Source organism: Carcharhinus amblyrhynchos, chromosome 2, assembly GCF_965287045.1.
Source record: "Carcharhinus amblyrhynchos chromosome 2, sCarAmb.v2.hapA, whole genome shotgun sequence".
In the NCBI taxonomy this organism is placed as follows: domain Eukaryota; kingdom Metazoa; phylum Chordata; class Chondrichthyes; order Carcharhiniformes; family Carcharhinidae; genus Carcharhinus; species Carcharhinus amblyrhynchos.
In genome coordinates, this window is record NC_137325.1 from 34095913 (window position 1) to 34224136 (window position 128224).

General features: G+C 43.2%; 1 protein-coding gene across 4 annotated transcripts; it reads left to right on the forward strand.

The window, feature by feature from the left end:
* The first annotated feature begins 18916 nt into the window (after positions 1–18916).
* Positions 18917–102007, forward strand: ripor2 (RHO family interacting cell polarization regulator 2). 4 transcript variants are annotated; one of them, XM_080204339.1, is made up of 23 exons: positions 18917–18957; positions 45260–45383; positions 47358–47513; positions 47940–48018; positions 50022–50045; positions 51219–51272; positions 55592–55741; positions 59282–59345; positions 62503–62546; positions 62867–62992; positions 65630–65778; positions 66025–66154; positions 70143–70289; positions 73052–73744; positions 75689–75858; positions 82273–82435; positions 84558–84693; positions 86235–86396; positions 87899–88054; positions 91498–91700; positions 94769–94852; positions 97516–97606; positions 100867–102007. In XM_080204339.1, exons 2-23 carry the CDS (start codon positions 45286–45288, stop codon positions 100965–100967), a joined length of 3180 nt encoding a protein of 1059 aa, XP_080060465.1. In that variant the 5' UTR covers positions 18917–18957; positions 45260–45285; the 3' UTR covers positions 100968–102007. The 4 variants fall into 4 exon arrangements, with proteins under 4 accessions (XP_080060465.1, XP_080060467.1, XP_080060464.1 ...); XM_080204338.1 differs by lacking the exon at positions 18917–18957 and adding an exon at positions 31092–31332; XM_080204341.1 differs by lacking the exon at positions 70143–70289.
* Positions 102008–128224: the final 26217 nt, after the last annotated feature.

The window sequence follows — 128224 nt, forward strand, 5'->3', positions numbered from 1 at the left end:
TTAATGCAAGGTAGGTCCATTCAAACGTCTGATGGCAGCAGGGAAGAAGCTGTTCTTGAGTCGGTTGGTACAAGTCCTCAGGCTTTTGTAACTTTTTCCCGACGGAAAATGTCCAGGCTGCATGAGGTCCTTAATTATGTTGGCTGCTTTTCCGAGGCAGCAGGAAGTGTAGATGGAGTCAGTGGCTGGGAGGTTGTTTTGAGTGATGGACTGGCCGTTGTTCACGACCCTTTGTAGTTTCTTGTGGCCTTGGATAGAGCAGGAGCCATACCAAGCTATAATACAACCAGCTTTCTATTCTGCATCTGTAAAGGTTGGTGAGAGTTGTAGTGGATATACCAAATTTCCTTAATCTTCTAAGAAAGTAGAGGCGTTGGTGTGCTTTCTTAAATATAGTGTTGGCAAGGGGGAACCAGAACAGGTTGTTGATGATTTGGACACCAAAAGATCCTGAAGCTCTTGACTATTTCTACTTCATCCCCATTGATGTAGACAGGAGCATGTCCTCCACTATGCTTCCTGAAGTTGATGACTATCTCCTTTGTTTACTTGACATTGAATGAAAGATTATTGTTGTTGCACCAGTTCACCAGATCCTCTGTCTCTTTCCTGTACACTGTCTCATCAGTGCTGTTTGAGATCAGAAAGGCTGAGGCTCAGGGAGATTACGGTTCAAGGCTCATTGTAGCATGAGGGAAGAGACTGGATTAATTCATAAATTGCAGAAATAATTTTAATAATTTCTACCTCTTTATCTCTCTTCCCCCCCCCCCTTTGTTTAAGATTTTCCTTTCGTTCTAACTGCTTGACCACGCTTTTGATCACTTGTCATAATATCTCATGTGGGTTGGGGTCACATTTTGCTGCATATAAGCAAACTATGTATGTTGCCTCTCTGTAAAACAATTGGAAGTATCTCAGATTAATGAAATAAGCAGCACCATTACACAAGGCTGAAAAGGTTGAGTGACAGTGAAGCAATGCTTTCAATTGTTTAACGCTGTAAACAGGACATCTTCCACCAAAGTGCAAGGCGATGGCAAAAGGGTGGCGACGATTTGTGGTGAGGTAAAATCAACCACTAATTCCGTTCCCATGCCTGGTGTAAACTTTTGCAAGTGTTAAAGAGGAACAAGCGTATTGCTGTAATGCGAAAGGAAAGAAAATCAATTTTGTGCAGCAGCTCTGCAATCGCACACAACATGGATAGATAGGGACTGGAATGAGTGGTTAAAAAAAACTGTTTCCTGACTGCTGACAGATGACATGAGTCATAGAGCTTGACAGTACAGAGGAAGCCATCAGTCCTCTGCCAGTTCCTTGCTAATCTGATTGCCCCATGCGTTACTCTTGCAGCCTTGCATATTATTCTGCTTCAAATATTTATCCAATTTCCCCTTAACGGTAGCATCGGGACTTTGCCTCAAACATTCCAAAGCATCAAACAACCTTTGGTGCAAATAAATTTCTGCTACTCCTTCCTCATGCTCAATGATAACTTGGGATTGGTGGCTGAGTTTCACTTTCAGCAACCCCACCCCTTCACTCTTCCCTATTCACTCCACCGAGGTGCTTCACAATTTAGATAAAAGGGCTTCGATTAAACCTTCCACCGTTCTGGTGAATCAAAGCTCATTCTGAAGGAAAAATCAGGTTGGACAATAACTTCAAGTCTTGTCAGTAATCCGAAAGGAGACATGATGGCCTAGACTTTTGAAAACCCATTTCTGGCATTATTGGTGCCCATCATTTTTGTGGGTGATAAGGGGTACAGGTATCATGCCCACACCCTGCACTCCCAATTTGACTGAGTTCATTGTGGGGTAGACATCTCCTAGCACCTGTCAATGCCCAACTCCCCAAAATTTTGAGGAGTCAGGGCAGCTTCTCTTAGACACATGGTTTACAGATTCTCAGAGGGATCCATTTGAAAGGTAAATTCAAAGGTTCTTGCCAATTCTCGCTATGTCCCCCAAGCCCACATCCTTTCAGTTCATTCTGACTCTTGCCCCCCATTCGCCCCACAGCCCCTTTTACCCTCCATGCCAACTAATGCCAATTTAAGTTCCCTCCACACCTACTCCCCTCATAATCCTGCATACGAAACCAATGATCCATATAGCAATCATGGCATGTGTGAAACTGCTCAGAAAATAAATACCCATTCATAAAGTGTTTGAAATAAAAACCTGCTGTTCCTACAGCCCTGTGAAGGTGTCAACCTGACAAAAGATTCAAGTATTAATGATAGAGGCTTCAAACATTTCGCTCATCTTAATCTCACTCAAATACACTTTGAAACACAGTCAGAATAGATTACAGAATAATATAACTACTTAACGAAACGAGTCAAAGCTGAAAGTTTTTTCCAGCTATTAAAATAGAACTAAGAAAATCTTTCTGAGACTGTGCTGTCAGCCAAACACACATAAAAAAAATAATAAAGATATGTGTAAACTCTTCCAGTAGCACTGATGGCCTGATGAAGAGTTGAGGGGTGTGAAGTGGTAGGGCTTGAGACCCTGACAGTCTTTTCTACAGCTGGGACAAAGTTCCAGAGAACTGCGGCAGGCATCCTAACTAGAACACTTCAGAACTTAGCCCTCCCTTGCCTGCATATGGTTTGCTTGTGGGCTGGGCGAGACTGACTCCCATCTCACACCTACTTACCGGAGCAAAATTCATGACATTTGAGAGTTGGCTCTTGCCTCGAATTGTCTGCCTCGGTACCGAGGGTTCTGAAAGAAATGACGGAGGTGATAATGGATGCCTTGGTGGTTATTTTCCAAACGTCGCTGGATTCCGGGGAAGTGCCGGAAGATTGGAAAACGGCTAATGTTACGCCGTTGTTTAAGAAGGGTGGCAGGCAAAAGGCAGGGAATTATAGGCCGGTTAGTTTAACGTCTGTTGTAGGTAAAATGTTAGAATCCATCATCAAGGAGGAAATAGCGAGGCATCTTGAGGGGAATTGCTTGATAGAGCAGACGCAGCACGGTTTCGTTAAGGGGAAGTCGTGTCTGACAAATTTATTGGAGTTCTATGAGGATGTGTCTAGGGCGGTGGATAGAGGAGAGCCGGTGGATGTGGTCTTTCTTGATTTTCAGAAGGCGTTTGACAAGGTACCTCACAAGAGGTTATTGCAGAAGGTAAGGGGGCATGGAGTTGGGGGTAGGGTGTTAGCATGGATAGAGGATTGGTTGTCAAATAGGAGGCAGAGAGTGGGGGTTAATGGGTGCTATTCGGATTGGCGGTTGGTGACTAGTGGAGTGCCCCAGGGGTCGGTGCTGGGGCCTCAGCTATTTACCATTTATATAGATGATCTGGAGGAGGGAACCGAGTGTATGGTGTCGAAATTTGCTGATGACACCAAGATTGGTGGAACGGCAAATTGCATGGAGGGTGTGGAGAGTCTGCAGAAGGATCTAGATAGGCTGGGCGAATGGGCCAGGAAATGGCAAATGGAATTTAATGTTGGCAAGTGCGAGGTGGTCCACTTTGGCAGGAATAATGGTAGGAAAGACTATTACTTACATGGTGAAAAACTGCAGCAGGCGACGATGCAGAGGGACCTCGGGGTCCTTGTGCATGAGTCGCAAAAACCCAGCTTGCAGGTGCAGCAGGTGGTCAGGAAGGCGAATGGGATGCTGGCCTTCATAGCGAGGGGGATTGAATATAAAAGTAGGGAGGTCTTGCTGCGGCTGTATAGGGCATTGGTGAGGCCGCAGCTGGAGTACTGCGTGCAGTTTTGGTCACAGTACTTATGCAAGGATATTTTGGCCATGGAGGGAGTGCAGAGGAGGTTTACTAGGCTGATACCAGAGTTGAGGGGGTTGAGCTATGAGGAGAGGCTGAATAAACTAGGCTTGTATTCGTTAGAGTTTAGAAGAATGAGGGGAGATCTCATTGAGACGTATAAGATGATGAATGGGATGGATAGGATAGAGGTGGAGAGACTCTTCCCACTCAGAAAGGACAGTAGGACTAGGGGACACAGCCTCAAGATAAAGGGGGGGCGGTTTAGAACGGAGTTGAGGAGGAACTTCTCCACTGAAAGGGTGGTGAATCTCTGGAATTCTCTGCCCGTTGAGGTGGTGGAGGCTGCCTCGCTAAATATTTTTAAGACGCGGGTTGATGGGTTTTTGATAAGAGAAGGGATTAAGGGTTATGGGGAGAGGGCGGGAATGTGGAACTGAGCCACGACAGATCAGCCATGATCTTATTGAATGGCGGGGCAGGCTCGAAGGGTTAGATGGCCTACTCCTGCTCCTATTTCTTATGTTCTTATGTTCTTATGTACCGAAAATCCAGGCCAGAGTCTTCAGAAAACAAATCTTCCACACTTCACATAAGATAGGAAATAGCATTTGTCCATTGTTCAACAAATATAAAGCCTGGGAGGCGATGTGAGTACACTGCCCCATTGAAAACAGGGTGAGCTGTTTGTTAGGGTCATTTATACTTTGTCTAGGTCAGATTGCTCTGAAGTCTCTTGTAATTGAAGAATAATCACCACGATGTTGCTATAGGCAGCCCAGTTGATAAATCACAGAGGCAATAAAAATATTAATTTTCATATTCTATGAACACTTTTGCTTATTGGTTGAAAAAATCTTCCACGTGGGAAAAGAGCTATTCAATTGAAGGTCAAAAATCATTGAATTGGGTAATGAAGGGTCTATTTACTTTCCAATTAGCATGGGAAGATGGTGCATTCTGAATATTGGTATTTTTATACATTTTTACAGGGTGTGGGCACTGTTGGTTGGGCCAGCATTCATTGCCCATCTCTAACTGCTTTCTATTTCAAAGGACATTTGCAAGTCAACCACATTGCTGTGGATCTGGAGTCACATGTAGGCTAGACCAGGTAAGGGCAGCAGATTTCCTTCCCTAAAGGACATTAGTGAACCAGGTGGGTTTTAATGATAATCGACCATCATTAGATTTCTAATTCCAGATTTTTATTGATTCCAAATTTTACCATCCGCTGTGGTGGGATTTGAACCTGGGTCTCCAGATTTGAACCTGGTCTTTGGATTACTAGTCCAGGGACAATTCCACTGTGCCACTGCTTCCCATCAACTGTAGGATTGTGGGGATAGAGTACTTAGAGTCAGGAGGTCATGTGATGACAGCTCCAGGAACGTGTCCAATGGGAGTTGGCGATCCTACAACCAGATGGCACCTGATCATTCAGAAGCATCTATTGTCCACTCAGGCACTGCCCCAAGCTACAGTCCAAATCAAAACTGAGGAGGCATTGTCCAATTGCCAGATCCACTCCAACAGGTTTGGGCCAGTCGACTGGCACAGCCTTGCCTCATTGCACAATATGTGGGACATCATTGTTGTCAGTTCCCTGGGCTAAAGAATCACATGTTTCTCAGGAAAAGTTCCAGTTGGTAGGCCCCTGCATTCACCATTCTGCTGCAGAAAAGACTGATGAATGAGTTATTTTCAAATGTTAGGTTTTATTACAAAATATGGAACTGGCAGCTTTATAAATGAAGGTTATAAGCTGCATGCACTTGGAGAATGTGTATGAAAACCAGATATTAATATTTTTGCCCAGGGGAATTGAGAACAATAGGGGGGCTATTAGCTTACCCCTTCCACAGCTTCCAACAAACATTCACACGCAGCAATGAGGAGTTGGAATTTACCGTCATGTTGAACTTTCCATGAAATGGGTTTCAAAGGGTGGGGTTTTATTTGCAGTTATTCTGACCAACTTTTTAAACGATCATTCCTGAGAAATTGTTTACAATGGCCTAGTTGACCTTGGGAAGGTGGTGGTGAGTCTTTTTTCTGCAGCCCTGCAGCCTATATGGTGAAGGCCCTTCCACAGAGCCGTTATGTAGGGCAGTTCCTGGAAATTGAGTCAGACGCAATGCTAGAACAGCAACATGTAACCAAGTGGAGATGCTGAGCTGAATTTTATATGAGCTGCAGAGATCCCACTGCTTGGGGCAGTGAGACTTGGAGCCACATTTTGTTGATGATATCTTTTTAAGGATGGCAGCCTGCCCCAACGACTGCTGGCCCAATCAGAGAGCCAGCACCTCAGCAGCCTCAATGGTGCCACCATTAGAGGTGGCCACTGTTAGAATTGCACCTGCAAGATGAGGGCTCAACCATGGTTGTCCGCCTTCAAAGTCAGACAAGTGCGATCTGTGTGGGGTGCCCGTGCCAGTGAGGAAGGCACCAGTGAGGGGAGAGAATGGGTAATTGTCTGTGAGGGCCTGGGGGCAGCCATTGTGCCAGGTGTGCCCTGTGTAGGCCAAAGACCAGGGTGATTTGTGGCACTTGCTGGAAGACCATCAAAATTTACCTGGGTGTTTTCCCATATGGTAGCAGGCCCCCTGATACTAATAAAATACCAATGGAGACAGGAAGAGGTACTTAATTGGCTGCTGAAGCGACTCAATTAGGTTCCCAGGAAGTTGGGCCATCTACTACTTTTCCCATTGCTGGCAAGATATCCTGGTGGCAGGAAGGTGATAGACAGATCACTCATCACCTTTCTACATCAGTTTGCCAGCCTGCCTGTCTCCCAGTCTGTCCCAGAGCACTGGTAAAATTCAGCTCACTTGCACATTGGAAGGGAACTTGGAGGTGATGGTGCTCCAATGCATCTGTTACTCTGCCCTTCCGAATAGAGCTCATGGGTTTGGGGGTGCGGCTGAAGAAGTCTAGGTAACTTGACTTACTGCTGTGCACCTGTAGAATGTTGCTAGAGGAAGTGGGTATATTTTGGTGAATGGAGACTGGTACTGCCATTCCCCCATTCAGACTACATTTTGTGCCATTGCTATCCTCAATGATTCAAGTCACGTTCAACATGGAGGGAGGGTGGTAGGTGATATCAGCGAAATGTTCCTGTGTCCATATTCGATTTGAATCAATGAGAAACCATTGGGTCCGTATCAAACTTAAGAACTCTGGGAACCATTCCCAACCATCTGAATACCTCTGTGCCCCCACCTTTTGGTGGGTTTGTCCTGCTAGTAGGACAGAACATACTCAGAAATGGCAATGGAAAGTCTGTGTGATGGGTATGATTCAGTTAACATGATTATATCAAGCTTAACAAGTCTGAGGAACAGCTCTCACATGTCTGGCACTGGCTCTCAAAGCTTGGTGAGGAGAGCTTTACAGGGTCAACTGAGCTAGTCGGTGTACATTCACTGCATCTGAAGTTGCTGCCAATGTCACAGCTGAGTGCTCTGTCTGGTTTTATTACTTGTGTTCGTCTTGCTTGGTTGCAGAGAATGAGCTGTGTGTAGAATTAAGTTAAAAGGCTTAGAAAGATGACTCAATGAACAATCTTCAGAATGTTGCAACATTACGGGTGGAAATCTCCCAAAAGTGTTATAAAGACGGGAATAATGGAGTGATCCATGCCAGTTTCTCAGGCGCGCTCTGCAATCCTCCCACACTAGGTCACTTTTTGGGAGAATTAGGAGTTTTGCGCCAGTATTGATGAGGGTGTGGGGTCTAAGCATGCAGGTGAACTTGGCTTTGAGAGCTCGGGTGTCATTTGCAAGGGCACCCCAATCTCACAGTGCCCTAGGAGACTACCTCCTCTCTTCCATGGGCATCAGGCCCAACCCTCCTCATCGGCGGCAAGTTCCCCCAACCTAATTCTGAACAAATCGCCAGCATCAGGGCCCTCCCAATGGGTCCCCCTTGCCTGACCCCCGACATGCCCCCCCCATCATGACCACAGACATGATCCACCCTTGCATGACCCTCCCCCCACTGTAAAGCCCCCCTGTCAGACAGTCAGCGCTTCCCTGCATAGCTCCATCCAGCATCCCTCCTCCCCCCTGCCATAGCTTCCACTCAGGCCCTACCAACTTGGCACTGTCCTTGGCACATTGGCACTGCCTGGTTGGGCACCACCAGTGTTTCAGGCGGGCATTGCCCAACAGGCACCAACCCGCCATGTCCCCAACCACTCAGGGGCTTCCACGGCCTCTGAGTCACCCTGGCGTGACCATCACAACAGGTCGCTGCTAGTGGAGACTGGCAGTGATTTGTGCCACGCCCAAAGGCCGGAGACTTCCATGTGCTGGGATTTGAACGTACGTATTTAAATGCTACTTTAAATATGCTAACTGGCCTCATGCCCATCTGGTTTGTGCCATTAGAAAGGGGCCAGGAGACTCTCAAACCGTCTGCCGTTGAACGTGAAACCGATTTTTCAACCCAAGCACTATTCTCCGGGATTGGCGCGATCTGCGCCAGACATGGCGAGGTTGTAGAATCTCCCTCCCCCCATTTGTCTTGCTTTTCTCACTGCACACAGTGTGAAGGGACTGTGTAGCTGATACCTGGTGTTAACTACAATGGTGGCACAATGAGATTCTCAGTGGGAATTCCCCAATATCTAATGAGGAAGGAAGGAGAGATCAACAGAAGTACACCAGGCACTTAGACTGCACGAGAGAGGTTTTTGTAGCCACAACATCGACCGCCAACTCATGTGACTACAGTTAAAGGAATACTTCCTTCACTTTGTCATAGGATTGGTATATTCAGAGGCTCCAGTTCATAAAATAGAACCTGACAGCGAATCTGATAACATAAATAGAATATGTGAAGGTTTTGATTCATCTTAACGCTGAATGTTTTTTTGGAAGCACTTTAATCACAATGTGTCATTCTTTCAGGAGCATTATATTTTGAAAGAAGGTATACCTGATTGATCAACAGCTAACTGAAACTGATTGGTACACCCATATCTCTAACCCCTGGTATGCCTTTCCTCATAAAACTGCAAGGAATCAGTTTCATATCCTGCCGTGAAGACGCATGGAGCTGGAATTCTCCGACCTAGCCTGCAGCTGGGATTCTCCAGTCTCGCTGCAGTGAACAGAGATTTGGCTGAGTGCCAAATTCTCTGTTCTCACTCGCAGAGACAGCGGCGGTGAGTGTGAATGGCCAGAGATTCACTGAGCTGCTAGGAACAGTGGGAACAATGGTCAGCTACAGGATAAATGTGTCTCCATCTCTTTGTTGCAATGCGTGGGGATACTGTGATCCAGTAGCTAATGAACCCATCCCTGTGCACCCATCATGTACAGCACCACCTCTAATTTAGCCAGTATCAGGCAGTGGGATGGATGCTGGCCTTCACTTTCCTGCTTGTCATGGCTTCTACATTCCTTAAATATCACTTTCACATTTCCTCTTCAACATAGGGAAGGGTATTACTGGTTAAATTGGCTTTTAAGACTTCCTAAATGTCTATGGGAAATTTCTACATGTCATCTAGTTGAATTATCTACAAGCTATTGGGAAGGCAATGGCACAGTGGAATTAATATTGGACTAGCAGTACAAAGATCCAAGGTAATGATCTGAGGACCTGGATTCAAATCCCACCATGCAGATGGAGAAATTTGAATCCACTAAAAGTCTGGAATTAAGAATCTACTGATGTCCATGAAGCCATTGCTGATTGTCATTAAAACCCATCTGGTTCACTAATGTCCTTTAGGGAAGGAAATCTGCCATCCTTACCCTGTCTGGTCTACATGTGACTCCAAATCCACAACAATGAGGTTGACTCTCAAATGTTCTTGGTGATGGGCAATTAATGCTGGCCCAGCCAGTGAAGCCCACAAGCCATAAAAATGAATTTTAAGAAGTGTCTACTTCCCTTTCCTTTGGATCTGAATAATAAATTTGCTGGTCTAATACCAAGTTAAGTGCAACACCCAAGTTACAGCCTGAACTAGGAATAATTAAACAGATAAACTGACCTAGGAGAATGATATTCACGCACTATGGGGGCACTTCTCCATAATTCCACCCAGTATCAGCAGCGAATGTTGGAAGATTCAGACAGCATGGCCCACTGTCTTCTGTGTAATTGGCAGGGGAGGGAACATAGTGTCCTGGAGGATCTCCATATCTACTACACTTAGCATTGCTCCCTGAGGTTGCAATGTATATGGTGACCTAGGCCGCAGGAACTGACAGTAGTAAATTTGAATAGAATAGTCCTATAATAGACCCGTCTCCCTCCAGAAGGCTGGAGATTAACTTGCTGAAGGCCCAAGCCTTTAGTAGGAGTTCTCATTCTGACCTTTAGATCTTCTTTTCCTTTAAGTTCATCATTAAATTTTCAGGTTCAGCAGGAATTCCACTGAATTTTCCTCGCTGGCAGATCCTCTGTTAACAGCTTGGATCCCACCTTAATCCCACTCTGCATCGCTAATGAGCATTGACCCAGGCAGACACGACAGGGCAGCGATAACTTTTCTACATTAACTCTGCCCTGAAGGACAAAATCCAGGCCCATACTTCAGACTAGACTTTCTCCTGTTCTGAAAAATGTAAGGCTGGCCTCTGTCAGTGCGCAAAAATAATCTTCACAAAAAGTTGCCACACCATCCTGCCTCCGACCTTGCCCGTGGCTGGGGTTCTCCAGTCCCGCTGTAGTAAATGGAGATTTGGCTGAGCGCCAAATTCTCCACTCTCGCTGGCAGCAGGAGCGGGGCTTCTGAAATGGGAGAATCCCGGTCAATATTTATGGAGCTGTTTGGTTGAAGATCCATTCAGCTCAAAGCTCAAAGCAATGAAATAGAAAATCAGACCGGATGCATAATAGGCAATTTGATTTGATTTTGATTTGATTGGTCAGATATCCTCAGTAAGTTGAAGGTAGACTTTATTATCTTATAGACATTTAAACATTAAATTGCATTAATAAAATGTTTCATGTATAGAAATAGGGCTGTTTAGCCCCTTGGGACTCCTCTGTCATTCAATTAGATCTGAGCTTCAAACCATCTTTCCCTGTCTCTGCTTCAAATCCCATGTTGCCTTTACCCATCTCAGCTTTGAAAGCTCTAGTTGTTGGGGAGCAGTGGCTTAGCGGCATTGTCACTGGGCTAGTAATCTAGACACCCAGAATAATGCTCTGGGGACCCAGGTTTGAATCCTACCCAGCAGATGGTAAAATCTGAATTCAGTAAAAATCTGGAATTAAAAGTCTAATGTTGGCCATGAAACCATTGTTGATTGTCATAAAAATCCATCTGGTTCACTAGTGTTCTCTTAAATACCCTCAGGAGTGGCCTTCAGTTCAGGGCAATTAGGGATGGACAATAAATGCAGACCCAGCCAGAGACACCCACATCCCATGAGTGAATTGTTTAAAAAAGCATGGCTAGGGATGGGGGGTTGGAGGATGGATCTTGTACTCCTGTTTCCAGGAAGTGGAATCAGCAACAGGAACAGGAAATCCAATGGGAGTTCCAAAACGTAGCTTCCTGTTTCGATTGATCCCTATTGTCCCCACCAATAACATAAGGGATTCTCATTTAGAGTTATAGAGGTTTACAGCATGGAAGCAGGCCCTTTGGCTCAACTTGTCCATACCAACCTATTTTGTTTAAAACCCCTAAGCTAATTCCAATGGCCTGCATTTGGACCATATCCCTCTATACCCATCGTACCCATGTAACTATCTAAATGCTTTTTAAAAGATAAAATTGTACTCGCTTCTACTACTACCTCTGGCAGCTTGTTCCAGACACTCACCACCCTCTATGTGAAAAAATTGCCCCTCTGGACACTTCCGTATCTCTCCCCTCTCACCTTAAACCTATGCCCTCTAGTTTTAGACTCCCCTACCTTTGGGAAAAGATATGCTATCTACCTTGTCTCTGCCCCTCATTATTTTATAGACCTCTATAAGGTCATTCCTCAGCCTCCTACGCTCCAGAGAAAAAAGTCCCAGTCTGTTTAGCCTCTCCTTATAACTCAATCTATCAAGACCCCGTAGCATCCTAGTAAATCTTTTCTGCACTCTTTCTAGTTTAATATTATACTTTCTATAATAGGGCGACCAGAATTGCACACAATATTCCAAGTGTGGCTTTATCAATACCTTGTACATCTTCAACAAGATGTCCCAACTCCTGTATTCAATGTTCTGTCCAATGAAACCAAGCATGCCAAATGCCTTCTTCACCACTCTGTCCACCTGTGACTCCACTTTCAAGGAGCTATGAACATGTACCTCTAGATCTCTTTGTTCTGTAACTCTCCCCAACGCTCTACCATTAACTGAGTAAGTCCTGCCCTGGCTCAATCTCCCAAAATGCATTACCTCGCATTTGTCTAAATTAAACTTGAAATTAACTTTGAATGCATTTAAATATAATTATGAGGCCTTTACACCTGATAGTCCGTCCCACCGGTTAGATAGTCCATTCACGTCGGTGTGAGACCACACCAATGTGAATCACCACATGTTCCCCATGCACCTGGTGGGCAGAACCAGCCGGAGGTGGGCAGGTAAGCACAGCCCTCAGGGGTGGGGTGGTGGTGGTGGTGGTCATGCCTGGGCAGTGCTGGGGGTGTTGCTTGGGAAAGTGTTGCGTGTGTAGGTGTAGAGTGGGGAGGGGAGTTCTGTGGGGAGTGGGTGTTCATTGAGGATTTTATTTTTAAATTTTGTATCAGGGCACACTTTAAACCTTTTTAAAACTAATTGGCTGGCAGCACGATGTCGTGGAACCCGCTCCTTCATTTATTTTCAGCTATGTATCAAACAATATGGCAGGGCAAGCCAAATTTGGGCTGGCACCTTCCTTGTTCTTTTTCCTATCTATTGCACCACTCTACCTACTTTTAAGAAAATTATACCCATCGTCTTTTGAATGAGGGAGATCCAAATTTCTACTCCCCTCCTAAATGATGTAAATCCAAGTTTAAGATTGTTTAAGATTCGGAGAGAAAGCTCAAAATTCGAGTTTTGCTATATGTTGTTATTTATTAGTGTCACAAGTAAGCCTTGCAAGCTTACAGTTCGGGGAATTTCACAGTAACTTCAATTTTCAGTGTTAATGTAAGCCTTACTTGTGACTAATAAATAAACTAACTTTATCTTTTAACTTATTCACACTGCGATAAAGTTACTTTGAAAATCTCCTAGACGCCACACTTTGGCACCTGTTCGGGTACACTGAGGAAGAACTGAGCATAGCCAATGCACCTAACCGGCACATATTTCGGACTATGGGGGGAAGCCTACGCAGACATGGGGAGAACATGCAAACTCCACACAGACAGTGACCCAAACTGAGAATCAAATCATGGGATCCTATACATTCACACACAGGGCAGGCAGAGACTTGGCTTAATGTCTGACGCTAAAGACACTTCCTTGGCATTACCCTGGAGTGTCAACCTAGATCAGTGCCCAAGTTGCTGGGGTGGGACTTGAATGCACAATCTTCCTGACTCTGGCACCAGAGCAGAGGGTAAAGATTAATCAGATATTGGCTGGAATTCTCCGATCTCGCACACCCTGCTGCCACTGCCAGCAAGAACAGAGAATTTGGCATTTAGCCAAATCTCCATTCTCTGCAGTGGGACTGGAAAATCCCAACCATAGGCGAAGTCGGAGAATTCCAGCTGTGCTGTTCTTTGTTGATACTTGTGATTGCAGCTTAAGAATAACATGCTGTTCTTCAGCGTAAGAAGTCATATAGTTTCTGCAGGAAATCTTTACTGAAGAACTAGAGCTTATAACTATTTGATTTCAGAGCTGGACTGATTGATTGCTGGTGTTTGGAGCAAGCAGAGAAATTCCAACATTTAAACTGGCTTTAAAATTATTTCCAACGTATAGGTCAAATTGCTCCACTTCTTTCTTTTTATCAGATGTGGTAACTTTCATTATTCAGGTTATTGAGGATTTCAGCGGATTTATATCATCAGAGAAAATGCTTGAGCGTTAAGCTCTGATTGTGGAGGTAAATGTGACAGCAGATAGAGGGCCGCAATGTTATAATTCTGATTTACAGACAGGCTCCACATTACAAATACAGTCTTATAAAATAATGCCATGGGATATTTTATGTATGATAAACTCTGCTGTCTTTGAAGGACATGGAAAATCTCTTTGCTTTATATCAGGGAAGGGCATGAGAGTTCTCCCCAGGACCCCACAATATTTATCACATGACCAACACCTAAAATAAATTGTTGTGCGCGGCATTTCCCACATCATAGCAATGACCTCACCCCATTGATTGTAAGGTGTACTGGGACACCCTGGTGTTATATAAAGGTGTCAAGTAAGTGAGAGTTCTTGTTTCCTGTGTGCAGCTGACAGGCCCACTCAATTCTATATCCACATCCAGTTCAGAAGAGGTAAGCACACTTCGAAACTGGTCTCATTAACACTGATTGCGATTCTTCCCATTATCTCAGCAATATCTCACCCACTCACCCTGTGCTTCCTCCTCATGAGTAACACCTGTAGGTGTAGTTTGGATGGTGAAGGTTGTTCTCAGATGTGAGGCCCTATTGACATCCTGCTGGCTTTCCTTTGATATGTACAGTGTGCCAATGGTATACAGCAAAGGCCTGTTCAAGATGAACACTGTTTGTCATGGCTTCTTAAATACACTTGGGCGTGAAGCAATCATGTGGCACGTTGGCACAACGGTTGGCATTGCTGCCTCAGAGCACCAGAGACCCACGTTCAACTCCCAACTTGGGCCACTGTGTGGAGTTTGCACATTCTCTCTGTGTCTGCATGGGTTTCCTCCTACAGTCCAAAGATGTGTCAGTTAGATGGATTAGCCATGCTAAATTACCTCTTAGTGTCAGCGGAACTACCTAGCGTAAATGCATGAGGTTATGGGGGTAGGGCCTGGGTGGGATTGTGGTCAGTGCAGACTCAATGGGCTGAATGGCCTCCTTCTGCACTGTAGGATTCTATGAACCCTGATTCTAAATCATTGAGGTTTCTCCTTTCATATTTGATTGAAATCTAACATTATAATAACTTTTCCAGATCTTTTTATCTTCCCAGAGCACTCATTTTCCACCTTTTCACAATGATATGGCACTCTGAAACACATTCTCGTGTCTGCTTAGGTTTATGCATGTTTTTTCTTTAATCATAAGAGCAATCAGGATTAAGACAGGTTGATCTGACCCACTGAAATTTCTTTCTACAAAACTTTCACTTCCGCATCATAGCCTGTTTAATGTACTATGCAAAGCCTTGCCTTTTCCATTTTTAAAGCTTGCTACGCTCATGCTAACACGTTTGCCACTACAATATCTTCTGCAAAGCTATTGAGCAACCATTACTTGTGCACAGTATGGCTTGTGTTCCTGAATAATTAATTTATGAAATAGTTGTAAAAGTGCATGGGGAGGAAGCAATATGACAGGGGGAATTAGTGAAAAGAGAAGTATATAAAGTCGGCCCCGAGAGGAACTCAGAATCAGTACAGCCAAGAAGGGTTGAACAAGGTCCCCTTATACTTTTTTTTCCTCTGGGTTTCTTGTCCAACAGCCAAACTGTTCGGGAGACTGGCTGTCTTGTGGGTGGGCAAGTTAAAGGACACAGAGGATGAGCAGGTAGGCTGAGTGGTGGGGTGGAGTGAGGAAGCAAGAGCCCACAGGGTGTGAAATTGTGGTAGTGGGTAGTGCGTTGTTGGGGCGGAGATGGTAGATGCAAGGCATGCCATGATGATAATGATGAGATAGATATTGGCTGCAGGAGAGTCAATTGATAGCTGCAAGGGGGAGCCATGGGCAAGTCAGTGAATACAAGTGGTCTGGAGGAAATGAGGGGGTTGGTGATCATAGAGATGGGGCTTTAATAGACATTAGGGGGATTTATAGGTAAGCTGATAAGGCCCGAGGAAACACTCTCGCTCTTCTTGGCCCACAAGCAGTGTTAAAAAGGCACTTAACTTGTGAATCCAACCCTTCTCTCCTCGTGTTGCCTGCCAAATCTGAGAAATATAGCCAGCATTTGCTAGAAAAGTTGATGGAAAGATCCAGGCAGCCTTGAAAGCTTTCAATGTTCGACCTTCCCTGCCGATCTGTTCACACTAGAAGCGATCTAATTTCAGACGAGTTCAGCTTTGAAATGTCCAGGGCCCACCCAACCTAAATCATCCTGTTTTGAAATTAAAATTGCTTCTATATATAGGACGGAATTTTACCGGCACATCCCCCCGAGGTTCGTATGATTCTGCCCAAGGCCAATGGAGAATGCCATTCTCCAAGCCTCGCCCGTCCCCGGAATCTGGGCGGATGTGCCGGTAAAATTCCGGCCATAGTCTCCCTTTCTTTTTGTTGTGTGTTGTGGCTCACAGAAGCTTGAAATAATCACACTGTTTAACAAAGTTACATGAGTTGACACTAAATGCATTGCTCAGATCTCACCATGTGCTGCAGAATGGTGCATTGTTAGTTTGGTACACCGACTGCATCACAGAGAGACTGATGTGACATCTTGAATATTTATGTACACATGCACATAACAATATAGTCCCTAACTATTTTTGAACGATATAATACTTTTCTTTCTGATTCAGTGCGACTCTCATTCAGAACACATGGCTTCCTCTTGGTCTGTTAATGAGACCCAGTCCTAGCTCTCTCCAGAGAACAGTGGACATGTTGGCCAGTTGACCAAAACATCACTGGGGACAAAGTAGAAATGGTTAAGAGCTTCAAGTTTTTATGTATCCAGATCACCAGTAATCTTTCCTGATGCTATTGTTAAGAAAACCCATCAACGCCTGAGCTTTCTCAGAAGACTAAGGAAATTTGGTATGTCCTCTATGACTCTCATTAACCTTTGCAGATGCACCACAGAAAGCATTCTTTCTGGTTGTATCACAGCTTCATGTGGAGATGTCGGTGTTGGACTGGGGTAAACACAGTAAGAAGTCTCACAACACCATGTTGAAGTCCAACAGGTTTATTTGGTAGCAAATGCCAGTAGCTTTCAGAGTGCTGCTCCTTCATCAGGTGAATGAGAGTTCTGTTCACAAAAAGGGCATATAAAGACACAAACTCAATTTACAGCATAATGATTGGAATGCGAGTCTTTACAGGTAATCAAGTCTTAAAGGTGCAGACAATGTGAGTGGATAGAGCATTAAGCACAGGTTAAAGAGATATGCATTGTCTCCAGACAGGACAGTTAGTGAGATTTTGCAAGTCCAGGCAAATCGTGAGGGTTACAGATACTGTGACATGAACCCAAGATCCCGATTGAGGCCATCCTCATGTGTGCGGAACTTGGCTATCAGTCTCTGCTCTGGACTCTGCAGTATTGTGTGTCGTGAAGGCCGCCTTGGAGAACGTTTACCTGAAGATCAGAGGCCGAATGCCCATGACCGCTGAGGTGTTAGTCACCTTTCCGCAGTTAATGGCAAAAATCGCACCTTCATGGGCTACACGATGAAAAGTTGCAACTGTCCATTGATTGTGGTATTACAACGTGAAAAGTTTCAGAAAGCAGGATTTGTGTTTGAAAATATAATTATTCCACAAATTTTTAATTAGAACGATAGTTGATATCAAACCTGACAGCACATGAGAAAAATAAGAAGTTAGTTGTTGATATCAGTAGGCAAATGCTTACATCTATATTCTTCCATGTGCTATTTTAACTGGTTGCATTAGCTCATTTAATATCAACGGATGATATGTGTGCCACCAGCAGAAGAACAAGGTATTCACTTCACTTAGAAACCAGCACCTTAATATCTTCCAGAACTTTTATACAAATATGTGGAACCTGGATAGTATTTTTTGTTATCTTTGCAATTTACAGTTGCACTATAATCCACTTAGGTGGATACAAATTATTACATTTTTTTCATTCTTACATGGGATGTGAGTGTTGCTGGCTGGGCAGTTCAGAGTCAACCACATGGCTGTGGATCTGGAGTCACATGTAGGCCAGACCAGGTAAGGACGGCAGATTTCCTTACCTAAAGGACATCAGTGAACCAGATGGGTTTTTTTGACAGTGGTTTCATGGTCATCAGTAGATTCTTAATTCCAGATATTTTTTATTCAAATTCCACCATCTGCCGTGATGGGATTTGAACCTGGGTCCACAGAACATTAGCTGAGCTTCTGGATTACTGGTCTAGCAATAATCCCACCAGGCCATCGGCGTGGTACTAACTGAAGAAGAGCAGGGGAGTTTTCTCCAGTATCTAGGGCAACATTTATCCCTCAAACCAACACCTAAAATGGATAATGTGGTCATTAATTGAATTGCTGTTTGTGGCATCTTGCTGTGTGGCGCCTGTGTTTCTTACAACACTTCAAGAGCAGTTCATTGCATTTAAGCATCCTGAAGTCATGAAAAGCAGTACAGAAACACATAGTCCTTTCATAAATATTTGCCCGCTAATATTGACAGTTATTTCTAGCCCAAGAAATGTGTGGAAAATCAAACAAAGAGGGGCAACTTTCTACCGTTGCAGTCCCAGTACAGGGAAGCAGAGTGCGCATGTTGGGAATAAGGGGTGCAGGGTCTGCTGCGCCTGGTCTGCAGTTTGCTCAATATTGCCTGTCAATGTTCACATGAGTGAATGGTTTTAATAATGGACAAGGTGACCTTTAGGTCTAGAATTGCTGGGGCTCTTGGGGGAAGCCTTTCACTGTGTGTGTTAGTCTACACCAACTGATAGCGAGTCAGCAAGCTGTTTTACATCTCTCCCATATTTCTGTTTCTATTGATTCTAATGAAAATCGGGCTGGGGAGGGGAATATCAAATGGACAGCTGTCTCACTGTCAGCCACTTCACACTTGCACACTCAGTCAGGTTTACCCCCTGGTATGTGAAACTCTGCAGGAGTAAAAAAAAGGGCGAAAAATTGTCTCTTTAATTCCAGTCCGTTTGACCGAAGCAGTTCGATGGGCCACCAGCTGGGAGAAAACAAACATTTTGTTTTCATATTCAGTCTTTACATTATAAAACAAGTCAAAAACAGAAGCCCCAGTTATCTTTCATCTGTTGAAATTGTGAGGAGGAAATGACGAGGAATGGATAATTTTAGCACTATAAATAACTGAAGAGTCTCAGCTAGCAGGGCAGCTGCAGACTGTTGCACCAGCTCAAGTGCAGACGTGTTTATGAAGACATAGATGCCACTTCGGGTAATGTAGCACAGACACCTTGTATTGGTCAGCTGTCACGTTATATGGCCCTTTGCTTTATATTCATTTTAAAAACCTTTGATATATTAGTGAAGTCTTGATCATAAAATAGAGGGGAAAAGCAACTTTGACTTCTAAACTAGCTTGCATCAATTGTTATTGCTTCCATGTGAGACCTCTGTAGGACCTGTGTTTAACCCTTGGTGTTGTGATAGTGGTTTGGTAACATTAAAATTAACAGTGTACTAACAGGGTAGCTGTGTTTATTCCGTCGAAGACTGCTCTGCGGTTTAGCTTGTTTCTCTACTATTGCCATCATGTGAGCAATATAGATTTTTTTCTGTAACATGGGTTACAAGATTCGATACTCCTATTTGTAAAGAAGCATTGTACAAGAATACACTGCACATTGTGTTCTTCTGAGCACTGTTTGATACACTTATCAGTATTTTACTCAGAATTAGTTCAGCAGTTTATTTATTTGTTGCAATGTGACTGGCCAGTATGTAGTGATCTAATTTCAATTTTATTAAAGATATGGTGAGTCTTCACCTTATTATAGCAAGCTTTGCAAAGGAGTCTGTCTGTGCATGTCTGTTAGTGTATGTGTTGTACTCTCGTGTGTACATATATACGTACATCTTTGTGCATTGACAGTGAAAGGAGCGTGTGGTAACCTGTCACCCCACCCACCCATTCCTCCAACCATCATCTGCCCACCTGTGACAGAGCCTGTAGGCCGTAGATTGGACCCCTCAGTCACCTGATAACTCCTTCTTAGTGTGGAAGAAATTCATCCCTGACTCCAGGAGACTGCCTTAAAAAAGAGAGGGATTTGTGCATGGACAGATATGTGTGCATGTTTAAACCATAATTTGTTCCCAGGATACAAGTGCTCCTGGTAAGACCACATTTATTCTATGCACCTTGTGGTCCAGGGAAGAGAGTGATGGGCCTTCTCCCTGCTCCACTGAACCATTTGTGATGATGGTGGTCCCATAGTAGTATCCAGTCGAAACTTCAAGGGTTGTGACTGAGTGAATGTTTGCATCTGTACATTGTGTGAACATATGTATGTGTATGTGCATTTTTATGGGCATGCAACTAGGACTATTCTGTGATTCTGGTCCTGATGGTGCCCCAGCAGACTGATGTGATCATTCCTAGGTAGAGGGTGGATTCACTCGATGCCCAGCTGCAGCTCTGGTGAGCAATTGGTCAAATACTTGAAGAAATGGGAAGAATGCTGTCATTTCTCTGTGGTTCAGCCAGTTAACCTGCGGTTGTTGTGAGAATTCAGGCAAAGGTCAGGCCCTTTTTCTAGATTTTAAAACACCATGGCACCGAAGGAAGTCTCAAGGAGGTGTTTTTGTCAACTTATGAAATATCTCATGGAGCCTCAATAATACACTGAGACATAGATGGATCCCATAGAGAATATTGGATGTCAATGGCTCTGGGGTACCCTGGATGGTGTAAAACTGAACCTTTTAGAGCAGACTGCTCTCAGTTTGACACCCATAGTGTGGCCATACATTCTCAATCAAGGGTGCAATGTGGGCATCATTAGACATCAGTATTCCTAGGCTAGGGGATGGAAAAACCAACTATGTTCTCTTCCTGACCCATTCCCCGCAGTTATGTGGCTATGGGATGTCAGAACAGTGCAAAACTGGGCTTGAAGACTCCAGTGGTTAAATTATTCACTGGCTCTTACTGGCCTGAATTCCAACATGAAGAGTCGCTTGTTCAGTGAGGAGCAAACATGGGCTGCTGTGATCAATAGGACTGTACCCTGAGATCAGTGCACATGAGGAGGGATGAGGGAGAATTCTCGAGTGAAAAAAGAAACAGCATAACGTTTTGGGAAGAATCTTAGGAAATAGAACAGGTTTGAATAATAAATAATTTTAATGTGCTCGTATATCCAATAATGATATACCAACTGTACTGGGTGTGCTGCCCATGTCACTCTCTCTACAGAGGAAGCTATTATCTTATAGACTATCAGGTGTAAAATGAATTAGTAGCCAAGTGGTAGCTATTTTTCACGCTGTCCCACCTTCCTTCCACTGGAGTTCATAGAATGGCAATTCAAGCTATTTTTGCAGATTAATTTCCTTGTCTCGGTCATGTTTAGTTGATTTGGAATTGAAAATAATGGCAAAAGTTTCCAAATCAATGGAAATTAATAATTGGCATGGTGAAACATCATCTGCTCACTCGTTATGAATATGCTGCTGGTTTCAATGAACTTCAGTTTGCCCTTGTCAGTTAATAATGAACATTAGAATAGGACATTAGGAGGTTGTACTAGTTAATAACTGTGTCAGTTAGAAAGGGACTAAAGCAATGGTCGTGATCAGTTTTCTTCACCATCGTTAAGGAATAGCTGACATTTTCTAGGAAGAAGTGGTTCTGCAAATTGATGAAGGAGGAGGCAACTACATCTCTACCTGGTGTTATCCCCATGCTCAATAATGATGGAGTCCCAGCAAGTCACACTAAAGACAAGGCTGGAGTTTTCATTACCATCTTCAGCCAGAAGTGCTGCACTTTGAGATGGATGAACCATCTCAACCTTTTCCTGAGGACCCAGTCATCGGCCAATTTAATTCATTCTACACAATCTCAAGATTGCGCAGAGTGTACTGGACACAGGAAGGACAATGAAGCCCTGAAAATGTCTTGGCTGTAATGCTGAAGAATTACTCCAAAACTAGTCGTGCCTATAGCACCAAGTTGTTCCAGTATAACTTCTACAGATACATCTACCTAACAGTGCCCCAGTATGTGCTGACCATGAATATGGCTAATTACTGCCACATCAGCCAGCTCTCAATCATCAACAAAGTGATGGAAAGTGTAGTCAGCAGTGCAATCGAGCAGCACTTACTCATTGAAACAGTTTTGGTTCTGGCAGCACCATTCAACTCCAGATATCATCACAGCCTTGGTACAAATGTGGACAAAAGACTCCAAAACCAGATGTGAGGTGAGAATGATTGCCCTTGACATCAAGGCAGCATTTGACAAAATGTGGCAGTGAGGAGCCTGAGCTGCAGGAGGGTTGTACAACTGGAGGAGGGTTGATGAACTGGAGAAGGGTTAAAGAAGTAGATGAGGGTTAGAGAAATGGAGGAAGTTTCAGAGATAATGAAGAAGTTTGGAGAACAGGAGGTGGTTACAGTGTTGGTGAATAGGGTCAGAAGTGAAGGAGGTTACAGTGATGGTGAGGAGGATTGGAGAATTGGAAAAGGTTTGGAGAATGGGAGGAGGGCTGGAGAACTGGAAGAGGTTTGGAGAATGAGAGCAGGTCACAGAGAAGGTGAGGAAGTTTGGATAACAGAAAGAGGTTACAGAAATAGTAAGGAGGCTGGCGAGGGCCTGAAGTGCCAGTAAGATGTGGAATCGGAAACAGTAACAATTTTCATCCAGAATACAAAGCAGCACACGTCCATGTGTCAACAATTAACATGAAAGCCTCTTTTACTGTCGAGCAGGATTTGTGTGTCCTGAAGATCCTACCTTGCTGTAATATTGATTTTTTAATTAGTACAGTGTAAATAAGATAGAGATCATTACTATTATGAGTAAGTCTTTGATCTTACTGTATAATCTCACTGCATTCTAACCTTATTTGCCATGTGAGGAATAGGCTTATCTGTGGTTGATAATTGAGTTCAGATGTCAGTGATTAGATCAGCTGACTCATATCAGGAGAGAATGAAAATTCATGAAAGGCTTTTCCTATCCGGTAACTAAAGTTTGTCTCAAAGGACTTTAGACTTTCATTAACACCAACTGATGTAATGGATGCCACTCTGTAGACCTCGCAATCACACCTCAACCTGTTCCTGTTATAAATGTGCTGTCACTCCTTTCTCCTTAACAAGTACCACTTGGTGTTCCACACACTGAGTTGTTTCTCTTGCTCACAACATCCTCAGCACATATACATCCATATAATTATCATGTAATAGGTGAATAGATCCCCTTTCCCTCCAACACAGCTTTTGTTTCTTCTTGTTGCCTTATCAATACTGATTATATCTCTGTTTGAAGCTGCAAAATAAACTGATCAATACACACTTCCTCCTCACTGTGTTGAAATAAGATTCATCACACCAGCACTGAATCCCTCATTATCAACATCCTGGGAGTTATCATTGACAAGATTCTGAACTAGGCTAGCCATATTAATACTGTGGCTACAAGAGCAAGTCAAAGGCTGGAAATCCAGTGGTAATTCCCAAAAGCTTGTCCACCAAACACAAAGCACAAGTCAGGAATATGATGGAATACTTGCCTGGGTGAGTGCAGCTCCATCTACTCTCAAGGAGCTCCACGCCATCCAGGACAAAGGAGGCTGCTTGACTGACAGCACCTCCCCCCCCCCCCACCCCAAACTGTCACTACCATTGACACACAGTGGCAACAGTGTGTACCATCTACAAGATGCCCTGCAGAAACTCACCAAGCCTCCTCAAGCAGCGCCTTCCAAACTTACGGCTGTTACCATCTTGAAGGACAAGGGCAGAAGGCACATGGGAACACTACCAAATAGAGGTTCCTCTTCAAGCTATTCACCATGCTGACTTGGAAATATTTTGCTGTTACTTCACTGTTGCTGGGTCAAAATCCTGGAACTTCCGCCCTAACAGCACTGTGGACGTACCTACACCGCATTAACTGTAGCGGTTCAAAAAGGCAACTCACCACCACATTCTCAAGGGCAATTAGGGATGGGCAATAAATGTTGGTTTAGCCAGTGATGTCCACATCCTGTAAATGAATTTTAAAAACCCATCACACCTCATATCATTGGCTCCAAGTTGATAAATTCCTCTACTATAAATTTCTCATCCTCCATGGTCTCTGTTCTCCAGCCTTACTAGCCTCAAAGATATCTGCGCTTATCTAATTCCGGTTTCTTGAGCATCCTTGTCATTGGTGGCAATGCCTTCAGCAGCCAAAGCCATGAGTCCTACAACCTTACCACCTCTCTCCTTTAAGGTGGTCCTTAAAATCTACCTCATTGGCCAAGTATCAGTCTAATATCTCCTAATGTGACTTTGTGTTTGTTTGATGACTGTTCTGTGACGTGCTTTGGGACATTTTATTTTGTTAATGATGTTATATATACAAGAGGTTGTTGACAAGGCCAAAATCTTGGCATTTATTGCTAAAGGAATAGAATATAAAAATAGTAAAGTGTTGCTGCTACTGTACAAAGCATTAGTGGGGCCGCATTTAAACCATTGTGTACAATTTTGGTCCCCTTACTTGAGGATGGATGTAGTTGCATTGAAGGCAGTTCAGAGGAAGTTCACTAGATTAATTCCAGAAATGAGGAGTTTGATTTACAAAGAGAGATTGGGCAGTTTAGGCCTGGATGTGGAATGTTTCTTCTTATAGGGCAATGTAGGACAAGAGGTCATAGTCTAGGTTAAGAGGTAGCAGATTTAAAACAGAGATGAGGAGAAATTACTTCTCTCAAAGGGTCGTGAGTCTATGGAATTCACTACCCCAGAGTGTGGTGGATGCTGGGATTTTGAGTAAATTTAAGGAAGAGATGGACAGATGTTTCACCAGTAAGGGTTTGAAGGGCTGAATAGGGAGGTAAGTGGAATTGGGGCCAAGATGAGGTCAGCCATGTTGGTATTGAATAGTGGAGCAGGTTTGAGGGCTGAATTGCCTACTCCTGCTTCTAATTGTTATGATTCTTATGAGAATGAGTGGGCACTCTGATTCTCAATCTGTAGCCGTCTTCCAATTGGTGCAAGGTGCCATTGACGACATGTCAATCCAAACCCCTGGATCAATCAGTGATACTGGTCAACTGTAAAGGATTTCATTTCATTGGTGGTCAGCTGGTGTGCAACCACGAGGAAGGGTTGACGCTGGTCATGACAGATTCCCTGGAAGCTGCCATGATGCTTTCATATTGGCGACACTTCAACATCTCCAACCTGTTCGTTTGCATTTTGAATCACCCCTAAGGAGTAGTTGCTTGGCGACAAAGGAGATTCCTTTTGAACTTGGCTGATGTCAACTCTGAGGAACCCAACTGATAAATCCAGGGAGTCATATGACCATCAGCTGTGCCAACAAGCATTCGGCCAGATCTGAAGGCAGCCTTCAATATTCACAGTGAGGATCTCTCGGTTAATTGTGATGTGCCACACTCTGAATAACAGAGTGAAGCAATGAAAACTGGAGGCAGAGGAGGAAAATTCACATGGCACTCTTCATTTGAGGAAGTTAATGGAGAGGATGAGGAAGAGGAAAAGCAAAGAAATGAAGATACAGGGCAGGGATTTCCCATCCTGCCCACCATGGGAATTGTAGTGGACGGGACATGGGCCATACAAAGGTCCATTGACCTCAGGCAGGTTTTTCCAATGTTGGGGCACACCCAGCCGTAAAATCCCGCCCAAATGAGAATTTAAACAAGAAAATTGTGTGGCTTTTATTTTCATTTTCTTCAATTACATATTTATTATAGAAATATTGGAGATGGGGAATAATGGCTGTTTAAATGGGTGGGTATTGTTGGAGGCAGAAGATCATATGATGAAACGTAGAGAAATGATTTCAACCAGGGTTAGCAGCCCTGTATGGATCATGAGTAAATTTTAGTCTTGAACTGTGCATAATACAAACCACCCCCCCGCCCGCCACCACCACCACCCCCACCCCCCCACCCAAGTACACACATCTCTGCATCTCAAGGCATTGTTTAGTTGAAAGTGCAGAGCACTATATTGTGGAATGTTTTGTGTAGCCTGAAACAAAATAATGTCACATGGCATGACACAATTTCAGAGTATATTTCTTCCTCTTCACAAAACAATGCAAAAGGAGTTTTTTGTTTCTCTTTTTGCTAACGGGGCAATTACCAAAGCCATTTTTGGGTAGCTGACACATCCCTACATAGAGTGCCAGCCATGAATCAGTGGTGGAATTCTCACCTCTCAGTCAGAAGGTTGATGATATGTAACCCCACTCCAAGGACCTGAGCATATAACCCAGGCTGGGCATTTCAGTACTGTACTCAGGGAGTGCTGCACTGTTCCAGGTGCCATCGTTCAGATGAGGCATCAAAGAAGATCCCATCTGCCTCTTGGGTGGGCATAAAAGATTCCATGGCAATATTTAAAGAAGAACAGGGCTAGTCGTCAACCAATACCTAAAATAGGTAACCTGGCCTTTTTATTTACTTTCTATCTGTGGAAGCTGTGCAAATTAGCGCCACATTTCCCACATTAACATAGCGACGATACTTCGAACGTACTTCATTGGCTGTCATCCTGGTGGACTAATCCTAAATTTCTGAGATACAATATAAACATATTTAATTTCCTTTTCTGAAATTGAGAGAAAAATGTAGTTTTGAAATAAAACCTGGCACAACTATTCCGTCCTCTGTGGGATGTTGTGTTACAGATCCGTATGAAGAATGAAATGGTTTTTAGCTGATACTGAGAAATACACTGAAGAGTTAAATCATCTGTTCTGTGTTATCTATAGGGACAGAGGCTGGTTACCAGGGACACTGCCAGGAATAACTCAGCCGTCTGTCTACAGCTTCACTAAGATTAACACTAAACCTGTTTAATGTAACTAATCTAAAGAGAGACCTTATTTCTTTGTTCATAATACACCCCATTGTATTGAAGAACTGATCTATTAAAAGTTGATTTGAACTTAGAATATTTAGACTGCCAGAGCAAAACACTTATAGTACTAGCTGACTGCTAAAATATCTCGGTAAAGCATAACGGCAAATAAAGTTTGAACAAAATGTCACTCAGCTTTCCCCATCACTGGAGTGACAAATTATGTCACAAATTGTCACAGACTTTCCTGCTTTCTATCTTTTAAGGAAGAATTAGAAGAACAGTATGCAATCAATTAACAAACGAAGCGACACTTTTCAAATACGTGTGTGGGTCTGTACATGAATATGGCTAAGGCTGATAACAAAAGATTTACAGCGCAATGGATCCTGGCAGTGCTGTTATAAACCTGTCATCCGAGCATGGGGTCCTGATGAGGATCTGAAGCTTTAGCAAAGCTAAAGAGGTAACAGACAAAATAAAAGAAACGGCCTGATCTTGCCTTACACTCTCAGCATAAGGGTGGGTCTCCCTGTTGAACATTTGCTCCGACGAAAATAGTTCACCCAAGATTGCTGGACATGGTGATCAGTCTGAAGCGGGGCAGGACAGAAAGAAGGAATTTTAACAGACTCCATCTGACGAGAATGGAGCAGATGCACAGTTAAAATGACACGGACGCCACCAGTGGGATGCTGTTAAACATTCACTATTCTTAGGCAAGGCAAAAATTCCCCCTGGTGCAGCCAGGTGTTCTCCTCCAGGATTCGAAAAGCAAAACTGGGTGGCTGCTACTCAGGGATTCCCCACTTCTCCTTCCAGTTTAAACAGCCCTGATCATCCCCTCTCATGTCTGATCTTGATGCTGCAGAGTGGCCTCCAGCTTGTTGCCTGTCTGCAGCCATCAGGATATAAATAAGACACACAAACTTATTGTTCAATGAGACTCATGAATGTGCTTCCCTCAGGCATTCACAAACGGAAAGGACCTAGAAAACAGATCCTCCCTAACCGGTCTTCTTAGCCAAGAGTTCAAATCTACCCTAGACTATCTAAGTGTTGAGTAGAATGCTCGAGGTCACAGATGGAGCATTTCCCAAGTCATTCTGAACCTTCCACAGACTTGCTACTCATTCACAACTCTGCTCTCTGGAATGTAACTTGCACCAAGTCCTCTTCACCCTCTGCCTTGTACTCGGTGACCCAGTCTGGCACCTCAATTTTAAAATTTCTTACTCACTTTCAAATCCCTACACTTCCAGTGTATCCCTCACTTCCAGTCCTACATGCCTTTGAGATCTCTGCTCTCCTCCAATTCTGACCAGTTGTGCATCCCTAATTCTCATCGGTTCACCACTGAGAGCTCTGACTTCAGCTAACAGGGTTCTCCCTCTGGAATTCCCTGCTCAGAACCTCTCCACCTCTCTGTCCCTCCTTTCTCCCCTCTTAAGTTGCTCTTTAAAACTTATATATTTGAACAAACAATAACAGAAAAATCTCAGTGGGTCTGACAACATCTGTAAAGAGAGAGCTGACGAAGGGTCATCTAGACTCGAAACGTTGGCTCTATTGTCTCTCCACAGATGCAGTCAGACCTGCTGAGATTTTCCAGCATTCTTCTGTTTTTGTTTCAGATTCCAGCCTCCGCAGTACTTTGCGTTTAGCTTTGAACAAACATTTGGTCAGATGTCCTAATATCTCCGATTGTGGCTCAATGTCAAATTTTCTTACCCAAGCACCTTGTGAAATATTACAATGTAATGGGAATATACAGATACAAGTAGTTGTTGCCAATAGCTTAACAGCAAGTGGGTTATCAGCAGGCCGTCAGTGTTGTTGAACTGAATGCCAATGCCAGCAATAAGGAATAAGGTCCTTAAGTTTCTGACAGGAATTGTGAGCCAGGAAATAAATCGCCTGGTTTATGATAAGGATATTCTTCTGTTGGTGCCAAGAAAACTTCGTTGGTGCTCTGCTTAACATGTTTGGCTAAGCCAAACATCCCAGGTGAGGCAATCTTCTTTATATTTTTCAAATGTGGTCTTTCTGGATTTTCAGAAGGCGTTTGATAAGGTACCTCACAAGAGGTTACTGCAGAAGGTCAGAGGACATGGAGTTGGGGGTAGGGTGTTAGCGTGGATAGAGGATTGGTTGTCAAATAGGAGGCAGAGAGTGGGGGTCAATGGGTGCTATTCGGATTGGCGGTTGGTGACTAGTGGGGTGCCCCAGGGATCGGTGCTGGGGCCTCAGCTATTTACCATTTATATAGATGATCTGGAGGAGGGAACCGAGTGTAGGGTGTCGAAATTTGCTGATGACACCAAGATTGGGGGAAAGGCAAATTGTGCGGAGGGTGTGGAGAGTCTGCAGAAGGATCTAGATAGGCTGGGCGAATGGGCCAGGAAATGGCAAATGGAATTTAATGTTGGCAAGTGTGAGGTGGTCCACTTTGGTAGGAAGAATGGTAGGAAGGACTATTACTTACGGGGCGAAAAACTGCAGCAGGCGACGGTGCAGAGGGACCTCGGGGTCCTTGTGCATGAGTCGCAAAAACCCAGCCTGCAGGTGCAGCAGGTGGTCAGGAAGGCGAATGGGATGCTGGCCTTCATAGCGAGGGGGATTGAATATAAAAGTAGGGAGGTCTTGCTGCAGCTGTATAGGGCATTGGTGAGGCCGCAGCTGGAGTACTGTGTGCAGTTTTGGGCGCCGCACCTGCGCAAGGATATTTTGGCCTTGGAGGGAGTGCAGAGGAGGTTTACTAGGCTGATACCGGAGTTGAGGGGGTTGAGCTATGAGGAGAGGCTGAATAAACTAGGCTTGTACTCGTTAGAGTTTAGAAGAATGAGGGGAGATCTCATTGAGACGTATAAGATGATGAATGGGATGGATAGGATAGAGGTGGAAAGACTCTTCCCGCTCAAAAAAGACAGTAGGACTAGGGGGCACAGCCTCAAGATAAAGGGGGGGCGGTTCAGAACGGAGTTGAGGAGGAACTTCTTCACTCAAAGGGTGGTGAATCTCTGGAATTCTCTGCCCGTTGAAGTGGTGGAGGCTGCCTCGCTAAATATTTTTAAGAAGCGGGTTGATGGGTTTTTGATAAGAGAGGGGATTAAGGGTTATGGGGAGAGGGCGGGAAAGTGGAACTGAGCCACGACAGATCAGCCATGATCTTATTGAATGGCGGGGCAGGCTCGAAGGGCCAGATGGCCTACTCCTGCTCCTATTTCTTATGTTCTTATGTTCTTAAATACACAGCAAGAATACATCAGGGACATGTAGTTTATGGAAAGTAAACCATCAGGTGCACTTCAGCCTATAACCCCCTGTGCAAAACATCTTGACAGAATTTTCCGTCAATGATCCTGCCAGTTGTTTGCCAAGTAAACTAAATTTGTAGTGCGTTGGCATTTTTCAGCTAGATGCACTCTCAGGTTTCGGTGAGAAACCGCAGAGACACAAGCCTGGTCAAAGTTGTGTGAAATTAGCATGGAAATGGAAAACATTTATTTAAACTCCCTTGTTTTCAGGCAAAAGCACTGAAGAAAAGAGCACAGAATGAGTATTTATATGACTCTTGCCTTGCCAGATGTTTTTTGCGGCTATTGCACGAGTGGGCGAGGGGGAGGGGGGTAATAAAAGGCAGAGCCTAAACAGCAGTCTGCACTGAAGTCATGCCGTGTAACAAGACACAAAGGGACTCCTGTACCTTTAAGGAATACAGTACAAGATTACATAAGCTCACAGCTATTCATTTCAAACAATGGGGTTTAAGCCCTCAGTAAATGTTTCAAAATGATTGGTTTTGTTATCCCAGATTTGCATGAATCAAACCAAAAATAGAATGATTATATAGGCAACTTTAAGCGTCACACATTCCACAAACCCCTCCAGTTTTGCAGATGAACTCTGGAAGAATCTTCGGTGTGCCATTGCAGCTTTAGTCAGCATCTTTAATGTCAGGCTGCTACAAATGATGGACAGTCTGTTAACCTTGCATGGCAGTTTCTATCCGAGGGGTTGTTTTAACTCAGCAATAAGAAGACCATGAATCTTCATTTTATAGCCTCACTATACAAAATAACGACAGATTAATATCCAAGACAAGTGAATAATTTACAAGTGGACATTGAAATGCAGTTGCGATCTGGTCAATAATAGATGGTCAGTGGCAGTTTCCACGCTTGTTGCAAAGGAAGACATAAAGTTTGCAAGTATTTTTGTTTACCTGATTGATGCTGATTATAGGTCTCGTACAACAACGTGTGCAGGATGGGCTATTTGTGATTTATGAAACTATTTAACCAGTTGGGGCTGTCTAAATAAACAGCTGTGGAAAGCTGAAGCTTGCCATACTGTGAGGCAGAAGCCAATTGCTCGCTTTGTGTAACAGATGACGCAGAATCTCAGGCTACACCCAGCTCTCTCTCTCTCCCTCCCTATCTATCTCCCTATATTATCCCTTGAGACAGAGCCACTTTTAGCATCAGTCATTTCACAGCGAGCAACTGGATGAAGAAGACAAAAAAAAATCTTCACTGGCCTTTATGTTGGAGTGGGAGAGCAAGGCTCTGCCTGTGCCTGCCCGTGGGGTAGCAGTGTCTCCGTCTGGATGAGAACAGGTTTCACTGGAAGGGAGCTCAGCTGAGTGCTGTGCCAGCCAAAGAAATGTTCACAGTGTGAAGATATCTATTCAGCTATAGCCATCATTCTGTTAATGGGAACCCAGAATTTGTGCTCTATGAGAATACTAAAGGTAAGGCATGTCTCTGGTCTGCAGCGAATTGATACAATCTGTGCTAATACCTTACATTAACTTCACAGTGAAGCTGAGAATTATCTGTGGTGATTGTGTATTCGAGTTGATCACAAGTTCCAGTAAACAATGGAAACAGCAAAATGAAATAGAATAGCGAGCACCCCCCACCACCACCTCACTAAAACTTGTTTTCGAGAGAACGTTTAGAGATCCTCCAGGCTGTTTTCGTCACCCTTTTCTTTCAGACCCTTTGTTATGTTCTTTCAGCACTGGACAGTTTGCACTGACAGGATCCACATTGTATGAGCTTTTAAAATATACCTCCCTACAGTTTAATTCGTATAACCAACAAGATGTTTTTGTTGCTTTCTTACTAAAACATTTGGGGAACTGCATTTCGGCGCTGCGCGTTTACTTGTAATTTGGTAGAATGCAAATTGAAATCATCTACTGTATTCAGTGATAGCTTTATTGAATAGATTGGAAACACTTCTGATGGTGTCAGCACCAAGACTCGCTATGTCAGTTGGAATGTTGGACTGTGGCAGGGTGATAGTCACGGTGACTTTGACAAAAGTCAAGAGTTGACCCTCCTGCTTTATTCTGAGCTGTGACATTGATTCATAAAAGCCAATAATTCTTGCTGTTTCTCACAGCATAACAATGTGCAAAGATGTAGGAGGGTGAGGAGTGGGGGAGGAGGATAGGAATGTTCTGATTCTGTATCCTTGTAATGTCAATCCAAAGAGGCAGTTAACCCTGCAATTTATTTTGCAAAGATTATTTTTAATGGGGATATTGTTATGATATACCAGCTCCTTCTGTTTTGAGGATCGGTACTATTTCAATACTGCACTTGAGGAACTAGTCTGGATGATATGTTGAAAACTAGTATACGTCGTCTTCTGACTCAGTGTTGGGAACTCCATCCTATTGAATCCCAAGGTTGATATATATCAGATATCATTACATCTCCGATCTCCATTTAGCTCCAGGTAGTCAGTTGGATACAGATAAAAAATAATTGGGAAAAAATCTAGATGGGAAATCAGAAGAACTTGTTTTACTGTGCATGTTATAATCTGGATACACTTTCTGAAAAAACGGTGCGTGGATTTAGTGTCAATAGTAATTTTCAAGAGGGAATTGGACATCTTTCTGAATAGGAGACATGTGTAGGGCAATGGGAAAGAGCAACGAGCAGATTGGCATAATTAGATGGCTCTTTCATTCATTTGGTTGATTAACTATCAATTCATGATGGGCTGAGTGGCCTCTTTCCATGCTGTTTGAATGTATGGGTGCCTGAACACAGATGCCCTGAAGAAGTTGCTGTTCTATTTTGTGCCCAGCCTCACACCGGCTGAAAGATTTGAAACAGGAAGGAAAAAAAGCAACAGGGAATCTAATAAAGCATGTCAGTTTTTTGTGCACAATAATAAGAAGGCATCAATCCAGAAGCCATTAACGTTGCTGTAAGGGCAGCATGGTAGCACAGTGGCTAGCACTGCTACTTCACAGCTCCAGGGACCCAGGTTCGATTTCAGCCTTGGGAGATTAGCAGCGTAAATACATGGGATTGCAGAGATAGAGCCTGGATCTGGGTCTGGGTCTATTAGAGAGTTGGTGCAGACTCGATGGGCCAAATGGCCTCCTTCTGCACTGTACGGATTCTATGATTCTTCAACCTAAAGCGTCCAAATTTGCATCCTAATTTTCAGTCAAGTTTCGGCCAATAGGAATACATTAGGGTTCACTGGGCTCAGGCCAATAACTGAACTGCCCACACAGTGAGATTCAGTTCAGGTTAGACAGAGCAAACTCCCTGGGGAGCAATATCTCAGGTGTGTTCTGCCCCCTAACAACACCACGGTTTTCACTGGAGCCTGCAGTGTCAAGCATACTCAACACCCCATTCTAGTGTTTTTTTGATTACCCTCTACAATCATAGAACCCCTACAGTGCAGAATAGGTCATTCAACCCATCAAGTCTTCATTGACTCTTTGACAGTGCATCTTACCCATGCACTCTCCCCTGCCCAATTCCCATGACCCCATATTTTTACCCTACTAATCTATCTTTGGACACAAAGGGTCATTTCACCATGGTCAATCCATGGACTGTGGGAGGAAACTGGAGCACTTGGAAGTAACCCATGCAGACACAGGGAGAATGTGCAGATTCTGCACAGACAGTGACCCAAACCAGGAATCGAACCCAGGTCCCTGGCGCTGTGAGCAGCAGTGCTAACCAGTGTGCCACCATGCGCAAATAGCATCTGCTTAAAGGTTTGTGTTCTGTTCATTACCACTCTCAAGACAGCAAAGGATAAGCAAGATCACCATCACTACTGCACAAGTCAGACAGCTCAGGATTAGTGGACTGACTAGACAGTATTTAAAGAGGGGATAATGACAGGTCATCAATCTGAAATGTGAACTCTTTTTTTCCCTCTCCATAGAGACAGCTGCCAGACCTGTTGAGTATTTCCAGCATTCTATCTTTTTAAATCAAAACTAGGATGGATATTAGCATTACAGCATATCTGGTCAGACTGTCACGTAGGACAAAGCAGGGCTGGATCCTGTAATAGTAATAACAACCTGCATTTATGTGGCACCTTTAGTGTATTAAATGGTCCTAGGTCACTTCACAGGACGAATTATCAGACAAAATTTGACACCAGGTCACATAAGGAGATATTAAGACATAAAAGGATTTGAGGAATGGCTTAAAGCATAAGAGAAAGAGAGAGAGCTAAAGTGTAATAATCATGCTATCTGGTCATGTCTTTGACCATAGGAAAGTGAAGTTAAAACTGGCTCTAGTATCTATTTAGCCTGCATGGACATTAGAAACATGATGGATTTCCTCACTCCTTCTCACCCTCCACCACCACTGTGTCAACAGAAGTTTGTTCGGTTTCACTCATGCGATTCTGGGTTTCCATTGAATTTCTACTTAAGTTACAGTGGCAAAGTTGAGAAGCTTGAGAAATCTCAGACCCCCATGACAATCTAGGATCCTGTACCAGTAAAGACAAAGTTCTGGTAAACCAGTTTATTTGATGTGAAGAGAAATGTATTGTTTCTTTTGGCTGATTGCCTGCCCACAAATAGTTTGACAAAACTTCCATTTACTTGTTTTCATAGGGAAATTAAATAGGAAGGTGTGTTTTCTTTTGTGTATAGGTTGCCCTTTTGGGTCACATGTCAGAAGCTGACTAGATTTTGTGTCTGAACCTCTGTAGGGCAAGGTTGTGGAAAAAAGGAGATAGGTTTGCGAATGAAAGAATGAAGTTTTGGATTAACATCGGAACAACAGAGCAGCACTGCACTACTTTTTAGTAATGTCAGCCAGCAGTTGTCTCTGTTATCTATGACATGCTTGCTTTTTGAAAGGTTGCTTTTGTGGGAATCGATATTTGTTGTCAGTCAGTCATTAAGCGAAGACTGTCCTGAGCCTCAGAATAGATCCTCTGATACCCATTGGGGTACGTGATTAATGGAATTGATTCCCTACAGATGAGCACCAGTTCTTTCTAGTGGGCAGGGTTCTCTGATCTTGTCCATTCCCACCCTTGTTGCCAGTATTTGGTACACAGCCAGAACTCCATTCACTGCAATGGCATCCAAGAATCCCAGCCATGGACAAAGTCAGAGGTTCTTGGAGAGTAACTTATTTCCTCTGGTGGGTGAGTCCACATTAAGAAGGCATAACCTTAAAATGAGCGTGGCTCTTTGAGCATGATGTAGGATACATTTCTTTGCACTAGAGGAAATCTGGAGCTCTGAATGAAAAAATCTATTAAGTTTAAGCAGGCCAAAGATTCCACAACTGAGATTTTAGGTTTGTACGAGGTAAGGATATTCAATATTATGGAACCTGGCTGGGTAGCAAGAATTAAGATACAGATCAGCCATGATCTAACTGATTGGAGAACAAGCTCGAGGGAGTGCAGAGGAGGTTTACTAGGCTGATACCGGAGTTGAGGGGGTTGAGCTATGAGGAGAGGCTGAATAAACTAGGCTTGTACTCCTTAGAGTTTAGAAGAATGAGGGGAGATCTCATTGAGACGTATAAGATGATGAATGGGATGGACAGGATAGAGGTGGAAAGACTCTTCCCGCTCAGAAAAGACAGTAGGACTAGGGGGCACAGCCTCAAGATAAAAGGGGGGCGGTTTAGAACAGAGTTGAGGAGGAACTTCTTCACTCAAAGGGTGGTGAATCTCTGGAATTCTCTGCCCGTTGAAGTGGTGGAGGCTGCCTCGCTAAATATTTTTAAGACGCGGGTTGATGGGTTTTTGATAGGAGAGGGGATTAAGGGTTATGGGGAGAGGGCGGGAAAGTGGAACTAAGCAGCGACAGATCAGCCATGATCTTATTGAATGGCGGGGCAGGCTCGAAGGGCTGGGTGGCCTACTCCTGCTCCTATTTCTTATGTTCTTATGTTCTTATGTGATAGATGGCCCTCTGTTATTCCTGCTTTTAATGGTTAGCTTTTTTAGACCAAAGGGGCAGACTGGTTTGGAGCCAATTTCTTTCTCCACAGCTTTCAATGTTTCACTCCGCTCCCCTGTAGGGAGCTCACCATCCTGGCTTGGAAATATATCACTGTCACTGGGTCAAAATTCTGGAATTCATACCCAAGATATGTAGGTTAGGGGGATAAGTGAGATAAATGTGAAGGTTTATGGGGATTGGGCAGTGGATGGGCCTGGGTGAGATGCTCTGTCAGAGAGTTGGTACAGACTCAGCGGGCCGAATAACCTCGTTCCGCACTGTAGGGATCCTTTTAACTATTAATTAAGTGTATCTATACCACATGGATTGCGGCAGTTCAAGAACGTGCTCACCACCACCTTCTCAAGGATAATTAGGGGTGGGCAATAAATTCATGCCTAACCAGTGACACTCTAAAGAAATAAATTTTCAAAAAACACGTTTCAATTCCTTCTGATATGAATGCTGAATAAGGGACAGAAGGAGGTACAGGTGTCATCAGTGGTTCAGTTGGTAACACTCTTCTGAGTCAGCAGACTGTATATTCAAATTGTACTCCATTAATTTGAGCATATGATCCGAGATGACTCACTAATACAGCACTGCGACAGTGCTACATTGTCAGAGGTGTTATATTTCAGTTGAGATGTTTATTTATTTTTCAGCGGATGTATTAGATCTCGTTGGCATTATTTTAAAGGAGAGCAGGAGAATTCTCCCTGGAATCCTGCCCAATATTTATCCTTTAATAAGATCATTAAAACAGATTCTCTGGTCATTTTCCTCCTAGTAATCTGTGTGCAATTTGACTGCTGCATTTTGTACATTATAGGAGTGAAAACATTTCAAACTGACTGCATTTTGTGTGAGTGTTTTGGGATGCTCTGAAGTTATGAATTGAGCTTTATAAATGCAAGCCACTTTCTTTCTTCTCCTCCCCAAGCCTGTGACCAGTCAAGCAGTTTCAGCCCCAATATCTAAACACCATTCTTAAATATTGTTTCAAATGGGGATTTCCTTCTCCCAAAGCCCTTATCTCATGTTATTATTTTTGGTCATGCTTCCATGTAGGAGCTTACTGCAGCAAAATTGATTGGAAGGTCAGCATTTTCCATTGAATTGACTGTCTTAGTCTCAAACCATTAGCTGTTGAGTATGCGGCATCTGTCCCATTAAGACAGTGCAACAGAAGTGGGTTACCTGACTTGAGGGACTGAAGGGAACTGAAAGTGAGTGATCACCCCAGAGGATGGAATCTTCTTCTGGGCAGAATACGTCTAGCAACCATGTAGATAACATCATAGAGACTGCAACCTGACTTCAGGACTGCCTAGAGCTGCAACTCTTTTTTCTCTCTTCAATAAATATCTTAACAAAGCCTGAAGTTTCTTGATGATGCTAAAATGCCACACCACAACGTTAGCATTAGCGTTTTTTGAAGTTTGTCTTCCCCAATTCATTGTCACCTTATGTGTGTACATACAAAAAATTTATTCATCCAGTCCCTGTCAATAAGTGTGACTTCACCACAGACTGTCAATCTCCAGGTCTTACAAGAACTTTAATTGCTTGGTATTTTCTTGTCCTTGAGCTGATTTCCTTCCTCAGATGAATGGTTTAGTGCACCTTTTGCTGAAAAAAGACGCACAACAGTCTGACCTTCTCTTTGTATCACTTTCAGCTCTTTCATCATTTGAGGCCTCAAGGTGACACAAGAAATGATTATATGCTGTCATGAAGCAATTAATGAGGTCAAATCAATCTATTAAGGTTCTTATTAAACTAAGGTACCTCATATTGAAGTATGAATGCTCAAGAGAGGTTAATTCAGTTCCTCTTATGGGTCGGTTAATGCGGAGTGTTCCACTTCACTTTTTATGCAAGCACATGCAATTTTAATTATTCATTTCAGGTAAATTAGTACTAGTTATGATTAGAAAAAGAAGTGTTAAGATTGATGCCCGTTTTATTCTGTGACCTTTCCTGAATGAATTGTTTTTGACTGGAGACAACAGTTTGGGGTGTGTGTGGGGTCTGACCCAGCTTTGGTAATTTCTTCTGGGTTCCCCTCACTCCAGCACTGTAGCTCTGGTGAAGGTTCAATAGAAACCAGTTTATACGGCAATGATTCAGTTGGTAAACCTTTGCGTCTGAGTTCAAAGATTGTGGATTCAAGACCCACTCCACAGATATTTGGGTGGCACAGTAGTTAGTGTTGCTGCCTCACAGCTCAAGGGAGCTTGGTTCAATTCCAGCCTTGGCTCACTCCTCTGTGCGGAGTTTGCTCATTCTCCCGTTGTCTGCATGGGTTTCCTCCGAGTGCTCCGGTTTCCTCTCACACTCCAAAGCTGTGCGGGTTGGGTTGATTGGTCATGCTAAATTTTTCCTTAGTGTCAGGGGATTAGGATGGTACATACATTGGATTACAGGGATAGGGCCTGGATGTGATTGTTGTCACTGCAGACTCAATGGGTCGAAAGGCCTCCTTCTGCACTATAGGGATTCTATGTGATAATCCAGGCTTGCAACTCAGTGCAAGACTGAGGGAACACTGCACAATGTGAATCATAGGTCACATGCCTGACTGTTTTGTGGTGACATCTGGAAGTGATTGTGTATGAGTTTGCCTGGGTGTGAGGGCAGAGATGGGATACATGGTCCTATTGACCTAGGTTCTAACACAGGGACTGATCTTCCGGGTCTGCAGCTGTCAGCCTCAACTGCAATCTGGGAATATCAGGATATCTCCTGAACCCATCCCACCTCTGCTCCGCCCAATAAAAGGAAGGGAAAGTAAACATGGCCTGAATTTGCTGGTGTGGATAGCGTACTGAGCGAGGCTTCCTGCTGGCAGATGGAGAATGGCAGTTTCAACAAGGTGGAAGTAGATATCCACCCTAACCCTACAACTATCTGCGATCTCTCCAACTCTCCTAATTTTAATCACTCCACCATTAGTGGCAGGCCTTCAGCAATCTCGGCTCTAATCTCTGTAATTCCCTAATTTACCTCTCCACACTTTGACCTCTATCTCCTCCTTCAAAATATTTCTTTGACCAACTATTGGTTAATTTTCCTAATGACTGCTTATGTAGCTTTGTGTCAGATTTTGGGCTGCTGGGATGTTTTACTCTGTCCAAGGCAGTATACAAATGGACGTTGTTGCTGGCTACATCAGGAGAGGACAAGGCATAGAGACTGAGTGAAATTGTTTAATCACGCTGCCCCAACATTATCTCCTCAGTAGCGTTAGCCTGACAGTCTCTGCAGCTTGCTCGACATTGTCACAAGATATACGATTGACAACGATAACTGCCTTGAATGTTGTGATCCTGATCTTGTGACTGGCATTGACTCTTGTGAATTATTTATGGTATGATTCAAAGAGACCCTTCTTAAATAATTGATAAAACAAAATAAATTGTAAAAGTAGGCCCGTGCCAAAAATGGGAGGAAAGCAGTGGTGTCAACCTGAGCAGATAGACAAGGTGGAGTCACGAGAGGTGGAAGAAAATAAGTTCATATTTGGGGGAAGACTTGCTCCTTATTGCAATATGGAGAAGTGTTTGGGCTAGAAATTTGACTTGGTGAGAAAAAGTAGGCGGTGTTGGTTAGCTGCTGCTTTACACAGTGCCTGATTGCAGTTAATGGGATTATATATCAGGCACTGCATAGTACAGGCAGCGCCCAGAGCAGTGATGCCCATCCTGCATCAGTGCTTCTGTAGCCCCTTGTGTTGCACCTCTTAGTTACGGTAGAATGGTAAGTCTCCATTTGTTAAGTGTTCGCCTTTACCTACCATTAAAATAAGATGTTAGAAGAATCATGTTTGTCAAATGGTTGATGGATTTGGGGCCCTATGGAGTAGGGATAGACGTGGGGTTAGTGGGTTCAGGTCGGAATTTTGACCTGAAGAATTAACCTTGTCTTCAGGTCTCACCATTTCCTTTCACAATGGGGCTGCTGGACCCTGTCACCATGGTGAACTCAAGTGATGCTGTCTGCCCCTTCTTCTGCCTTTCCCCATGGATCTCTAATGATAGCAATGGTGGATTATCCCAACCCTTACACTGGGATCATGGTAGCCTCTTGAAAATCTGGGCTCAAACATGGACGGTGGAGGCCATCCTGAAATATTCAATCTTGGGCCCCACTTATTTCTTCAGCTGCTGTCAATGGCCACACCTCCCATGGGCAACTTGTCCAACAGATCAAGTTAATATTGGACAGCCAGCAGCAGTTATCAGTGAATTTCAGAGGGGTCCAGTGGAGGCCGGGGTTTGGGGGCGGGGGGAGGTGGGGATGATGGTGGTGGTAATCAGGCACTGAGGAAGTGGGGACTGAGGGCAGGGTGTCACTGCCAAAACTGTGGAGCATGGGAGAACGGAGTTGGAATTTTCTGGCCGTTCACACCCACTATCTCTGCCAAAGAGGACGGAGAATTGGCATTCAGCCAAATCTCCATTCACTGCAGTGAGACGGGAGAATCCCACTGGCGTAAGTGGCTGGAGAACTCTGGCCCAAATCTGCTACTCTTGGCTCACAGTAGATTTTTTAAAAATTCAAGTGCTGACTGGAATTGGTAGTCAAGGAAAGTGCTAAAGCACCTTGAACACCTTCATGTCCCCTCCCCCACTCAACAGGAACAAATTTTGTCAAGGGTAGGGGGGTCCTTCAACAGGCATTAGGCCCCTCATTGACATATTTAAGACATCTAATGCCTCTTTTAGGCATCTGCTAAGGATGTCGAGAAAATCATTCCCATGACTTAGCAGTATGGGACTAATGACCAATGACTATTGGGCAGTCTGTCTAAACTAGCCTGCTTTGCATCCATAAGCCTGAAGAGATGCAAAACCCACTAGTACTCTTTAGTGTCTGCATCAAGGGAAAGTCTGAAGGCACCCACATCCCATAGCATTAGTTTATGTAGGAGCATGAACTACATTAGTATATAGTGCAGATTTAAGTAATGTTGGCACAAAGCATACTTAATGAGATTGTGTGAGATGGATGTTAGCATATGCATTGCTGATAACAACTGATAACAAGAAGAATTGCCTAGTTCCACAAATAAACTTTAGTGAGGTTACTGTACTGGGCTAGCCTTGACCTCTTCCTGACCTCAAAATATGGTTCAGTATACGTCAAGTGTTAAAATATTATTGTGATGCTTTACCATTCAATTATAATTCTTGAGGTAAGTAGTTCCCTAGTGATGCCAGAGTCTTGAACAAATCCAGTTTTCTATTACTGAATTTCAAACCATCTTTAATAGTGTTACAAGGGAAAAATACACAAATTAAAACTTTAAGGCTTAGCATTCATATGTTTTAGCTGCAATTTTTTCTGTGAACCTCTGAATTACTTTTCCCCACAGAGTAGGCAAAACAATGGGTGGCACAATGATTAGCACTGCTGCCTTGCAGCGCCAGGGACCCGGGTTCAATTCCGGCTTGGGTCACTGTCTGTGCAGAATCTGCACATTCTCCCCATATCTGCTCCAGTTTCCTCCCATAACCCAAAGACGTGTTGCTTAGATGCATTGGCTATGCTAAATTCTCCCTCAGTGTACCCAAACAGATGCCGAAGTGTGGCGACGAGAGGATTTTTCACAGTGACTTCATTGCAGTGTTAATGTAAGCCTACTTGTGACACTAATAAGTAATAAAAGAACAAGCTGTATTAATGAAAAATGAAGTAAACACTTGTTATGTACAACACTGAAGACTGTAAGGAACCTGTTTTACAAATGCCTGCTGCTGATGGTTCTACATATTGGAAGATCACTTGCACACTGCTTGTGGTTAACAGTCCATTCCATTTCTCTGGGTGAAAGTTGTGTGTATCTATTCACATTCACCCAGTATGCATGGCTGCTGGACAGGGTTCCTCATTGATAGCTTAGGTTTATAAAATTGTCCTGAAGTTTGGACAAGGGTGATCCCGTAATGCCGCACTCTCTGCATGCACTGTTACTTTGCTTTTGTGACTTTGGGCCAATTATAATGTGAGTTCTGCATATACGCAGTTCCTCTTTGTTGTCTGATTTCAAGCAAGTGCAGTGCTGCTGAATCCGACACACTCCTTCATTGCTTCCACACCTCTCAACTGCACGGCATTGTTGCTGAATCAAACACCTTTGTACTGCTGCACTGTTTGGAACCTTGCATATGTGTAATGTTGTCTGCCTTCTTCTGGCACAGCAGGACTGCATCGTTGCTGAATCAGGCACATGTGCAAAACCTCAGACACCTGGATTAATGACCTAGAAATCGCACCACAGAAACTAGCGAGTTTAAATGCAATTAATAAAGTAAATCTAGAATAAGTAGCTATTATGAGTAATGGTGACCATAAAATAACAGATTGCCACAGCTGCTTTATAATGTCCTTTAGGGAATGAAATCTGCGTTTCGTCCCCACTCGGGCCTATTCATGAGTTCAGACCCACAGTAAAGTGGTTGACTCTGAGCTGTCCTCTAATCTGACTTTGCAAGCCATTCAGTGGGAATCAAGGTAGAGAATCACCACCACCTTTTCAAAGGCAATTAGGGATGGGCAATAAATGATGGTTTTGCCAGTGGTGCCCCCATCCCGTGAATGAATTAAAACAAATGTACCATGCTGCATTGTTACAGAATCTGGCACCTATGGGACCTGAGCCATATTATAAAACCATTAGAAGCGACCCCATATAAATGGGAATACAAAGAAAGAGTGCTAGTTATTAACGTGGAAGTTAAAAGGTCTGGGGTGAAATTGTGTGATGTTTCTTTCACACAATACTTTACAAGAACATTACATCGAGTTATCAAGACATTTGTGTATGCCATCAATGTGTAATGTCAGCAGCGATTGGCAACAATATTTCTCGAAGCTGGGCGTGTGCACAGTAGTCCGCAACAAACCACACGAGGAGGAAGAAGTCACATATCGTGTGGCAAGCTTGGAGGAATGGGGAAGTGCAACGAGTCAGCTTTGCTCAGTTAAGAGAAATTAAAGTGAATCTTGATCATCAGTCAAGCCATCCAACTTGCTCCAATTCCAAACTCAAGGTCAGGCTCGGGTATAAGGGTGAAAAGTAAATACTGTTGAAAGAAGTATTGGTCTCTGTGCAGGTCAGTCTTTAAGTTCATCTATTTGCCTTCGTCAAAAGAGTTTCTGTGTACTCAATGTGAGGTTTATTGAACATGAGATGTGAAATCTATAAAAAGAGCTATGTATCAAGTACAGTATCTCCGAGCGCAAAACAAGGCTTCGATTGAAAGAGACAACAGGCGGTATTGTGCTACGTTCTTGCTTTAAAGGACCAACTTTCCACACTCAAGTAAATAGGGTAATAAACAGGCATTATTCTTAGCATCGCAAGTCACAATTGTAAAGCTTGCGATTATATAATGTCTGCAGTTTAAAGCACTGTAAATGTCTTCTCAGAGATGCAATCAAAATATAGACATGGAGAGGTGAGCAAAAGTTTAGTCAAGGAGGTGGGATTTCTGGGAAATTCTGGATAGAGGAGAGGAAGGTGGAGAGGCTTGAGGAGTTTAGGGAAGATATTCCAGAGCCTGGATCTTGGGCTGCTGAAACCAAAGGTGACAATAACAGGAGAAAGATGTTCTACAACAATAGGCCAGATCCAGAGCAATGGAGAATTTAGAGCTGCCATTTTAGTGCTTGAAGAGATTGCAAAGATCAGGGACAGTGAAACCATAAAGGAATTGAAATACAAATAGAATGACAATTTGAAATTCGAGTCGTTAGGAAATTAATACTTGAATTTTACACTGGGTGAGTGAGGGGAATGTGAAATCGAGGGGAGGGATTTCCAATTAATGGCCACTTAAAGGCAGTTTCCCACCAAGCCTCAATTTTTATGTGGTGGGCAAATTGAAGCTCTGTGGAGGAAACCAGAAAGACAACAACAGTTTGGGCCGGGGTGGCGGGGGGGAGGTGGTGGGGTCTCCACATGCCTCCCCAGTTCTTTCCCACCTTCCCTGCCCTGGGATCCCTTGAATTTATCTGGGCCTCTGGTTCCTGGACTTTGGGCAGGGTTTTTCCACATTCCCAGCAACATGTTTTCCAGATGCGGAGGTAGCTTGGCATTGATAACCAGCTAGATCTTCCAGTCCCACCATTGTCTATGGCATTTTGCGTGTTTCACCTGTCCTGCTGCTGAGGATTTCACTATTATGGGAGGTGGGTTGCCTTTGGAAGGACTGGAAGATCCCACCAGTAGGAAGGGTAGGAAAATCCTATTCTTAATCTCCGATGTCTTCTTCAACTTCCTGTTCTGTCACTGCAGCACCGTTGCACTTTAAGGTGAAAAATCCCACCCTTGGTGTGGGATAGGAGAGAGATGGAAGAGTTTGCATTAGATGAAGTTAACAGGGAACCACAAGGGAAGGGGAGGAGTCAAAATATGATATTGACCAGAAGAGCATGGGAATAGTCAAATCTGGAGGTGACAAATCTTCAGCAATTAGTGCTGTCTATCCCAGCCTCATCAAAAGAAACCATACAATTACACAGTGATGTGTAAAGTTGCTAAGATGCTTGTCAAATTAGCATTTCAAATTTAATTTTTTTAATCAAACTTTTATGGAATTTGAAGATTTTAATCCATTGTTAACAGTAACCGTCATGTCACAGCTTTCTTTCACATTTTGTCAGTGGTGGCACAGTGGTTAGCATTGCTGCCTCACAGCATCAGGGACATGGTTCGATTCCTGCCTTGGGTGACTGTGTGGAGTTTGCACATTCTCCCTCTGTCTGTGTGGGTTTCCTCCAGGTGCTCCGACTTCCTCCCCCAGTCCAAAGATGTGCAGGTTAGGTTGCTTGGCAATGCTAAATTGACCTTGGTGTCAGGGAATTAGCAGGGTAAATATGTAGGGTTTTGGGAAAAGGGCCTGGGTGGGATTGTGGTTGGTGCAGATTTGATGGGCCGAACGTCCTCTTTCAGCGCTGTAGGGATTCTATGATTCTATGATTATCTTAATTTCTTCATTTATTTCAAAATTCAAACATCAATTTGAAAGCATGCCAAATATTTGTACTTCCTCGAATCAGCTGATCTAGCACCAAGCTGGAGCTTATCTCTTGCTGGGTGATATTACAATACAGGACCTCGCCAGCCTTGCACTCAATCTCTCAAACTCTTTCATTCACACATGTATCTCATTTTTCATTCCCATGCTTCATCGTAGTCGCTCTCACTTTGTTCTCTTGCTCGTGCCTTCCCTTATCCTGTGTAAGCCACACAATTCTCTTATCCTTATAATCGCGCTCATGAATCTACTATCTCAGCAGTTGAGATTTCATTAAGCAAACATTATCCCACCGTTCTCTGAAAGCTCAAGTGCAAGATTTGCTTGAAAGTTCTGTGCCTTTAAGGTTTCTTTTTTTGCTATTTAAACAGAAATCTCTTCCGGGTTACCGAACGTCATGTCAGTAGGATCACCATCTTCGCCAGGTGGGCCCAATGGTATCATTAGAAGCCAATCTTTTGCCGGTTTCAGCACGCAGTTGGAAAGGAGATCTAGGTAGGTACATGAACATGGTCTAATTGTTGTTTTTTTATAACAAGCGATAAGTGTCTCCACATTTAAGCCCATATACAGAGTTCTGTGTCTTCACACTTCACGATAGGTCTTGCGGCACTGTGGTAGTGTTGCTCCCTCTAGCCCAGAAGCTCTGGGTTCAAGTGCAATGGCAGGACTTGTTGGCCACGGAAGGAGCGTTTATAACAAGGTTCAACCGGCTGATAATTAGCTCGAGAATCCTTCCACTACACCGCTCACTATTCCCCAAAAAGAAAAATGTGTGCGTGTGAAGATGTGCTAAAACTCATACACACAACTCTGTTCACTAATCCTTGCTGCAGGTTAGATTGCTGATGTTAAAAACAGGTGGAAAATTCGCAGCCAAAAGGCAGTCCAGGCCAAGCCTACAAAGCTTCACACCCATTGCATTTATGCTAAAGCAAGTGTGGAATAAAAATGATGTGAACTGAGCAGGTTCACTGTATTCTGGTTTACAGTCGTTTATATTTTTTAACATTGCCCTGATGGACAGTGAGCTGTAAGCAAGCTTATTGAGTTCATAGAGTCATAGGCCTGACAAGACGGTACTGGCTGTTTGAGGCAGTAGTTGTGCTTAGTCTCACACCTCAACTTTTCATCCAGATTGCTGCAAGCTCCTCATCCTCAAGTACCTGCACAATTCCATAGAACCAGAGAATCCCGACAGAGTGAGGTCATTTGGCCCATCAAGTCTGCACCGACCCTCTGACAGAGCATCTTACCCACTACCCCTGCCCTACCTCCCCGTGACCCCACATATTTACCATGACTAATTCCCCCTAACCTGCATGTCTTGGGTCACTAAGGGGCAATTTAGCCTGGCCAATCCATCTAAGCCGTACATCTTTGTACTGTGAGAGGAAACCGGAGCACCCAGAAGAAACCCATCCAGTCAGAGGGAGAACGGGCAAACTCAACCCTGTCACCCAAGGCTGGAATCAAACCTGGGCTCTTGGTGCTGTGAGGCAGCAGCGCTAACCACTGTGCCGCCCCTTTTAAAACATTTTATGCAATCAGTTTCTGTTTCAGATCCCAGACAGTACTTTGAGTGAAAAACATTCTCCTCATCTCTCCTCTGTATCCTTTGGCAATTATTTTGAATCTATGACCTCCAATTATTGACTCACTCGCCAGAAGGAATCATTTTTTTCTATCTAATTGATCAAAATGTGTCATCCTGAAAAGTGTTGGTTTGGTCATCTCTTAGCTATTGCTAGTCCAAGGAGAATAAAGGAGAATGTTCCCAATCTCTCCTCATCCTTGATGCCAGCCAATCAGATTTGCCAAGACCTCCAAAGGAAAGAACTTCCTCCCATCGAAGGAGTGGAATGGTTAAACCACTGGCAGTATACTATTTAGGTATGATAGTCACTGGCAGTGCGTTATCACAGTGGGATGGTTACCAGGAGTGTATTATCGCAGTGTGATAGTCACCAGCAGTGTGGGATTGTTGCTGGTGCAGGCTCGATGGGCTGAGTGGCCTCCTTCTGCACTGTCAAGATTCTCTGATAGTATGCCCTCTGTAAGATCCACCTAGCCCTATTTCTTCCAACCACCCAAATTGTTGTTCTGTGTCTCTCCCTGGTCTGACTTCGATATGCCGGAAAAAAATTATTTTTATTCAGGAACATTTCCTACATTGCAAACAGTGATAAAGCTTTCAAAAATACTTCAATGACTATAAATCACTTTCTGAAGCCTTGGTCATGATAAATACAAGTCACTCTTTGTGTTCCCAGCTTGGCGACACAACATTGTTGAACAAAAAAAATTTAATTCTATCATCCCCTTCCCAATCTCAGTCATCCCCTGCTTCACCTTCCCCCCACACACCCCCAAACAACCCCCAAATCTAGCAGCACATTAAGCTTTCACTCAATGTGCCACTTGTGCAAGCTCCTTTCGATCCATTTCACTGATGTGATCTCCCCACAGGTCTCAATCCTTCGTTGGAAATAACGGAGTCCTCAAAAAACCACAAGGAAAACTCAAGAAGATGAATGCTTCGTCCTACAAGAACAATTGTACCCCTAAAGATGTGCAGCCAAAGCGAATGGAAGAAGTGTACGAGGCCCTGAAGAAAGGATTAACGTAAGAATTTGAGATAGTTCAAAATCCCCAAACTGATCAGTTAAAGGTTGACCGCTGCCAATTATAGATTCTGTTTGTCGTCAGGTCCAAACTGATAAGTAATAGTTCTGAGTCACACAGGCTCTCGAGAGATTACAGTCATTTTCTGCTGGATATCCTGTTTTTGGGTGAGAGCCACTTACTCAGAAATGTCTGCCATCCACCAAGAATCAATTAAACCCTCTGTGACTGCGGAAGTACCACAATGCAAATATTGTTTAAATTGACCTTACAATGTTGATAGCCAGCAGACCTAGGGATCACATTACACACCTCGTGAGCAGTGTATTGTCTGCTCCAGGATTTAACACGGACGTTTGGAAAGAAATGTGACATTGCACGTTAATCGTGTTCTGTTCCAACCCTTTCTCTTTTGTTATTAAACAGTGAGTACCTGGAAGTGCACCAAACGGAGTTAGACAAGCTCACCACCCAGCTGAAAGATATGAAACGCAATTCCAGGCTGGTAAGTGGGAGCCCAAACGATCAAAATGGAAATAAAACCAGAAGGTGGTGGAAATATGTGCCACAGGTCAGTCAGCATCTGTGGAGAGAAAAGAAAGATTAGTATCTTTTCCGCTGTGGTCTCTTCATCAAAACCAAATGCCACGCCTGTTAAGAAAGTTAAAAATGACAGGAAAGATCGCAGATCTGAAAAGTTAACCCTCCACAGATGCTGCCAGAGCTGCTGAATATTTGCAGCATTTTCTATTTTCATGTCATTATCTGTTACTTCTCTTTACACATATTTACAGGCTTGCTGTACTTTTCCACCACTTTCTGATTTATTTTATATTTCCAGTTCCTCTCCTTTATTTTATCACTGAATGTGAAACCTGGTGCTGTAAATGTGAAGTCAGCCCTTCATCTCCTTCCCTCACTTCCTCTTCTCCTGAAATGGTTGTTTCCTGCAGAACCTTACAGCTCAGCATGTTTACGGTTCAGCATCTAGATAATGAATATTTGGCAAAGTATTCATCCAAGTATTCACTGCCAAATCCTAACTTGTCCTCTTGCAATATCAGACACACACACACGCACACACACACACACCGGGACAAGAATTGGAAGCAGAATCCAGTTGATTTTTCCCCTCCTCCCCAGACAAAGTATGTTGTCCACTTGTAGCCCAGTATTATACCAGCTAAAATCAATAAGGACCAGGGGTTAAACTGGAGATCATTTCATTTCAGAACTCTTGAGCCAACTAAGGAACTTCTCTTTTAGTTAATAGGCTGGCAAATTCATGTTTGTTGTGACATAAAAATGCATTTGGACACCACAAAGTGATGAAAGGTTCAAGTTCCTGTGAACATTTTTATCTCTCTGACACATTGCATTGTGTAGAAATCCCTGCCCTTGTCATTGGACATTTATATTGCTCATTGCCCATTACTAGAGAAATTTGCTGAAATAAAGTGACAGTATAAAATATTTTAAGTCAGTCATTGTATAAGAAAGATGCTGCATTTTTGTGCTATCTCAGGAAAAGCAAACAGCCATTTGAGCTTATTGTCTGAATGTGCTCTTCTCTGCTAACTAACTAAAAGGTAAAAGCATGAAATTATGCTAATCTGTATTTTGCATTTATTTTCATTTAAGTTGTTGTAGCTAACATTCGTTCCCTACCTGTCAATAACTTTATGGATTGTTACTGGTGTGTTAGGGGAAATTCTATGATCTCAGTGAGGAATTGCGTTTACTGAGAGCATGTGTTGGAGAAACAGGGCTACAGTGTTCTAGCTTGATCTCATTCCTCTGAGTTGGGAACATGGGATTACAGAATTTACCTTATTAATAACTTAGAAAATATTAGCAACTAGGTTAATGGATATGTTCAGTACCCACTGAGCTGTGAAATTAATTTTTCACATTATATCCTACCTTAGTCATTGAATAAGGTGCAAGCATTGTAAAAATCACACCAGATAGAAAGAAATTATAACAGAGATCATATGTCCCATTCCAGGAATTGTAAATGTAACTGATATAACATGGCAGTTTACATTCCCTTTGTCTTTTTGTCTATGACATCTTTGTCAATTACACCCCCACCTCACCTTACGCATTCACCCTAACAGTATAAATCCCCTTGTCTTCAGCTCCGATGAAGGGTCACCCAGACTTGAAATGTTGGCTCTATTCTCTCTCCACAGACACTGTCAGACCTGCTGAGGTTTTCCAGCATTTTCTGTTTTTGTTTCTGATTCCGGCATCCACAGTATTTTGCTTTGATCTGGCTGTTTACTGTTTGCTATGCTTTTCCTCAGTGCTAACTGAGCAGGGTAACTACTTTGCAGTAATAATCCTGTTGCAGGAGCAATCTCAATCAATTTGGAGTGAACCCTCATTCATTTATCTGCTGCACTGCTCTGGCCCTCAAACCTGGGAAGTATTTTAAACATTTTATAGAAAATGAAAATTGAATGCAACATATCATCATGTAACACTTGTATGTTTTATTCACAGGGAGTTTTGTATGATCTGGATAAGGTGAGTGGTTATTATACCTATTCAACATTATCCTGTCTTGTGAGGCTTTATCTATATGGATTAGGTCTATAGTAATCTCTACTATATGCTACTCCCATTGGGAATTCTTTGGGATTGGGACAAGATTGACCTAATAAGACTCATATCTGAAAGGGAAAACTTTGAAATATGTGCCCTAAAGTGATAGCACCCAGCTGAAAGAACCTCCAGTTGAATTTTCAGTGGTGATTTTTATTGCCCAATTATTCCTCCAGTTCGGTACGGTGAAAACTGGGCCGTATTGAAGATCCAGGCCGTATTTGATAAGACTCTGCAGTATGTGTTGGTTCCCATATTAAATTCTTTAGATGCACTCAACAACATCAGAACAACTGCATGAAGAATTGTAATGACATAACTAGCTGAAGAAACCTGCCAGGGGCATTCATGGTGGGAAGTAGAGCCTGGTCTGTGCACTCACCTGATAAAGTGGCAGAGCCCTGAAAGCTAGTGGCATTTCTTACCAAATAAGCCTGTTGGACTTTAACCTGGTGTTGTGAGCTTCTTACTGGGAAGCAGAGCCAGCAGGAATTGTGGTAGAAAGCTGGAGTGATGAGTATTGCCATCCTTGTTGGGAATTTCGTCAGGGGTCATCTCAGTTAGTCAACTTGGCTTTTATAGAAGATCAACTGCTCTGGCAAAGTTGCAGTTGGCAATCATGAGACCCCTTCCCTCATCCCTTCCATCCCACCCAGTCCTGTAAGGAAATTCCTGGCACCCAATTCCCTCTTGTGCTCAGTATGAATGTGTATTTCCTGCATAATCATCACTATGATATAATTTATTTATGTGGCAGATAGTAATGGGGCATATTGTGGAGTCTGTAATTTACAGTGACACAACCAGTCAAATGTTTTGCTTTAAAACCCAGAACATGTACTTGGGTTTTGTGATTTGAGTTCTGCATACACATTTGCTACAGAATTTTGTTAAAGAAGTAAAAGTGAATTTACCCATCTGAATAAGTTTAATGGTGAAATACTTTACATGAACAATTGAGATACGAAAGCAACATTTTGATGGCCATTACTCCTTTGTTCTCCAGTTTCCTGTTCTTACTCTGATTATTCTGTTTAGATGCTCAGTGCATTGCTTAGTTGCTAAATCTAATGATATGTTTAATTCTCATTACAGCAAATCAAAGCAATAGAGCGATATGTCAGAAGGCTGGAGTTCCACATCAGTAAGGTAGATGTAAATAATATTACAATTCAACTTAAATTGATCCAGAGATAAAACTCAATATAGTCAAAGCCAGTGAGCTGACGGGTAGATGTTTTGGGAAGGCAGGATCATTGCAACTTGGCTTTTTTTCACTAATATTTGGCTCATACTTTGGGTGTTAGTTATGGCTTAGTGGTAACACTTTCACCTCTTGAGTTGGAAAGTTGTGTGTTCAAGCCCTACTTCACCATGTAGGGTACACAATCTAAGTTGGCAATCCAGAGGAGCAATGAGGAAGAGATGCTAAGTGGAGGCCCCAACTGTGCTCTGAGCTAGAGGTACAAATCTTGGGGCACTATTAAAAGAAATGTGAGGCCGATTAGGCTGTAGCTATGTCTGACTGGTAAGTTTGGTAAGTTTCGTTTACATCCTATCCAACAGGAAGTTGTTTTCTATTTTTGTCTGTTAAACCAAATGGAAGTGGTTCTGTAATAGAACAAAGTTCCTTTCCTTTCAAATGTGGTCCAGTTATATTGTGGGCCACATTTAGCAGCAGCAACAGACAGCTTTTTGCATGTAGAATCTCAATATCGGCAGTCTGATTGGGACCTTCCTAATGTGGGGGACAAGGATTGTGTGAGTCCAACTTACTGGACCTACAGATAGCTTGAAGGGTCTGCCTGGCAGTATCCCAGAAGCAAAATGGCAAAGTTACCAATGTGATGATAACAGAAGTAGGGTAGATTTGACACTGGCCATTCAAGACATGGCAAGGGCAAAGGCCTTGCCAAGGGTTTCACTGCCTTTGACAGCACCTGTGTTACTTAACATATTTTCTTGGGTAGATCCCAGGGGCACTCTTATCACCAGATCTAATTTTGTATAATAAACAGGATATGCAAAACAAAGTAATTCACAAGTAGAATAAATCTGCTGCTTCCTGCGTGTTCTTCCTGTTATCTGCCCCTGCGTGACTTGTTGTGACATGTCTTTGGTCACCAGCTTCTTCTTTAATCCCCAGCACAATCGAATTCCTTTTTTGCACTTACTTCCTCAGGTTAAAAACATTTTACTCATTTAAACAAAAGTATTGTAACACTCATCAATATCCTGAAGTTGGAATTGTCATGACCACAATGAATCTTCCCTGATGCCTTGAGCTGGACATAACATCCAGGGTGTAGGTTGATTTATGATAGCAAGAAGGCCTCAGAAAATACAAAAGTGTTTCATCAGTATGGGTTGCACAAGACTTGTGTTAATCATATCTGCACTGCACATCCCCAACTAAAGTGACAAGTGTCCAAGTACAATTAGTAGCAGGAAGTGGCTGAGGGGAAATGGTGCAACAGGTGGCAGATATTACCAATGATCGCCAATGGTTACAGAGGTCCCAACAGGGTCAGTACTCCAAATGAACCAGTTCCTGACTAAGCTATTAATATCATTTCTATCAAATGACACTAGCTCACCATGGACAGTAAAAATCCTGTCTTTGGAATGAAGTTCAAAGTTTTAACGTTTATTTATTAGTGTCACAAGTAGCTTACATTAACATTGTAATGAAGTTACTGTGAAAATCCCCTAGTTGCCATACTCCGGTGCCTGTTCGGGTACATAAGAAATTAACGGCCATCTAGCCCTTCAAGCCTGCCCCGCCATTCAATAAGATCATGGCTGATTTCAATAAGATCACGGCTGAAATAAGATCATGGCATTCACCGAGGGAGAATTTAGCATGGCCGTTGCACCTAACCAGAATATCTTTCAGATTGTGGGAGGAAACCAGAGCCCCCAGAGGAAACCCACACGAGGAGAACGTGCAGACTCTGCACAGACAGTGACCTAAGCCTGAATCAAACCCAGCCCCTGGCACTGTGAGGAAGCAGTGCAAACCACTGTGTCACTGTGCTACCAATAAGAATAAACTTTACCATATTGGCTGAGAAGGAAGCTACACATTTGGGTTTTATCATTTCAGGAATTTTGTTTTACTCTTTCACGGGATGTGAGTATCACTGGCTAGGACCATCCCTAATTAAGATGGTAATGGTGGTCCATCTTCCTGAACTGCTGCACACGCACAGTGGAGGGGGGTTCCAGGATTTTGCCTCAACGACATTTTCTTATTATAAAGCACAGCTGAAACACACGGCAACATGGATAACTGTTAAAGTGCTCAAAATCTGCAATTAACAATTTGAAGATCGTTATGATAAATGCAGTGGAATTATTCCAAATCTCCAGGTTCCTGCTGATGTTGTGGCAGAAGATCGGGAGAACCCCACATGCCACACGTCCCAAATAACGTGACCACTCCACACATATAAATAATGTGATGCATTTTCATGATGAGGTAGTTGTCATTTTATTGATGTGATATTAATAGCTTTGATACATTTTCACATAAATAAATGACTCAATTAGGGAAACCATTGACTTTGATCTTTTGGATAGATCAGATCAGCCATTCAACTTTGCTGCAGAACACATGGGGATGGAAATTTCAAGGCAGAGTCACAGGGATTGATCTTTTTAAATTAGAGTTAGCTGTGACTATAACATTACATTCTGCACCTTTCCTGTCCTTCTCTATGTACGGTATGCTTTGTCTGTATAGTGCACAAGAAATAATACTTTTTAACTGATACATGTGACAAAAATAAATCAAATCAAAAAGTTAAGAGGCAGAATAGGGCACCTTTACTTTAGTGTTTTCTCTGTACCTAGGAATACTGGATGCTGAAAGTCTGACAAAGCGTGCATTCAATACCATTGACCATTGTCAGTGTAGTGAGAAGAAGATAAAATCCGTGCCTCTATTGCTAAAAATTATGAGTAGAGCGTACAGTCGGAATCTTACTGCCATGCCCACCCCAGAATCGGGGCAGGCGCAGCTCACAGAACAGCATCTCCATCAGCTTCAGGCAGGATCTTACCCACCTTGGGCAGGCGATTCTGGCACATGTTTCCCACTGACAAACTTTATTTGCTAGAGTTGTGATTTCATTCAAATTATCATTCTAATATCATCACCATTTTCCATTCAAACTGTCACAGTGTAATGTTTGGTGACTGCATTGTGCTGTTGAGTAAAGCTCCTCTTCCAACTCCATTGCCATGATGTTTGTGAGAAAAGAAAACTTAATCAGTTGACAATAAACAATATTACTAACAATAGTAAAATGTGAAAAAATAGTTTCGTGTCTTTGCAATAGTTATTTACTATAATGTGATCCATGTCAAAATTCTAAGCAGCTATTTCAGAAATGAAACTAGTTTGCTATTTATTTCCCCTTTTCCATTATTAATTTTTGCTAACCACTCCCCTCAAGCAAACAGGCAGGCTGGAGACATGATTCTAGGCTTTGTTCAACACTAGCTACTAGGAGGTGTATAAAACCCTGGTGGACTGTCCACCTTGTCTGTGAGAAAATGAATAGCTCTCGCTCAGCATCTTCACACTGGGCAATGATGCAGTCGAATGCACTTTCACCCTGCAGTTTAAGTGTGCCTGTATCATTCTCATGTTACTGGAAGTGATGTGAACTGTGAAATCATGGAATTATAGTTTACGGTACAGAAGGAAGCCATTTGGCCTGTCATGCGTGCACTGGTCTTCAAAAGTCATGCTTAGTCCTATACCCTCACTTTTTATATGTGCCTATAAGATGCTCATCTGGAATATTTGTCCAGCTCCCTTTAAAAAAAAACTATGGAACCAACTTCCAACACCTTTTCAGGTAAAGCTTTCCAGATCCTGACAACTCATTGAGGGAAAAAAAAATTTGGAGGTGAGTTTTCTGGCCTTGCAGATCCCAGAAAATAGTACATAGGCCTAAAAACAAAGTTCATGCCGGCGGCTGAATGTTTTGTAATCGTCCCAGTCCCTTTCTACAGGTGCAAACCGGACTGAACCCAGAAAGGGCGTGAGGCCAATTAGCATATTTGAAGTAGCATTTAAAGATGCTTAGCCTGTTCGATGCCAGATTCTCCCAGTCTCAAGGTCTCCTACCCCTTGGGTGTGGTGCAAGCCAGCGAGAATCATTATTGGTCTCCAATAGCGGAGAAAAGATGTGATGGCCACGCCGGGGGCCTTGGAGGCCATTGAGGCCCTGGGTAGTTAGGGATATGGCTGGACAGTGCCCACCTGGCAGTGCCCACCTGGCACACTGGCAGTGCCCACCTGACACCCTGGCAGTGAAGCTGCGTTTTAGGTCAGTATATAGTATGATAAATCAAACTGATTAAGGCAACATTCACCTGGTAATCTGAAAACAATTGACAGTTTATGAAACATGCGGATGATTAACACTGCTTTTTTTTTGCTGTTGCCCTGGCAGGTAGATGAGCTGTATGAGACATTTTGCATCCAGAAAAGGCTTCGAGATGGAGCTTCCAAAATGAAACAGGCCTTTGCAATGTCTCCTTCCACTAAAGGTGCCCGGGAAAGCCTAGCGGAAATAAACAGAAGCTATAAAGAAAACACAGAGGTACAGTGTTAACTTTAATGGTATTAGCTCATGGAACAGTACTGAAGAAAATATTTCATTTTGCCGGAAACGGTTAGCAAAAAATGCAAACCAGATGCTGCACAAAGCAGAGGTATAACTTTGATGTGTTTTGCTTTTAAGTCAGGAAGGGAGTTTAGCATTGAGAGCGGCATGAAGTCAAATTACAATTGTGGATTTCAGTGTTCAATTCATTTATGGGATGTGGCAATCATTGGCTGGGCCAGCATTTATTACCCTTCTCTAATTGCCCTCAAACTGAGTGGCTTGCTAGGCCATTTCAGAGGACAGTTAAGAGTCAACCACGTTGCTATGGATCACATGTAGGCCAGGATAACAAGTTTCCTTCTCTGAAGGACACATTAGTGAACCCAGATGGAGTATTTTGTATGACAATCAACAATGGTTTCAGGGTCATCACTAGTCTTTTAATTCCATATTTTTATTGACTTCAAATTTCTGCCATGGTGGGATTCGAATCCAGGTCCCCGAGCATTACCCTGAGTCTCTGGATTAGAAGTCCAGTGACAATACCAATACGCCACTGCCTCCCCTCCAGATGGTGCTGGTACAATCTGAGTGGTGCAGTACATGCATAGAATTACCAGTTACTAGAAACTGTCAGATCCTTTACTCCCTTAACATTCTCCTCAAAACTCATTTCTCAAGCTGAGCTTTTGATCATCCCTCCTTTAATGACTCGCCATTTGTTTTTCCTAAAGTTTCTCTGAAAGGTCTTGGGAGTATTTTCTATGCTAAAAATGCTGTATAAACATAAGTTGCTCTCATTTTGATAATGTAAGTATATTTTTAATGGACAGAAATGGTCACACTGGTCTGTGTACAGAAACACTGCCGTTGTCAGAAGCTCAGTGCCATGAATTCTAATTGATAAAACATTACCTTCTAATGAGGAGGGATGTATTTCCTGAGAAATAAGCACAAAGTTTATTGTGAAGGACCCAAGCAAGATTGAGAGGATATGAATAAAGAGGAACTAATGCTTACTAAGTATAACCAGAAAACAATTTACCGAGAACTTGCATAGGAAAATTTAAAAATACATAGAAGTATATTCTAAACTGATAAAATCAACTCTTCATGATAAGATAGATTTCAGAGAAATTCATGGATCATGGTGCTCATTGTTACAACCTCATGCATTGTAAGCAGCTCTTTGACATGGTGAGATGGGATATAGCATGTCTCAAAGAGAAATTTGCCAGGTTGATAGACAATACATTCAACAAATCCCTCAGTGCTGTTGCTGTGAAACTGACAGGATAGCTTAGATCAACAGTTGAGGTTGTACAACAATGAGTTATAAGGTTCAGAACTGAAATTGACACTTTTTTTTAATAGGCAAAACTATTAAGAGAAATGGAACCAAGAAACGTAGATAGATTTAAAATGTAAGCCAGCCATGGTTAATTTGAATGGCAGACTGGGCTCCAGTGGCTGACTGGCTTACTCATGTCACTATGTAAACATGCATTACATAAGAACCATAGAATCTCTACAGCGCAGAGAGAGGCGACCCAGTGCATTGAGCCTGCACTGACAACATTTCCACCCAGGCCCTATCCCTATATATATATCCCCATGACACTAAGACAATTTACTATGGCCAATTCACCTAACCCACACATCTCTGGAGTGTAGGAGGAAACCAGAACACAGGAGTAAACCCACACAGACATGGGGAGAATGTGCAAACTCCACACAGACACTTACCCGAGGCTGGAATTGAACCCAGGTCCCTGGCGCTGTGAGGAAGCAGTGCTAACCACTGTGCCACCATGCTGCCCCTCATGAGAGCTCACAAGAAAATACTAATAGCAGAGGTGAGTTCATTGAGAGGAATACTGGGAGCACCAAGCCATTAAAAAAATCAAGAATTATATAATAAGAACATGGTCTGGACAAGAATCAACATTTACAAAAAATATCCTAAAGGTTGAGTGCGGTGATGTGGGCACATTTCAAAAATGGAACAGCTAGAGTATATTTCTTGCCCTTGTGTACATAGAACATAGAAGCCGGTGAAGACCAAGACAGTACTGGATAGACATTGTCAAAAATGACTCGACACAGAATGGATCCAGATGATTAAAGTGGACAGGCTGGTTCAGAACTGGCAATAGTGGAGTTAATTCATTTGGCCTCATTAATGATTCTGAACAGATGAATGGGGCTTTCATTGTTAGTAATTGTAACGATTAATCTGAATTTAATAAAAAAAAGCTTGCTAGGAAGAAATGGAGATTTAGAAAATCAGTTGTTCCATAGTTTTGAGGACTGAGGAGAGAATAAATTAAATTAGGAGATGATGAGATGAGTCTTGATTGTGAACACCATAACATTGAAGGAAGGGAATATAATTTGCACTGCAGAATATCTGCATACAGGAAAGTTAAGAGTGGCAAACGATAGAGGCAGGAGTCACTTAAGGGCTATAAATTTGCTAGCCATATGGAAGTGCACTCAGAATGTACTGTAGCATATCCCAAAGGCATCTTGCAAGGATAACTTTGCACAGTTGACCTCTCCTTCATCACCCCACTGCAGTGCGAGAAACACTTACACTTTGTACTTCTGAGACTGTTCTGTGCAAAAACGAGACTTCTACAAAATCAACATTCTCCAGAAATATATTCCATCTCTTATAGCAGCCATCAAGAGACAAGTTTGTATTAGCACAGTGAACACCATAGCAGAAAATGAATGCAAATAAATTATCCCTTGAGAAACTTAACACAGCCACTCAAATTTGACTTTCATACTTAAGAAGCAGACATTTCTTTTTTTTTGTGATTATTTGCATTGAAAGAATTATTTATATTACAAATGAATCTCTTAGCTCATTGTCAGGATATTATCGTTCAAAGGTTACATCAAAAGATCTGCCATGGAGTGGAAAAAATCCCAGGTTTAAGGTTCAATATCCAAATGCATCACAGACATAAGAATCAACAGCCAAATACCTTTGGGGTGACTGGCCTAACACCTAAACATCTGAAGTTGTGTTCTGAAGAAGTCAGACTGGAGTCAAAGCATTAACTCTGTTTCTCTCTTCATAAATGTTGCTGGACCTGCTAAGTATTTCTGTTACTATCTAAATTCTGGACCCAGACAGGCTTGCTCACTTAAATTCTGATTGGAAACAGTCCACAATTTATTCTGCACAGCGCAATAACATATACTTTTCACAGATCATTAGAAATGGAAATTGTAAACAACCAGTCCTTGCTACAGTATTTTTCACCCAACTGGAAAATCAGTCGCATGTTTGGTGATTTACTCATTCTTTGATGTGAAGCAAGAATTAGTTTATCTGGGTAGGAGAATGAGCAGTTCATTTTCCAGTGAATATCCAAGCAAAAGCATTTCACTAAACAATGTGAGCATGCTGCTGCCGATTCTCCTACATTGTACGAGCTACGCTGTTCCCCTTGATATTGGTGGAACTACTGTGCTGCTGTGTGTGTGTCTTGTACTGACAGTAACTCCTTTCACACTCAGGCACTGTGCTCACTGGAGGCAGAGATTGGAAGCCTGCTGGGAGAATTTCATATCAGGATGAAAGGTAAGTATTAACAGAATAAAAGCACCTTTCTTTGAATGGCTGAGGGATGAGGGTACAGTTTTATGAGTTGGCATGATTCATCAGAGAGGTGGCAGGGGTGGTTTCTGTCCAATGGGAGCTACAGTCTATCACAAATTTGAGAATAAATTTCCAGTGGGATCTTCCACTGGCACCTGCCACGGAGGGCCGGAAAACTTGCCGGAGGTTGTCATGAACCTCATTTGCATACCATGAAAGATGCCAATGAAGGCCTGATAACCGTCACCGCCCTCCCAACCCCCTTCAAACAATGTCAGATTCACATATCGGGACTGGTCTGAAGTAGTAGCCGATCCTTCTGGATAGGTCACCCTTTGCCTTTTCAACATTGTGTCTCTTCATAGCCCCACAGGGAACAAGTACCTGCCAATAGCAGATCTAGTCTCTGCTGAGCCTGACTAGGCGCTTCTGGTTGAATTCCTGTGAAAAGCTAAAGATTACCAGGCAGTAAGGTAGCACAGTGGTTAGCACTGCTGCTTCACAGCGCCAGGTACCTGGGTTCAATTCCAGCCTTGGGTGACTGTCTGTGCGGACTCTGCATGTTCTCCCTGTGTCTGCATGCCTTTCCATGGGTGCTCCAGTTTCCTCCCATGGTCCAAAGATGTGCAGGTTAGGTAGACTGGCCATGCTAAATTGCTCCTTAATGTTCAAAGATGTGTAAGTTCGGAAGAAAGTCACGCATTTATGTCACATTTTTCTGGACCTCAGGACATCTAAAAGGGTTTTACAGCCAATAAAGTATTTTGAAGTGTGGTCACTTCTGTAATGTAGCTGTTACTCATGCTTTGGCCATTATTGTCAGGAAATAGTTTAATTTCATGATTCACTGCCCAAACACCTTTATTTTCTAGCAGAAGCCATTGATAGTAATAAGTTAACAGCATTCTGTCATTTTGTGCCAATTAACTGAATGTTTAGCTACCCTAAAAATGTTTACGGCGTCATTTTTTATAACATTGTGTGAACAGATTCATCTTGGAGAGAAGTTGTCTGTTTAGGAACCATGCACATGTCATTTCCTTGCCAGCTTGCAAACGTCTGCTAAATTTTCAGTAACATTTACTTTCTAACAAAGAGAAAAATATGGCTCTAGAATAGGAGTCACCTCTGAGCCACAAGATTGTGGGTTCTAGTCACATGCCAAAGTGATATTTTGGTGCCACACTATTGGAAACTGTCCTCCCAAGTGGATGGAAAAGTTTTTTTTATTCATTCATGAAATATAGGCATTTATTGCCCATCCCTAATTGCCTTCAACTGAGTGACTTGCTAGGCCATTTCAGGGGGCATTATAAATATTTTACGATCTGCAGTTACATATAGAGCCAGACCAGATGAGGATGGCAAGTTTCCTTCCCTAAAGAACATTAATGAACCAAATGGGTTTTTGTGACAATCATGGTCACCAGCACACTTTTAATTCCAGATTTTTCTTGAATTCAAATTTCATCATCTGCTGTGATGAGATTCAAACCGAGGTCACCAGAGCATTGCTCTTGATCTCTGGACTATTAGGCCAGTGACAATACCACGACACCACCATCTCCATGTAAAAGATCACGTGGCATTATTCAAAGAAGAGCAGTTGTTCTCTTGAGTGTTTTAGTTGGACGTCATGGTGGCACAATGGTTAGCACTGCTGTCTCACAGTGTCAGAGACCCGGGTTCGATTTCCAGCTTGGGTTACTGTCTGGGCAGAGTCTGCATGTTCTCCCCATGTGTCTGCATATGTGTCTTCTCAGTTTCCTCCCATGCTCCCAAAGATGTGCTGGTTAGGTGCATTGGCCATACTAAATTCGCCCTCAATGTAGCCGAACAGGTACCGGAGTGCAGTGACTAGGGGATTTTCACAGTAATTTCATTGCAGTGTTAATGTAAGCATACTTGTGACACTAAAAAACAAACTTAAACTCAACCAACATCAATAAATAGATTCCTGGTCACCATCATATTGCTAATTGTGGTCACTTGTTAAGTGTAAACTGATTGCATGTTTTTTTACATGAAATTAGTAGTTACACTTTTGTAAAGTCTTTTATTAGCTGAAAAGTTGGAACATCCTTAAGTCATGAAAATAAATATAAATTTGTTGGTTCTTTTAAATTATAAGATGCAACACGATAACAAGATAGAATATTGCTGGTGGACACTGCAAGTGCATATTATCCAGCGTGAGCAATTGCTCTATAACACTGATCATTACTGATCATGGAGTGACCTGGACAAGATGTTTTCATTAGTAGGAGAGACTAGGATGCAAGGGCACAGACTCAGAGTAAAGGGACTACCCTTTAGAATCGAGGTGAGGAGGAATTTCTTCATTGCCACAGAAAGCTGTGGAGGCCTGTTTAAGACAAAGATAGATAGGTTCTTGATTGATAAAGGGCTCAAAGATTATGGGGAAAAAGCAGAAGAATGGGGTTGAGAAATTCATCGGCCATGATTGAATGGGAGACTTGATGGGCTGAATGGCTTAATTCTGCTTCTATATCTTATGGTCTATTACAGCTCAAATGTGAGATATTCCAGAGATTAATTGGAGTGATTGTTTCCTCTTTCACACGGGCGCATTTGATGATGTCCCTAGCTGAACGCAATATGAAGATGCAATCCTATGTCTGCCCAATTTTCCCCTCATGTGTTTCACCTCAGTGGTTATTTAATGCCAAAGTGCAAAAGAGGAAAATCTGCTGTTATCGTTATGCTGTCAATGCTAAATGTAACAGCGTTCAGAGATGACATGATAAAGAATATCAACACATACTTTTACCAAGATTCGACTGTTTAAAGCTTACAATCATCAAATGGACTCTGATATTTCCTTTCAGTAAAAAAGTCAAACTCAAGGTTTGCTCTTCCCCAGTTAGCTTGTCTTGCTGAGGGCTTGTCTTAGATTTTCAGGCACCCCCATCTAAAATTTCCAGTATGTATCTTTAGTGAGCTTGGATAGCAGGAATCCAAAAACTTTCCCCTTAACTGTGTATACAATAGAATTTATGCGCAAATTGAAAGCTTACAAGCCTTAAACCCAGCAGCTAAGAATGTAATAAGTCTTTTTGGTAAATTCTATTCAACTTGAAATTCTAACTGTGATCTTGATATAATTTTCACTCGACAGGCTTAGCGGGTTTTGCACGCCTTTGTCCAGGAGATCAATATGAGGTAAGTGGTTTATACCTTAACCTATTTAAGTGAGACAGGGCATTGCACTGTAAGGACATATTGATCCTCAACAAGGTGATAATAGGCTGCCTGAATGCGATAAGGCTTTTAAAAAAAATGTTTATTTCCCCTTTTCTCTTTGCTATGCATCCTCCAAGTTGTAGCTCAGGAAATCTGAATGAGGGGGTGCAACTCACAGTGGCCATTCCAGCTAATGTAGGGGGCAACTGCAAAGTTTGAACAGAATGAGAAGTGGCTGTGGGTTTTGAGATGCTCATAAGTAAAATAGACACTAACTTTTTTTTGTGTCTTGCAACAAGATCTTTATGCGGTACGGCCGTCAAAGGTGGAAACTAAAGGGCAAAATAGAAGTGAATGACCGACAAAGCTGGGATGGAGAAGAAATGGTTTTCCTGCCCCTGGTTAACGAACTATTCTCAATCAAGGTACCTGATTTATACTTATAGGGATGACTCTTGCAAATTAGTGTTTAGTTTGATCAGATTGCCTGTTGGGAACTACGTTCAAGGATGGCCACCTCTGATTGGATGGAATTCCTGAAGTTTGATCTATTGCCATTTGATCACTTGATAATTGATCATATGAGATCTGATTAGATATTAAAGGTGGAATTTTCTCGTCCCGACCTCCATGGGAATCATAGCTGGCGGGACAGGACCAAGCAAACGTGTGTTGACCTCGGGTAGGATTTTCTACTCTTGGGGCGAGCGTGGCTGGAAAATCCAGCTCTTTAAAAGTTAGATCTGCTGTAAACAGGCCTCCTCCTCTTCCTCCTACCTTCGATGTTTCTGTGTAATTTAACTAATAGATCTGTGGCCACCTCTCCAGTTGTGTACACAGTAGTGGTCACATCTTTTTCAGCTCATCTAAAATAAATTCATTAAAGTTGAGATGCTTAGAAAATCCAAGAAAGTGGTTATACTTCAGCTATGGTGTGATATTAACCAGAATGCTCCATGGGTTGGGAATGGGGTTGCCCTCACTGATACAAGGTTAACCCCTGGAGTTTATTTGGTGTTTACCTAAGTTGTTCTTCCACCAGTCTACTAGCCCATTGGGTCTGCCCTGTTTTGTCAGGTTTTCATGCCCCTCTCTCCCTTCTCACTAATCTGCCTCAAGAATTCACACTGGGGTATGGCCTTTCTCATTTCTATCATCATACCTCTTTTGTTTTTTGCTTTTATTAGTCCCAAATCCCAATGCGTGTAATTGAGACTAGCATAGTGGTTAAAAAGGGGGGCAGCATGGGAAAGTTGAACCTCTATGACTCTCCGGATTTAACAGCTCATTATTTTTCCCTACTTGTGTATGTGGCCCTCTTCTCCTGCGCCACTCTCCTTTGCCTTATTCTGTACCTTCTAAGTTGTTCATTGTGATATCTTAATTTTCAATGTGAAGGCTTCACTACGTTCAAAACATTAGCATTTTCTTTCACAGATGTCGCCTAACTTACTGAGTGCTTCCAGCATTCTTTTATTTGAGCTTTTAGATGATTTTTATTTTATTTTAGATGAGCTTTTTCTTAGAAAGCTACTGCAGACAAGGAATAGGACCCCACAGGAACAGAGAAATGCTGGAATGTTTTAGTTTCTGGGCTTTGTAACCGGTGTGTGGAGTGTAGTTTGCTGGAACTTCCTGACCATGCTGGTAATTTTAAATCTTCCTGTTCATTTTATTCACTGTTCCAAAGTTCAATAAACACCCTGTTGCTTTCCTTCTCTTTCAAGCCAATATTTCCCCACAAGCTTGCCTTGACTTGAAGCAATGCTGGGGATAGACAGAGAAATGGATGAATACCCCACTGCCACTCCCTACCAGCTAATGGAAGCAGAATCCATATTTCTTCTTAAGAAGAAAAGTGGATATTTGACAACAGATTTCAAAAGGGAGAATGATGGAAATAGGACTAAGTGGGAGAGAAAGGGCTTCTGGAGAGTCATCATCAGCTCCAACTGCATTGTAAAAATTCTGTCATTCTAAAAGAAAAATGTACTGCTGACATTGGGCAAAGTCCAGCAGCTAAATTATTACCATCCGCAGGCTGTTTGGTCTTATCAACCCACTGCAAACATTCAGCAGTCAATTCAATAGTTGAAGTAATTGGCTTTTAAGCTCTCAAATTTATGTGATGTCAGTGCAGAATTCCTTAATAGACATCTCTGTTTCATGTCAGGTTGTTTTCAGTCAATTCAACGGCAGCTCTTTTCCCTTTCCAGTATCCAGTGTCTTTTCATGGCTTATGCATTCAGCAGGTATTCCCTGGGCTCAAGAGGCTGCGGGTTTGAGCACTCAGTCAGGTCTCATGTTGCATCGAACAGTTGCATTCTTGGTGTTGTCGCCCTTCATAGAAATCATTAAGCTGAGACTCGATCTGCCGGCTTCGTTGGTCATTGAGGATCTTATGGCCCTTACTCTCCTCGAGAAAGGGCAGAGAGTTTAACTGATGACCTAATCAAATTAGCATGACTCACCCACAGCAGATTTACTGGTTAGTTCACTCACTGATATCTGTGGGATGTTAATGTTGCAAATGGTTGTTCTGTTTACGTAAACAGCACTTCAAAAGTAGCTTTGCTGTGTCAAAAACCACGTGATAAATTGTTCAATGAAAATAAACATAGTAGTGTGTAGTGTTAGAATTCATCAAATATTTCAATTTCTCCAGAAAACTTCCATTAAACACTTAAATTGCTGAAGGTGACATGGTGCTATTTCCCATTGAAACACCAACTAATGATGCCAATCAGTGGAAAATCTGAGTTTGACCTCCCTTCACCAAGAGGTCTGCAATGTAAACTGTACCCCACCAACAAATGGCTGATGAGAGTTGATGTTGCCTCGCAGCTGAAAGTGTAAATCTAGATTCAGTATTCTTTTTTGGTGGAAATAGGGCAGAAAATGTTGAGTACATGACCATTCAAGAAAAATACATTACAGAGAAAACCAGTTATTGCAGTACCAGCAAAGATAGGATAGCTATTAGCCATCATTGTGATAGAAATCTTTTAACCGTAAGTAATAACATACGCTCTAATCATTTTCTCTCTCTCTCTAATTTTCAGGTGTCAGAGTTGAAAGGACTGGCTACTCATCTCCTAGTTGGCAGTGTCACGTGTGAAACTAAAGACTTGTTCACAGCCAGACCTCAAATGGTTGCCGTTGACATCAATGACCTTGGAACTGTTAAACTCAACCTTGAGGTCATCTGGTAGTAAGTGTTACAGCTATTGACTGCTGCAATGCTCTTAATGTCCCATTGATGGCAGTAGTGTTGCAGGGCAGCCGATGGCATTGCCTCGATTCAGTGACAGTTATTGTTTGTCGGTGTAAAGAAATATTTTGAAGTCATTTTTTAATTATTTAAAATTGCTAACAAGCTAGGATATTTACGCTGAATGGTAATATAAAAGGTGAGAGGTTTGAAATGTTAATTATTATTTTCATGCTTTATCTATAGTCCATTTGACAAGGAAGACCTGACTCCATCCACAGGCAATCTGAACAAAGCTTCCTGTGTACAAAGACGATGTTCCGTGTACAGCCAAGGGACCCCAGAAACACCCACCTTTGAGGACTTCTCGTTCTTTGTAAGTGATGTGCTCCATAATGTAGCCAGTGCAAGATTAGTTAAAATATTATATATGCATAAGCAATAGGTGAGTTTAAAGTTTCAATAGAGCAGGTTGCTTATTTGTAAATTTAAGCTTCCCTATTTTCCATTTCTTTGTACTTAATGGTGGCACAGTGATTAGCAGTGCTGCCTCACAGCGCCAGGGATCTGGTTTCAATTCCAGCTTGGGTCACTGTCTGTGCAGAGTCTATGTGTTCTCCCTGTGTCTGTGTGGGTTAGGTGCATTGGCCATGCTAAATTCTCAAAAGTGTACCCAAACAGGTGCCAGAGAGTGGCGACTAGGGGATTTTCACTGTAACTTCATTGCAGCATTAATGTAAGCCTACTTGTGACACTAATAAATAAACTTAAGCTTAATGCAATTATATTGTAAAATTAAGCATGGATACAAGAATGTGGCATGTGATATTACTGATTTCCTATTATTGTGATACTACAATTGTCCCAATAAAGATGGAATAGTCAAGTGGATTAGGACACTGAGGACCCAAGTTAAAATCGGTGCCCTGTCTGCTCACTGACTGTTCAATTTAATGTTATAGGTCATGAATAGAATAACACTGGGCACAATTTGGCTTTATTTGTCTCACCAGAAAGGCACACTGGTGTTGGGTGTAGAACTGGTTAAGTACAGGAAGTGGATCTGAACAGTTACCTATGACGTAGGCAACTTAAAGGTGACACAAAACAGAAAGTATTTTGCTTCCTAACATTGACATTCTTCCCCATGATTGATACAATTTATCTTGCTGGGTTATCTGATTAAAGTTGATTTTCGGTGCGCTAATGATAGAGGATAGAATATTGTGTGGTTAAGTGCGTGACCTCGGCTCCCATATTTGCAATGTGAGTCCCCACTGTATCAGGACCATCAATCTGTGAAATCTGCTTCTGATTTCCGGAACAAATGTTTCTGAATTTGGCGCTTAACAAATCAACGATTAATGTTAAAATGCTCGCATTTAGAGTTTGATTGGTCGGAGGTTATTTTTCAGAAGGAAACAGCCAAGTTATGTATATTAGTTACAAATAATGTCAGCATAATAAAAATAGAAGATGGAGAAACAATGGAACAAAAGAGAAGGCAGGCCAAACAGAATTGTTTAATTTTTAAATTTGACTTTTGCAGTTTATTTTGTATGATTCAATCAATAACTAATATCTAAATAATAAATATTAAAATGTTAAAGTTTCTTTCAGCAGTGTCAGCTGAAAGCTTCTTTAAAATGTTTCAACCAGGGAGCTTTGAACTGCCTGAGTCTACAGGCATCCTGAATAATACAGTTCAGAAACCGAGTGAGCAGTTCTGTATAATTCGAGCAAGGTAGCTTTTGGGTGAAATCAAAAGCTGCTGATTGTCCACCTTTTACAAGCTTTCTAGCAAATAGCTCTTGGGGTAGGCTGGACAGCGGGATTTTTGAAAGGGGTACAGTCATACAATCACTACAGAAGGAGGCCATTCAGCCCATCGAGTCTGCACTGACTCTCCTTTGGATTATCTTACTCGGGCTCTATCCCTGTAACCCCACAAATTTACCCCAATAATCCCCTAACCTACACATCTTGGGACACTAAGATTCAATTTAGCAAGCTAATCCACCTAACCTGCACATCTTTGGACTGTGGGAGGAAATCAGACACGAGGAATGTGCAAACTCCACTCAGACAGTCATCCAAGGCAGGAATTGAACCCGGGTCCCTGGCACTGTGAGGCAGCAGTGCTAACCATTGTGTCACTGTGCTGCCCGGTAATCTTTAGCTTTTCACAGGAATCCTATCAGAAGCACCTAGTTAGACTCAGCAGAGCAGGAGAATGGGGATGAGAAAAATATCGGGCAGGATTGAATGGCGGAGCAGATTCGATGGGTCAAGTGGCCTAATTCTGTTCCTGTGTCTTATGGTTTTATGGTCTGATATTGGTAGGTACATGTTCCCTGTGGGACTATGGTGGGACACAATATTGAAAAGGCACAAGGTGATCGATCCAGAAGGATTGGCTACCATTGCCACACATGCCAGATAACGTGAAGGTCAAGGGAAAAAAACTCACATTGCATAGCGTTTTAATACCTGAGAGGCGTTTTACTCTCTTTTACGGAGGTACACCAAGATTTTGTTTCAACCAACTTGTCTTTGTGCCAAATGTCCCTGTATTGTTCTGATAATGGGCAGCTGTCCCCTTTATTAACTGGTTAGGTCACTGGAATTTGATGTGGGGTCACTGACAGGCAGAAATTTGGTGGCAAATTGGTACCATTGGATATTAGGCTTATACATCCGTGAGAATCCTTGGCGAAGACACATCAGCATAGAGATTCTTCTTGGGCAGAAACAAAAGCAAAACAGGCAGTATCGATTTAGCTACCTGTTATACTGCTGATTAAATATTCAGTAACATTGACTTCAATGAGCTAGGTGGAATCCTGTGGAGACTATGAGGATCTCATGTGCTCGCTGCAGGACCAATGAGAGATCTGTGTTGCCTCCTTTGGAGAAAGCCTGCTGAATCACAGGCCTTTTGGGCAGTTAAGAGGCCACCAGAATCCCTGGAATCAGATCCCTAGGGATTGAGATGGTGCCAACCGAGAGCTTCTGGCTAACCAAAGTCCCCCTCAGCAATGCCATGGGAGAGATGCTGGCTGCTGCTGGAGTCAACAGCAGCCACCACCAGAGGCCCAGGATCAAGAAGGAACCCCAACCCCCAAGTATCATGATGGGAGGGGTTTCACAGGTTGGGTGTCATGGGATCAGAGTGAGTGATGTATTGCATTTTGGTGAGGGGGGAGGTGTTGTTTAGCAACATGGACAGGGAGTTGGCTGTCAGCGGTGGAGGGATGAGGTTCTTAAATGGTCATTAATTGTCCACTTAAGTGATCAGGGTGGAGGAGGGAAGGCAATGGGGTGCTCTCGACTAGTTAAATGTCCTCCTTGTCTCCAAACACATCCCTAGAGAGGACAGAAGGTTCCAGCTAAGACAATTTTTAAAATATTTTGATGAGATGAGGTCAGTGGCTCGCGACCAAGACACGAGTCCAACTTTGATCTGTTCCTCACTCCACCGAATGAAGGCGTGAAAGAAATGAGCACCCAATTCATTTCCTTTTGTCTTCTGATGATTCATTTTTGATAGTAAGAGGTTTCAATTGAGGCTAATTGGGTAGAATGCCCTCTGTATCTCCCTTTGAATGAGTGTGGAGCAGATTCTTGCAATTTTGTGGCAAAAGTTTCTGAAGCCTCTTTTGAAATATCTTTATATAAGGCTGAATCACTTTAAAGCGTGTTGAATTTTATAGATTTTGGAGAAGAAAGATGTAATGACTTCAATCAAACCATTGTGGCTGGCTTATTGGGAAGGGGACTCCCTGATTAAGGAGTCAATTGATGGGCTAATCAGGGAGTCTTTTCCTTGTATTTAACCAAGAGTGTCAGTTCCTCTGGCACTCCCAAAGGTCAATTGCTGGCTGATAGCTTTCTGTATGCTGCTGTTGAAATTGTAAAAAAAGGGATTTTGGTGAAGGGACTGCTACCTCTGAAGGCTTATTACAAAAATAAATTTAGATTTGTTTTCAGAGCAGGTATCCCAAGTTATGATATAATAATTTAGTGAGATTTTGTTTATCTATTTAAAGTTAAAGGAAGTGAAAGGTTAAATTTAAATATCATTTGTAAAGTGCTTTGGGATGAGCCAAAACACTTCACAGTCAATAAAGTACTTCTGAAAAGCGTTGTTGTGGTATTATAGCCTTTGTGTCAATAAATCTCATTAAATTACATATCAAAGTTTTGAAGAAGTGAATTGTACTCCTTTAATTCCTGCCTTCTGCAATTTCCTTCTTGCAATGAGCATTCCCCCAGTAAACTGGATGTAGTTTTTGTCCAAAACATTCAGTTCCTTCCATTTGATGATTTTACCACATTAACCCTTTGAATTTTGATGTGCCAAGAAATGCCTGCAGCCATCACCAGACAGACTACGGCTGTCATTCATAGATGCTCTTCGGGACACGTTCTTTGACAAACTGCGACGGAGTCGCTCATTCAGTGACCTGCCATCTCTCAGGCTGCGGCCTAGGGAAAGGCTGGAGCTCTATGTGAGTCCCCTTTGAGGGAGTGATCTGTTTCTGTGATTGGGATTTTGCCAGTCGCACGTGTGTGTGTGTGTGTGCCTGTTACAGCAGTTGCTGATCTTACAGATCTGTGTGCATCATTCCATTGCCTTGTGTTGGTTGTGAAGAAGCAAAAAGTCTCCCAGATAACCATATCCCTTTGTGAATAAACCAGTGGAGAGCAATTGGAGTTGATAAGGAGCCTAATTGTTTTCAGATATGAATTTTAGATTTTTCTCATTTGCCAATTGTGACAATATATTGGAATATACCTGGCTTTTGGATTCCAAGTAAGTTCTAACAGTCTTCTCCCATTTGATGCTCCTAAGTTGACCCACCGAATATCAGCTGAACCTATTTCAGAGACCAGGGTCTGATTTCCCTGCTGGACACCTGCATCTAGAATGCGGGATTGCTCTGAGACTTTGGAGCCGAAAGGCACTTGAAAGACCCTCAGATTCGCAAAGGTGCCATTGAGATTTTTTGCCATCCGTGACCTTGGTGTCTGCCCACCTCGGATCTTCCAGTCCAATGGGGTTAAACACAAAAGCCACTCTTTGATTCCTGAGCACACCCTTTCTAATGGCCTGACAAACCTGCAAGAAAGTGAGATGGGATGGGTCGGTTAAAGCTCATCCCGCTTCTTTTATGTCAACAGCTCAGATTTGCTCTGGGAGCAAGCTCTCCAGCCTCCTTGGAGGATCCTCAGGAAATCCCAGACACACAAAAAAAAAGATGGAAATCTCAGATTATGGACCTGTGGCCTTTTCCCTCTGCTTTTCAATAACAAACTGGGATTTCTCAGGTGCAAAGCAGATGAAGATCTGATGTATAATTTGCTGTTTTCCAATTTTGGCTGAAATTCTCTTTAATTGATCTCTGGTTATAAAAAATAGATCTCTCCATTGCCTGGAGAGTGAAGGATAAACCCCTAACCCCCATCTATCTGCCCAGTCTTGTGAAACCCCCTCCTTTGTTGTAACAGTGACTCAATATAAGCTCCTTGCATCCCAGCTGGCCACATTTGAGTTGACAAGTATTGTGAAGAGCCTACAAGTTAGCCCGGTCCACTTACTACTGCTGTTAGCCTACCCCTGCCATAATGAATGCAAACTTCAGGTATATTCCTTGAGGGATTGGTGTGTACATCTACATGGTTTGATCTGAGAAGTATAAAAGAAGTTTGTTTATGACATTATTTATGCTGCATAATGTACTCATAAATAATGACAGAATGTATACTTCTAATACTTCTAGGAAATGGAAGAATATTCCTTTTCCAGTAGCAGTGAGGCAATTGGCGTTTCAATATCAGATTCCACTCTTGAGACCATGCATGATAACATCATGTGTGCATTGTCTGACCTGGATTACCCTTTACTGTTCAAACACCAACACTTCCAGCAACAGCAGTCAGCCCATACATTGGCTTCTAAACATTGCAGGGTTAAACTCGAAAAGCTCCTGACCAGAAGCTCCAATCTTTGAGATGACAATTCCACCTACAAAATAGTAGATGGTGATTTTTTTTTAACACTTATCAAACTACTCTTCATTTTTGAAAAAGGAAAATGCTGCAGGCATGGATATTTTTCACTAAAATGTAATGAGTTAAAAGTCCAGCTGAATTCTTTCAATTTGTTTGAGGAAAAAAATGAAATGAAGGATTCTGCACTATTTTACTAAGACAAATAACAAATTTATTTTTTGATGTGGTTTTTTTTGTTCGCGAATGGTTTTCTCAAACTTGTTTGTGAAAAAATGAAATGAAGGATGTTGCACTATTTTACTTAAAAGACAAATTAAACATTTTTTAAATGTAGCTGCATTTTGTTTATATATTAGCTACTAAATAAAACTCTACAGATTTGTTTTCAACATCTTGGTATGAAAGTTGATTGTGGGATAGTGTTGGTTTTTTCCAGTACTGGTTTGCTACTCATGTCACAAAAGAACATTGTGGCATCATTGTACCCTGTTTGTTGAGTTTCTAGATTCATTGCATGCTGAATTTTGCAATGTCTGCTGTCAATTGCATCTTGGTTTCATCCTAATTCGACATTGGAAAGTAAATACTGACAGTGCTTACCTGTAAGAGCAGCTCAATACTGTAACATATTGAAATGGACCTCAGTCTTCTTAGTATTTGTCATATTCTTTACTCGAAGCCCCTAAAAAATCTGAGGAAGTTAATTTCCTTTACCTTGGGCAATAGTATGAAACAAGTCTTATCAACTCAACTGCCTAAGGGGGCCATTTAATGCAGGGAGTGTTTATTAGAAAGACTATGGTCTTGACTTTGATGCTAGTGTGTATTTTGCAGAATAGAGTAGCAGCAGCCAATCGCTCTGGTATTAAAGGCGATGGTGACACAAAGGACAACTCACTATGATTTGATTACTTTGCAGTAACGGTTTAAAATAGTTGACTTCAAATAATAGCTTTTCCCATTAGATCAAGCACTCCAGAGGTTATTATTAAAACAAAAGCAGACTTGAATCTCCACTACTCCAAATTATTTGTCATGTAACTTCCCCCTGCTAGCAGCACCAATTATTGAGGTGAGATCTTGCCATTTCCCTGTGATTGATTCTTTTAATGACACTGCTATGTGCTACTTCTTGGTCTCTTTTGGTCCATTTTGATCAATTGTTTCCCAAAGCTGCAACGATGTTTGTAAAGGTGGTCCTTCTCTATAAACTGCTTCAGTCAGCCTATTTTTTAAAGTAGACCTTTTTCTATTCCAGTCTTCACAGCTTGAGGATGACATCTTTGATAATGAGAACTTAACCAGTGAGAAGTCCCTTTCACTTAGCCATGGTTACCTTGCAAACGGTACATGTGTCATCCAGCCCAGTTTGACGCCTGCCAGCCGAGTCTACTCCAATCCTGAAATCACTGTGACTCCAGCAGATACTCAAGATGAAGACTCTGAATCTCAGATCTCAGCCACTGAGGCGAATGATGACTCAGCGGTAGCAAGCAAAACAGAGAGAACTGCTGGTCCAAATTCACTTGAATCTGACCAAGGAGAAGAGGTAACGGACATTGGAGACCTGCCATCTATGCAAATGGAATGCCACCAAAAGGGATCAAGCCAAGATAACGATATGTTTTCAGAATCCAATGACACAGTGGGAATCCTCCAAGATTCAGATGAGATGTCTGACCTAAAACCTGTTGAATTGGATGCATTTGAAGGCAATCTAACCAAGCAACTGGTGAAGAGATTGACCTCAGCTGAAAGGTTGCTGGCACACGATGGACAGGAATTTGATACCTTCATATCCAATGATTATGAAGGAACCAGGTCGATTTCAGAGATGAGCCTGGAGGAAGCTCTGCAGGGTCTTCTTCTGTCGTTAGAGCCGCACAAAGAGCAATATAAAGAACTTCAGGATTTGGATCAAGAAGTTATGCGACTTGAGGACTTGTTAAAGGTCAGTATTTTCAAATGCAACTGATTAATAATGTTTTATAAGCACACGATTATTGTTTTAGGAGTACGGTTATGTGGTAAAAAATCTCCATGAAAGGCAAGAGTCCCTATAGAGAATCCTATGGTGCAGAAGGAGGCCATTCAGCCCATTGAATCTGCACCGACTCTCCAAGAGAGCAGCTCACCCAGGCCCAGTGCCCTGCTCTATCCCTCCACACCCAGGCATTTACCGTGGCTAATTCACCTAACCTGCACATCTTTGGAGTGTGGGAGGAAACCAGAGCACCCACACAGACATGAGGAGAATGTGCAAACTCCACTCAGTCACTAATGGCTGGAATCAAATCCTGCTCCTGGCACTGTGAGGCAAGAGTGCTAACTATTGTGTCACTGCGCTGTCCATACATGGAATCTCAGCCCACACAAGTGCTGATCAGAGGAGAATGGCAGTCCTGATTCGAAGCGACTGGAAAATTGGAAGTGCCATTAATCTGATGTGGGCTGTTCAGGTCACTTCCAATTTGACATGACATCAGCAATCCTGATCTTCCAGCCTCGATTTGAATGAATGGAAAACTCCATATTAATGCAAATTGGGCCCACTGACCTCACGCCCAATTCTCCTATCAGTAGTCGCAATTCGCCAACTTAAGATCAGAAGTTAAAACTAATGTGAAAGGCAATGGCAAACATATTAATCTGGCATAATGATGTCAGCAAAAAGCAATTTATGCCAAACCTCAATGTTTTCTTCATTTGTAATAAATTAAAACTATTGTTAATATAAACCATGAAGAGTTTTTCCATCAAAAGAATTGAAAACCTATTAAAAATCCCTTCATTGCTCCATATAATCACCTAATCAAATGTATAGAATCTTAGAATCCTTACAGTGCAGAAGGAGGTCATTCAGCCCATCGAGTCTGCACCGACAACGATCCCACCCAGGCCCTATCCCGATAACACCACATATTTACCCTGCTAGTTCCCCTGACCCGAAGGGGCAATTAAGTACAGCCAGTCAATCTACTGCAAATCTTTGGGCTGTGGGAGGAAATTGGAGCACCTGGAGGAAACCCACACAAACACGAGGAGAATATGCAAACTCCACACAGGCAGTCACCCGAGTGTGGAACTGATCCCAGGACATTGGCGCTGTGAGGCGGCAGTGCTAACCACTGCGCCACTGTGCTGCTCCAATTAGGAGAAATACAGATTTCATTTTCCCAGCCTTTCCTGATTCCCTTAAACCAAGCACCAATTATAGCTGAGAGAGAATACAGATGATCAGAAGTCTCTACTTTGAACCAGCAAGAATACATCAGCAACATGGGTGGCACGGTGGCACAGTAGCTTACACTGCAGCTTCACAGTGCCAGGGACCTGGGTTAGATTCCTGACTTGGCTGACTGACTGTGTGGAGATAGACAGTCTCCCGTGTCTGAATGGGTTTCCTCCAGATGCTCTGGTTTCCTCCCATAGTCCAAAGATGCGCAGGTTAGCTTGTTTGGCCATGGTAAATGCATAGGGGGAGAGGGATGCTGTTTTGAATAGTCAGTGCAGATTCAATGGACTCCTTCTGTGCTGTTAAGATTCTATGGTTCTAAGATGCCCCCTTCAACTTTCCCACCCTTTTCCAGTGCTTCTCCATGACAGCACTGGAGAGACTCTGACAAGTTCAGTTCCTTGGACGGTCACATTCACATTACCCATGCCAACCCCTGTACCATCTTTTGCTGTTTTACATAAAATCCAATTGTTTAACCTTGATTCCCCTTTGCTGGGAGATTTATAATAATGCGCTGGCCTTGGTAATTAAGTTTGTCTCAATTTTCATTACTTGTGTTTTTGTTAAGCAAAACACGTTAATCTCTTTGGCTTCTATCTTAGCCAACTTGGTCATACTTTTATTCCACGATTTTCATGGATTCATTCTGCTTTACAGTGCAAACCAAACACTAACCGAAGCAGAACGTCCAGTTTAAGTCTTACTGTTGAAAGTGCTTTAGAAAGCTTTGATTTCCTAAACACTTCAGACCTTGATGAGGACGATGGTGGTGATGATGATGATGCCAACTCGGAATGTTCTGACGTCGAGGCTCAGAAAAACAGCTGGTATGTTTGTTGAGATAACATTCAGGTGATGATTATACTAATCTCCTTCACAACCAACATAAGGAAGAGAGTTCGATTCTTCATTATCACAATGTGTAGGGATAATTGTGACAAAATAGCCTAGCAAGTGGAAGGCCCAATTGACACGATTCTGGCCAACTTTCTGAGTGAAAGCCATGGGGAGGTAGAACAAACAACAACACAGCAGAGGATCAGGCTCTTCAGTCCACTAAGCCTGTGCCGATATGCAGTTTTTATCCCTCTGTTCACCACTTTTCGTGTGTCTATCGTGGTACACCTGCTTCACCCACCTCCTCTGGTAGTGCATTCCACGCACCCACCATTCTCCGTGTGAAAAACCTTCCCCGCACATTTCCCCATCTCACCTTGAACCTGTGCCCCTAGGTTAAAATCAGACACCTTGAAGGCCTCAAGATTACACGCAATCTAAGAATAGAGACAGAATCGGGGGTACTCAGCAAACACTTGATGGGGGTGGGGGGTGGGGGGATGGGCACAGGGGAAATCCAAGCAGGAGGGGCTTGTTTTTCCCCTGTGAGAACACTCCTGCTCCTCCTAGCCCCCCAAGAGAAAAAAATAAACACCTGTAGATGCATTTTCTTCCACTGATCCTCCCCTTACTAGTTTCAGGCTAGTGAGAAAACCACCATAGCTGCCCAGTCCAATGTTAAAATGGCAGTCAGATCCTGATCTGCACTCTTAAAGGAAACTGCCTCTGGTTTTGCACGGGTGGGCTTGGTCCCTGGGATTTAAAATTGCTGTTGAGGTAATTGGGGAAGGAAACCAGCAGGTAAACCTCCCCCTCCATTTAAGATTTCTATATCCAGTTTCCACACAGGTTCTTGGCAGTGGGGATTCAGTTGTCACTGGAGGAGGACGAAAGAGCCCTTTCTCAGTGATGTAGCTTTAACATCACCTAACGCATTCTGCCCAACAAGCCACTGAATGGAGGAAGATTCAGTTATTCACAATTTTATCTCTGGCGTAATCTTTAAATAATAGGGTAGATTTTGAGGTGAAACTCAAGGGGCGGGATTTTCCGGCCTCACTTGTCCTGCAATCGGAAAATCCCACCCGAGGTCACCCGGCCTCTACCCCTCACCCATTCCAATTCCCCTGGGAGGGGAGTGAGATGGTAAAATTCACCCCAAAGTTTTGTTCAGTAGGAATGTAAATCACAACAACTGGTGGGAATGTTATTGTGCCCGAGTTCATGCTGCTCCAGGCTCCACAATCCGATACAATGGTCTTTGTGCTCAGTTCTCCAATTCCCCCTCCCATTCAGCAATGCATCGCTCATGGAGCCCAAACTTGCAAAATTTAATGTAACGTACTGAAGTTTTTTTATCGAATCCCTACTACAGTGCAGAAGGAGGCCATTCAGCCTATTGAGTCTGCACCGACTCACCGACAGAGCATCTTACTCAGGCTCTACCCCTATGCATTTACTCCCCAGCACCCCTAACCTGATACATTAGGGGGCAGTGTAGCATGGCCAATCCACCTAACCTGCACATTTTTGGAGGAAACTGGAGCACCCAGAGGAAACCCATGCAGGCACAGGGGGAGAATGTGCAATCTCCACACTTACTGTCACCCGAGGGTGGAATTGAACCTGGGTCCCTAGCATCGTGAGGCAGCAGTGCTAACCACTGTGCCACCATTCTTAATTATTTGCTTTAAATTAGTGTCTTATTCTAACCAATTTGACCTTAGATTACTTTTTTTCTGATTAGTCCAGTTGGTAAAGCCACTTAATATCTAATTACGTTTAAGTATTCATCGAGGGAACGATTGAATAATTAGTGGGTCTGCTTGGTCTGTTTCTCTACAGACCACATGGTAACGTGTAATTTGTAGCCTGAATTGTTCAACTGATTAATTGGTGGCTGCCCATAGGAACAATATTTGAATGATGAGAGAGCTGGAGGTGACTTGAAGGTTGGAAATAACCCAAGTAAAATGGACACAGTGACTTTCAGCATGTCCCGGAGTCCTTTGAAGTCATTGAATTGATTTTGAAGTACAGTCACAGAGTCAGGTCCCATAAAAGTAATCGAGGCGAAGGATCAGTTAATCTGTTCTGATGCTGCTGATTGAAGGGTGGCTGCTGGCAAAGATACAGAAAGAGCTCTTTCAAATAGCGTCATGGGACCTTTTATTTCCATACAAATAGTCAGATTGGGCCTCAATTTAACTGCTCATTGCCTCTGTTTTTGCAGCAGCGTTATTAATGTAGCAAGTTAGAATCTTCATAATAAACGTTCTGACTACTTGGGTAATGTTCATAGAGAGACCCTGTACTGGTTCCATTAACGATGGAGCTCAACTGCCAGTCAGTTTTAGTATTCATTACCAGAAAAGCCCATCCCCCCTGTATTTATAAAATGGTGGGCTTAACTGTCCTTAATGTACTTCTGATGAAATGGTATAGATTTAATTTAATTTTGTTTTCCCATTTCACTTCCAAAGTACAGGTCTTTCCAATTTAGTATTTTAGAATATATAATCAACACTTGCCGTGTGATGGGACAGTTGCTCTCTCTCCGCCATTCTGAACAAACCATGTGGGACAAGGGCTCCATCTAGGGTGAAAACTAGGAACAGATGAAGTCAGTCCCAGCTCTATTCGTCATGTTCAATTGATGGACAACCCCTCCCGCCGCCACTTACAATCATCTATTTAAAAACCCCTCATGATAAGGGGCATAATAAAATACATTTTATCTACCTTTGCATTTTAACAATTGGTATACTCAATGCAATCCTCTCCCAAAACAACTCAAATCTGTATTCAGCAGATTGAGTGCACGGTTCTCTTTATTTTTTAAATGGTGGATCAGGTCCCTTGACAGGGTCTTATTTTTATGTATTTATTCATTTTTAATGCCTGTTTCCAAAATATCCTCACAAATCCAATCTTGGCTCCATCCACATCAGCAGCAGTGACAGACACAATTGCAGAGTAATAATCAACGTCACGAGATCCATAGTGAAAGACCATTAGCAATAATATGAGTAAAATGAGGTACAAGGTTCAAGAACTGGCGATTAAGATCTAAAAATTAAAAGTTTGGTTTGATTTATTACTGTCAAATGTATTAGTATAGTGAAAAGTATAATTTCTTGTAAGCTATACAAAGCATGCCATTCATAGAGAAGGAACAGGGAGAGTGCAGAATGTAGTATGACAGTCATGGCTAGGGTGTAGAGAAAGATCAACTTCATGTGAGGTAGGTCCATTCAAAGGTCTGATGGCAGCAGAGAAGAAGCTGTTCTTGAGTCGGTTGGTATGTGACCTCAGACTTTTGTATCTTTTTCCTGACGGAAGAAGGTGGAAGAGAGAATGTCTGGGGTGCGTGGGGTCCTTAGTTATGCTTTTCCGAGGCAGCAGGAAGTGTAGACAGAGTAAATGGATAGGAGGCTGGTTTGAGTGATGGCCTGGGCTCCATTCATGACCCTTTGTAGTTTCTTGCAATTGTGGACAGAGCAGGAGCCATACCAAGTTGCAATAGAACCAGAAAGAATGCTTTATATGGTGCATTGATAAAAGTTGGTGAGAGTCACAGTGGCCGTACTATATTTCCATAGAAAGTCAAGGCATTGGTGGGCTTTCTTAACTATAGCGCTGGCATGAAGGGACCAGGACAGGTTGTTGGTGATCTGGACACCTAAAAACTTGACGCTCTCGACCATTTGTATTTCGTCCCCGTTGAAGTAGACAGGAGTAGGTTCTCCATTTATGCTTCCTGAAGTCGATAACCTTCTCCTTCATTTTGTTGACATTGAGGGAGAGATTATTATTGTCTCATTTCTGTACTCGGTCTCATCATTGTTTGAGATCCAACCCACTACGGTGGTGTCAACAGCAAATTTGAAAGTTGTGTTGGAGGGGAGTTTGGCCACACGGCATAGGTGTATAAGCAGTATAGTAAGGAGCTGAGGACACAGCCTTGTGGGGCATTGATGTTGAGGATGATCGTGGATGTGTTGTTGCCTATTCTTACTGATTGAGTTCTGTGGGTTAGGAAGTTCAAGATTCAGTCGCAGAGGGAGGAACCGAGCCCAAGGCCATGGAGTTTGGAAATGAGTTTCGTAGGAATAATGGTACTGAAAGTGTGCACGAGGAAGGAGACTCTGGGGGAGTTGAAGAGATTTATAATCTCTTAGATTCATAACACAAGTTGTTGTAGGAAACTGCTTTGATTTCAATCAAATACTACTAAAGGCAGTAACGTGAGACTGAGGGCAGCACATTTCAAACTCTGGAACAAAAACACTGGCAAAACCAAAACAATGTGTGCCAATCCTGAACAACTTAGCGATATGATAAAATGGAGAAAGACAAGAGAGGAAACGCAAAGCTCCAAATTGCAAAATAGCTGAAGGTTTGGCCTTTGAAAACTTGGCATTTGATTGGTAGGTTGCATTCAAACAAGGCCAGAATTGAGAAAAGAGGACAAATGATGCCACAAAAAGCTGGAGATTGTTGTAGAGGTAGAGAGAGAGAGACGTGACTGTGAAGGGATTTGTAAATGAGAATGAAGATTATGAATTTAGCACAATGGGATCTGGAGAACGATTAGAGATTGGCAAGGACAAAAGTCAACTCAAAGTGAGACTTGGTGAAATATGGGAATCCTGACAGTCAAATTTTGTTTTAATCAGAATTAAAATAGGTCAGGATATGAGATCATTGGAGGTGTTGATCTTGAAAGTGATGAAAATACAAGTGAGGATTTCAGTGGTTTTGAGATGATCTGAGATTGGAGACATCATAAACGTCATAAACAGTTGATCTTGGAAATGGACAGAATATGGAAGATAGAAACTCAATTCTGCGTTAGATAGGTTGCTCGATACAGGTTGTATGCTATGGGTGCTACTAGAAGTCGCTGAAGTTTTTGTTCAGAGCTGAACAGAACCTCTTTTGTCTTGTTGACATTAAGGTGGAGGAAGTTCAGGCATTCCTGAGGACAGTCCAGGACAGTCCTGAGGGCTAATGCATGTTAGAGGTATTGGGGGATAAAGGTTGCGATGCTGAGGCAGATAGTTCAGTGAGCAAGTGAGGAGGGCGTCAGAGAGATGGACAATGGGTGACTGATGGAAGAGGAAAATATAGTTGTCAACTATGTTGCGTGCTGTGGTACAATCAAACCACTGCTGTAGTCAGGACATAAACAAGAATTAGTAGCATTTCCTCACTGTGTGGGATCAATACGACGCCATGAGTAGAACTAAATTCTACAGAAAGTGAGAATTGATTGTGGAAAAGAAGGCTTTGGCACAAAGGAGAGAGCTGACCTTCTTGGAGGCAACTTCAGAAATGAAGTTGTGGACATTCTTTTTGAGGTCAGAGGACCTGGTGAGGTCACCAATTTTAAAAAAGTTGTATTTATAGATTCTGGGTATTGTTGGCTTGGCCAGCATTTATTGCCCAATCCTTGTTGCCCTTGAGAAGGTGGTGATGTGCTGCCTTTTTGGACCTCTGCAGTTCCTGATGTGTAGGAATATCCATAGTACTGTTAGGGAAGGATTTCCAGGATTTTGATCCAGCGACAGTGAAAGAATGGAGACATATATTGAAGTCAGGATGGTGAGTGACTTGAGGAGAACCTCCAGGTGAAGGTGCTCCCAAGTATTTGCCCTTCTAGGTGGTAATGGTCATGGGTTTGGAAGGTGCTGCCTAAGGAAGCTTGGTGAGTTCCTGAAGTGCATCTTGTAGATGGTACATGCTTCTGCCACTGTTGGTAGATAAAGAGGAACTAAAAGCAGAGTAATCGAAATTGAGGATGGTAGCTGCTGGTTGGACCAACTTTCAAGGAGAATGAAATGTGGATCGGGTATGAAACATGAAATAACAAGGCAGAACAAAGTTTAAAGGTCTAGTCAGGACATTTGGAGGGACCAAGGTTTACTGCAGTCCAAAGTGTGGAGGAGTCAGCAGGTAAAATATAAAAAAAAATGTTAAAATTTGGCCTTGGCAATGGGAAAAATGGAAGATGTTTTTCACCAAAGTCACCGAAAATTAGAGTAAGCAGTAAATAAACAGTTTTTATTTTTTGTAGAGTTCATAACTGCACCATCAGAATGTTAGAATGGAAAGGAGGATTCATGGAAATTATAGCAAATGTCTTTGGAAGGGTCAAAGCAACAAAGTAACAAATGCTCGTGGATTCTTCCAAGGACTGCAATATATGACTGAAACCCATCTGGAATCCTATACAAAACATTTTTGGATAGTTACGTCCTACATCTGAATCTCTAAACCATATTTTAGAGTGCATTATTTTGTTATAGTTTTCTGTTCAATGTGGTCGTTTTACATTACATCAAGCATCATTCAGCTTCTCAGATTTGTGTAACAGAATGATTTATTTCCAATATCAATAGTCCAGAACATCCAGATGCCAGAGGTCATCTCAGTGAAGCATTGACAGAAGACACGGGGGTTGGCACTAGTGTTGCTGGGAGTCCTCTTCCTCTCACCACTGGAAATGAAAATCTTGATCTTGCCATTGTCAAACACTTACAGCACTCTGAACAGCTCTTCCAGGTAATGCGTCTGAGTGTATATGACAACTCAACATATTAACCAGTCTATTCAGGGTGTTGTGATGTTTATTACTGTGCAGCTCCCAGACCATAATCAATATCTTCTAGTCAATTCAGATTTTCCATAAACGCCCTTGATTATGTTTGTGCAAGTTTTTCATTGTGAACCCAAATGACAATGCATTAAGCGTACCAACAACATATTCCTGCTGAGGAAAAAGCAGGCTATTCCTCATATCCCAAATATTTCTGCAACCCATGATGACATTTGACAGGGACACACACTCAAAACACAAGGCAGTCACTAAAGTGTCAGGTGGAAAGTAACTGGAGCCACTAGGTTGAGATTTGACAGGGGGATATGTTACCAGATACTCTTGAAGTCATGCTGTGATAAGCTTGATAATCAGGATGTGGCGTAACTGTACACAGGAAATTAGGAGTAGCAGTAGACCATCAAGCCTGCTCCACCATTCCAATAGATCATGACCGTTTTCCCCACTATCCCCATAACCCTGATGTCATTAATATCCAGAAATCTATCAATTGTTCTCTTGAACATGCTCAATGATTGAGTTCCCACAGCCCTCAGAGGCAGAGAAATCCTAAGATTCACCAACCTTGGAGTGAAGAAATTCATCCCTGCAGTGGAGATATTGATGCCTGAGGGCTACCCTTGACCAGAAGCTGGACCAGCCATATAAATCCTGTGGTTATAAGAGCAGGTCAGAGACTAGAATTTCCGGGGTGACTAACTCACCTCCTGACAACCCAAAGCCTGTCCACAATCAACAAGGCACAAGTCAGGAGTGTAATGGAATAGTCTTCACTTGGCTGGATGAGTGTAGCTCCAACATCACTCAAGAAGCTCAATGCCATCTAAGACAAAGCAGCCCACTTGATTGGCATGTCATTCACTCCCTCCACCACCAATCACAATAGCAATATTGTGTACCATCTACAAGATGCATTGCATCTTTTGGCAGCAGTTTCCAAACCTGAATTTCTACCACCTGAAAGGACAAAGGCAATAGATGCATAGGAACACCATTGCCTGCAAGTTCCCCTCGAATCCACACACTATACTGATTTCTTCACTATTGCTGTGTCAAAACTGTGAATTCCCCTTTCTAATAGCACTGTCTGTTTACCAGCATCACATGGACTGCAACAGTTCAGGAAGGCAGTTCATCACCACCTTCTCAAGGGTATTTAAAGATGAGCAACAAATGCTAGCTCAGCCAGTGGCACCCATATCCTGTGAAATAATTTTTGTTAAAACTGATTGGGACTCTGGGACTTTGGAATGCTTGTAGTCCTAGTCATGCAGAGGAAAAAGCAATAAAACTCAGAAATGATTGGCACTGGTCCAGACTAGCATTCCAGACCAATTGTGAGTAGCGCAGTCACCGTCACTGGTTCTTCCTTCAGGGCGAGCCGGCCTTTCACACTGCTGGCACTCCGGAGATGTTGGCCGATCAGATTGGCCAGTAGCTCTGTGAGATGGGGCTTCTGCCTCCAGACAATTAATATAAGTGCTAGGGAAGCTGCCAGGGAACCCACCTGGGGGTGGGGGTGGAGAGGGGGGTGAGAGCAGGTGGGTGGGGTGCAGGGGTAAGATGTTGCCATTGGCAGGGTCGGATGATCCCTGGGCAGGGTGACAGGGTTGGAAATCTCACTATCCACCACCGTACAAGAACTCCTGTCCTATGCATAGTTGCTAGAAGCACAATTGCACAGTCCGACCCACACTTGTTATACTGCATTATTATATAGCGCATTTTGGTCAGAATTCTCTGGCTGTTCACACCAGCAGGATTCTCCGGGCCTACCGGCAGCGCGTCCCTGCCCGCAGGTTTCCCACCAACGTGGGATGACATCAATGGGAATTCCCATTGATGATGGCGGGACCAGAGAATCCCAGCACGAGCAAGCAATGCACCACCGCCCTTCAGTGGGAAATTGGGGCTGGAAGGCTGGAAAATCTCACCCTATATGTCTCATTTACTTCCACTTTATTCAAGAAAACCATTTATTTTTGGAGAAATGTTAAGGTGGAGTGTACGCTTACTTTAAAAACATAGCCAAAGAAATATTAATGCTTTTTGCTCTCATTTTAACAGCAACTTTTGTCATTTGAAGAGTGGCCGGTCATTCGGGACAACCTCCTGGATAGGATTTCCCAGCAAACCGGTGTGCTGGAAAATCTGGCTGAGCTCAGCATAGAGAAACCAGGAAATATTAACCATCTACTAGAGGGTGAGTGACAGATTTAAACCCAGAACAGTCAGAACAAAAACTCACCTTTGTTTTTGTCAAAAGCTCTTCATCCATTATTCCCTCCAAGCTCTGTTAGGAAACGGTCACTTCTTCGGTCCTTCCTGGAGTTAAATATCACTCTCCAGTGTTCCAAACTTAGCCCATCGGAGCCAATACCAGATGTTTGAGGCTTGTTACATTACTCCTGTTACCACCCCAATCTATAGCCCTGCCAGGGAGTGAGCTCGAGCTGTGCCCAGCATACCCTCTAATTCTATCTTTTGCTCTTGTTCTATGCTTTTAACTACATTCTGCACCCTCTCCTTTCCTTCTCTCTGAACAGTATGTTTTGTCTATATAGCACATGAGAAACAATACTTTTCACTGTATACCAATACGCATGACAATAATAAATCAAATCAAATCTACCTGTATGAGGAATGCACCCATTTCGTATACATTTCCTGAACCAGATTTGTAGCACCTGTCAAACACTCAATGGGGTTTAAGGAGGAAACGTCATTCACCTCCATTCCAAGGGTTACAGAGACTTAGAGTTATGATGTGTGTCTCAAACATTCTCTGCTTTAATTTGGAATTCCATCATTCTGTTTTCCTTTTCATCACATTGACATTCTGAAAATCCTGAAGTGGAGCCTTGGGCCTCACTTACCATGTTTTGGTGATCTAACAATTGGCACATCTAACGGCAATCTAACGGCACATCCACATCACGATCTAACAATTGGCAGAGGCAGTTTGCTCATTTTAAGTACCTGGCTGGCCAAAGCCCTCAGAGTTAAGTTCAAAGTGGGGAAATGGAGCAGCAACATTGGAGGATAGAGTGGTGGAATTCATGAGCAGTGAGAGTAGAATGATGAGGAAAACCCTGGCTCTAGAGCAACTTTAAAAAAAAGCTTTTTGTTACCGTACACTGCTTAGTGACCACAGAAAAATAATTTAAATTCACAAGCTTTGAGCCCGTTGCTGTCATTGAGTTTTAACTTGCCAGGAGAGGCTTAAAACAGCATCTGGGATCCTCATGCCTTTTTCTTTAGGTGGAGTCTATCTCCACTTGGTTTAATCAGGAATAGTCAGCATGGCTTCGTCAGACGGAGATCATGTCTAACCAATTTGATTGAATTTTTTGAGGAGGTGACCAGGTGTGTAAATGAGGGCAGTGCAGTTAATGTAGTTTAAATGGATTTGACAAGGTGCCACATGGGAGACTTATAAAGAGAACTAATGCTCATGGAATGCAGGGTAATTTGATAAGGGGGATTCAAAATTGGCTTAGTTATAGGAGACAGAGGACAATGACAGAAGGCCACTTTTGCCGTTTGCCTTTCAGTTATCAAAGTCACTTGTGAGGGAACAATTTTGTGAGAGATAATATTAGACTGGAAAAATTTGATGAAAAGTGATAAAATTGTTCACTATTCACTCAAGAATGCAACCCTCTCACAAGAGCTTTGCATTGTTTCTTCTGGTTAATATCCAGTTTGTATACTGACCTGTGTTATTCAATCATTTATTTACAGTGGTTCCACAGCTACGGAGAAACCAGGCTTTGCTTTCCAGCTGGCTAGAGAGTTCCCGCTCAGGAAGTAGATTTTATGCGCCGGTGGACAGATTGATAAAACAAATGAGCCTCCGTTTCGGCAAAAGTGTGAACGAGAAAAGTCCAGGTCACTCCGAAGCAGGTAAAGGCAAAAGCTGTTCCAGGTAGACACTTCTCACCCATAAAGGGCACCCTCAAGCTTAACTGATGAGGCCAAAGTAATAAATGAGCTGCAAATTGTCTCAAAAAAACTAATTAAATATAGACTAGTTGCACCCCCAATTACTCTTTGGGCAGGACTTTACAGCCTTGCTCATCCCAAAAGCGAAAAATCGCGCCTGAGGTCAACGGAACTTTCCATGTTCTGTCCCTCGCCCGCTCCGATTCCCATGACAGGCGGGGGGCTAAAATTCCAGCCGTTGGGTGGATGCAACTACCGTGTGATGTTGCTCTCACTCAGCCATGTAAAGTCTCGAACTGATATCACAAACTGCACAATCTCAGCCTGGCCTGAAATGGAGCCTTGGGCCTCACTTCCCATGTTTTGGTGATCTAACAATTGGCAGAGGCAGTTTGCTTATTTTAAGTACCTGGCTGGCCAAAGCCCTCAGAGTTAAGTTCAAAGTGGGGAAATGGAGCAGCAACATTGGAGGATAGGATGGTGGAGTTCATGAGCAGTGAGAGTAGAATGATGAGGAAAACCCTGGCTCTAGAGCAACTTAAAAAAAAAAGCTTTTTGTTACCGTATACTGCTTAGTGACCACAGAAAAATAATTTAAATTCACAAGCTTTGAGCCTGTTGCTGTCATTGAGTTTTAACTTGCCAGGAGAGGCATCTGGGATCCTCATGCCTTTTTCTTTAGGTTAATCTCTAGAACTTTTTGAAAAAAGGCCCCCTTCCGATGTTGGAAGACTTTGAGCGTGGAATGAATTTTTAAAATTCATTTAGTCATTTGTGGGATGTGGGTGCTGCTGGTAAAGCAGTACAGTGGCACAGTGGTTAGCACTGCTGCCTCACAGTACCAGGGACCCGGGTTCAATTTGGGTCTCGGGTCAATGTCTATGTGCAGTTTGCACATTCTCCCTGTGTCTGCGTGGGTTTCCTCCGTGTCTTCTGGTTTCCTCCCACAGTCCAAAGCTGTACAGGTTAGGTGAATTTCCCCTTAGTGTCTAAAGATGTGTAAGTTAAATAGATTAGTCATGGTAAATGCACTGGGTTAGAGGGATAAGATGGGGAACTGAGCCTGGGTAAAATGCTCTTTCAGAGAGTCGATGCAGATTCGATGGGCCAAATGGCCTCTTTCTGCACTGTATGGCTTCTATGGATTTATTGCCCATCTCTATTCGCCCTTGGAAATGGTAAAATGCCTTCTTGAGCTGCTGCAAATGCTTGTGATGAAGGTACACCCAAAGTGCTGGTCAGGAAGTTCCAGGGTTTTGACCGAGTGACACTGTAAGAATATTTTTTCCAATTCAGGATGGTGTAGGATTGGAGGGAAACCTGTAGGTGGTGTTTCTTTGGGTAGATCTCCCTCTTTTTCTTTGAAATGCTCTAAAAGTAAAATGAAGACTTGCTTTTGAGTCTAATCGTTTGTACACCTCTTTTGAGTTTTTAATGTTTTAACACATTATTCTGATTCCCAGTCTTTCGAATCCTCGTGAATCAGATGCTCGAAAAATCAGAGTTGTTTGCGGCTCCTGACACACAGGAAGTGATAACTGTCTGCCAGTTTGCTAACTATCTGACTCGTCACAACATATCCAACTTCGGAGATCACCTGACACAGTTGGCAAATGAAGGTACAAAACAATGGTCTTAGCTGCTGGTTTTGCAGTGCGCAAACTGAAGAAACAAAAGCACATAGCTTCCTATGTGCAACTCAAAGTGATTTTAACCTTTGACAAGGTAGCGCATGGTAGGTTGTTGCATAAGGTTAAATCTCACAGGATCCAGGATGAAGTAGCCAAATAGGCACAAAATTGGCTTGATGACAGAAGACAGAGGTGGTTGTCGAGGATTGTTTGTCAAACTGGGGGCCTGTGATCGGTGTTGTGCCTCAGGGATTGGTGCTGGGTCCACAGTTATTTGTTATTTATATTAATGATTTGGATGAGAATATAGGAGGCATGGTTAGTAAGTTTGCAGATGACACCAAGATTGGTGGCATTGTGGACAGTGAAGAAGATTATCTAGGATTGCAAGGGGATCTTGATCAATTGGGCCAGTGGGCTGACGAATGGCGGATGGAGTTTAATTTAGATAAATGCGAGGTGATGCATTTTGGTAGATCATATCAGGGCAGGATTTACTCAGTTAATGGGAGAGCATTAGGGAGAGTTATAGAACAAAAAAATCTAGGGGTACAAGTTCATAGCTCCTTGGAAGTGGAGTTACAGGCGGATGGAGTGGTGAAGAAGGCATTCAGCATGCTTCGTTTCATTGGTTAGAACATTGAATAGGAGTTGGGATGTCTTGTTGAAGTTGTACAAGACATTGGTAAGGCCACATTTGGAATACTATGTATAGTTCTGGTTATCCTAGTTTAGAAATGATATTATTAAATGAGAAAGAGTACAGAAAAGACTTACTCGAATGCTACCAGGACTTGATGGTTTGAGTTAAAAGGAGAGGCTGGATAGAATGCCACTTTTTTCTCTGGAGTGTAAGAGGCTTAGGGGTGATCTTATAAAGGTCTACAAAATAATGAGGGGCATAGATCAGCTAGACAGTCAATATCTTTTTCCAAAGATAGGGGAATCTAAAACTAAAAGGCATAGGTTTAAGGTGAGAGGAGAGAGATATGAAAAGTGTCCAGAGAGACAATTTTTTCACACGGTGGGTGGTGAGTGTCTGGAACAAGTTGCCAAAGATGGTAGTAGAGATGGGACCAATTTTGTCTTTTAAAAAGTGTTTAGAGGGTTACATGGGTCAGATGGCTTTTGTGGGATATGAGTCAAATGTGGGCAATTGGAACTAGCTTAGTGGTTTTAAAAAAAACAGGCTCCATGGACAAATTGGGCTGAAGGGCCTGTTTCCATGCTGTAAACCTCTATGATTCTATGACCTTGATTTCATCAAACTTTAGACTATAGTTGTTTCTGCTCTTTGTTTTACTGATTCTCCCAATACCCTAATTTTATCCTTCATGTTCCATTATTTTTCCTTTTACTTTGATCCATTCCTCTATTGTCTGATGTCTTCAAATACTTGCATATCTAGCCCCTACCTGAGATACATTTTTGTTTATTATGCAGAGGTAATTTTAACTTAACCCATACAAGCCAGTTTCTTGTTTTATACCCGACTCACTTTTATCTGGCTTGAACCCCCCTCCGTTCTTTTCAGCACATTCAAGACTGCTAGTATACCATTAGGAATGTTACATTGCCAATGCACAGTCTGAACTAACAGAGGGAAGAGAGAATTGGACTTCATGTAGAACCTTTCACAGCCAATTAACTACTTTTGAAGTGTGGTCGTTGTGTGGTAACGTGGCAATCAATTTGGATAAAGTAGGGTCCCACAAACAGCTGAATGGTTGGTTAATTTTGTTGGCACTGGACAGGTAACCAGGAGACAGGTAACACTCCTGTTATTCTTTAAAAGAGCACAATGGGACCTTTTACATCCAACCAACAGGCAAACATGGTCTTGGTTTAACACCTGAGGAGCATATCATGTGGGTAGCAAGCAACAATTGCTGCTATTGTTGTGTACACCTCTCACTAACATGAGGGACATGGTATACATGCTTCTGCACAAGTTGCAAAATGTTATTTATGCTCTATTCCCCTGGGGAATCAATGCAAGGCTGCGAAGCATCATTAGAAGCATTGCTTTGTGAATTAACTTTTCCCCAAAGGCATCCTTGGAAGGCATGGTGGCACATTGGTTAGCACTGCTGCCTCATAGCTCCAGGATTAGATTCCCGGTTTGGGTCACTGTCTGTGCAGAGTCTACATGTTCTCTCCATGTCTGCGTGGGTCTCCCCTGAGTGCTCTGGTTTCCTCCCACAGTCTGAAAGATGTGCTGGTTAAGTGCATTGGCCATGCTAAATTCTCCCTCAGTGTACCTGAACTGGCACTGGAGTGTGGCAACTAGAAGATTTTCACAGTTATTTCATTGCAGTGTTAATGTAAGTCTACTTGTGACACTAATAAATAAACTTTAAACCCTCTATGTGATTTTCTTCATGCTTGTACACTCCTGCTCAACAATGCTACGGGGCATGTGCATGCTGTCATAAAAATTAATTATAATAGATGAAGTTAATATTTAGATAATTAAAGATGACTCAATAATAATAATTTCATTTCTGAGTCAGAAGGTAATGGTTTCAACCCCAGTCCAGAGATCTGAGCAGAAAATCTTAGACAACAACCACAGTGCAACACTCAAATAAAAAGGAAATACTGCAGTTGCTGAAAATCTGAAATAAAAACTGGAAATCTGGAGAGTAGGCAAGTTTGGCAGCATCTGTGGAGAGAAAAACAGAGTTAACATTTTGAGTCCTTCATTCCATTGACTTCTTTGGAACTCTGAAGGAGAGTCATACGGACTCGAAACATTAAGTCAATTCCTCTCTCCAGAGATATTGCTGAACCTGCTGAGTCTTTCCAGCACTTTATTATATCACAATGCTGAGTGGGTTCTGCACTGGTGAGATACTGTTATGGGCCATTGAGTCTGCGCCAACCACAATCCCACACAGGCCTTATCCCCATAACCCCACTTATTTACCCTGCTCACCCCAACACCAAAGGGTAATTGCGCATGGCCAGTCAACCTAACCTGTACGTCTTTTGAGTTTGCGAGGAAGTCCATGCATCTGCAAACTCCAAGTGATCGTGATCCGAGACCCTAATTGAACCCGGGACCCTGGTGCTCTGAGGCAGCACTGCTAACCATTATGCCACCGTACTGTCCACATAGTGTCAATAAATCTAGTGGGCATCAAAGATCTCAAGAATTATTTGAAAAAGAACATAATAGTCCTCTGAGTGTCCTGCTCAACAATTACACATCAGTGAACGTTACTGAAATAGGTGAGCCGGTATTTTGTCACGTGCAAATTGTCTGAAAAATTTCCCACTTAACAGGAAGTACACTTTTAAAAAGTACTTAATTGGCTGTGTCACACTTTGTGACATCTTTCTTTGTTCCATGTAGTTTTTCTTTATCTAACCTTTGAAATGAAATGAGGACGAGCGATTATAAGCCATCTCCTTGTTTTTAAATGTAGTTGTACTGCTGCAAACTCTTCAGTCCTCGCAGCTGGAAAAGACATTACAAACACTGGAGCAGCATCCAGCCCAGAATCTTCAACCTTTCGAGGAGACTCTAAAGGCAATAGCTTTCCTTCTGTTGGAAACAAACAGCAACGTAGTGCACGCTGCAACTTCCTTCCTTGCTACAGCTTCCACAAACAACAATTTCCGCGAAAAGGTAAGAACTCTAATACAATACTGAATGTTGTTTTTGATTTTATTGTGCTTAGTTCCCTTAGTATTAATTACTATAATGTCTAACAATATATGTATTATCTCCACATGGTTATATTTGATGTGTAATGTATTAACTAGCCCCTGCTGTTGCTTCAGGTGGAAACTTTTTACATGAATGCTGAAATAGTTCTACTGAATTAGAGGTAGTTTTGGGGAACAACGAGTAAGTCTCTGCACTTATAGCAAGTTGATTCAAGTAGTCATCATGTTCATTTTCATAGTTGGCTTTTTCTTTATCGTAGCTGGCAAAATAGTTCAGACATCAGGATAGTCATTGTGCTGTCCATGATTTTCTATCCGTTAAGTTTACTCTAGTAACTGAGGCTTCCAGCTAAAACTGCCTGGAAAACAACCTCATTATTTTGTGGCTTATCTCAGGATCATAGAATCTAAGAGTATAGAAGAAGATTTGGTGGGATCTTATGAGAATTTGGTAGTGTGTCAGTTCTGTTGGGAAATCTGGCACGGAATGCCCCAGCTCCACTGAGCAGCCTCCAGATCTTCTGCCAAAATATAGAGTGGGTGTGGTTTGCACTATCACTGTGGCAAGACAGGGACGCCTGGGGCCAGGAATCGGCCCCATTGAGATTGGGCTCTGTTTTTAGAGGGTGGCCCAATCACTGAAAAAATTAATCTCCTCCACCACAGAGGTATCTATGGCCTTCCACTTCCCCCTCCCATAACCCTTGCCTCGGATCATCCCTAGCGTCGACCCCTTCCACCACCCACACCCCCCTCCCCCCCCACCCACTCCACTTCCGATCATCCCCAGCATTGGCCCCCTTCCTCTCCGCACCCCCCATCACCAATCCTGCAGGCATCCTCATCACTCACAGTGTCTGCTCGCCTCTGATTGAGCGCCTCCCCCCCTCCCCCCCCACCCAATCAATTGTCAGGGGGCATTGCTGGGGGCTTGGCCATGTCCCTCTCCCCCAGGGGCTCTGGTGATCTTTGTGCCCCCCGGCCCCCCGAGGCAATCCCCTTGACAGGTCCACATCTGGGTCACATGAGCAAGGTATAAAAATCTAGTGGGGTGGAGGGAGATCAGGTAGGGCAGTCTTTAATGACATTTAAATTTATTGAAATGAATGCAAATCAGATTCGTACCCAATATGGACATGAACTTGATTACATCATCAATGAGGGGCGGCAAAAATTGGAGATCGTGATGTCACCAGAGAGATTCGCAATTTCCGAATTTCACTGAATTTTGAGCCCCTGCTGGCAATCTCACAGATGGAGAGTACAGGCTTAACATCCTGCCAATTGATTGTGTATTGTGCCTGCACCATCGCTTTGACAGCCAAATAATTAGTCCCTGCTCTTTTTTCATAGCCCCGCACAAGTTGTCCAAATATACAAATCCCTTTTGAAAGTTACTATCGAATCTATATCTATCCCCCTTTCAACTAATGCATTCCGGATCACAACAACACTTCATCGCAAACATTTGTTTGCAGTTATTTTAATTCTGTGTCATTTGATTCTTGACCCTTGTTCTATTGAAAACGCCTCCTCCCTATTCATTCTGTGAAAACCCTGCATAATCTCTTTTAAATCTTCCTGTAAACTTTTTCACTCTTAAGGAGAGCAATCCCAGCTTCTCCACATGAAACCAATATTTTTTTGAGTGGGTTTTTTTGGCAACAATGGATGAATCAATGATCCATTTACAGGCAACATCAGCAAAATAGGAAGTAGTTTTTACTTTGCATTTACATCATATCACGCCTGATCTGAGTGCTCAATGCTTTCATTAGAAAGTGGGAACATGTTCCTCTTCTCTGCATGAATATCTGAGAATTCACCAGAAAAAGTATCAATTGGAAAGAAAGAATTTACATTCATACACTAATTGGCAGAGCTAACGACATCTGAAAATGCTTCACAGCCAGAAGTATAGTTATTGTTCTAATGTAGAAAACACAGAAGCCAAATGGAGCACAAACAGCAGTGAGATAAACAATCAGATCATCTGCTTTAGTGATGTTGATTGAGAAATAATAATTGGCCACGACCCTGTAGGTCTAACTGTCTAGGTGGCCTGAGAAAGACTCATAGAGGCTAGAAATATTTACTCCCTCTCTACCTCCATGGGTGCTGCCAGATCTGCTGACTCTTTCCAGCACTTTCTGTTGTTATCACAGTGCCAAGTGTTAGGTTGCATTGTACCCTTAGGTTACAGGCATGGGACTTGAATCCACAACCTTCTGAACCAGAAGTAAAAGTACTGCCCACTGAGCTACAGCTGCCATAACAATCAGTAAATCTTTTACAAAGCTGTTAGCTTATGGAGCAAAAGACCGTCTACTGCCGGGAATGCAGATTTTATTAAAGGGAGTTGATAGATTTTTGGCTCAACAGGGAAATATATCACACAGATTTGGTAATAAGACACTAGAGACTGCATGTTAAGGGCAGGAAATGAAAGTCAGTGGGAAAAGACAGGAATGAAGAGAAGGCATGACCCTTGGATGGGTGTCTACTGCATACATGGAGAAACCCCTCCAAGATGTCACCACTTTGTTCCTTCTCACCTGTTTTCCAAACATTTCCTACACCCTCCTCTTTACCTTCCACCCTATGCTTTCCAGCCAATTCCTGCCTTAAATGCCTGGGACTAATCTGTCTCCAGATGCCATGATCTTCTTTCTACCTTTGCCACTTTGTGGCCCAACGGTGTCCACTACGGAGTTCTGGTGCTGCTGGGGCTGCAAGAGCTGTCATGGGTGGGCCATCCTTTCAACTGAGGTGGCGGAGATCGGACACAGCCAGATGGTTCACAGAGTGTTGTTGCTGCAGGTCAAGGAGTTGGACCATTGGGAACCAACTTTTCACCCAGAATGAGGGGAGAACTAACCTCCCTGCCACCGTACCACCCCTCCCCCCACAACCCTTGTAAAATCCAGCATTATTTTCTCATGATCTGATGTAAAATTGCATTCGTACTTCCTTCAGAAGAAAACTGTCAATAGTACATTTGAAAGAACGCTTTTCTTTCTTTCACAGGCTTTGCTTTATTACACCAAGGCATTGACCCAACCCAATGTAAAGATCCAGAGGGCAGCTTGCACAGCACTGAAATGCATCAAAGTAAGTACAACTTTTATTAAATCCAGACTACAATAATAATGATAGGACTTTGATCATTATAGTTATGCCAGATGCTCAGCTGGAGTTATTAGGATGTGGTCAGGAAGGCAAATGGGATGCTGGCCTTCATAGCGAGGGGGATTGAATATAAAAGTAGGGAGGTCTTGCTGCAACTGTACAGGGCACTGGTGAGGCCGCAGCTGGAGTACTGTGTGCAGTTTTGGTTGCCGCACTTACGCAAGGATATTTTGGCCTTGGAGGGAGTACAGAGGAGGTTCACTAGGCTGATACTGGAGCTGAGGGGGTTGAACTATGAAGAGAGGCTGAATAGACTGGGCTTGTACTCATTGGAGTTTAGAAGGATGAGGGGGGATCTTATTGAGACGTATAAGATGATGAAGGGGATGGATAGGGTAGAGGTTGTGAGGACACTATTTCTGCTGGAGGAAAGAAGATGGTGAGGAAATTTGAGGGGTTTTTTTGAAGCTTTTTTGATAGGGTCCATCAATTGGCCAGAGACCCAACTTTAGCTGCAGGCTGAATGTAAGGATGGGCTTTGGTTTAATCTACTTATCAATATGATATTACAGACCATTGGAATATCATTGTAATGATAATTTGTCCAGATTATCTTCCGCAAGGTAGTGCCAACTGAGGAGATATATTTTTCTATTCACTCATAGATGAGATGCCAGTCACAGCAGTTGTCTTGTTTAGAAGAAATCATAGTGACTCTGTGTTGGCGAGGGTGTATAACTATATCACAATCAGGTGACCAGCACAAGACACTGGATTTAGAAATTGGGCCATTTCTTTAAATGTTTAGCAATGAGTTGTCGGTTGATAAGGATTGTGTTATGTAGAGATCTAGACTTGTAATTCCTGAAAGGTACAGATCACAAGTTATTATGTATTCTTCATGATCAACAGTTAGGGATGAGCTTGACAAATGCTAGAATTTTACCAACTCGCCTGGAATTTGCAAGGGTGAAGCTTGCAGAACTGAATTCTCCGTTGGCGTCGGTGGGATTTTACGAGCCTTGCCCGAACGATGTTGTAAAATCCCGGCTAAGGAGAAGCTGTCTTTTGATGGCCAGGGTTTGGTTAGGATATGAAAGGCTCCGTGAAACAGTGCAGAGCACATGAAGCAGTAGAAAAGAAGTTGCCATCAGTACTTTTGCAAACGTGGTAATGACCAGTTCAGTGCATAGGGATTTTGCAGAATTTGAAGGGGAACAGCTCTTCATCCTGATCGACGGCCATTCAAAATAGGCTGAGGGGTTTCCAAGGAATCGAAGAACAACTAACTAGATATTTTGTCTAGTTCCCAGTTCATACATTCCCTGAGGAAATTTTGTCTGACAATTTACCTTAGCTTTCTTCTGAAGAGATTGCAGAATTAATTGAAATGAAAGAGGTAAAAGAGACCAGGGTTCCCCTGCAGCATCCTGTTTCAATTGGAACAGCAGAGTGCAAACATCAACTGTTAACTGTGATCTTCACCAGATATAAACAGGAAAAAACATTAGTTGCCACAGAGTCATAAACTGGCAATTGTATTGTTTAGTTACCATAACAAACATCATGCTACTCCTGGCAGTGTGCTAGTCAAATTGCTCCTGAGAAATCAGTCTAGACTTAAGTTTTATTGCTGAAACCACATTTAGTACAGTTAGTCAAAGTGAAACAATCCAGGCGGAAAGAGTCTTCAGAAATGATTGTAGTTGGAGTAGTCACTGGGAAGAATTGTTAAAATACGTGGTCGTCGCACACATTTGGTCAAGATGTTTTGACAGTGAAAAGGTTAGTCTTGTACAAGTAGGTCATGTTTTACTTTCAGAGGTTTCTGAAGGAGGGGGGAATTGGAACTAACGAGTCTGATGAATTGGATAGTTGGGATACAAATAAAGAAAAAAAGCAGTTAATCCAACACAAGCCTGAAACTAGTTCCAACCGATTCGGAGTTGGACAGCTATATGTGATCAAAGAATCCCGACAGTGCAGAAGGAGGCCATTCAGCCCATCAAGTCTGTACTAACCACAATCCCATCCAGGCCCTATCCCCATGACTCCACGTATTTATCCTGCTAATCCCACCAACACTAAGGCCTATCAACCTAACCCGCACATCTTTGAAGTGTGGGAGGAAACTGAAGCGCCCGGAGGAAACCCACGCAGACACAGGGAGAATGTGCGAACCCCACACAGACGGTGACCCAAGCCAAGAATTGAACCCGGGTCCCTGGCGCTGTGAGGCAGGGGTGCCTCCCACTGTGCCGCCCAAAGTGATAAAGTGGAAAAGTAAACAGGAAGTCAAGGACAAGATCAATCCTTGTTGGAGAGTTTCACCTCAGACTCAGTGTCAACTGGGTGAAGGTCCTTCCAAGATCTGAAAATTTAGGTCAAGAAAGGAGGTATTGTCTTAGAAATAAGGAACCAGTGGTTAAGTTAGATTTATAAATAAATGAAACACACAAAATCGAAAGGTGTGGTTCCTGTGGCATCTGAGGGCATAGCTATGACATGTATGTTCCTTGATGATTACTAGGCTTTGTTTGAATATTATTGTATTACATTCGGAATGATAATTTCTTCAATAAAGAGCTGGTTATTTGCCAATACTGAGTTAACCAATTCCAAATATTCAATCTTTTCCCCGGCAGGCTAGTGAAAGTATTGACATGTTGGTGAGTCTGTGCCAATCTGAGAGAGAACCTCTTCGGCAAGCTGCTGCTGAATCACTCCTCTCACTCGGTGAGTGTTCTGCCATAAGGGTAAGCCGCACAGCATGTAGATCAGTGCTTTGTTCGACCTCCAGCAATAGTTTGGGCCAAATTTGTACAAGAACTGCTCAGGCTGTCAGCTGCCAACCACTGGAAGGCTGACCACAGCAATTAGTGCAATGAATTAACAGTTTGGCTGATTATTTGGCCATGGAAATTATTGGATGGAGATCAGGCAGGTGGGCTAGGAGTCAGATGTGGTAATCCCTGAGATGATATCTGATGCTCTTGTCACGCAGTGGTTGGGGCCAAGAGAATTAAACTATAAAACCTAACCTTTTTTTTGAAAGACTGCGTGACATTAATGCAAATCTTCTCACAATGGGAAGAGGCAGATTGAGAGCAGGCAGAAAGTGGCTGATGTTTCATTGATGTGAATCCAGGGTCACTTTGCCTAACTCTTCCATGGTCTTCTCCATGCAGACATGAGCCACATTAAAAACACTATCCAAGTGAGGTAGTGTGGTCAGTGCTGCAAAATGTCCCCCCTTCCATTGGCAGTAAGTTCAAATGATCAGGACTTCTTACCCTCCAATTTATTTTTAAACTTTGGGTGGAATTTTCCCGTCCCACCTGCCACAGGAATCACAGCGGGTGGGACATAAAATTTGGCAGACCATGCAAAGGTGCGTTGATTTCTGGTGGGAATTTCCGATCTTGGGGTGTGTGCATCCTGAAAATCCCACCCTTTCTTTCCATTTAATGAAATTAAAAGCAAATTAAGATTGTACCTTGGGGAATTGTGGAATTGCTTCTACACCTTTGAGTTGGAACTAGTCTGCCACAGAATGTACATTTGTTAATAGGCGTAATATGGTTGCCACATCTTCCATCAAGATTGTTAGCAATAACACTGACATTTTGAACTTCATCTTTGTGTCCTGTTTCCCATACACAAATAAATCAAATAGATCCCTGAGACTGGTCTATGGAAATGATTGCATACAAGCTCCGGTGAACTATATTAAAAGAGGGGTGTACATTTCTATGATGCCATTCATCTATTGTGGAGTTTTTTGTTTAAATGGTGTGACCGTTGACACTACCTTGTCATTTATTGAGTTGGGACCAGGGACGGGATCAGTGGTCTTTAAGTTTGTGCCCAAAACTACCACAAACAGACAAACATGAATCTGAAGGGGTGGGCCATTTAGCAGATGATGACTGGAGACAGAGGTGTCGAAAGATCAACAGAAAATACTGCAAAATCTCCAATTACAGCCCCCCACCCCCATTGTCCCCCCCCAACCACCCTCATTGTATAAATCTCTTCTGCTTTTATTTGTTCATAACTCTGATGAAGGGTCATCAAGATTCAAAATGTTGGCTCTACTCTCTCTCAACAGATGCTGTCAGACCTGCTGAGACTTTCCAGCATTTGTGGTTTTTGTTTCAGTTTGCAGCACCCGCAGTATTTTGCTTTTATATTATCGTAAGCTCAGATCTGGCCGTATACCTTCCCTGAGGCATCACACTGCTTACTCAGCTCCAGAGTAGTCAAGTAGAGCCCAGCTCTTTGTTTGTGTTTCTTCAATGTAAATTGTGGGGGTTTTTTTTAAATTGTTGCAATTGAGCGGAACTGGTGCGACCTTTAACCAACTGAGCACAAACAGCCTGGGGGATTGTTTGACTGGCGTTCCCATATTTAAAAGTTCTGAACTGATACCGTGACCTGTGGGCACAATTTAGAATTTGTGCAAAATCAGCCAAGCCACGTTTGTACGTCTTACTTTTCACAGCAGTGAAGGAGCAGAGAGGTACACAAATGTTGGGAGCAGATGGAGAAGATGACAAAGGAGAGGGGATCAATGCTGAAGATGTACAAGTTATTGTTTAAGCTTCAGTCAGAATATTGGGATAGTAATTGAACCTCATTATATCTGTTTTGTGGATGTAAAAAGGGGAAACAAGGTTCAATGTCAGAGACCAATACACCACATCATACACTTGAAACATGTCCGACTTGTTTCGAGTCACATTTCAGGATTCCAAGGTGGCCATCTTTTAACAGGCATTAAACTCTAATAACCCCACTTCCAGTCATCTTCCGCTAAACAGCAAAACTCTAAACTGGGACATCGAGCCAGCAATGCTCCCCCCAACATACAACGGAGCCCTCGTAATGTTACCTAGAGAGGCAATGAAGAAACCTTGCAAGGTTGTGGGAAATTCATCTACCATGCCAGCAACAGTCCTGCTTTCTAAGAGCGCATTGCCTACTTAATGCCCTCTGGGAAATGAATTAGTGAGGATCAGAGCAGGACTTAGGCCTATTCAACTCAATGCAGCCTCTCGCAACCACCACCAAATGATAAATATTTTAAAATAAAACATTACTATGGTTTCGGGGGGAAGCAGGACAGCTGCTCCCTATTCCTGATGTTATGATACTCCCAACCAGCCTCCCCTCCTCTCTGGGTCCTATCTTTGAGAAACTGCTGATGAATCAAGCTGCTGATATTCATCTTAAATGGGTGCACTATCTGCAGGAGGAGCAATAGGCACCATGAGTTTGCCAAGATGATATTGTTGTAGCCCAAGGCCAATTTTTGACTGGTTTCAAGTTTCTGAGTTGCTCCAATGCACAGCAGCCACTTCAGGCCTGAAAATGGGCTTGAAGAAATTTCCACCCTATGATGTTTACTTGTGGTTCACCACTTCAGGAAGGATGTCAAAGCCATAGAGTAAGTCAAGAAGGAGAGGAAGGCCTTAGTTATGAGGAAAGACTAGAGAAAGTAGGGTTTTCTTTCACAAGAACAGGAAAGGTTAAGTGCAGATCTGATAGGGGTGTTCAAAAGGTTTCAATTAAAGTCCAGAAAGAACTATTTTCACTACCTGTCTGGGAATGAATTTAAAATAATCACCAGAAAAATGAAGGGAGTGGTGAGGAAATGTTCTTTTGTGCAGGGGGTTGTTAGGATGTGGAATGCTCTAACATCAATAATAAGGGAATTAGAATCCATAACAGCAGTTAAAAGGGAAGTGAATAAATATTGGAAATGGAAAAAATCAACAGCGTGGTGAATGGATCTACTTGTGCAGCACTTTGGAACTCAAGGGCCAAATATCCTCCTCCTAAGGTGCAGAATCCAATGATACTCTGGTCTACCACATGAACACACCACATGGAAATTGGGGTCAGTGAAATGTTTAATGCATTGAAAATATGTGCACGTCACAACCCAATCACAAAATCATCATTTTCATATCCCTCAATTCTTCCTTGCCTAGGAGAAGAAGGTTGCCTGGCCTATGAGCAGCTAGACAAGGTCCCTCAGGAGATGGTCCAACTCGCAGGAAGACGAGCAAATGCGGTCAGTACTGCTTTCTGAAAGGGAACGCTGCAGCACACCTCAGTATTACAGTCTGCCCACATGGATGGAAGCCGCACAGATTCTGCATTGTGGGTGAAAGATGTGGCGTGGCGGCAGATCAAAGAGAACCAGAACTGCTCACCAGAACAAAACGCCTTTCACCCAGCAAAAACTGCCTTCGCCCAACAATAGTCAAACCACAACATGCTTTTTGACACCATCCAAAGAGGAAGTGAATGAATCAATGAGCTATTTCATTCAAACATTTTACCAAAGTTATTCAAACTCCACGGAGATCACTTTATTTTGTGTTAATTTATTTAGAATTCATTGAAATGTTTAACTACTGAATTTACCATTTCTTTCTTTTTTTTTGAGATCACACTGGCATTACTTTTTTTTTAAATTTGCACATTTTTGATTTGGGTTATCAGGGTACACAATGTATATATTGCAAATCCAGTTAACATATTCTTACTTTCTCTTAGCTTTCTGGGGTCCCATGGCCTTGATTTGGCCGTATGGATGTAACAAAAGCCAAATGGACCAGGGCCTACATGAAAGGCAGTGTGCAGTTCAATTGGGATTGGTCCTTTGAAGTTTGCAACCATTTCAGATGCAGTGTTTCAGCACTAGAGTTTAGCAACAAAAAAAGGAATCCACAAAAAATGGCAATTGTCATGTGAATAATGCAAGACCTGTGGATATTATATGTGTAACATGCTTAAAATGCCCCTCCTACCAGGCATGACCTTGCCTCCAAATTTGTTGCGCGTGGAGCTGGGAGGTTGGTCTCGGCATGTGTCAGAGATGACATGTTTAGGAGTGTGAGACTGGGGTACTAATTTATAAAATATTATGATGCAGGGTTTACCTGTGGAATGTCAGAGTGAACATAAACTGAGGACGACAATGCCTACATATGAATAGTGTCGTTGTTAAAGCAGGGGGGTTGCCCTGGCTCAGATACTTTATTGTATAATTAGGTAATTTGATTCAAACTTCATTTCTTTGTCCTGTCTTTCAAAGGAAAATGCAGCAAATTCTTTGTTTATCGAAATGGCATTTTTAAAATAAAATTTCAAGAATGCATTTTTGTCCTGATCCTTACATCGTAATAAAAATTAACCATTTGTGTCAGGTGCTAACTCGAGGTAAAAACAATGAATTTTCGCAAATGAACTTGGATTCCTTTCACGATTTCCGTGGCACAGAGAAGGGCAGTCTCAAAGTCAGGGAATCACTAATGGCTCCATAGGATGAGTTTATTTTTAAACATTATTTTCAATTTACCTTTTATCAGTTGCCAGTTGGTGTCACTAAAGAATTCTGTTTAATGGAATGTAACTTTGAAAAAATGTCCTTCAACAGCTCTTACTGGCATCTTCAAGGGACTGAAAGCTTGTTGGAATGAGGCCCATGTATTTAGCAATTGGGTCAGCACCGCAACATTGGGATGATTTGCAACTATTTAATTGCCGGAAAACATTAAGACCCAGACCGGAAATTCCAAGGTATATTATGTAGTTAGTCTGGACCTTAACTTATGCATTTGATTCTGGCATTAGGGTGAGCAGAAGGTGTTTCATTCTAGGTACAATACAAGTTATCCACTAAGAAACTTCCATCAAACAAACATTATTTAAAGACACGGTTAGAATATAACAAAAAGAATCTACCAATTAAAATACTTAGACATAGCAAAATATAATCCTTAACAACTAGCTATCTCTGTTGTTCCAATTTAAAGCAATACCCCACAGACATACATCCTTCTTCAGAATTTGGAAGCACAAAACCAATTATGCTCACTTGATTCTGGATTTTCCACTTTTTAACACTTGTTAGCAGAAATCCTGACGTAGTTTTCAGAGAAGGATATATCCTCAAAACAGCAAAACCTCAGTGAAGTAACTTAGTGTCTCCGGAGCAGTGTACCTGGTGGCTTGGTGAGTGTTTGATTTTCCTTTGGAAGCTTTTGACTGCATTTCCGGTTTGCAGGGTTTTTTCGATTACTTTTCTTTCCGTAGCGGAAGTTAGGCGAGGGGCTATTCCGGAAGGGAGAGAGGGGGGTATAAAAAGAAGGCAATAATAGACAGCGGGCAGCGTTGGGAGCGGACAGCGGAGTGAGAGCTATAAGGGCTTTGGCTCGCTGGGCTTAGGCGAGAGCAAGCTTAGGCAAGGTACTAGTTCCATCTTTCCTGTGTTCCATTTCGCTATATATAATTCCAAGGGTGGTCAGGTACATGGCAGGGGCTATGGGGAGACGCTTCAGCTGTGTTAGGTGCCACATGTGGGAGTTCCTGGAGGCATCACGTCTCCTGAAGGCCCACATCTGCGTCAAGTGTTTAGAGCTGCAGCGTTTGAGGGCCCGGGTCAGGCAGTTAGAGCTGCGTTTAGAGGATGCATTTCTGGTCAGGGAGAACGAGGAGATAATGGCTATGAACCATGGACAAGTGGAGGTCCCAGGGCCTGGGGGACGGGACGGGTGGGTAACTGTTAGGAGGGGGAAGAAGAAGAAGAAGAATAGTCCTGGTCCAAAGACGACCCCAGTGGCCCCCCAAAAGGCATCAACAGGGGTACAAAAGGTATGTCAGGAGGGCCAGAATGACTCAGAGGGAAGGAAGGAAGGGGGCTGGCAATGAGATAGTGGTGGGGGATGGGAGGGTCAAAGGAATTGATGGGCGGTTCTGTGGGCAAAAGCGTGACTCCAGGATGGTAGTCTGCCTCCCTGGAGCAGGGGTACAGGACGTATCAGAGAGGATAGAGGGAATTTTGAAGGGTGAAGGGACCCAGGCTGAAGTAATTATACACATAGGAGAGAAGGACGTAGGAAGGCAGAGCAGGGGGGATGTACGTAGGCAATTCAGGGAGTTGGGGACCAAGCTGAAGAGCAGGGCCTCCAGGGTGGCATTCTCTGGGCTGCTGCCGAGTACCAGCAGGACTAGGAATAATGAGATCCTGCAGCTGAATGTGTGGCTGAGGGATTGGTGCAGGGTAGAGGGCTTTACTTTTGTCGATCACTGGGAAGTATTTGTGAGAGAAGGGCACCTGTACAGGAGGGGTGGGGAACATTTGCACGGGAGGGGGACAAATATCTTAGCTGGGAGGTTAGCTGGAGTGTTTCGGCAGGGTTTAAACTAATAGGGGGGGGTGGGGATGAGACTGATAGCTTATTAGGCACTGGGATCAGGAGCAAGTTAGGTGACAGGGTAGGTTTGGTTGAAAGGAAAATTATCGGGGGAAAGGAGGATCCGAGTGGGCCTGGAGGGTTGGATTGCGTCTGTTTTAATGTGAGGAGTGTGACGGGTAAAACGGATGAGCTTAGGGCCTTGATGTTCGTGAGGAATTTAGATGTGGTGGCAGTAACGGAGACGTGGTTAAAGGAAAGGCAGGACTGGCAGCTGAATATTCCTGGGTATAAGTGTTTTAGGTGTGACAGGAGGGTTGAAGAGAGGTGATGGGGTGGCACTGTTAGTTAAGGAGCACATCACAGCGGTGCAGAGGGAGGACAATATGGAGGAGTTAGGGATTGAGTCGCTGTGGGTGGAGTTGACCAATAGGAAGGGAGCGATTACTATGCTAGGGGTGTACTATAGGCCACCCAACAGCCCAAGGGCAGTGGAGGAAGGCATTTGTAAAGACATTTTGGATAGGTGCAGAAAGAATAGGGTGGTTGTAGTGGGTGACTTTAATCTTCCTGGAGTGGATTGGAAGGTGCCGAGAGCTGGGGGTTCAGATGGGGAGGAATTTGTAAAATGTGTGCTGGAAGGGTCCCTAGAGCAGTACGTAACTAGCCTGACTAGGGACGGGGCTATACTGGATTTAGTTTTGGGTAATGAGCCGGGGCAGGTGGTTGAGGTTGCAGTAGGCGAACATGTGGCTAACAGTGACCACAGGTCTGTCCACTTTAGGATAAAAATGGAAAAAGATGAGTGCCGTCCGAAGGGGAGGGTGCTGAACTGGGGGAAGGCGAGCTATAGCCGGATTAGGCAGGAGCTGAAGGACACTGATTGGGAGGGGTTGTTTGCGGGTAAGTCCATGGTTGGCAAGTGGGAGGCTTTCAAGGGCAAACTGAAAATGTTGCAGGAAAGACGTGTGCCGGTAAAGAGGAAGGATGGGAAAGGCAGGATTAGAGAGCTGTGGATTACAGGGGATATTGAGGACTTGCTCAAGAAGAAGGGAGAGGCATATGTTAGGTCTAAGCAACTGGGAACGGAGAGTGCGCTGGAGGAATATAGAGAGAGTAGGAGGGAGCTCATAAGGGGAGTTAGAAGGGCGAAAAGGGGGCATGAAATGGCTTTGGTGGATAGGATTAAGGAAAATCCAAAGGCACTTTACTCTTATATTAGGAACAAGAGGGTGGTTAGAGGGAAAATAGGTCCTCTTAGGGACAAAGGAGGGGAACTGTGCATTGAGTCTGAGGGAATGGGGGAGATGGGCACCACAACAGCTCAGTGACTATCACTGCTAGCTGTGCAGATACATGGATTTGGGCCTGTGCCTGTGGGAGTTTGCGCATTCTCCCTGTGGTTGCGTGGGTTTCCTCCAGGTGCTCCAGTTTCCTCCCACACCCCAAAGATGTGCTCTTAGGCTGATTGGTGTAACAAATTGTCCCAAAACTATTCTCCCCTGAATCTGGTTACAATAGGGGTACCATATGCATCCACACCGGTCAGGGTAGGTGTTGGAAAATGCTTTGTTAAGATGGCAGCGTGGGCTCGTTGGGCCAAAGTGCCTGTTTCCCGTGCTGGGTTGTTCTTTGTTCTTTGTCTGGCAGTTTCCAGGCTCCAGATTTTAGATAGGGGAAAAGAGAGACACTTTTCTCTCTCAACTCAAAAGCAACTTCTAAGCTTGAATACTCTGTGTAAGCCCAGCTTCCCCATCACATGACTGTACTTGCCAATCATTCCAATCAAACCCTTCTCTGCAAAATCCCAGGGGAAAACAGCAGAAAAGTACTAGTTCAAATTAAAATCAACATTCTAGCCATTAGAAACAATTGTGTTGCTGCAACAACAATACAGGATATCGATTGTATACAGAACAGCACAAATAATATGGAAGAGGCTGCTAGAAAATCCTGCAGAACAACATGGCTCAAATATATTTTTTAAAGGCACAGTTTCATCACATGGAACAACATATTTCATCTTCGACTAAAATTACAACCTTGGTCTCTGTTGAGTCTAATTATCTCAACTAGGCTATGGTATGGGCTACAACTATTGTTCCTAGTTTAATGAAAGGAATTTCAATAAGAGTTCATATTTCCTATCTCTGTTCAGGGACTGCTGTTATAAATATGCACATTCAAGTCCACAGTGGGAGGAGTAAGCTCAACTCCAATTGGATCCCTTTCCAAAGACACAGCGATGGATTTCTGTCTTCAGTTCAGAAACTGAGAGTCAGCTAGTTCCTGACATCAGTCTCCGACTTGTAAATGTCAGACCACTCACCAGTATTCCAGTCTCTGGATGCCAGATGTGGGTGGAGTTGAAACCAAGGCCAACTGAGCAATAACTAAACAGGCAATAGACCAGCAGTAAGAAGACTGGGACAGTGGCCCTATTTAATTTGTGGTTGATTAACCATCGAGCTCTTGCATCATCCCACTCCTCACCCACACTCCATTGTCGTCTCTATGCCCTCTCGTGTCTCGAAGATGATGCAAGAGCTTGACGGTTAATCAACCACAAATTAAATAGGGCCGCTGTCCCAGTCTTTCCCATTATCCCTCTGTGGTATTTTTAAGGGATAGGTTTACAGACCACAAAATTACAAACAGCTTTACTGGAAAGAGCTTTTAAGTTTTAAATTTATTTATTAGTGTCACAAGTAGGTTTACATTACACCGCAATGAAGATATTGTGAAAATCTCCACACTCCAGCGCCTGTTCGAGTACACTGAGGGAGAATTTAGCATGGCCAATGCATCTAATCAGCACGTCTTTCCGACTGTGGGAGCAAACCGGAGCACTGGAAGAAAAACACATAGAAACAGGGAGAATGTATGGACTCCGTATAGATAGTGACCCAAGCCAGGAATTGAACCCGGGTCCTTGGCTCTGTGAGGCAGCAGTACTAACCACTATACTCAACAGGATGCTGGGATAGGCTGCTCGTTTGCCCATGCAAATTGCCAATAACATCATCAATACATCACATGATTGGACTGTTAAAATGACCTTGTTCCAACCAGGAACAAACATGAATACACAACACCCTCCATGTCCCCATACATCTTCCATACCTGCCACCCAGTGTCTACGAGGTAAAAGGTTCATCAGCCATTTAATAACACTGCAATTTTAACATGTTCATAACATTTTTAAAAATACAATTAGGCATGTACCATTCCTTTGAAGAAAAATCCCTTATCTTATAAAACTGTCAATCAAACAAAGTCAATTAAATTCCTATTGAAGAAACCTTTAATCTTGTCCAAATAAACACAAGGCATTGAAAAACTATTTCAAACAAAGGTCAAAGTATTATCAGGTAATAAAGTCAAATAAAGCCAGCAGCCCTCTTTGCAACTGTGTTAATAAAAGTCTCACAGAACTGAGTCCATTCACCATTTTTAAGCATTCACAACATTCATAATGAGCATCTTGCGACTGCATCAATGAACAAATGTCCGGGCATCTGTTTTGCCAGATATCCTCATGATGAATGCTTGGTTGAGCTCCCAGATATTGAAGGAATTAAAGGGTATGAAGCTAGAAGGTAGAGATAAGATAGATGATTAGCCATGATCTTGAGGATTAAGCTGGTTCAAAGGACCATATGGCCTACTCCAGCTCCCATTATTAGAAAGGAACGAGAAATAAAATTCAGTATTTTGCACTGATTTAAAATTTTTCTTTCTCTCTGGGCAACCTTGGAGAATGATTAAGGTAAAAGCTTGGGGCCATAGATTCCTGTTTTTAAATGCATGAGAGATGAAGTGAACAGGAACTTGGAGCAAAGGAAAAGCCAATGGGTGTGCATTGAAAGTCAAGACAATTCTGTTCCTTCCAAAAACTCTGAACACGGTCTAGTTGAGCCCTTGACTGGGTAACTCCTATCAACAAATCTTCACAACCATGATAAATATTTCAAAATGAATTTGGGACCCACTTGGTTTATTTCCCATACAATCAGAGCATAATAGAATGTGGAAGAGAAAACCCATAACATCAATCAATTTAACTCCTTCTGCTGTAATTTGCATACAAGTAATAATGCTTCACAGTTTTGTTTCTATAAAGCAATCAGACTCCAAAGTCATATACACTGATCAACTGACATATATAAAACAGCCAAATTGAGAGTTAGCGAGATCCTACAGCTCAGTGAAGAGTCTGAGTTTGATCTCTGTGTTGAATTAACCATTCCCTCCCAGAGTCAGTACAATTCACCTCTCAACACTGTTAGAATACAGAAGGCAAACCAACACATGCACCATAGGGAGGCACAGGGCCCTATTTTACCATTTTGGTTCTAGGTGCCGAATCTGGGCATCATTCAGATCCAACTTATAAACCTGTTCTCAGGTGTTCCCATAAGCACTTCCACAATAAAAGATACGTCCCTAACTACCCTATAACCATCAAAGTATGCTAACGTTGGGGTGTGCCAGTATATTTAGCTCTCTGCTAAGCCAACCTCAAAAAGTCACACATGAAATCAATGTAATGTGAAATATTTACAAGTGAAAATTAAATTTGGCGAACACCCTCTCAATAAATTTGATGTTAATGGAGATGAAATTGGGCAGGAAATTGTAGCTTTGATGCAGACCCCCTTTGTTTGACCAGGAGGCTCTTTTACAGACCACTGATAGCTGCTGCGCTGTCAGCTGACATTGGGTTCCACCACTGAAATGCTTCCCCCAGCACATGAACACACATGTCTCCCATGTGCTTCTAGATACTATTTAAATTTCAATTAGAATCGTGTGCTAACCAGCAAAATTCAAGAGAGCGTAAGTGATGAAGACTTACAGTCCGTCGTTGGGATTGGTGTACCAGGGTTAAAATTCTATCCAATGAGCCTGCATTGCTGTTTATGAACAACACCCTTCCCAGAGGCTGCTTTCCCTCCTCCACCTCAATCAAGGCCATGGCTGGGAGGCCTGTGGATGGCCTTTCTACCTTATTGCCTATTAAGGCAGTTAAATGATGCCCACTTAATGGCCTCATCCCACTGCTGCTGATATTACCCAGTAACCTGGCAGGAGCACTGCTTGGCATGTTTGCTTAGGGTGGGGGGAGGGGGAGGTGGTTCCCAGGCACAGGTAAGGGCACCACTGAAAGGCACTCAGTACCTGTTTGGAGGACCTGGCAACAGGAAAGGTGCTGTCTTCTGAAAGCCTCACCTCTGTTCTTGCTGTTGACTATCCTCAATGCTCTTCTCCACAACAGCCACCTCATTCCACACCTCCCTGCTACCATTCACCCGTGACCTGGATCCCTACTCGATCTTCAGTCTCAAGTGGGTGTAGTACCGGTAGCATCCACCATCTGTTCAATGGCAATGTCACTCAATATAGTGGTTGGGTCTGGCTCTGGGGTCCTTAAATAGGGAGGGGGGAGGGGAGCCACCACTGGCCACACCAGTTCCTGATTGGTAACTATTTCAGCAGGCATTCCCCAATATATGGGGAGGTGATGGCCTAGTGGTATTATCACTTGACTATTAGTCTAGAAATTTATCTAATGTTCCGGAGATCCGGGTTCAAATCTCACCATGGCAGATGGTGGAATTTGAATTCAATTAAAAATATCTGGAATTAATTATCTACTGAGGGCCATGAAACCATTGTCAACTGTTGAGAAAACCCATCTGGTTCACTAATGTCCTTCAGGGAAGGAAATCTGGCCTACATGTGACACCAGAGCCACAGCAATGTTGTTGAGTCTCAAGTGTCACGGGCAACAAATGCTGGCCAGCCAGCGATGCCCAGGTCCCATGAATGAATAAAAAGAGGTGACACATGGCTCCTGCCAGCTCTCCAGCTGGTGGATGAGACAGACCTCCATAACCTCTATTAAATCCAGCGCCACATACTCTCACATTCCATCTACCCCAATAAGACTTTGAACAATCCTTTAGCACTTTTTCTACAGCTTGTCAAGTTTCCTTTTAACACCACCTGAGCAATTTTCAAGTTGCAGATTGTAACCACTCTTTGAATAAATAAATGTCTTTATTTCCCTATAAAGCAAGCTTGCCACCCCACCTCCAACAATAAGATTAAGAAAATGTTTATCTGAAGTAATAAGCTGAGAAATTCGCACTGCAGGAATATGGACTAAATATCAGATTTCCTTTAATAATTCACTTAATTACCTTCTTTCACACAATTATTTTAAATAACAATTTTTATCCCACATATTCTAAACACAGACGCCGTAATTCACAAAAAATGATTATACTCAAAAACATTATTTGACAATTTTTTTTTGCCATGGATTTATTTTCATTTGCCTTACTTTAGTTTAATTAGATTTACAGTTTTCCTATATGATTTATACTAATCATTCCAATCCAAAGATGTGCAGGTTAGGTGGAATGGGCGTGCTACGTTGCTCCTTAGTGTCCCAAGATATATAGGTTAGAGGGATTAGTGGGGTAAATATGTGGGGTTATGAGGTATGCTTGGATCAGTGATTGGCTGAATGTCCTCCTTCTACACTGTGGGAATTCTATGATTCTATACACTTCCTGTGTCACTTTCAAATCCTCAAGATCTAAATCTATATCTTCATCCATTTTCTCGATGTGTGTCAACACTCTAAATAATTCAAAGGCAATATCAATAGTATCACCCCCTGCATCTTCCCTTGTGGTAGCTAAAAACAGTGTACATTTTGTGCACATTTTCTTGTCTTATTCTGTGTGTAACGTGTTCTTAATTACTACTGCAATCGTTCAAAACACCATGGGACAGGATTTTACAGTCTTGCTCAAGTGAGACGGTAAATTCCCACCCAAGGCCAACAGACATTTCTGTTGTCAGCCCCATGCCCGCTCCAATTCCATGGCGGGCAGGTCGGTAGAATTCCAACACATCAGTATCTGAAATCTAGCAGTGGCTTTTTCATGAACTATTAAAACTCAACAGACTTACACCATGAAGGAAACTATTTATTTGAATATTATGATCTACCTGTCTAAATCTTCTGCTTTCTTGTCCTTATTCAAATTTCCAGCGTGTACATGAGAATCGAAAGACAATCATTGTGCATAGAGACTGCCATCTTGTGGAACTAAGAGATCGAGAATCTGCTGAAATGGTGCGATGATAATAATCTCTCCCTCAATGTCAGTAAAACAAAGTAGATAGTCATTGACTTCAGGAAGTGCAGTGGAGGACATACCCCAGTAAGCATCAATGGAGATGAAATGGAGATGGTTGAGACCTTTTCTAGGTGTCCAGATCACCAACAACCTGGCCTGGTTCCTCAAGGCCCACTAATGCCTCTAGTTTGTCAGAAGGCTAAGGCAATTCAGCAAGTCCACCAGGACTATCTGGTCCATCACGCAAACCAGCCTTTCATCCATTGACTTTGTCTAAACTTCCTAGTGTCTCAGGAAAGCAGCCAGCATAATCAAGTACCCACGCACCTCTAAACAGGTGTACCAGCACCTTATTCCCTGGGGAAAAAGATACAAAAGTTTGAGGTCACGTACCGGCCAACTGAAGAACAGCTTCTTCCCTGCTCCCATCAGACCTTTAAATGGACCTACCTTATATTAAGCTGATCTTTCTCTACATCCTAGCAATGATTGTTACACTATATTATGCACCCTTTCCTTTCCTTCTTCTCTATGTGCTCTATGATTGGTATGTTTTATCTGTGTCGTTTGCAAAAAACAATACTTTTCACCGTATACTAATACATGTGACAATAATAAATCAAATCAAATAAATTTCCAATATTTCAGCAAGTGCACTGAACGGTATAATATTTGGCTGCAATGTACGATTGAATTTGAGCCCTTGCAGAAGAACATCAGTAATAAGTTTTCGCTCTGTATTATGACTGAGTGATTCCCGTGGGAAGCTACATGTGGTAGGATTGCCAACTGTGATGAAATGTATTCCTGAGATTTCAACAGATGATCTGCACTCGAGTTCCAACCAAAGGTCGGCCAACACATTCATCCTCTTGGGACTGCCTTCCTGTGTCAATTGGAAAGTGTAAATACGTTACCCAATTGGATGATGCCTGATTGTCCGCGAATCAGCCTTTTCCCACCATTTTCAATGTTTTCATACCTGCCAAAGAGGAACGTTCAGAGAAAATTACCAAAAACACCAATATTTTTTAATGTCCCAATTACTTTTTCCTGGGATTGCACTCAGTAGCGTTCTGGAGATCGATCTTCAAATCCTGACTCCAAGCCAATCCTGGAGGCTTGGCAACTGGATGGTGATGGATTGGAGATTGTGGTCTGAATTTTTGGTTATTTTTGCTTGAGGTCCCTTCCCAGAAGGATGGGATGCTGAAATAGCTAATTTCCCCTTTTATTATTGGAGTTTGAGAATGGTATCAATGAATTTACATTGTGAAGGGAAGCAATTTGAAGGCATGCGGGGAAATATCCCCAACACATCTCCAGCCTACACCCATGATGATTTCTCTCCTTGCTGCACCATAAAACCCTGATCTTTGATTCTTTCCACTTCCAGGCTGCAGGGGAGCATCCCCCAGGCTGCCAGGGACTATCCTACCATTGGCTTTTCCCCCAGCGACCAGCTAGTCAGACTGGCAATTTAAGTTCACTGCTAGGAGGAAATGGAAAGAAAAGAATTACCCAAATTAAATTCAGCAGGATCTCCAAGCCCCTAGCCTCAATGTCTATTCCCCAGCCCTTCTGCCTTCCCAGTGACCATAGAATCATAGCACAGAATGAGGCCATTCAGCCCACTGAGTCTGTGCCAATTGCTGCAAGAGAAATTACTCTTATTCTTCCCATAGCCCTGTCACAAATCATATCCCTCCAAGTACTTATTTAATTCTTTTTTTGATAGCTATAATTGTTTAAAGTTGATTTGTTAGTGTCATACATCACACGTAGGCTTACATTAACACCGCAATGAAGCTATGGTGAAAATCCCCTCGTCGTCACATTCCGGCGCCTGTTCAGATACACTGAGGGAGAATTTAGCATTGCCAATGCACCTAACCAGCACGTCTTTCAAACTGTGGGACAAAGCCTCAACACCCAGGAGAAGCGCAAGGAGGCACAGGGAGAACATGCAAGCTCCTCACAGACAATAACACAAGCTGGGAATTGAACCAGGGTCCCTGGCACTATGAGGCAGCAGTGCTAACCACTGTGCCACCACGCAGAATGAATCTGCCTTCAGACAGTACTTTTCAGAACATCAGAAGGTTTTTCCTTAGCTTGCTTGCCAATCACCTTCAACTGATGGCCTCTGGTTCTGGTACCTTCTGCCAATGGAAAGAGTTCTTCTCCATCCACTCCACCTGGATCCTTCATGATCTTGAACACTCTCATTGAAATATTATGGCTCAGAAGGAGGCCAATTTGGCCAATCGAGTACATGCTGGCTCTCTATTGAGGAATCCAGTCAGCTTCATTCCACCGCCACCTTCCCTGTAAGTTTCCTTCCCTCAAATGTCCATCCAACTTCCTTTTTAAATCATTATCTAAACCACACTCGTCATAAATGGTGAGTTCCTGGTCAGTACTAATAATCCTGTAACAGCTTTTTCTTTCCATTCCTCTCCTGCATTGTTTGTTCAAAACCTTAAATCTGTGAGCCCCATGTCCTTGTACAATCAATTTATGGAAACAATGTTTAATTGTCTATCTTATATTAATCTGTCATAATGCTGCACACCTACAATAATACAATCATACATACAATCCCTACAGAGCAGAAGGAGGCCATTCAGCCCATCAAGTCAGAACTGACCACAAACCCCCCAGGCCCTATTCCTGTAATCCCTCATATTTACCCTGCTAATGCCCCTGACACTAGGGTCAATTTAGCATGGCCAATCAACCTAACACTTATATCTTTGGACTGTGGGAGGAAACCAGCGCACCAGGTGGAAACCCACGCAGACACAGGGAGAATGTGCAAATTCCACACAGACAATGACCCGAGAGCAGAATTGAACCCAGGTCCCTGGCACTGTGAGGCAGCAGTGCTAGCCACCGTGCTGCCCATTAAGCCATCATGATGCCCACTGTGCCATCGAGCCACCCGCCACTATCAAATTCCCCCTGCAATCTCCTTTTCTCTAAGAGGAATAACTTCCCCTTCTCCAAATTAACCTTAAAGCCAAACTCCCTCATCCCTGGATCCTTGCATCCTTTTTAAAGTGTGGTGACAAGAACTGGGCACAAAATTCCAGTTGCGACCGAACCAGAGCTTCATTATATGTACCATTAACAAATTCAGCAAAATAGATCACAAGCTATGCTACTTTCTTTGATTCAAGACTGAGGGAAGGCCATTATAAATACCTTGGCACCCAACCAAAAATGCTTTGCGTTTCTTTTGCATTTCCTAAATAGTCTTTCTGCTCATAAAACTGAATTTGTTTGGATGAGAAAAAGAAAAGAAACACACAAAGAGCCTTTTGCATCTGCAAGTAGTGAAAATACAGCAAAACAACCAGTGTTTTAAATAAGCCACCATGAACTGTTTGACTTCACTCCCTTTGGTATGGACTCCATCTAATTCTTAGGATAAGAATGATTCAACAATTCAGAATTTTTAATGGCAACAATGAAACCAAATGGAAACAGACACACAGATTTTAAGTAACAGCTGAAGCGAAACAGCAGTGAAACCTGGACTTATTTTAGAAACCACTTTTTTGTTTAAGTGGCTGATTTTGCAGAAACCGTCACAAAATCAAAATGTGTAACACACAACTAAACTGGCAAGACAAGAACCAACTGTGGGCATCACTGGCTACACCAGAATTTAATGTCCATCTCTAGATGCCCTTCAGAAATTGGTGGTGAGCTGCCTTCTTGAAGAGCTGCCACCATTTGCCTGAAGAACAGGGAAACCTTGAAAGCCAGTGAGTTTACTATCAAATAAATCGGTTGGACTTAAACCTGGTGTTGTCAGACTTTTTACTTCTTCAAGAGCTGCAGTCCCTGAAGTACTGATTAGGGAATTCCAAAAGTGAACCCAGCGGCAGTTAAGAAACAGTGATTTATTTCCAATCAGAGTGGCATGGAGGGGAGCCTCCAAGTGATGGTGCCCCCAGGTAACTAGTACTCTCGCCCTTCCAGAAGATAGTGGTCGTAGGTTTGGAAGGTGCTGTCTAAGGAACTTTGACACATTCAGTCGATGGGGTACAAGATTGCCACTGTTTGTCTGTTGTGCGGGGGGAGGGGGAGGGGGGATTGATGGGGAGGAATGAAAGGGAAGGTCTGCAATGTGAGAGAAGATGGAAGTGATTTAATGAAAAGCAGAATCATGATCAGCGCAAGTCATCCAGCAAAATGGGAGCGGTCGTGATCTGAAACTGATGCTGACTCCAGAAGGCTGTAAAGAATATAATCAAATTCAACTTGTAGTGAATGTTATCAGAACAGAATGGAAGCTGAAGATAGATAGGTGGGAATGGGATAGAGAATTAAAATGATAAGCAGCTGGAAGTTCAGGGTCAGCCTTATGGACTCAACAACAGTGTTTAGCGAAGTTACACCCAATCTCAGTCCCTCCAAATTAAGGGAGGCTGCATTGAGAAAGAGTAAGCCCACTCAAGGACAATAGAGGGCAGTTATGCACGGAACCAGTTTACAAGGGGGCATAGGTTTGAGGCGAGAGCAGGAAAGTTTATGGGAGATGCGCAGGGGAAGCTTTTCACACAGAGAGTGGAATGCAGTGGGTGAAATCCTTAATGAGTCTTTGTGTCGGCATTCACCAAGGAGAAGGATATGATGGATGTTGAGGTCAGGGATAGGTGTGTGAACGCTATTGAGAAAGTCAATATATCAAAGAAGAAAGTGTTGGGTATCCGAAATTGCATTAAGAAAGACAAGTCCCCAGGACTGGATGGGATCTACCCCAGGTTACTGCGGGAGGCAAGCTGGAGAAATAGCTGGGGACTTAATAGATATCTTCACATCCCCTTTGACCACTAGTGAGGTACCAGAGGACTGGAGAATAGCCAATATTGTTCCCTTGTTTAAGAAAGAAATTAGGGATAATCCAAGAAATTATAGGCCAGTGAGCCTAACGTCAGTGGTAGGGAAGCTTTTGGGGAATATACTGAGAGATAGAATATATACACATTTGGAAGAAAATGGACTAGTTAGTGACAGTTAGTATGGTTTTGTATGGGGAATGTCATGTCTCACCAACTTAACTGAGTGTTTTGAAGAGGTAACAAAGATAATTGATGAGAGAAGGACTGTGGATGTTGTTTATATGGACTTTAGTAAGGCATTTGACAAAGTCCCACATGGCAGAGAACTAAAATCACATGGGATTTGGAGTGAGTCGCTAGATGGATGCAAAACTGGCTTGGTTTTAGAGAGAAGTGGTGGAAGGATGTTTTTCAGAATGGAGATCTATAGCTAGTGGTGTTCTCAGGCATCAGTGCTGGAACCTCTGTTGTTTGTTGTTTGTATGAATGACATTAGTAAGTTTGCAGATGACATGATGTTTGGGGAGCTGCTGATAGTGCCGAGGATTGTCAGAGGATACCACAGAATATAGATAAATTGGAGACTAGGGCACAGAAATGGCATATGGAGTTTAATCTGGACAAATGCGAGGTGATACATTTGGCGGACCAAATTTAGGTGTGAGTTATACTGTAAATGGTAGGACCTTTAGAAACATCAACATATTGAGGGATCTGGGCATGCAGGTCCACAGTTCCCTAAAAGTGACAACACAGATGGCCAAGGTGATTAAGAAATCTTATGGCATGCTTGCCTTCACCAGGTTTTAGTCCAACCTATTTATTTGATAATATTCTCACAAGCTTTCGAGGGGTTACCCTCTTCGTCAGGTGAATGGAGAGTTCTGGCCTCAGACAGAGCATATAAAGCACAGACAGTTTAGAGATTACTGATTAAAATGCATTCAGCCTCTGACCTTTGGGTAAGCATTCTCCAAGGCGGCCTTCACAACACACGACAGCGCAGAGTCGCTGAGCAGAGACTGATAGCCAAGTTCCGCACACATGAGGACGGTCTCAACAGGGATCTTGGGTTCATGTCGCACTATCTGTAACCCCCGTGACTTGCCTGGGTTTGCAAAACCTCACTTACTGTACTGTCTGGAGACAATACACATCTCTTTAAACTGTGATCAGTGCTCCTACCACTCACATTGTCGGCCACTTCAGGTCTTGAACAGCAGGTTAGGTGTAAGGATTCGCATTTTAATCAGTAATCTCTAAACTGTCTGTGCTTTATATGCTCTGTCTGAGGCCAGAACTCTCCATTCACCTGACGAAGAGGGTAACCCCTCGAAAGCTTGTGAGAATATTATCAAATAAATAGGTTGGACTAAAACCTGGTGTTGTCAGACTTTTTACTGTGTTTACGCCAGTCCAACACTGGCATACCCACATCATGCTTGCCTTCATCAGCCAGGGCATTAAGTACAAGAGTTGGGAAATCATATTGCAGCTATATAAAACCTCGGTTAGGCTGCTTTTGGAGTATTGCATGCAATTCTGGTCATCACATTATCAGGACATGGAAACTTTGGACAGAGTGCAAAAAAGATTCACCAAAATGTTGCTGGTCTTGAGGGTGTTGGCTATGACGAGGGGTTGACTAAACTAAGATTGTTTTTACTGGAAAGGTGGAGGCTGAGGGGAGACCTGTTAGAAGTCTGCAAAATTATGAGAGGAATTGGCAAAGTGGATAGTCAGAGGCTTTCTCAAAGGGTGGAAATGTCAATTACAAGGGGACAGAGGTTCGAGGTGAGAGCCAGGAAGTTTAAGGGAGATGAGCAGGGGAAGTTTTTCACGCAGAGAATGGTGAATGCATGGAATGTGCTGCCAGAGGAAGCAACATTTAAGAAGCATCTGGATGGGTACATGGATGGGGAGGAAATAAAGGGATACAAAGTGAGGAAATAGAGGGATACAGACCAAGCAAGGACAGGTTTATTTTTAGTTAGGGCATCATGATTGGCACAGACTTGGAGGCTCGAAGGGCCTGCCCTTGTGCTGTACTTTTCTTTGTTCTTTGTGAATGATGGATACAGTACATGCAATAAAGGATTACAAGAAAAATGCTATTTCACTTGGAAGGAGTGTGTGGGCTTCCATTTGGTGTTTAGTAGAAGAGGTAAATGGGCTGATGCACATCATTTGCATGGAAAGGAAGGTGTTATTGGATGGGAAAGGTTGTAGGGTTGCTGAGGACTGAATCAGTGGGAGGAAGTTTCCCATCCTGCATGTGGCAGATTCCATAGTAAGCAGGGGCGGAGACACTGGATAACATCTCAGGAGCCACCAAATCAGAATCCCAGTGGTGTAAAAACAGTTTGAAATTCCCCTGATGGCAGATTGGGTATCCCACCGATTGGTGGGGTGAACACCATTTGCACTCATTACCACCTTATTTAGCTCAGTTGGTTGGATAGCTGATTAGTGATGCAGAACAATGCCAACAGCATGGGTTCGATCCCTGTACCAATTGAGGTTATTCATGAAGACCCAGCTTCTGAACCTTGCCCCTCGCCTGAGGTGTGGTGATCCTCAGGTTAAATCACCACCTCAAAAGGGAATGCAGGCAACTATTGATAGGACATAGGTGTGGCATATATGGCCTCTGATCAATGCAAGGCTGTCATGTGCCTTCCAGAATTGGCATTCATATCAGGCCAAAGAGCATCCAGTCATTAACCCAATCATTATTGATAATTAGTGTGCCAAATTTTAGATTATAGCACTGAGCACGCCATTCATGCCAGTCATAACTTCTCCTAAATCTGTGGAATTGTGGATGTTAATTCTCAGGAATGTCATCTTGGTCATCTTGTTGTGTCTTTTTGTATCTCAGTCAGAAGGCTGTATTAATGATAGGCACCCAGTGAAATGCTTGCTCATGTGTACTGGTTACTTTCCCGCTCTCACTTCAAACCTGTGCCCCCTTCCATCCTTTGAAAAAGCCTCTGACTATCCACTTTGCCCATTCCTCTCATAATTTTGTAGATTTCTATCAGGTCTCTCCTCAGCCTCCACATTTCCAGTAAAAACAATCTTAGTTTATTCAACCCCTCGTCATAGCCAACACCCTCAAGACCAGACAACATCCTGGTGAACCACTCTCTCCAAAGCTTCCACGTCCTGATAATGTGATGACCAGAATTGCATGCAATACTCCAAATGCAGCCTAGCCAAGGTTTTATATCGCTGCAACATGATTCCCCAATGCAGCTCGTAGCTCCACACGGTTCCCTAACTGAGCAAACTGAAGGCATTCCAGAGATGTGCTTCAGCATCTCAGGTGGGGCTCTGCAGCACACTCCGGATAGGGTATCGTGTGTTATTGTGATGTGTTGCACCCTTCACTATCTGATGCTGCATAGAGGTGATCCTTTGCCAGAGGGTGAAATGCAGAAGGATGAGAGCTTCTCGGAAGATGATGAGAAGGTAGGTCAGGAACATGAAGAAAGTGAAGAGGGTCAGCTATCAGGGGGCAAGACCACTGAGGAAGGAAGGAGTAGGAGACATGGCCGTGCCACTTTAATTTCCACCAGATTCCAAGAGAAGTAAAGTGAACGCAAGATGAGGGAGACTATCACTGATTGGGTGGAGGCGAAATCTCAAAATAACACATTATCACAATGCCTTCAGCTAACCAAGGCGTTCACATAAACATCAAATAAAGTGCAATATTTTTACTGTGGTTGTGACCCAGAAGTGATTCTGATATTTAACTTACCTAACCCTACCTAGGTGATGCACCCATCTGCAGCAGGGATGGGAGCAGGCTGCTGACTGTTATATCCTGATGCCTGTGATAACCTTGGCATTGTCTTGTGGGGCCCAAGGCCTGGAGGGCCCGGGCCTGGTGAGGATCTCCTGCTCAGAGGCAGATACACCAACCTCAGCCTGAGTAGCTAGAGCGATGGGGTCACAGGCAGAGGAGATTCAGAGTGGTTGGAGTGCCTCCTGAGTGGACTCCTCTTGAGATGCCAGGTTGATGCTCATCCTTCCTATGGATTCCTTTTCTTTTGGAAAGGAACATAGTTTATTACAGAATGCAAGCAAAGTTAAACCATGACTGAGGTGTTCACACACTAGTCCCTGATAATCTTTTTGGCAAATTAAAGAAACTAAATCAAAAAAACTGAGGGACAAAGTAAAAAGGGGCAGTAAGCCCACACTCAGCCCAGTTTTCCTCTCCTCTTGCCCTTGCAGGCTATGAGGCCTCAGGCCTCAGGGCCCTCTCTCTCTGAGCAGCAGACTTCCCTCTCCAGTAGCTCTCAGCTCCCTGTGTGGTTGTTAACAACAGCAAGTGCAGCAAATCCAGAATCTAATAAAGTCATTGCAGGCAGCTCCAATCACTGGTCCCAAGAGTTTTGGAGGGGTGGGGGGATAGTAAACAGAATGGAGCTCCCAAATGATAGGTTCAGCAAGGAGCGAGAGAGAGAGGGGAGAGCAAGAGGGAGGGTGAGAGATGATCCTGAGAGCCTAGCACTGGCACCTTGAAGAGATGGGGCATCTGAAGGGAAGTCAAAGTGTCTCATCCCTCTCTCACCCAGACACTGATGATGCCCATCAATGGCCAAGAGTGTGGGGCTGAGTGCAAATCTGGCAAAACAAGGTCTCTATGGTGTTCGCCAGCCTTCCCATGGTGAGCTTGAGGCACTTACAGCATCAGACAGACTCCTCCACCCTTCGCTGTAGTCTGCTGAGCGGCTGCTGAATCTCTGCCTGATGTTCTGCCACCTGTTGTTCTATCTCCAACGTTGTGAGCAGATGCTGACAGAGGCTCATCATCTGACTCAGACTCAATGGGTGGCTGGCAGACCTCTGTATACCAGGGCTATCTCTGCCTCCAGCTACTGCAGGGACGTGTGCAATGAATTGTTCTCCAATAGGTGACCCCAAGCCTAATCTGGAGCTATGCTCCACCTAGGTGTATGTCTCTGCTGTGATGGAGGATGCAGGTGGGTATGGTGACAACTTCCCCTAAGCTTTCTCATCCAACATGGTCTGGAGGCTTTAGTTGATCATCCTTGTGTGCCTAGATCTATTGGGGCCAATAAGATAGATGAGGGAGTTTTGGTCCATGAGCAGGCAGGCTACAAGATTGCATGCCACCCACTTCTGAATGTCAAGATGTGATGAACTCATGGAGGTGCCATCTGTTCTAAGCTGCTAAGACAGGCCAATCTCCCCTTCCCCACAGGAGCGATCCCCTCATTGGGCCTTTGTGACGATATTATGGAGACTTCACTGATCCCTGAAAAGTGCACAGAGAGAGAAAGAACAAAACTCCTCTCTCCATCTCAACCGTCAGGCACATCCCAGCATCCAGAGGTTTGCATGTCGCCTTTACAATGCACCCTCTTTACCAGGCTGGCTGGTACAGCTACCAAACAGGCCGCAGCCAGTCTCTGTACGCCATTCAGGGAGCGAGCGCAGACACAGCGTAGCTCCAGATTAAGCTTGGGGTCACCTATTGGAGAACATTTCATTGCACACGTCCCTGCAGTAGCTGGAGGCAGAGATAGCCCTGGTATACAGAGGTCTGCCAGCCACCCATTGAGTCTGAGTCAGATGATGAGCCTCTGTCAGCATCTGCTCACAGCATTGGAGATAGAACAACAGGCGGCAGAACATCAGGCAGAGATTCAGCAGCCGCTCAGCAGACTACAGCGAAGGATGGAGGAGTCTGTCTGATGCCATGGCTCTGATACGTGAGTGCCTCTGCAGCTTGGTGGCATGCTTCTCAAAATGAGGGGAACAATGTCAGCTGCCCTTCCCGCAGTCTGGGATCGTTCCTGTCTATTGTTGGTCTGCTTGTCCTGGGTGAAGACAAAAGAACTTGTTGTGCCTACTGCACAGTCTGGTTTAATCCTTATACAGTGGAGTAGACGTCTTGTTCGTACAACCAATATTTATTTCAGACACACAATCAATTATCACCCACCCAACCAACAATAAGTTATCTGACAGAAAATACTAGAGTTCAAGCCCAATACAAGATCTTGACTTAACTTTGCGTGACTGGCAAGTACCCAAGCAGATATTGGCCTTTATCTGTGTGCTGGCCTCGGGTGTCCTCTGCGTAGTCTGGTCCTTCGGTCTGGTCTGGAACTCTGGCTCTGGACTTCCTTCCTTCTCGGGTGTGGTGGCTCTCCTCGTGCCGGTCGTCACTGGCGATGGTCACCGGTGTTGTAGCCCAGAGAGAGACATTCTTGGTGGTGCAGCTCCCTTTATACCCATTGGGTTTTGTGCTCCTTTTGGCCATTGCCAATCAACCGATCAGGACTTGATCACCCTGATCGATAAAGTCCAATCAGGTGCTGCCACACCAATCGCTGGGTGTGTCCCAATGGCCATGTCTGAAGGTGCTGGGGGGAACGTAGGGGTCACACCTCCCTCCCATATAAGGGGTTACAGTGTCCTTATGTCTGGTAAACAACCCAATTTGACCAGAAAGTCTCTCTTGTCCTAGAGATGACCCATATCTTGAGTAATCACTGGTCTGGGTTGCAGCCTGTTTGTCTTTTAGGCTGCTGGATCCATCTCTTGTATACAGCGCACAACATTGTATCAAAGTTCTGAGGGCATCAGGGCAGAAGCAGGGTGCAGCATTTTTCTTGTGGCTTGCAGCTTTCTTTCTCGGTTGCCAGTCATTTCTCTGCGTGTCCTGGAGACAGCTGTGCTAGAGGGACTATGAGATGTGTGCTTGGGTGGTGGTTCAATATGGCGTCCGGTCCTTTGACCCAGTCAGGTAACCACAGTAGGAGGCCTGACAACACCAGGTTTAAGTCCAACCAATTTATTTGACAGTAAACTCACAAGCTTTCGAGGTTTCCCTCTTCGTCAGGTGACCTGGCGTCGTTCACCTGACGAAGAGGTACACCTCGAAAGCTTGTGAGTTTACTATCAAATAAATCGGTTGGACTTAAACCTGGTGTTGTCAGGCTTCTTGCTGTGTTTACCCCAGTCCAACGCCGGCATCTCCACATCCAATCAGGTAACTGCAGGGCGGACAAATCTACTCTCGGCCTGCCAGCTGATTTGGAGAGATACTCGCCTGTGCATAATTAATGAGCTTCCGAGCACTGAATCAGACGGGATTTACCGCCATTCTGAACAGCAGGAAGCACAGTGTGGAATCCGCCAGCCACTGCACTTACGCTTCAGAAACAGAAAATTCCACCCAGTTGCAGTGGGACCAACCACGTCAGAATGCTGAAAGGTGGGAGAAGAGAAAGGTGCGATAAGTGATGGCGTCATCTTAAAGGTAACAGAAATGGTTGACGATCATCTCTTGAAAGCGAAGACTGATAGATTGGAAGCTAAGGCCAAGGGGAGCACTATCACAGTTCTGGAAGGGAGGAGAAACGGGGACAGGGGTGTGCCAAAGGGACAGAAACGGTTGAGAGAAAACAGAAAATGCTGGGGAAACTCAGTCTGACAACATCAGTAAAGAGAACATAGAGCCAACATTTCAAGTCAGGATGACCCGACATCAGAGCTGAGCACCGTCAACTGACGCAGAGGGCAATCCTCAGTTAAGGAACAAAATGCAACCTAACAGAAGCTCTGGTATGGAAGACAATGTCATTTATTGTGATGGAGATTGAGAAATTGGGAATTTTGAATAGAGTTCTGACAGAAAACGGCTTGGGCAAATGAGTAGCCAAGGTAGCTGTTGGAATTAGTGATCTTACAATAGACATTGGTTGATGCCACATTACCAAAAATAGGATCGAGAAATCAAGAAAGTGAAAGGAATCACAGAATCGTTACAGTGCAGAAGGAGGCCATTTGTCATTGGAGATGAATCTGTCCCTTAAATGGGGGATCAAGGTCTGCTCACTGACCTATATTGACTTCCCCAGGCAACACCCAAAATTTTAAACTCTCACCCTTGTTTTCTAATTTTTATTAGCCTCATCCTTTCTACCACCCCACCATCTTCCAACCTTCTTTAGCATTATAACCCAACATCTCTGCCCTGTTCCAATTCTGGCCTCTTGCACATGCACGATCAGCTTCGCTCTACCATTGGCAGCCATGCCAACAGCCAGTGGGCACTAATCTCTGGAATTCCCATAGTAAACCTCCCTCTCGACTGTGAGAAACGCAGCTCACAGTCAAACAATTTAGTCGAGTTAAGTTCCGAAGGAGCAAGATATTTTATTTAACGTTCTTGCAAGACCGATTTGCAGCACATTTTTATACTTTTTCTACAAGCATTGTAATGGCTTTGCAATGTGTTGTTCTCCCCTAATTGGTGGTCCCTATCCCATTTATGTGTTGTCATTCCCCTATTGGCTCAAGGTGCCCCAAGTTCCCATCCCCTCTACTCCCCATCTAACAATGTCTCCTGTTATCACAAGAGTGCATTAGTAAACTCATCCGTCTTATCTAACTAACACTGTTACATGTCCAGTTCAGATCGGCGATAATCCACCTTATGCCAACTTAATCACTGCTGTCCTGACTATCTCAGTGACCTTTTTCCCCTTTAGGGAGTATGCTCAGTTGTAGAAACAACACATCTTGCATACCATTTGTTTTTACAATCTGGACCTTATACATTCCAACAGGACGTGGTGTATGCCTCACTGCACACTACACATCTGGTGTTATTCCTATACCACAGACAGTCTCTTTATTGTCCCTGACTATTGCTCTGTTCAGCATCAGCAAATTTTATGTCCTGTGTTTGTGACTAAAATCACAGTTGTTCCCATAATGTGGGTTAGCAATGTGCCTGACTATATCCAGTCTACCTGACTTTAGGCTATTTTTCTATGGTGTACAGATATATGTGTTAACAGCATCTTTACCTGTTGCTCACATCGACCTCTCACTTCCTTTAACGTGCATCCTAAAACCTATACCTTTGATGACGTTTCTGGCACTAATATCCCCTTAAATATTGTTGTGCCTGCTGCACAGTCTGTTTTAACCCTTATACGATGGACAAAGAACTGTGAGTAGACATCTTGTTAGTACAACCAATGTTTATTTAAGACACACAATCAATAATCACCCACTCAACCAACAATACATTATCTTACAGAAAATACTAGAGTTCAAGTCCAATACAAGACCTTGACTTAACTTTGTGTGACTGGCAAGTACCCAAGCAGATATTAGCCTTTATCTGTGCGCTGGTCTCGGTCGTCCTCTGCGTAATCCGATCCTTCGGTCTGGTCTGGCACTCTGGCTCTGGCTCTGGACTTCCTTCCTTCTCGGGTGTGGTGGCTCTCCTCGTGCTGATCGTCACTGGCGACAGTTACTGTTGTTGTAGCTTGTTTGTGGGATCAGAGAGAGATTCTTGGTTGTGCAGCACCCTTTATACCCGTTAAATTTTGCGCCCCTTTTGGCCATTGCCAATCGATCAGTCAGGACTTGATCACCCTGATCAATAAAGTCCAATTGGGTGCTGCCACACCAATCTCTGGGTGTGTCCTCAATGGCCATGTCTGCAGGTGCTGGGGGCATGTAGAATACACACCTCTCTCCCAAATAAGGGGTTACAGTGCCCCTGTGTCTGGCAAACAACACAGTTTGACCAGAAAAGTTTCTGTTGTCCTGGAGATGACTCATATCCTGAGTATTCACTTGTCTGGGTTGCAGCTTGTTTATCTCTGTCTTTTAGGCTGCAGCCTGTCACTTTTAATTTTTGCCCAATAGTCCCAGAATGTTTTACAAATCGCCATTTTAGATGGCCCGTTTGGCTACAATATAAAGCTGAATTTTGTCTGATAAGGTCTCTGTGAAGGATTTTGGAATGTTTTGCAATGGTCTAGCTGGTAAAATCTCTACAAGTCCTGCAGCAGTGACATTACCCTTCGTAATGTGATGTAATGGAATTTGCCAAGTCAGTGTTGTTGTGATGATTTAAGAAAAACCCATTCTTTAAAAAACAGAATTTGATTGCATCACAAAGTAGGGCATCACACTTTCTTTTGTTATTTATGGTATTCCATCACTTTCTTCATAAATAGAATTCCAACAGTTGTAACATGAGCATAGACATAGAACATAGAACATTACAGCAAGATCTTAAATACAGACATGTTTTTGTTTTCGCACAATTTGTAGATAAGGTAATTTACCTTAATATTGTCATTTCAGCATGGTTCATGCACAAGTTCATCTGTCTTCTTAGTCACATCGTCACTTCGCTTGCATACACCCTCCTGCTTTCCACTCATCTTCCCACTTTCTCCATTAAACACTTCTCTTCCCAACCCTTTCACTTCTTCCTGCTGACTATTTTCCTCTCCCAACCTCTTCCCACCACCCTCCATCCCCAACTTGCAACTTGCCTTTTCCATTGGAAGAACCTCTCCCCCTTCCCTCATCCCTCTCTCTCTCTCCACCCTCTCATTGTTTCCTGCTGTGGGAGTCACCACTCTCCTGATTGAGGGTTTGGGAGAAAGAAGTGGCCGGCAAAATTAGCTATGGTGGTAAGTTAGCAAGTGGTACATGTAAGTTAGTAAGTTGTAAATTAGTAAGCAGAAAGTAGAAAGAGGATTTTTGGGCCAGCTTGATTCAAGCAGCCAATAGGTTTTTAATGTAAAAATATGTCAGGATCATCACTCACATAAGAACATAAGAAGTAGGAGCAGGAGTAGGCCATCTGGCCCTTCGAGCCTGCCCCGCCATTCAATAAGATCATGGCTGATCTGTCGTGGCTCAGTTCCACATTCCCGCCCTCTCCCCATAACCCTTAATCCCCTCTCTTATCAAAAACCCATCAACCCGGGTCTTAAAAATATTCAGCGAGGTAGCCTCTACCACTTCAACGGGCAGAGAATTCCAGAGATTCACCACCCTTTGAGTGAAGAAGTTCTTCCTCAACTCCGTTCTAAACCGCCCCCCCTTTATCTTGAGGCTGTGCCCCCTAGTCCTACTGTCCTTTCTGAGCGGGAAGAGTCTCTCCACCTCTATCCTATCCATCCCATTCATCATCTTATACGTCTCAATGAGATCTCCCCTCATTCTTCTAAACTCTAACGAGTACAAGCCTAGTTTATTCAGCCTCTCCTCATAGCTCAACCCCCTCAACTCCGGCATCATCCTAGTAAACCTCCTCTGCACTCCGTCCAAGGCCAAAATATCCTTGCGTAAGTAAGGCGCCCAAAACTGCACACAGTACTCCAGCTGCGGCCTCACCAATGCCCTATACAGCCGCAGCAAGACCTCCCTACTTTTATATTCAATCCCCCTCGCTATGAAGGCCAGCATCCCATTCGCCTTCCTGACCACCTGCTGCACCTGCAAGCTGGGTTTTTGCGACTCATGCACAAGGACCCCAAGGTCCCTCTGCACCATTGCCTGCTGCAGTTTTTCACCACGTAAGTAATAGTCCTTCCTACCATTATTCCTACCAAAGTGGACCACCTCGCACTTGCCAACATTAAATTCCATTTGCCAGTTCCTGGCCCATTCGCCCAGCCTATCTAGATCCTTCTGTAGACTCTCCACACCCTCCGCGCAATTTGCCGTTCCACCAATCTTGGTGTCATCAGCAAATTTCGACACCATACACTCGGTTCCCTCCTCCAGATCATCTATATTAATGGTAAATAGTTGAGGCCCCAGCACCGACCCCTGGGGCACTCCACTAGTCACCAACCGCCAATCCGAATAGCACCCGTTGACCCCCACTCTCTGCCTCCTATTTGACAACCAGTCCTCTATCCACGCTAACACCCTACCCCCAACTCCATGTCCCCTGACCTTCTGCAATAACCTCTTGTGAGGTACTTTGTCAAACGCCTTCTGAAAATCAAGAAAGACCACATCCACCGGCTCTCCTCTATCCACCGCCCTAGACACATCCTCATAGAACTCCAGTAAATTTGTCAGACACGACTTCCCCTTAACGAAAACATGCTGCGTCTGCTCTATCAAGCAATTCCCCTCAAGATGCCTCGCTATTTCCTCCTTGATGACAGATTCTAACATTTTACCTACAACAGACGTTAAACTAACCAGCCTATAATTTCCCGCCTTTTGCCTGGCACCCTTCTTAAACAACGGCATAACATTAGCCGCTTTCCAATCTTCCGGCACTTCCCCGGAATCCAGCGACGTCTGGAAAAT

Bases quoted from the DNA above. Each gene is read 5' to 3' on its own strand.
- ripor2 (XM_080204339.1), top strand. From the start codon at position 45,286: ATGTCAGTAGGATCACCATCTTCGCCAGGTGGGCCCAATGGTATCATT. The intron at 82,436-84,557 runs GTAATGCGTCTG...TCATTTTAACAG, and splicing joins ACTCTGAACAGCTCTTCCAG to CAACTTTTGTCATTTGAAGA. The intron at 97,607-100,866 runs GTGAGTGTTCTG...TTCCTTGCCTAG, and splicing joins TGAATCACTCCTCTCACTCG to GAGAAGAAGGTTGCCTGGCC.